General features: G+C 29.8%; 21 protein-coding genes and 1 non-coding gene across 38 annotated transcripts; 11 read left to right on the top strand and 11 right to left on the bottom strand.

Moving 5' to 3' along the window:
• The first annotated feature begins 698 nt into the window (after window positions 1-698).
• Window positions 699-4,825, top strand: LOC130668097 (F-box-like/WD repeat-containing protein TBL1XR1). 2 transcript variants are annotated; one of them, XM_057470171.1, is made up of 6 exons: window positions 699-1,249; window positions 1,324-1,611; window positions 1,991-2,340; window positions 2,412-2,756; window positions 2,831-3,199; window positions 3,279-4,825. In XM_057470171.1, exons 1-6 carry the CDS (start codon window positions 1,180-1,182, stop codon window positions 3,408-3,410), a joined length of 1,554 nt encoding a protein of 517 aa, XP_057326154.1. In that variant the 5' UTR covers window positions 699-1,179; the 3' UTR covers window positions 3,411-4,825. The 2 variants fall into 2 exon arrangements, with proteins under 2 accessions (XP_057326154.1, XP_057326153.1); XM_057470170.1 differs by having other exon boundaries at window positions 1,988-2,340.
• LOC130668098 (diuretic hormone 44) lies at window positions 4,658-11,259 on the bottom strand. 3 transcript variants are annotated; one of them, XM_057470174.1, is made up of 5 exons: window positions 11,082-11,259; window positions 10,743-10,937; window positions 5,793-6,015; window positions 4,876-5,280; window positions 4,658-4,797 (listed from the first exon to the last, which is right to left on the bottom strand). In XM_057470174.1, exons 3-5 carry the CDS (start codon window positions 5,967-5,969, stop codon window positions 4,765-4,767), a joined length of 615 nt encoding a protein of 204 aa, XP_057326157.1. In that variant the 5' UTR covers window positions 5,970-6,015; window positions 10,743-10,937; window positions 11,082-11,259; the 3' UTR covers window positions 4,658-4,764. The 3 variants fall into 3 exon arrangements, with proteins under 3 accessions (XP_057326157.1, XP_057326156.1, XP_057326155.1); XM_057470173.1 differs by having other exon boundaries at window positions 10,743-10,904; XM_057470172.1 differs by having other exon boundaries at window positions 10,743-11,259.
• A 3,038-nt stretch (window positions 11,260-14,297) lies between these two features.
• Window positions 14,298-15,576, top strand: LOC130667610 (tRNA-uridine aminocarboxypropyltransferase 1). The gene is made up of 3 exons (XM_057469288.1): window positions 14,298-14,774; window positions 14,846-14,986; window positions 15,058-15,576. The coding sequence occupies exons 1-3, from the start codon at window positions 14,532-14,534 to the stop codon at window positions 15,550-15,552; spliced, it is 879 nt and encodes a 292-aa protein (XP_057325271.1). The 5' UTR covers window positions 14,298-14,531; the 3' UTR covers window positions 15,553-15,576.
• An 895-nt stretch (window positions 15,577-16,471) lies between these two features.
• On the bottom strand, window positions 16,472-19,337 carry LOC130667608 (phosphatidate cytidylyltransferase, photoreceptor-specific). The gene is made up of 9 exons (XM_057469286.1): window positions 18,967-19,337; window positions 18,619-18,743; window positions 18,445-18,541; window positions 18,193-18,369; window positions 17,717-17,919; window positions 17,475-17,631; window positions 17,256-17,408; window positions 17,042-17,173; window positions 16,472-16,977 (listed from the first exon to the last, which is right to left on the bottom strand). Exons 1-9 carry the CDS (start codon window positions 19,036-19,038, stop codon window positions 16,747-16,749), a joined length of 1,347 nt encoding a protein of 448 aa, XP_057325269.1. The 5' UTR covers window positions 19,039-19,337; the 3' UTR covers window positions 16,472-16,746.
• Window positions 19,338-19,589: 252 nt separating this feature from the next.
• Window positions 19,590-23,332, bottom strand: LOC130667609 (E3 ubiquitin-protein ligase MARCHF8). Its single transcript, XM_057469287.1, has 6 exons — window positions 22,666-23,332; window positions 21,958-22,326; window positions 21,269-21,360; window positions 21,019-21,199; window positions 20,674-20,939; window positions 19,590-20,599 (listed from the first exon to the last, which is right to left on the bottom strand). Exons 2-6 carry the CDS (start codon window positions 22,087-22,089, stop codon window positions 20,335-20,337), a joined length of 936 nt encoding a protein of 311 aa, XP_057325270.1. The 5' UTR covers window positions 22,090-22,326; window positions 22,666-23,332; the 3' UTR covers window positions 19,590-20,334.
• Window positions 23,333-23,662: 330 nt separating this feature from the next.
• On the bottom strand, window positions 23,663-24,900 carry LOC130668398 (E3 ubiquitin-protein ligase RNF4-like). The gene is made up of 2 exons (XM_057470676.1): window positions 24,366-24,900; window positions 23,663-24,290 (listed from the first exon to the last, which is right to left on the bottom strand). The coding sequence occupies exons 1-2, from the start codon at window positions 24,599-24,601 to the stop codon at window positions 23,876-23,878; spliced, it is 651 nt and encodes a 216-aa protein (XP_057326659.1). The 5' UTR covers window positions 24,602-24,900; the 3' UTR covers window positions 23,663-23,875.
• Window positions 24,901-25,060: 160 nt separating this feature from the next.
• Window positions 25,061-31,673, top strand: LOC130668391 (probable serine/threonine-protein kinase DDB_G0282963). 4 transcript variants are annotated; one of them, XM_057470667.1, is made up of 5 exons: window positions 25,061-25,275; window positions 25,359-25,440; window positions 25,686-26,637; window positions 26,715-31,008; window positions 31,075-31,673. In XM_057470667.1, exons 2-5 carry the CDS (start codon window positions 25,383-25,385, stop codon window positions 31,333-31,335), a joined length of 5,565 nt encoding a protein of 1,854 aa, XP_057326650.1. In that variant the 5' UTR covers window positions 25,061-25,275; window positions 25,359-25,382; the 3' UTR covers window positions 31,336-31,673. The 4 variants fall into 4 exon arrangements, with proteins under 4 accessions (XP_057326650.1, XP_057326649.1, XP_057326648.1 ...); XM_057470666.1 differs by having other exon boundaries at window positions 25,062-25,248; XM_057470665.1 differs by having other exon boundaries at window positions 25,062-25,248; window positions 25,332-25,440.
• Window positions 31,674-32,985: 1,312 nt separating this feature from the next.
• Window positions 32,986-34,801, top strand: LOC130668400 (SUMO-conjugating enzyme UBC9-B). Its single transcript, XM_057470679.1, has 6 exons — window positions 32,986-33,228; window positions 33,392-33,469; window positions 33,587-33,670; window positions 33,749-34,011; window positions 34,096-34,158; window positions 34,233-34,801. Exons 2-6 carry the CDS (start codon window positions 33,404-33,406, stop codon window positions 34,243-34,245), a joined length of 489 nt encoding a protein of 162 aa, XP_057326662.1. The 5' UTR covers window positions 32,986-33,228; window positions 33,392-33,403; the 3' UTR covers window positions 34,246-34,801.
• Window positions 34,802-36,366: 1,565 nt separating this feature from the next.
• On the top strand, window positions 36,367-39,418 carry LOC130668394 (solute carrier family 25 member 36-A). Its single transcript, XM_057470671.1, has 6 exons — window positions 36,367-36,562; window positions 36,867-37,238; window positions 37,311-37,768; window positions 37,902-38,032; window positions 38,095-38,350; window positions 38,419-39,418. Exons 1-6 carry the CDS (start codon window positions 36,522-36,524, stop codon window positions 38,799-38,801), a joined length of 1,641 nt encoding a protein of 546 aa, XP_057326654.1. The 5' UTR covers window positions 36,367-36,521; the 3' UTR covers window positions 38,802-39,418.
• Window positions 39,419-39,761: 343 nt separating this feature from the next.
• Window positions 39,762-45,769, top strand: LOC130668393 (probable cyclin-dependent serine/threonine-protein kinase DDB_G0292550). 3 transcript variants are annotated; one of them, XM_057470670.1, is made up of 11 exons: window positions 39,762-39,893; window positions 40,953-41,082; window positions 41,301-41,467; window positions 41,590-41,629; window positions 41,828-41,994; window positions 42,136-42,378; window positions 42,478-42,717; window positions 42,795-42,999; window positions 43,079-43,501; window positions 43,562-43,899; window positions 43,958-45,769. In XM_057470670.1, exons 3-11 carry the CDS (start codon window positions 41,351-41,353, stop codon window positions 45,767-45,769), a joined length of 3,585 nt encoding a protein of 1,194 aa, XP_057326653.1. In that variant the 5' UTR covers window positions 39,762-39,893; window positions 40,953-41,082; window positions 41,301-41,350. The 3 variants fall into 3 exon arrangements, with proteins under 3 accessions (XP_057326653.1, XP_057326651.1, XP_057326652.1); XM_057470668.1 differs by having other exon boundaries at window positions 41,825-41,994; XM_057470669.1 differs by lacking the exon at window positions 39,762-39,893 and adding an exon at window positions 40,452-40,470 and having other exon boundaries at window positions 41,825-41,994.
• LOC130668399 (vitamin K epoxide reductase complex subunit 1) lies at window positions 45,757-47,682 on the bottom strand. Its single transcript, XM_057470677.1, has 3 exons — window positions 47,025-47,682; window positions 46,575-46,672; window positions 45,757-46,492 (listed from the first exon to the last, which is right to left on the bottom strand). The coding sequence occupies exons 1-3, from the start codon at window positions 47,246-47,248 to the stop codon at window positions 46,230-46,232; spliced, it is 585 nt and encodes a 194-aa protein (XP_057326660.1). The 5' UTR covers window positions 47,249-47,682; the 3' UTR covers window positions 45,757-46,229.
• A 51-nt stretch (window positions 47,683-47,733) lies between these two features.
• LOC130668396 (40S ribosomal protein S4) lies at window positions 47,734-49,329 on the top strand. 2 transcript variants are annotated; one of them, XM_057470674.1, is made up of 4 exons: window positions 47,734-47,873; window positions 48,172-48,430; window positions 48,660-49,059; window positions 49,151-49,329. In XM_057470674.1, the coding sequence occupies exons 1-4, from the start codon at window positions 47,871-47,873 to the stop codon at window positions 49,275-49,277; spliced, it is 789 nt and encodes a 262-aa protein (XP_057326657.1). In that variant the 5' UTR covers window positions 47,734-47,870; the 3' UTR covers window positions 49,278-49,329. The 2 variants fall into 2 exon arrangements, with proteins under 2 accessions (XP_057326657.1, XP_057326658.1); XM_057470675.1 differs by lacking the exon at window positions 47,734-47,873 and adding an exon at window positions 47,998-48,016.
• LOC130669202 (small nucleolar RNA SNORA16B/SNORA16A family) lies at window positions 48,462-48,598 on the top strand. Its single transcript, XR_008990135.1, has one exon. It is a non-coding gene; the product is annotated as a small nucleolar RNA SNORA16B/SNORA16A family (small nucleolar RNA).
• A 129-nt stretch (window positions 49,330-49,458) lies between the features above and the next one.
• LOC130668395 (probable tubulin polyglutamylase TTLL2) lies at window positions 49,459-52,622 on the bottom strand. Of its 2 annotated transcripts, none has more exons than XM_057470672.1 (9): window positions 52,227-52,622; window positions 51,618-51,780; window positions 51,323-51,552; window positions 51,120-51,252; window positions 50,724-51,000; window positions 50,456-50,658; window positions 50,089-50,367; window positions 49,717-50,024; window positions 49,459-49,646 (listed from the first exon to the last, which is right to left on the bottom strand). In XM_057470672.1, exons 2-9 carry the CDS (start codon window positions 51,693-51,695, stop codon window positions 49,526-49,528), a joined length of 1,629 nt encoding a protein of 542 aa, XP_057326655.1. In that variant the 5' UTR covers window positions 51,696-51,780; window positions 52,227-52,622; the 3' UTR covers window positions 49,459-49,525. The 2 variants fall into 2 exon arrangements, with proteins under 2 accessions (XP_057326655.1, XP_057326656.1); XM_057470673.1 differs by having other exon boundaries at window positions 51,618-51,731.
• A 156-nt stretch (window positions 52,623-52,778) lies between these two features.
• On the bottom strand, window positions 52,779-67,748 carry LOC130668713 (PDZ and LIM domain protein Zasp-like). 5 transcript variants are annotated; one of them, XM_057471119.1, is made up of 15 exons: window positions 67,728-67,748; window positions 63,569-63,720; window positions 63,303-63,474; window positions 63,099-63,238; window positions 62,935-63,035; window positions 62,692-62,854; window positions 62,420-62,605; window positions 62,239-62,350; window positions 61,745-62,029; window positions 61,008-61,067; window positions 60,590-60,719; window positions 55,102-58,990; window positions 54,713-55,020; window positions 54,465-54,580; window positions 52,779-54,366 (listed from the first exon to the last, which is right to left on the bottom strand). In XM_057471119.1, exons 1-15 carry the CDS (start codon window positions 67,731-67,733, stop codon window positions 54,289-54,291), a joined length of 5,898 nt encoding a protein of 1,965 aa, XP_057327102.1. In that variant the 5' UTR covers window positions 67,734-67,748; the 3' UTR covers window positions 52,779-54,288. The 5 variants fall into 5 exon arrangements, with proteins under 5 accessions (XP_057327102.1, XP_057327103.1, XP_057327104.1 ...); XM_057471120.1 differs by lacking the exon at window positions 67,728-67,748 and adding an exon at window positions 66,441-67,312; XM_057471121.1 differs by lacking the exon at window positions 61,008-61,067.
• A 362-nt stretch (window positions 67,749-68,110) lies between these two features.
• On the bottom strand, window positions 68,111-71,840 carry LOC130668714 (synaptopodin 2-like protein). 2 transcript variants are annotated; one of them, XM_057471124.1, is made up of 10 exons: window positions 71,683-71,839; window positions 71,464-71,615; window positions 71,060-71,126; window positions 70,702-70,979; window positions 69,756-70,591; window positions 69,253-69,552; window positions 69,099-69,157; window positions 68,738-68,901; window positions 68,494-68,656; window positions 68,111-68,412 (listed from the first exon to the last, which is right to left on the bottom strand). In XM_057471124.1, the coding sequence occupies exons 1-10, from the start codon at window positions 71,782-71,784 to the stop codon at window positions 68,398-68,400; spliced, it is 2,136 nt and encodes a 711-aa protein (XP_057327107.1). In that variant the 5' UTR covers window positions 71,785-71,839; the 3' UTR covers window positions 68,111-68,397. The 2 variants fall into 2 exon arrangements, 1 of the variants encoding a protein (XP_057327107.1); XR_008990069.1 differs by lacking the exons at window positions 68,111-68,412; window positions 69,099-69,157 and having other exon boundaries at window positions 68,516-68,656; window positions 71,683-71,840.
• A 100-nt stretch (window positions 71,841-71,940) lies between these two features.
• Window positions 71,941-74,172, bottom strand: LOC130668717 (radial spoke head protein 9 homolog). The gene is made up of 4 exons (XM_057471128.1): window positions 74,020-74,172; window positions 73,674-73,915; window positions 73,142-73,599; window positions 71,941-73,079 (listed from the first exon to the last, which is right to left on the bottom strand). The coding sequence occupies exons 2-4, from the start codon at window positions 73,898-73,900 to the stop codon at window positions 72,919-72,921; spliced, it is 846 nt and encodes a 281-aa protein (XP_057327111.1). The 5' UTR covers window positions 73,901-73,915; window positions 74,020-74,172; the 3' UTR covers window positions 71,941-72,918.
• On the top strand, window positions 74,147-76,455 carry LOC130668719 (ankyrin repeat domain-containing protein 49-like). Of its 2 annotated transcripts, none has more exons than XM_057471131.1 (3): window positions 74,147-74,552; window positions 74,631-74,791; window positions 74,870-76,455. In XM_057471131.1, the coding sequence occupies exons 1-3, from the start codon at window positions 74,408-74,410 to the stop codon at window positions 74,951-74,953; spliced, it is 390 nt and encodes a 129-aa protein (XP_057327114.1). In that variant the 5' UTR covers window positions 74,147-74,407; the 3' UTR covers window positions 74,954-76,455. The 2 variants fall into 2 exon arrangements, with proteins under 2 accessions (XP_057327114.1, XP_057327113.1); XM_057471130.1 differs by having other exon boundaries at window positions 74,854-76,454.
• A 389-nt stretch (window positions 76,456-76,844) lies between these two features.
• LOC130668718 (ankyrin repeat domain-containing protein 49-like) lies at window positions 76,845-78,736 on the top strand. The gene is made up of 3 exons (XM_057471129.1): window positions 76,845-77,074; window positions 77,147-77,307; window positions 77,370-78,736. The coding sequence occupies exons 1-3, from the start codon at window positions 76,930-76,932 to the stop codon at window positions 77,703-77,705; spliced, it is 642 nt and encodes a 213-aa protein (XP_057327112.1). The 5' UTR covers window positions 76,845-76,929; the 3' UTR covers window positions 77,706-78,736.
• On the bottom strand, window positions 78,120-91,933 carry LOC130668712 (lysosomal-trafficking regulator). Its single transcript, XM_057471118.1, has 11 exons — window positions 90,903-91,933; window positions 90,751-90,839; window positions 87,145-89,984; window positions 86,964-87,029; window positions 86,036-86,193; window positions 85,671-85,957; window positions 85,409-85,578; window positions 84,343-85,324; window positions 78,778-84,264; window positions 78,400-78,711; window positions 78,120-78,321 (listed from the first exon to the last, which is right to left on the bottom strand). The coding sequence occupies exons 1-11, from the start codon at window positions 90,978-90,980 to the stop codon at window positions 78,120-78,122; spliced, it is 10,671 nt and encodes a 3,556-aa protein (XP_057327101.1). The 5' UTR covers window positions 90,981-91,933.
• Window positions 91,934-92,465: 532 nt separating this feature from the next.
• On the top strand, window positions 92,466-94,281 carry LOC130668716 (palmitoyltransferase ZDHHC23-B). Its single transcript, XM_057471127.1, has 3 exons — window positions 92,466-93,363; window positions 93,439-93,615; window positions 93,697-94,281. Exons 1-3 carry the CDS (start codon window positions 92,789-92,791, stop codon window positions 93,893-93,895), a joined length of 951 nt encoding a protein of 316 aa, XP_057327110.1. The 5' UTR covers window positions 92,466-92,788; the 3' UTR covers window positions 93,896-94,281.
• Window positions 94,282-94,344: 63 nt separating this feature from the next.
• On the bottom strand, window positions 94,345-96,356 carry LOC130668715 (coiled-coil domain-containing protein 191-like). The gene is made up of 2 exons (XM_057471126.1): window positions 96,096-96,356; window positions 94,345-96,027 (listed from the first exon to the last, which is right to left on the bottom strand). The coding sequence occupies exons 1-2, from the start codon at window positions 96,137-96,139 to the stop codon at window positions 94,362-94,364; spliced, it is 1,710 nt and encodes a 569-aa protein (XP_057327109.1). The 5' UTR covers window positions 96,140-96,356; the 3' UTR covers window positions 94,345-94,361.
• Between the last annotated feature and the right edge of the window lie 13,473 nt (window positions 96,357-109,829).

Below are 109,829 nucleotides of genomic sequence, written 5' to 3'. Positions count from 1 at the left end.
ACACCTATACTAATGAACTATGTTCAAAATATTTAACATTATAATTCTATTCAAAAGAGATTTTAAAAACTCCTCATTTAAAAATTCTATTTATGCATAAGGATTTATTTTTCTGTAATGTTCGAAGTACCATTAAACATCTTTACTAAACTTTATGATAGTCATATATATTCATAGAAGCTGTAATTATCGCTACAGGCATCTTGGTGCCTTATCGTTAATGATTCAAGTAACTGAAGGGTAAAAGTACCTAAACAATACCAAGGGTTTAAATGATAGGCGCCGAGTCTGTGCTTGCCATTTACCTAAGTCGATTGTCCTCTATTCACACTTCGGGAAATTCATTATATATTTTTCTTTAAAGTTTTATCTATCTGTGATCATGTCTTTGTCTATATGTCTCATTTTTAGTAATAGGTGCATTTAAATATACGTAAAGAAATTTAAAGTAGACAAAACTGCTTACAGATTATAGTAACCCTGCATATTAAATTTAAACTTTTTGTAATATTTAAATTTTCCAATGTATGTTATATGTTAAATCCATAACGCACTCTATTCATTTTAGACTGAATCAGAATTCTCACTTCCTTTTTTACCAATATCATTTTACAGAGTGCTCGATTACCATTCGTTCCCAATAATTTTAATTCCCCGTATCGCAGCGCCAACTTTTCACTAGTTCCCCATATCTAGTTTTTTGGGAAAACTACGAGGAAAAGTTTACGATTTTGGGTGATGATTTTTAACGATTCATTGGAGTTTTCTCGGACTTAGCTGAAAAAAAACGACTACGTATGCACGATTGTAAATGAAAAATAAAGCAAAAAGACAAACAATATTTTGTGTTGTTGAGGATGTACAGTTAAGTTAAAGTTTAAAAGTCCTGTTAATCAGGATCATACCACATTCGAACTATCTCTGACTATCACCATCACCAGCATCACTTCAACCAGTTTTAAAAATGTTGTTTTAAACAGTTAGTGTGTTTATAAGAGCAGTGAACGGCTAATTCAACCTATTTTAAGGCTATAATTTGCATATATACATTATAAAGTTGAGTACATCCGCATCTTCAATATATATACACGTTTTAGTTGTATTGTATATTGTATATACCAGTTGCAAATTTACTTTTTATAAATAAACTCTGAGGAGTATGTTATTATAATTTTATAAATGTTAAGAAAAATGAGCTTCTCGAGTGATGAAGTCAACTTTTTGGTATACCGATATCTACAAGAATCAGGTGAGTTATTTTATTAACAAACATAACCTTTCTTTGCTTTGATATTAATTATTCTGTCATTTAATAATAAATAGGTTTCCAACATTCGGCATATACGTTTGGAATTGAATCTCATATATCACAGAGTAATATAAATGGTGCGCTTGTTCCACCAGCAGCACTTTTGTCAATATTACAAAAAGGATTACAGTACACAGAGGCTGAAATATCTATAGGAGAAGACGGTACTGAACAGAGAATAGTAGAATCTTTGTCTCTTATTGATGCAGTTATGCCTGATGTCGTTGTTTCAAGGCAAAATCAACAGAATCAACAAAAACAACAAATCAAAGCTGATCCACAGGATACTAATGGAGAAGAAGGTTTTTATTTTATTATTTTTATTTAAAAATATATCTAAATCCTGACACACCCTGGTTCATGTGACGATGATAATTTTAATTTGAACCTCCTTTACTAGATCAGGAATATTAATTAATTGCTTTAGGTTTTTTGAATTGTTTGAATTTTAGGATTTCCCACTAAAATTATTATTATTTTTAAAATAACATTTTTTATTTTTTTTTCATTAATTAATCATATTTTATAGTTTTAATTTATTATAATAATTCTAGTGAAGTGAAATTCTAAATCTAGATAAAATAATTCATGCTCCAAAAGCTCACATATCTTTTAAAATATATAAATGTTATTTAAAAATAAAATTTTTTTATATTAATAATAATATTTTAAATTTAGCAGTTGTTACATCAAATGATAATGTTGGGTCTAATGAACGAAGCGGAGAAAGAGCCGAAATGGAGTTGGAAGAGCAACAGACAGGAGGAACTGGAGCGGGTAGTAATACGAGTGCAGTAGAAATACCAGCGAGTAAAGCAACTAAATTGCGTGGTCATGAGTCTGAAGTTTTTATCTGTGCGTGGAATCCCACAACAGATTTACTGGCTTCTGGCTCTGGTGACAGTACTGCTAGAATTTGGGATATGTCTGATAACTCATCGGCTCCTAATCAACTTGTGTTACGGCATTGTATTCAAAGAGGTGGTGCTGAAGTACCAAGTAACAAAGATGTCACATCTTTAGACTGGAATGTACGTTAAAAATACTATATTTTAATTATTGTTTATTATAATATTTATCTTTACTATATAATTTTATACAGTGTGACGGAACGCTATTGGCAACTGGTAGTTATGATGGCTATGCAAGAATCTGGACCACTGATGGTAGATTATCATCGACACTTGGTCAGCACAAAGGTCCAATATTCGCATTAAAATGGAATAAACGTGGAAATTATATATTAAGTGCGGGAGTTGATAAAACAACAATTATTTGGGACGCTGCAAGTGGACAATGTACTCAACAATTTAGTTTTCATTGTGCACCAGCTTTGGATGTTGACTGGCAAACAAATACTTCATTCGCCAGTTGTTCTACTGACCAGTGCATTCACGTTTGTAAATTGAATGTCGATAAACCTATTAAAAGTTTTCAAGGACATACAGTAAGTACTATTTATAAATAAATACATTTATTATAAATAATAATAATAATAGTTATTATTAATATTATTTTTAGAATGAAGTAAATGCTATTAAATGGGATCCTCAAGGTAATTTATTGGCAAGTTGTTCGGACGACATGAGTCTGAAAATTTGGTCAATGAAACAAGATACATGGGTTCACGATCTAAAAGCCCATCATAAAGAAATATATACAATAAAGTGGTCACCAACGGGACCAGGAACTCATAATCCAAATATGAATCTCACATTAGCCAGTGCTTCGTTTGATTCAACTGTAAGACTGTGGGATGTTGAAAGAGGATCATGTATTCACACTCTTACCAAACATACTGAACCAGTTTACAGTGTAGCATTTAGTCCTGATGGTAAATTCCTTGCCAGCGGCAGCTTTGATAAATGTGTTCATATTTGGTCGACGCAGGTAATTACATATTTATTTATTTATTTTTTTTTTTTAAATAAGTTAAATAAATGCTGTGTATAAAAATGATATTTTTCAGAGTGGACAATTGGTGCATAGTTACAAAGGTACAGGTGGAATATTTGAAGTCTGCTGGAATAGTCGTGGAGATAAAGTCGGAGCATCAGCTTCCGATGGAAGTGTTTTTGTCCTTGATTTACGTAAACAATAATTTCATATACGTAATAATAATAATAATAATAATAATAATAATAATAATAATGTTGATTTTAAACATTTTCATTGACTTTTATCATTAATGGACGAAATTAATTAACTTTGCATTAAAGTCTTATAAAAATTTGTATTTAATACCGGAGTATTTTTACAATAAGATACTGAAACTGCCTGTTATTTAAGCTCATTGATTGATTTAATTTTATTATACAACCCATGCTATCAAGAAACTTCATTGTATTTTTTTTATTATTAAAATCATAATTTTTCTTTATTTGCTCAGACTCTTAAGTATCAATATAATGATAAGTTGTAAATCTAAATTTACTTATGGCTTTTTTAGTAAAAGTATTACACCATAAAATGTAAAGAAGAACAAAAATTAAATACTTTAAACGTTGAACTTTTTTTAATAAATCAAAAAATATAATTATCAGGACATTAATAATTTGTATTAAGCTTTAATTAATACATATAGATATGAAGGTTTAAAATAAAATTTTTCTAAAGACTAAGCTTTAAAAGTTTCATTATTTTTACCCTTTCAAATAAATATATTTCAACATCAGTAACTTATAATAATAATAAATAAATAAATATTTGGTTTAAGGAAAATTATTGCAAGACTCATAAATATGATTTATGTTATTAAAATACAACATAAATATTTATTAAAGATACACTTTGATTTTAAATAAATAAAAGTAATAAATAATTATTCAGCTAGAATCTACATAATTGTACAAGGGAATACATGGATAGGCCTAACTACTAACATCAATTAACGTACATTTTTGAAAGCTTTTATAATCTTTTAAATTTTTAAATTTTAATTTTAAACAAAGTTATTAAAATTCTTTTTTATTTATTATTATTTTTAAGAAAAAAAATCACACAATAATACTGTTTCGTTTTGATAAATTATTTTAAAATACTGAGATGAAAAATAATAATAAATTGATTTGTAGTATCTCTATCTTAGTTTTCATTCATATCAATATTAATTTACAGTTTTTATAAATTATCTATTATTATATTATCCTGTGGTCGTAAATTATGGAGAACGACAAAAAAATTTTTTTATATATTATATTACTCCGACAACTCTATTTTTTTATTATACTTGTCTCTTCATATAATGTATTTTTATATATATTTATTTATTTATAAGTATTTAGCGTTTCTTTTAAAAGATGACAATAAGATATCACTAAGAAAAAACAATAATAACAAATCTGTAAACATTTATCCTTTAACTAAATAAATACTTTTTTAAAATTTAATATGGACAATTATAATTACAAGCGGAGGGATAAAATTGTACTCGGCGACCAATTGTTTCACTCGCGTTACAATAAACGAATTTTATTAATCTTCTTTATCTGTAACAAATAAATGGAACATTTTTTTAAGATTAATAGTCAGTACAAATTATTTCATTTAAATAATTTTTTTTTTACCTTCCGTAATTGATCATTTACGTTGTACTGATTTGTAACATCATTTGCATTATTATTGTTGTTGTTGTACCAATCGAGAGCAGATTCCAGGGGATTTTTAGCTGTGTAATAGTTTTGCTCCGGCTGGTCAGCAAATTGATGATCGAAAATCCGGGCAATATTTTTTGTTTCCAACATTTGGGGTAAATAATCCATTTTGAGATATTGATTAGAACGTTTACCAATATTATCCAAGTAACGACGATTAGCGTCTATTTGCTGTTGATCCTGCAAAGCTTTTCGACGCGCCAGTTCCAATAGAACACGTTGTCTCAATACATCCAACGAATTTGTTACCGAGAGAGACTGTATTCTTTTAGCCCGATCGATACCGGATACTGAATCATTCAATTTCAAAATTTCATCCTGTAACAAATTATTATTTTATTTAAATAAATTTAAAAAAAAAGACTACTACATGTATCTATTGATGACACAGCTCGAACAAAGATGAAACAAATTAAATAAGTAAGATACACTTTATTTTAAGTGCCTCTAATTATACTTTGTACATTTTTATGTTAATTATTTTAATTCATTTTACTTAGAGTATCCAATCCACCAGTTACTAACACATACATGTATACTGCTTATCATAGTAATTTATACATCCCACGTACCCGCAGACTAAAAGTTTTTTTTAAACTTGATATCAAGTATTAATATTTTAGAACAATGCTTGTACGGTATTGTGAGCATTTTCGTATCGTAAAAATAAAAATAAAAATAAAAAAAAAAAATTATTTAAGCACTACACATGCTGGGTGTGACTTCCTGCTGGTTTTGGTTTCTGACGTCACTAAATTTATATATAGATCCTTCAGGAAGATTCAAATGTTGTATTATTCCAAATGGTATTATGTAAGAATTGTATATACCTGTGGCCAGTAAAACTCGTTGACTGGCAATCCTCTTTCATCAATCAAATAAGGTATATATACTCCATCATCTCCATCAGTAGCAACATCTCTTCTTTGATGTGTTACATATGATAAGGGTGTAGATTTTGACAGAGTTATCAGTGTTGTTACTGCGAATACACTTATAACAAACATTTCGTTGGGATAAATTAATTCTTCTCCTTTTTATTATGAGACTGTCCTAAAACACCATATAAATATCTATCATTCTTCAAATATATATTAATGTAAATAAAAGACTATTGACACTCATATATTAATAGAATATTTAACAGAGTAATAATTAATACACGGAGAGAATTAAAATTAAATCGCAAGCACGAATATGAAATAGACACATAGGATTATTATTAAATATTAAACCATATATAGGATCGATCGAGACGTTAATACATTTAAATTATTCTACACCGCAGTGATATTCGTGACCCTCAGAATATATATATATATATATATGAGGTTTATTAACATTGGCATGCACGATGGCTTAATTTGTCGTGGTAATTCGCGAGGGAACAATACAATGTATGTAGATATCTAGCCACGCTTTCCAATTACCACAAATCTCATCTACACCCTATACCCTACACCATCACCTTATTCGCACGCTATTCCTTTTGTCTGGTTCTTTTATTTACTTTACTTCCACTCTCACCCATCATCCTTCCCTCTTTTTATTCCATTATTCTCCCTTTAAAATTGCCTTCTCTTTCAATTATTTACAATTTATTCAGATGCTTTATCGTAATGAAAAGATGTGCATCATGTTTTTAAATATAACTCACTTTGACATACAAAGAGCCCTTGTGTATTTAATTGTTGATTCAACTTTAATATCAGTTGCCAATTAAGACCGAAATCATTACCAAAGGCTTTTTTTCTCAATTAATGTACAAATACCGACATGGACTTTAATCAATGACGAGAAAAATAAAAAAAAATGAAATGGAATTAAATTAACAAACTTCCAATGGCATTGGATAATAGTTCATATTACACTCTGCTGTACCTATTCTCTTCTATTTGCCTTTTAATTGTAAAGTTGACAAAAATAAAAAACCGTTCATATGATCCTTTCATTTTGTCGACATACTGGTAAATATAAAACTTTGTACATTTGATATTAAAAAAATATATTTTTGAATTGACGGTTTTATATTGTATATAAAAAATAAATAAATTATTAATGATGAATTGATTGTTAGATTTTTGAGTACAATGGATCGGAAATTTTATTTTAACGATCAACGAGAGTTGTCGCATCGTTCACTTCCACAAGATTTACGGATTTGCAGGAGTTTCGCCTGCCTCTTGTCAAGATATTTTCTCTCGCCTTCGCCTTACTCGTACCAGTGCAATTACCCTTATCTACGTGACCCAAACAAACCACAAAACCGCCTGCAACATTATATTCTTCAAACTATTTTTTATTTTTTATTGTCAGTATATAAATATTATTTTATTAAATAATATATTTAATAGTGATAAACACGTAGAATTATTGAATCTGCTATCTCAGCAGGTAGTAATACGGCCGATTCAACAATTTTATTCTATACGCCGTCATCTACCCACGCAATTCCCGATAAAAAGAAAAAAAAAAATAACGCTCACGTGGTATATTTTAACCAAAATTATTTTGACAGTAATAATTAAAAAAAATAAAATAATTGCCTATAATAATGTGTTATATGAATAACGCATTTACTTTAAAAATACAAACTCGGAAAAGTTTTTCGTATGTCAAAGTTACGTATGTGGAAGAAAAAAGAAGACGAATTATTCGTCTGGACATTTAATTCATTTTTACGGGTCGGTAGACGCCCAAGTGAGATGCGTGTAATGCCTTAGTGACGGTATATAAAAAATATAAAAAAAAACATAAAACATAGAGAAAAAAAAGTAAATTTGCATTCACACTTGGTTGTACACATAGTACATTACTTGCTGTTAAATTAAAATGTCAAACAAACTTTTTTTCTGCCTCCATCAATTTGTCTTCCATACCGATGCACGATCAACTCATTTACATATACTATTTATACATAAATGTAGTCTTTATATAAAGAAATATACAATTAAATTTACTGTAAAAAATTTTATTTTTAGATCAGATGGTCTTTGAATTTTGATAATGTTTATTTGTCTACATATAGACTATAGATTATATGTCATGTAATTTATTGTTATTGTATCAAGCAAGCCGCTAAAACATATATTTATAAAATGTCATTTTCAGACGTCATAAAATTATTATTACATATATATATATAAAGTGACTGTCGAAAGTAGTTTAATATAATTACAGTGTAAAACGTTATTTTATGGTCTGCGTACTGTAAATTTATCACGTTATTATATATGTTGAGACAAATTAATAATGGTATAATGTAGGTTAATTTTTTAATCCTAAATAGTATTTTTATTTTATGTGTAGCATATAGAAGGTCTTTAATTTCTGTCACTCAGTTTGATTAAAGATTAATTGTTAAATTAAATAATTTTAAGTTAATTTAAGCCGTAATAAACTCGGAGCACCACCAACGCTGATAATATTTTATTACTTAATAAAATGTCTAGCTCTTTAATTCATTTTTAAATATTTTATATAAAATATTATTTAATTCTCTCTGATGTCTCGCAATATAGTACTCAATAAAACTAAATTAAATTAGATAATTATATTTAATGTATAGATTGGTAGAGTGGTCTTATGGCATTTCCATCTTGGTATTTCTATACATGACTTTTAAACTTGGAGAGTTTTTTAAAATTACAATAATAAAAAATTTAAAGTTTGCACAAAACGATTGCACTTGGTTTTCTATTTCTATATCATCAATATCTACTACTCGACGCATTCCAATTTCTTGATAAAAAAAAAATATAAATATATCAAGTACTTTTGATATCGACATAACGTCGTGATGCTGTTCAAGCTCTATGAATCTATATCGTATTTACTCTTGTGTGTAATATACAACCAATACTCTCGAGAGACAATATATATACTCTTAACTCAACAAGGTAATACGTAAAAAAATTATTGAATTTTAAATTTACAAGATTCATATTAATTTCTGTACTATTTTTATAATAAAAAGAAAAAAAATGATATAACTAAAAATAGCTCTTTGATGATGAAAAAAAAAAGTACAAGTACAAGTACCGTATTATTAAATTATGTCTAAGTGTATACATTGCATGTATATGTATATAGTAGAGTTAGATGTCAGAACTGACAATCGGTTCGTTTGCTGCTTAATGTACAGTACTCATCACCTTGCGTCTGTGTTGTAATAAGTTTAATGTTATCAAGAATATGTTCATTATAATTATTCTTAAAAATTTTTTTAAATATATTCAATTTACCGTAAAATATAACGACATATCCACCTACGACTTTACTAAATCTTTTCGACTAATTTTTACAATTAAAATTTAAAAAAAAAACGTAATAAAATTTAATTATTATTAATTTAAATGTACAATCGACTTGTCTTGTCAATTGAATAAAACATATTGTGTGCTGTGATTTTAATCAGTTTAAATGAGTTTGTACGCTCAGAGAAAATTATATAAAACATAATATTAAATAAACAGAGAAAATGCCAGCAAGCTTCTCTTGTGTATTTGTCTGACCACAGTCTGATTGTTCTACTATTTCTACTTGTCGCGTTATCTTTACATATATGTGTATCCCATACTTTTACTTAACTTGTATTAATTACGTATTTTATTTATAATTTCAGTGATTATTTAAAAAATATAAATTATAAAAATAATAAATAGCCCTTTCAATTATTAAAATAATTTTTATAGACTCTAATAGCTGAAAATAAAATTACAGTAAACCGGATAAAGCTCTTACCCGATATATTTTTACTAATCCCGATGTCACTGAGAATTAATATAAATAATGCATCGATTAATAATAGAAGAAATGATCAAAGGCTAAAAAAATTATTTCATTTAAATTCATGAAAACAAAATAATAAATTTGAGTATATATATAGATATATTTTATTAATAAGATGTGAGAAAAAATACCAACAACTGTATAAAAGATTATTGATAAATATTTCATGATTGTAGAAATTTTTATATTGATGCAATACTGCAATCTTTATTTCTCCGGTATAAAATAAAATGATTTTTTATTACCCGTGGGATACAATGAATGTTGAAATGGGATAAGTCACATATATCTGACGTACTTTTATATATATTTTCCATATGTTTCGCAATTTTTTTTTTAATATACCACAAAAAAGTAAGAAAAAAATAGGTCAACTAATTTTGTAATATCAAGTTATATATATAGTTGCGTGAGCAAACAGTAATGTCGTTAATTAGTTATGTTGTTGTTGTTGTTGTTGCTATAACATTATAAGGATATGATGGTGATGATGCTCGGGGTTGAAATTATTATCGCGTGTGTAGTAACTGTATTATATGACTATATATGTCTGTAACCCATAATCCTACGTCAAAATCGAGTTTTCCTAAAATCTGTTCCATCGCCAATGGCTATTTCTGCTTTTATTTACAAAAAATCTATAAATATATCCTGTAATCTATTTGTCATCTCGTATTTAAAGTAAAAGTATTTTATCAAAAATCAAAAAAACAACTTTTTGTAAATAAAATCTTGACAAAAGTTGTTAACTTGTACTATTTCTTTTTTTTTTCTAATTTACTTGAATACTTAAGTAATTGTTTAATCTGTATTAAACAGAAAATTAAAACTATTTTATATTTTATTTTCACTTGAATGTTATAAACTTTTTTAAAACTGTTAATAGAGTTTTAAAAACTTTTAATTGAAGAAAGTTAAACAATACAATGTAATATCCCTTGAATAAATAAAATAAAATAAATATAATGATAAAAAATAAAAAAACTCACTTAGTGATTAGCTTTAAAATAGTAGCACACCGAGAAAAAGCCAGCTGTTGACCCAGAGGGGATAAATAATCACTGAAGAAAATGGGAACTTCCTTGGCACGTTTTAAATTTGTCTCGTTGCGGTCCCAGTAGATTAACCAAACAGCTATCTTCCAGATTATACTAAAATCCAATTTTCACGATAATATCTTACCGCTTCGATATACAAATATATTTCCGTTTAATTTTTAAAATTTAATACTGATATTTTAAACTGAGTTAAATTTTACATACGCGTTTTTTAAAAAAATAAATAAAAAAAAATGATATAAATATATAATTATGAGATAAAATCCTCACTTGTCAGTTAAAAATAGTTATGATAGTTGTCGGTGGAGCTCTTAAGGAAAGGGGGCTTCCTTACTGAAGAATGGACCACCAGCGTGTGACGTCGTAAAGCCAGTGCCAGTGAGCTTTTATAGTGACTCTCCGGGACGCCGCTCGCTCTCTACTCCTCTGAACGGTGCTCTCTTGTCTGAACGCACCGTAAGAGCACCGATTTATCCTGCTATAGGCTACTGCTACTCATATCGGGTGCCTGCCTTTTCCTGGCTAGCCAGATACACCCTGCGCATCAACATTATTTCACGCGATCCTTGTCCACTACCTTTATATTCATTATTATTTACTTTATTATTACAACTCGTCATATGCCAATTCTTCACCTGTTGCGTCCTCTCTTCCTTTTTATTCTTCTTTATTTACTTTTATCCTTTGCTTTTTGTCTACCTCTAGTTCCTATACTACATCCTCTGACTTTATATTTTATTTTTAAAACTCAACACTACAATAAAAAAAAAAATTAATGCTTATTACATATTAGCGTTAAAAGTTTGTTGTAATATATTTGGAGCTATCGATCGTAAGAGCTTTTGTCTGAAACGCGACAAGAATTACAAATTTAATAATTAAGACCTGTGATACGGGTAAAAATAAAAAACTGGAGAATAAATTAAAAGATTTAACTTAATAATTATCATTTAATTATATATTCATCTTTTTCTACTTCTTCTTCTTTTTAAGTCCATGAGTTATTATTAATATTCTCTTCATTAATGTTTGATACTGATATTACAAAAATTATTATTATTATTATCTCATATTTATTTCTATTATCACCTGACCGAGTAGTGTACTTTCAAAGCTTGCAAAAAAATAAAAAAAAATAAAAAAATTTGAAGCTTACCGATAAGAGCGTATTTACTGCATACATAATACCTCGGTATAATATACATATCGTATATAAATATAATTTACAGCATATGTGAGATAACGTATATTAATGTATATCGATCGATAAAAAAATAAAAAGGAAAAGGGAAAATTGATGACTACTTGGTATCATCAGTTGAGATGACTATTGACGTGACATGAAAATGAGTCGACAAGACTATTTCATTCACCAGAATAAGAGATGAGAAAAAATAAGCAATAGTGTATATTATAATGTGAATATGGGGGTGTCAATTTGTGTCTGCGTATTTCCGAGGACTTTAATTTGCATGTAAATTGTAACATCCAAACACTCGTCACTATAAATATTTCCTGTTTCTAATATTATAAATAAATCTATGTGCGTGTTCATACGAGAAAAAGGTTCTTATTGATGCAATGTGTCACTTTAACGAAAAGCAATAGCAGTCAGGGAATCATCTTGTTTATTTTCACATCCCAACGTGCCGAGAAAAATCATCCCCGCGAAAAAATACGCTATTTATTTTTACCATAAAAATTATTATTGTCAAGTCTAAAAATATATTTTTAAATTGCAATCAAATTTTTTTTTACTTTTTTAAATTATAATTAATAAAAATATGCATCAATGAATTTACTCGTCATATATCATGACAATTATATCCTACTATTTGTTGTTTGAATATTTATGAGTCAACAAATTTGTATCCGTACTATATTAAATTGACATAATTAGTAATTGTAATTATATTATTATGTCCACTCATGAATAAATATACCAAATATATCTATTTATATCTGGCTGGTGATGATACAGCAACTTTTTCGTTGTAACAGCTAATAATTAAATTAATATATAACTACATATAATAGATATTAAGTAATTAATTATGAGAGAGAAGAAATTAGCGTATATTTGATAGCTCAACTGACGAGACTGAAAAGCCAAAGTGCAGGAGAAATCGAATTAGTTTAACACTGCTACTCGAGAAAGAGCGATCGTGCTTGACCGCACTTAGTACTTATATAGTGCACGCGTCAACCTAATAAACCAACAGAACCGACATTATTATTAGTCTTGTTCAATTCCTATACTAGTAGTATACTCTATGTACTTGTACCGTCTTGTTGGTCAGATGTTCCGAGTAACACGGAAGCACAAATAACTTATTCCCAAGTCGAATACACATAGCATAGTCTGCGAATAAATTATAAAACGATAATAGACTCAATTTTACATTAAATATCTATATACAGATATACTATTCTTCTGAGCTTTAATTTATAATTAAGCTTTTAAAATTTAAATGAAGAGTTTATTTTTAGTTCTTTAAATAAAAATTATAAATCAGACACAAAAAAAGCCTAATTTTAATTTAAATTATTATTCAAAGTTTATAATCCTTGTATAAGAAATTCAAATCCTTTTTGAATAATAAGATTTATATTTAATATTTAGCATAATTTTTTTTTTTTTTTTATATAAAAATATTAAGCTATTTTTAACTTTATTAATTTTAATTACTACTGCATACAAATAATATGCAACGTAATTTATATATATATATTTAGCATGGAGGGTCACAAGTTGCGAGAAAGCTTTTCCACTTGCAATCAAGAGTGTGCATATTAATTACTCTGATTTTTTTTAATATGTCAATAACAGAGAAAAAATCTTTAGAACATACATCCCTCTTTTATTTAACTCATTTCCTTGTTCCTCTGTACTTTATGTAATCAATATATGTATTGATCGTGAACCGTACATCGCACACCTTGAGCTTGAAAGCCTCGAGTGTGCTCTGCTGTCAAAAACCCGACACATCCCGATGGACTTGCGTTTAATTTATTCTTTTATTCACATAATATAATTAATTCATTAAATTTGGTCATTTATAAAAATTCTCATTTATAAGATTAGTATATTTTTATATTGATTTATTTAAATGTACATACAGGAAAATGGGCTTTAAAGTTTGTTTGCAGTCATGTCCATTGGTCGTGTTTTGGACGAAACTAATAAATTCAAATTTATTTTTATGAATTTCCATTGATAATTTAGAAATGGAGATGTCCATTAAATAGTTAAATTTAGTTTCTTTTTTTTTTAATTTTCGACTTTAACTTGAAATTAAATATAAACCCGTATTTAACTTCTGCCAGTAATAAATTTATAAAGTAAAGAAGGTGCCTGCTAAACGTACGTACACAAGTTTAAGTTTATATAAGTTTAGAGTTTCCCGCCTTGATGACATCACAAGAGCGCTAGTGAGTACACACATTTGTATTATTATTATTATTATTTGCATATGTGTGTACCCTATGAGCGGTATGATGAATGAAAAGCTAGTGTATTGAAAATAGACTGGAAAATAAAATGTATATGTATATATTCAAGTAAAAAAAGTAGGAGTGGAATGAGAACGAAATGGAAATTGTAAGGTTATAATAAACATAACAACAAATTAAATATTTAAATATAAATAATAAATTAACATGAGTGTATGAGTGTATTGAGTAATTATCATTGTTTATGAAAATTTAAAATAATAAACAATGACAGAATCAGTAACAATAACTGTAAATAAAACAGCAGAATCAAATAATTATGATATTTTGGAAAAAAGACAACGTATTGTTGATAAAGCTCCATTTGACCATTTAAAAATTGATGATCCTAGTGTATTGAATAGTATTCAAGGTAGAGAAATATGTGGAAAATGTTATAAATCACGTAAATTTTTTTGCTACACTTGCTACAATCCTGTTATCGACTGTAAATATTTTCCACGTGTCAAGGTATTTTTTTTGTTTTTTTTTTTAGTAAACACAGATATAAATATTATATTTTTTCTTTAAAATATTTACAGTTACCAATTAAAATAGACATTATCAAACATCCAAAAGAAATAGAAGGAAAAAGTACGGCCATTCATGCTGCTGTTTTAGCCCCAGAAGACGTAACTATTTACATTTATCCAGATTTTCCAAGTTTTGAACCTAATGATAAAGTAAGATTATTTTTTGAAGCATACTCAATTTTATAAAATATAAATATATAAATTTGATATGTATATTTCAGGTAGTACTTATATTTCCTGGTAAAAATGCTGTCAGTATTGATACCTTGTTATCTAATAGATTATATGATAAAAATAATGAGGTTGATAAAACGTCGTCAATGGATATGAATAATAGTTACTATCCAATAACTCGAGCAATATTTATCGATAGTACATGGCAACAAACTAAATCTATTTACAAGGATTCACGATTACGAGCACTTCCTTGTTTAATTTTTAATTCAAGAATTTCACAGTTTTGGAGGCACCAGAGAAAAAGTCCTCGGTGGTATTTGGCGACAATTGAGGCAATACATACATTTTTAGTTGAGTTACATGAAAAAACATACGGTACTATAGAAAATTATAACAATTGTAATGAAGAAAACATAGGTAGTGATAAATACTGTGGACAATATGATAATTTATTGTACATTTTTAAGTATATGTACGATAAAATACACACTATTTATGACCATGACCAATTAAGAGCTTATAAGAGACCGCTTATATAAATAAATTTTAAACAAACCCATAAAGTTATTATGTTTATTATACTTTTGTAAGATTACTACCATTTTTTTTTTTTCGGTTTTATTACTACATAAATATATTTATAGATATTAACACATTTTATTAAATAATTTAAAATACTTGTAACATTAATTACACGATAAAACGTATTTTTTTTCTTTTTTTTCTTTTTTTAATTTACTAACAACTATGTTTTTGGAGATTACTCCATATATTTTGTAATGAACATCAATATTCAGACAGATCATTTATTATTTACGTACTCTGAATACAATAAGATTATTAAGTTCATTTAAACATTTATAATATTTTTTTTTGTCATTAATTATTCTTTTTGTTAATATAAATCTGTTAAAATATATATAATAACCAATATTTAAATAATTTAATAATATACTTTTGTGTTGAATTTAATTAATTTACTACAGTCATGATTTTAAATGTTTAATTAAGTATAGTTTACGAAAGATTAACGCTCAATAAAACTAAGTTATCTTAAATGTATATATTTTTTATCATTCTGCCACGCACAGTAAATAAAATTAATTTATCAATTTAAAATAATAAATTAATTATTTAAAAACATCTTATTATACAATATTTACTCAATTAATTATTTTCTACATAAAATGCATAATTCCGTTGCTACCGTTGCCATTATTTACTATAAATAATTATTTTTTTAAATTATGATAATAAAAATGGATCAAGGCTTGAGATCGGCCGGTTAATTAAGTTTATTTATTTAGTTTACGTAATAACTGATTTTCTTATGGCAAAATACAGTAAACTATGGAATAAATCTTTGGCCTAGTCAATCAGCACTATCTAAATTTAGTGCCTTCGTAATAACTGATATATATTTAAAAAATGTCATCAATCTAATTTGCTCTTTATAAAATAAAATAAAAAAAAAAAAAAACTCTAAAAATTGATTTTATAAATATTTTTCTATCGCACCATCAATCATCATCTGTCATTTTAATGACATATTTGTACCTGATTGGATAATATTTATAAAAAAATAATGTTGGTACTTGTACATTTTGAAAAATATTAAAATTGATTAAACTTATGTAGTAATAAATTATTGGAATGATTGCACATAAATGCTTCTCAAAGTTAAAAAATTTATAGTACTAAAATTAATGATTATAATGATAATTATTATTATTTTAACCTTCAGAAGCATTAAGAAGTCCTCTGTGTTCCAGAGAATCTCGTAATGCCGTAAACAATTGTAACTGTTGTTCTGGTTTTAAATTATAAACAAGCTGCAATAATTTTTGTGGCGATGCAGTATGAATAAATGAAGAAATATAGACATTGACAAAAGTTGCCATCAGGTACTGACAGTCAAAACGATCCATTATACCGCCATGACCAGGAATCACATCACCAAAGTCCTGTAAAATAAATATACATTTGTTTTTTCTTTATATTTTGTTATCATAATAATAATATCATTACCTTAATTTTGAATGCACGTTTAAATCCACTGGCAAAGAAACCTCCAAAGGGTCCTATGACTGAACTAAATACTGACATCGAGAGAGAGTGTAGCATAAAAGGATACAGAGTTACACTAGACTTGAGATTAAGCTGTAATTTTAATTACAAAAAATTGCTCATTAAAAAATCTCTAATTAATTAAATTAATACTCAAAAAATGGCAATAAAATACCATTTTAGTTATAGCTTGTAAGCTCTGTGGAAGTACATATTCTTGGGGCCTAAACAGACTCGAAGGTTCGCAGTCCATAGTCATTCGCCCCAAAGATTCACTATACTCAATGGGGCATACGAAATAACGATATTGGCACATAACGTATGACATCTGAAATTATTATTATCATTTTAATTAACTATTTATATTTATTTATTATATATTTATATTAATTACCATTAATCCGAATATAACTGTTGAAATACCACCCCCTATAAATCCTTCCCATGTTTTTTTCGGTGACAATTTAATTAATGGAGTGCGACCAAAAAAGAATCCAAAAACATATGCCATAACATCATTTATTACAATCATACTTACTGGAACGATAAACCTAATCATTTAAAAAAAATAAATAGATAATATTAACAATAATAATAAAAAGTAGTTAGTGGTAGCATAGATAATCAATCACTCACCATATCAAGCCTTCAAATATATTTTGAATAATTAGATAGCTTTGTGTGACAACGATAAGAAGAGCCACGTGTGTCCAAGCAAATAATGAAAATTGTTTCATGTAATATTTCTTTACTAGTGATAAAACGAACCAAACAAATCCAACAATATATAAACAGAATGATATAAAACGATGGTAAGTTACAAGAACTCTTAAATAATCCTAAAAATAATAATAATAATAATGAATATTATTGATAGTAATTATTGAGCTATCAACTATACGAAGCCATACAAATATCCTTACATTTAATATTGTGCAATACAAAAGTTTATATGTATATTGATTTTGTGTCGAGAGTTAAATACACATTAAATATATATTTATATATTAAGTACATGTTAATCACACAAATTCAATTGTCTACTTAGCTGTCTATACCTTATGTATTATTTTTATAAAAACTTTTTATATTAATTGAATAAATAAACGTACCGTTCGATTTATCACCACTGCAAAGTAATCCATTAAATTTTCACCATAAAAAAAGTAATTTGACGTTATCAAAAAATACCAAGACAATGATCTAAACCAAGGTAAACCATGAATTCTGTATACAGCGTAACCAATATTTATTATTTCAGCAAAACATTTAACTTGAACAACTAAAGTCTAAAAAAATTTTTTAAAATATTATTTACTTAATTTTTAATTCATTTTCAAATGATACATTTAGAAAATACTCACTGTGACCATCAGAGCTAATGGCCCACCATAAATAATTAAACAAAAACCAGCAATCATTAACCATGTGAAAATACCCCTGATTACCCAATTTTTCCAGCTATAATAAAATATCATCATTATTAGTATATTTTGTACAAAAAATATAAAACTTGGAGTAAAAAAAAAAAAAATTACCGGTCGGGTAAGCCAGAAACAACAGATTCAAGGATACCCGGGGTATGATCAGTACCCTGTGGTAGGGTTTTAGCCAATTCATCAACTTCCAGTTTTGCGTCATCTTCAGACTCAATGTCTTCTCGCTAGATATTATTAGAAAAGAAGAAAAAAATAAATAAGTAGATATTTATTAGTCGACAGTAGGTCATCATTGTAATCCTTACTGTACTTTTTTTTATTGAGTTAACAAAAAAAAAAAAAAAATATCAATAAATAATAATAATGATAATGAGGAAAAAAAATAAAGGTGAAGTAGAAATAGTAAGTAATTTTTTTTAGTAAACAACTAAACGTCAATATTCTTGCCTGATCTTCACTGGGATCTCGTACAACGCCCGCTGATGATTCTCCAATCGTTCTCTGTCTTAATTCAGACATTTTACCACCGATAATATTAATTAACTTAATTGTTAATACAGTAAATAATGTTTAATATAATTATAACTAGCACTGTGATCACTTAAACGTATGAGTTAAATGAATATTTACATTTTTAAATAATTAACCCAACAGGGCGGACGTGATGGACGTTTATGAAAATCACAACTGAAAACTGAACTCGCGCAAAAGCGCAAAACTTACTGTACATTCACACAAACAACTTCCACCGTTCCACCACAATACTACACAACTGAGTGTGAGTAAATGTATACCGTATCCATATATAAATTAACGTCATCCAACACACAACACACAGCTGTTCTGTTTGATATTTCGTCGTATTTTCGGCTTTTCCCGACACCACTCGGTATATTTCGAAAAATCAATTTTATTATTATACTCCCTCTCTTAATTACACTTGCTGATAAATTGAATTTTGTTTATCATATTTATGGACATTTGTAAAAAAATATTAAATTTATATAAATTTATTTATTTTTTTCCAATACTTAAACTTTATTATTATATTATTTTTAGTATCACGTGGTACTGAGTTAATTAACGTTAACGACTCTAATGATTAACTGATAATATTATATTATGTGTTAGGAAATAAAATGATACTTTCTTTATTTATTTAATGTCGCAATAAATTCCCTGCAGCAAAGATTTCATGTTTATATCTCTATTCATTACCACGTGATATATTATAATAATTAATATAAATATATATTGTAAATACAAGGGGTCATTTAAATATGGTAAATTTTATTGAATAACATCACAGATATAATAATTATGTACACAATCGTTTAGTGGAGAGAAAATACAGCTCATTTATAGAACTTATATCTAAGTCTCTCTCCCTTGTTAATTATTATTAATAATAATAATAATAATATATAAAGAAATATAATTACTCAAGTACTAAGTATCGAGTAAAAGTATACTCCAAAGATTGGAGAATGCTAGACACTTAAACTTTAGAGTTGTTGTATCCTTGGAAGCAAATAAATTTATTTTATGCACCAACAGACTGTCTTTTTATGCTGTTGTTATTATTATTTGCTTACCTCCTGATGAAATTAACGTAAAAATATGTTTTGTTTTATTTTATTATTATTATTAATATTATTATTATTATTTATTTTATTTTATTTTTTGTTGAATCATAGTCCAGACATTATTTTTATACATAATATATATGCATGCACCATTGTTGTGTATTTTTATGTATGTATAGTTTTATGATGATTACACGTGACGATTACAATAAGCAAATATTTATCTGGACTACATATTATCCTCAGACGATGATAATTTGTCAAATACGTATAGCTTGAGTTGAGCATCGTGTCTCTGGGCAGCCGTAGCAACAACCTCTGGTTTAACGGTTTCGGAAGCGCAAGAGGGATCTAAAGTTCTTGGTAAAAGACTACGATTCAACTCAGGCAATGAGGCAGTGGGATCTTTTAGAGGTAACGTCACTTCTCTGAGTGAATCTGTTGGTGAAGGAGGAAGCACCACTTTTTCCGGAGCATTCTGAATAAATATTACTCTAAAATAGTAGTAAAAAATTTTTATAAAAATATATATGGATAAATATTACTATATAAATGAATAGTGTTGTACCTGTTGAATGCTCGCCATCTTCTGCATAATTCAATGTAAGCTTTACACTGGATATACATAAATACAAGACCACCAGTAGAGCCTATAACAACGACTATTAATTTTGTCCAAAATGGCCAGTCGACAAATCCTTTACGCGCTTCTTCAACGCTTCGTTCTACCAAAACATATAAAGACCAAGCTACACATAGTGCAGCTACTGCGTGAAATGCAACAGCACACCACAATTTTCGTATTTCTGGTGCTGACATTTCAAGTTTTTCCCACTTAAATTTAATAATTTACATTTTTATTTTTTAAACTATTTTATTATTGTCATCATTATTATTAAATAAGTAAATTTACCTCTGAAAATGGTTTTGTTTTGGCATGCATAATGAATGTAAATTTGCATAATTCACATGCACGTGTGTCAGATGCTTTGATCCACTGTTGAAGACACGCCTGATGTACATAACGTAAACTGCCACTGCAATAACACGGTGCTAAAAGAGGAGCTCCAATATCACCTTCACAATGGCATATCCTTAAACAACAAATTTTTTTTTTATTATTTAATTAACTATATATAATTATAATTAAAATATTAACTTACCGACAAATGTCATGGTTACTTGAGGATAATGTGCTAACAGAGGAATGACAATGATTTGGTATTACAGTGACAACTGTCGCGTACGTTGGTTCCTAAACAAAAATATAATAATTTATTATTATGAGAACAATGAAATTAATCATCAGCTATTGTCTCATGCGAATACTTATTTTTTTTAATTTTTTCTTTCCTTTATTCTTAATAAATTAATCATGACCATGACAAATGTAGTGTGTAATAAAAATGAAAAACATTGAAAATCATTTAAGCAGTAATATATTTAAAATTTTCACAGAATTATAAATATAGTATTTTATTAATAACAAGATATCTGTTGACCTTTATACGTGAACAGAGTAATTATTATTTAAATATCTTGATATTATTTAAATGTTTATTAATTTAATATTTATAATATAATTATTAGTTATGCATAAAAGTTATTTTAGTATTATTTAAATATATAAATATTAGTTGTAAATCCAAGTTATTTTAGTATGAGTTGGCTTGAGCCAATGTAGATCACTTAAGATTTTATTTTGGGAGTGATATTAAACGATTTAACCGTGTGTTGTATATGCATCATCAGTATGCATATATCATAATAATATTGACTTGGCAATAATATATAATAATTGATATTAATTGTAAAATTATGATAAATGGTATTAAGATGAAAAAAAACTTACTCTTGGTGACCATTCACCACCTCCCGATGGACTGGTATTATTTGAAGGACCAAGGGATTGGGGTGATTGCCAATCAGGGGGATTAACATTGATCTGGTGAACAGGCATTACTTTTGAGTCATTTAAATTCATCAAAACAATCACTGTTGATTCATTTTTTTTTTAAACAAATATTAATTTCTTTAATATTATCTTGTTACTCCTCTCTATCGATGTCATATTGTAAAATAACACTTATACACACGTAATTTTTTTTGTTTTTTTCTTAAATATTAAGAGATCTATCAAATAATGACAAATAAAATGCCGCTGATTATAAGCAAGACTCCAACAAGGCTGAGTAACACACCTCAATAATTACTGGATTCCCTGAAATAATATAATAAACAAACAAATTCAAATGTGCAAAGGTCCAACATAACGACTAACAAAAAATTATTTTAAAAAACTTAAAATTACAGAAAAAAAAAATAAAACATAACAAACTAATAAATTTTTTGTTGTTTATATTGTATATACATAAAAAAATGTTGACACTGTACACTAAAATTTTTTTTATAATTATTTTTTTGTTCGTATTTAAAAAAACATATAAATATACGCAATGATATTGAAATAACCTTAAATGTATGTAATAACAAATAAAATATATGTATTTATATAATTATATGGATACTGGTGAAATATAAATAACATTAATAGACTTACAGTAAATCAAATGACAATTTAGATATTCAGTCGTTTCGGCGTGAATGCAGCAGCAGCAGCAATCATCACTTATCATCACGATTAATGTGTATTTTGTAATATTTAAATTTAAATAAAATAAATAAAAATAACAGAGGATGTTTTATTACTTAATAGTCACCTTAATTTAAATTTATTGTTAATAACTTATAAAAATAAAAGCATTGTATAGGTATGCTTAACAATGGACCAGCCCTTGGAAACAATTTTGACACTTGATCCCGTGTGTCACTGACACGGGCCACGGGCAGTTCAGGGCAGTTGTTTCTTTGTGTATTGTTGCTGTGTGAGGTCGTGGTAGTGGTGGTAATGCTACTGCTGCTGCTGCTGCTGCTGCTAGTGCTGCTGATATTTCTCTCAATATGTAAAACTCTTGTCTCAACTCGTCGTCTAGTAACCAACAACCAGTCTGCACATCATCTATTAAATATTCTCACTTTTTTCAAAATAATCACAACAGAGTAAAAATAATAACATGGAAAAATTTAATAAATTAATAAGTGATTCGTTAATAATAATTATATAGATATATATATCCTAACAGTAGATATGACAGACAGTCACTAGTAATAAAAAAAAGTTTTTTTACTCTTTACTGCTGCACCATCTGTTTAATGGTTTTCAGCTTTCACTGTTTACTGACTTTCACGCAGTTCCATGATGCACAACAGCCATCTGCACTTATAAATAACAATCAAGACGACAATCAAAAAGACAAATCATTATTTTGAATACGAAACAACAACAACAACAACAGAATTTAGATTTAACCAAATGTCACTCTAATTATTTTATTGTTCTATAAAATGAATCACTACATTTACTTAAACTTTTAAATAAATTTAACAAGTTTGTAAAATTGATAATTAAATATTTATTAATTTGTACAATTTTATTATTATTATTATTATTATTATTATTATTATTATTATTATTATTATTATTATTATTATTATTATTAGAAACTAAACAATAATTATAATTTTATGTAGTCTTTGAAATGAATTTATTTACGATAATAATAATTATTATTGTCGACTTATTTGAAAGTATAAATTGCGCTCTGGACAATTATAAATATAAAATTATTAAATGTAATAAAGAATACTGATTTAATATAAATTTTAAATTAAGTAATAATGATAGATAAATAAAAGAAAAACATGTAACATTAAAGGTGAAGACGTATACAAGATTTGAGAGTAGCCGGAGCCATACATACTGGACATTTTTTTCTTGCACTTAGAGAACTTTGAATGCAATTTTCACAAAATATGTGACCACATTTTGTTGACATTGGTTTCAATGAAGAATTCATCAATTCCTCAAAGCATATTGGGCAAGATAACACAGTAACTGATTCATTGTGTAAATCATTTCTTTGGATTTTACTTTTTTCCTCTGTTTGATCTTTCATATCATGATCTTTTAAACCAATTACTTCTGATGGAGAAGTAGTACCAGCAGCAGCAGTAGCAGCAGAAACACTAGCACCAGCTGATGACGTAGACATATTAGTGTCATTATTAATGACAGTACAACGAAGCCCGGTTAATTTTCTTTGTCTTGCTGGTCGAGATGGACGACTACAAGTAAAAATATAATTTTACATATTAATTTGAAATTAATATAAATATTTAATTGTAAATTGAGATACAAACCTTACTGGCGAATCATTGTCATCAATAACAATGGTATCGTTTAAATTTGCAGTAACATTACCAGCAGAATCCGACTTATTAGTTGATGATTGCTTACGTTGTCTTGTTGATACTGGTGTATCTACTGTTAGATCTATATAATGCTCTGGAGATGGTGATCGTGAATCTCCATTGCCAAGTTGAGATCGTTTTCGACGACGACCAGCCGTCAGTATTGTTGTTGTTGGCTGAGACATTATTTGTCTACTGACTTTTGTTTGTTGTTATTATTATTAATCAGCTGTGTAACCGTATGATAAACAAAAGTTTATTTCAAATTTAATTTATCAATAAAATAATTTTAAATAATTTTTAGTCGCGATGTTAATCAACTTTAATAATCAATTAAATATCAAAGATTTTAAATAAATTTTTGTGAAAATGAAAATTAATTAATAAAATAATTTGTGTTAACTGTTTTTTTGCAAGATTTTGATACTCTCGATAGCTCTGGATGTCTAGATGTGTTTTAAGTTTTAACCTGAGACTATTTTATGAAACTGAGAAAGGAAAAAGCTAAATCAATTGTTTGATTATAAAACAGCAAGAAAAATAATTATCAACAGTTGGTATGATATTTGTGGTGCTGGAATCCTTTTCTCTGTTATTACAAACACATACACTGTATATTTTCCTTCTCTTTAAACTCTATTCTCCTGTTTGGTGTTTAGTGCTCTGAGTTGATGGTTGATGCTGCTTCCACTGTGACTGCTGATGGGATAAAAAATAATTCCAAGGACGGAAGGAAATTTTGACGAATAAAGTGTGTGCAAGAATATAATAATATTTACTTGTATTAGTGTGATATGTGCGATAATATATGTAACTAGTTTAAATGTGATTGGTTAGTAGTATATGTGTCAATGTAAATGTAATTGTATAAAACATTGTCTTTTATTAACAAAATTATTATTATTGTCGCAGCAGTCAGTAAAATAATCTCATGTTTCGTAGAACAATAGATAACAACAACAGGTCATGGCATATGTCAATGTTGCAGAATGGAAAACTGTACAAGTTTGCGAATGGTTGAAAGGTAAATAAATAAATAAATAAATAAAATAATAATATATATACACACAGTGTGTAAGGTATGAATTGATGGTGATTTGTCTTCAGGGCGTGACAAATACAAACGACTCATCTCAACCGATATATATCTATATATATATTTTTTAATTTTAATTTTATTTTTACACTTATTTTGTTGTCGAGGACATGATTATTATATTAAAAGAATAAGAAAAAAAACATGTAGATATATTTTGTTTTAAATTTCAGGTCTGGACAATTCGGTGCTTCCTTATGTTCACAGTTTTACAAATAATAAAGTTAATGGACAACAATTGTTAAATTTGAGACCGGAAGATTTGGAACAGTTGGGAGTAATTAAATTAGGGCATCAGGAAATAATAATTGAGGCTGTTGAGTACCTGAGAAATTTTCATTATGAATTGGATCGTGAAAATTTACAATTATTGGCATTACGTCTCTCCTGTCAAGCTCACAGTTTACACAATGAGTTATTTCGGCAAACAGATTCAAAACCACTTAAAACACAAACATTATCTGATGTTGTGGGTGTTATGAAAACAGTTAAACCATTGGTCAGATGGTTAGATCGTTCGCCATTTAGTGGACAGTTGGAGTATAATGATAAAAAAAGTAAATTGTTAAAATTATCTATTGAAATAGCAACATGTGCTCAAAGAGATAGATTTGCTGAAAAACCAATTGAAGAAATAAGAAATTCATGTGGTGAATTGGCTAAACTTGCTGATTACATTATACAAGATATGACTGATCCTATGATCTTACAACCAGCAAGTTTAGATTTGGCAACATTAAAAAAAAGACCCGGTGATGAATTGGGATTTTATATTTTACCATCATTTCATGGTTCTCATCAGATTGCTGAAATAAAATTTAGTTCTCCAGCTCATCAATGTGGTAAAATGGAAGACGGAGATGAAATTGTTCAAGTTAATTATCAAACAGTTGTTGGCTGGGAAAGAAAAAATGTTGTTGAATTATTTAATGAAAGTCCTGCTGAAGTTTTATTGACATTAAAACGCCGTCCAAGACACACTAAAGTTTATGGCCAAATTTATATAAAACCTTATCGATTACCAAGTAATAAAAAAACATGTTATACTACAAGATGGCAACATAATCTTCCATCACCACGGCCAGAATTACTCACTATACCAGATTTTTCAATGCCATTACCAAGGTATTTTTTTATTATTTATTATTTATTAAATAAATAATTTATCAATTTATTAATCATCATTATAATAATTGTTTTAGAAATGATGCTACACCAAAAGATCCAAGTCCAGAGCCCAAAAATATAATTAATACAGCCAGTATGTTAGATACAATGGCAACAGACAGTAGTGAATCGGACAGTGAGGTCGAACCAGCGTTATCAACTCGTCTATACGCGTCTAAACCACGAAGTTTAGTACAGCGTCGGGCGACAATAACAGGAGCAAGTCCAACAACAAAGCATGCTGTTGATATTGAATTATTCTGGAGAGAATTAAAACAAGAACATAATACGACATTTCAACTCCGTGATAAAGCTGCATCCTGCGCCCACGGACTTGATAGTGTACCAACTTCGAGTTTGCGCCCACAAACATGCTTAGGCATTGAACCTACTAAACGCAAAAAAAAATATGATGAAACAAATGATGATAATAAAAAAATACAATTGCCCAAAAAATTATGCTCAAATGAAAGTGATCCATTAGCTACAACAACAACAAATAATAGTGATATTAATGTGCCTTGGAAACCATCCAAAGAGATTAGTACTAATAATACTAGTAGTACTAGTACCAGTAGTAGTAATAGTAATAACTATAATAATATTATTCAAGATTTTAAAATATTAACAATCAATAACAATGACTCGGAAAGCCATAATGATAAAAATTACAGTACTTTGGTTGATACGACGACAAATGCAACAATTACAACAACAACCACTACCACAACAACTTCCTGTAGTGATATTTCTGTTGATGATTCAACTACTTTTAGTTGTTCTACTTTGAATAAGACTGATCCGATAAATTTGTCTGAACAACTTTTATCGGATCCCGATTGGGAAAAGGAAAATTTACAAAATATTACAAATAATAAAATGGATAGTATTGATAATGATAATGAAACAATAAATGATGAAAATTTAAATAATGAATCACGGGCAAAAATAACTACTCCAACTACTAGTTTAAATGACAATACAATTGATCGTGAAAATAATAATAATAATAATAAATTTGTGCCTATAGAAAATAATAATTATAATAATAATAATGATAGTGATTATGAATTATCAGCTAGTAATAATTTGAATGGTAAAGTGATGGAATCAATTATTAAATTATCAGATAATTGTAGTATAAGCCGTGAAAGTAGTCAAGATAAATCAGAATCAGCTAGCAGTTATTTGGAAGAAGGTATTTACAGTAGCAATAGCAGCCACAGCAGTAATTATGATAGCAAAATTTTAAAATCAAATTTTGAAGATGAGTCTATTTGTTCTATTAAATCTGACAAAGTTATTGCTGAAGCAGAAACTGAATCATTAAAAAATAATGATACGGACCAATTAGCAAGTATACAAGTGCCTTTGAAATCTTCATCATCTAATACTACTTTAAATCATAAAGTACCAGAAGAATTGGATAGTAATATTATTAACAAAGTACGACAAACTCCACCTGAACCACCGCCCAGAAAATATTTCAATAAAATTTCACCATCAAATTCAAATTTTATTTCTTATAATAATTCTCAAGTAAATATAATGAAACCTAAAGTTCCTGACAGACCGGATATTAAACGTGATTTTAATTCTGAAACAAATTTTTTACCTCATACTTATAATAAGCAGCGAAGAGACTGCACTACCTATGAAGGTTACCGTAATTTTGTTGAGAAATCAACTGACTTTATAGATACTGAATTAAGTACAGCGTCTGAATCTAGTACTAATAATTCACAAGTTTATGATAAAAATTATAAACAAGATAAATTTAATTTTGAAAAATATCAATTATTTTCGGATAAATTTTCAAACTCAAGTTTATCAGATATAAATAATATACATAGAGTTGAATCAGTTACAACAGCTGTTGATTTACCAGATGGTGCAACATGTTCACATCATAGTCAATTTTTGGATAATTCTAAAACTCGTACTCTCGAGAAAGATAAAAATAATGAAAAAGGTGTCGTTAATAGAGCTATGATGGTAGCAAGAAGTATTGGTTTACACAGTGGGTCTAAAATTTGTTCTTCAAGTCCGAAAAGTAGCCGAAAACGTAATATACTACTTGCTAAAAGAAGAAATGTATCAGTAAAAGATATTGGTATTGGAGATTTAGAAGGATGGCTTACTCATAGAAGTAGAGGTGCTGGTGGTGCATGGGCGAGATCTTGGTTCATTCTTAAAGGCTCATCACTTTATAGATTCAAAAATCAAGATAGTCTTAAATCTGATTGTCTTATAGTATTAAATGGTTTTACAGCATCACAAGCATCTGAAGTTAAATCAAGAAAATATTCATTTAAAGTTTATCACACTGGAACAGTTTTTTATTTTGCCGCTGATACTGATGATTATTTATCATTGTGGCTTGACTCAATAAATAGAGCAACTCTAGGTGCTGATACCCACAATCGTACCAGTGGATTGTTCAGTGAAACAGATGAAAGTGATACGGAAAGTAAAATTAAAACAAAGGATACATCATTACCTCTAGACCATAGCAAAATACATTTTGGGTCATTAAAAAAAATTGGACGAAAAGATTCAAATAGTAGTAATAAAAATAATAATAATCAAGAAACAAGTGGTGCAAGTTTAGATAGAAAATATTTAAGATTTTTAGGTGCTAGAACTCAAAATTTACCAGTACCAACAGCTCAATTTAGAAGTTATAGAAGAGTATTGCCGTCATCAACACCAAATAAAAAACAACAACAATCTGCACAGAGTTGTTTAGACTCTCGAGTTACTGTCGCTGGTAGTAGTACATTCTACGGTTTATCTTGTTCACAGAGTCCTGTTAATGTACCAAATACTCCCAGCAGTAGTAATAACAGCAGTTACTGTCAAGATATGGGTGATTATCGTCAAACATCTGAAAGATCATATTTAACTGTAACTCGAAATAGACCAGATGATATTAGAGGTTTTGTCACTCTCGAAGAATTTATGCTCTCACATCAAAACGAAAATAATCATCATTTATCCAATAACAATAATAACAGATCAACATCTCCACGATCTATTTCTTCTACTCATGATTATCTTAATCATCATAGTAATGGACATAGTTATGGTTTCAGTAGTAATGGATTTGCTACCAACGGAATGATTTACGGACATCCAAGAAATGGACACGAGTCACCAGTTAATGCCAGTAGACATTGCTACAATTATACAACACATACCTCTGATGAAAAATCAATACCTGAGCATCAAGTAGACATTAATAACGGAGCACGATTTTCACATGATGTAAATAATTTAACTTCAAGTGATGAGTATTCTTTACGACCCTCACCATTACCACGAAAATTAAATGAATTTATACCAAATTCTAGTACCAACGCCAGCTGTAAAATTGAAAAAAAAGTACAACAAGAAAATGTTGTTTACTATCCAAATAAATCAAATGATTCTTCTTCATCTTATGGTCGTAAAAATAATAATAATAAATCATCTGAATCGGGTTATTCACGAGATTTAAACACCACTGCAATGGCAAAAACAGCTCGCTCTCATAATGACAATGGTTCAAGTACACCAGAAAATTTAATTAAAAAAAAATTTAGTTCACTAAATAGAAATAATGATTCGTCATCAAATGTTTCTCAGCCAGTATCAAGAGTATTTGTAAGAGATAATAATAATAGTTGTTATTCAGGATCAAGTGGAGACTTAAGTTACTGTACTCCGTCATCAGAAACATTTGAACGAGTTAGAAAAGAAACATCAGTCAGTAGAAAAGCAAGTTTTAATTTAAATGATAAACGGCATGATAATTATTCTCCTTCTTCTTTTTGTTCTGATAAATATTGGATAGTAGATTCATTAAAACGTTCCGATAGTAACAAAAAAACAACAACAACAAGCGCTAGTGAAATATCTCGTTTGAAAAATGTTGCACAATATCAACCACCGCCTATTCCTACATCTCCGTTTGAACAAGATGGTATGAAAGCTGCATTTGAAATGCATCTTGATAAAGAGCATGTTCAAAAAGCAACCAGTACCAGTAGACTAAAAAGTTTTTTTGGCAGTAAGAATTTACAAAAACCTACAACACTTGATGTATCTAAAGAACCACAAAAAACTCTATTGGGATCACCAAGACTTCACAGGGCATTATTTCGTGAAAAAAATACAAATCATCGACAAATGATTGGTAAATTACACGGTTCTAATTCTGGTCACGGTGATTGCGCTCAAGGATTCAGTTATAACGGACAATCTTACAATCATCAAAATATTAATTCAGCTAGTTCAATTAATGATTGGAGACCTGATACACCAACAAGTTGCTATAATACAGAAGAGGTAACGTATTATTATTATTATTACTATATATTATTATTAAATTATTATAATTATTATTATTTTTAGTGTTCTTCAAATCATCCATTGTGTCAAAAACTTTCGTCAAACAGCAGCAGTAATGATGTTAACTCAACAATGATTTTACCACCAGTATTGCCTTACATCCCACCGCCAACTTCACCGCCTCCACCTGATGATTATCCTGGACTTGAATATCCGCCAGTATTTGAACCCGGCACTTATACTTTATCGGATGCCTCTTTACTCCGAACTCGAAGCAATAAAAGTCGTCGGGGTAGTAATCAACATCCAAAAGAGTCATTTTAATTATATAATAGCAATAATAATGCTAAAAGCTATTCAATGAAAGTATTATTTAAGCAATAATATTAATTCTATAAAAAAAGTTGTTAAATAACTTAGTATATTTAATTTTTTTTTAATTGTAATTTATATTGATGTGTGACATCATCACATGAACTATTTATAACCGTTATCAATATGTTATAAATTCAATTTTTATTTTTTTTCAAAATTGATCAAGTTATAATTGTTAAAACTTAATGATAATTTTTATATATAGAAGGAATGTTATCATTAAAATTTGTCTTTTAATATAATAAGTACAATACAATTTAAAATACGACAATTATTTTTTAAAAAAGTGCCTATATACACTAATAAATAAATTTTCATACATATCTTTAAATAATTACATTTAGGTATTGAGATTTTGTAAATGAATTTTAATAATAGTATATGCAATAAATAATAATCTTTGTATTGTATAAATTGTAAATACAATAATCAATGTATAATAAAGCAATAATAATAATGCTGATGATAATAATAATAATGAAATAATAAGTTTTTATTTTGGGCAAATCTATTACACAGATTCCGATGTCACAGATGTATTAATGATTCAGATCTCAAATATCCGGATTAAGATTCCATTAAAAAGATAACCAATCATCCAGATCCTGATGACACGAATTGACTTTCTTACTCGTCGACCGTAGATCTTGAATCAAAAAGAAAATGTTGAATTCAAAATTTTCTATAGAATTTCTTAGACAGTGACAAGTGTCTGGGATTTTTATATATTTTCTTTTGCACGCTGCAAATTCCTCGCTTTTTATTGATTGATTATGAAAGCTCAAAAGTATTTTAGTAAATCTATTACCTGTAATTTATCGTATATACATTTATTCATCATCTCTTTATATAAACATAAATACATTTATGATTAGTTAAAATATTTTTGGGTCTATAAGAGAGATCCGAACGAGAATGTAGTCAACGCAACAAATGCAAAAAAATTTAAAAGCAAAATTGGTAAATAACAAAATATATACATTTTCAATAGCTTTTATATTACGAGTGTGAATGTAGCAGACATCAGACAAATTTAAAATTATAAATAAATTGAGTAAATAATTTAAAAAATAATATTTACAAAAAATGCACTTATGAATTTTTAAATTTTTTAAATGCGCATTTTTTTTTAATTTTCAAAATTAATTATTTACTCTATTTATTAATAATTTTAAATTTGTCTGATGTCTGCTACATTCACGCTCATTATATATTACACTAAATGAAGTACAAATCGAAATAAGGGCTTACGTACCTATTAAAAAAAAATGGACGAATTTAGCCCATTCTTATTTGATGTGTAGCCAAATTTGGACCATTATTAGACTTATGGGGGCTCACGTACCTACATTTTCGTTTGGATCTCTCCCTTATGGACCTATTCTAAAATTTAAAAATTTATTTCCTGTCTTACTAAGTATCTGTTACCAACGGTCTGTCTCACCTCTCATATGTTTCTAGATCAGAACCTGCATGTGCCAACTTAAAAAATCGTTTAACAAATTACCTAGTGGGAGTACGCGCCAGACCCTAGGGACCCAAGGAACCAACCAACCACTGAACAGGACGGCATGGACTAGTGCGTAATTGCGTATACTTCTTACCCTCACTACTTCCTTTCATTTGCGTATTGCTGGTATCGCTTATTGCTGCCCTGTTACATTCACTATTTATTTCATAAAAATTATTCAAAAAAGTTAATTGTTCATTATCGACATTAATTATCATCTCTTTGGTGATTTTATTTGATTGTGTCAAAAAAATTATTACAACCATCCAAGGTTACATTAAACGGCAACTGCCGCTGCGTTCTTTTATATAGAGTGTTTGTTTGTGTGCAGGGTAAGATCATTGAGACATTGAGGTTGGAATTTACATTTTTATATTAAAAATGAAAATTCAAAGTCAATAATTTATCACTTATTTCTAATGTATTTAAATTTTAGCAATTTACACATTAATGATAACTTTTTCCTTTTATGTTTTTTATTTGATCGATTTGTAGACCAACGTCACGATGTCAGGTATAGCGAGTGCCCGACTTGCGGAAGAGCGAAAAGCTTGGAGGAAAGACCATCCATTCGTAAGTTCATCATTTATCAATTCCAAAATATTTCCTTTGTTTGTTTGTCTGTTTGACTTGAGCGGCAGACAGAAAACGGGCACGTGGTATCAATTTTTTTTTTTTTTGCAATTGCAGGGCTTTGTAGCACGACCAACTAAAAATGCAGATGGTACACTTAATTTGATGAGCTGGGAATGTGCTATTCCTGGTAAAAAATCGGTATGAACACATAAATATGTCTATGTTGGTAATCTAATAACGTCATGTTTTTTTTTTAATTTATTAAATTAAATTTAGACTCCCTGGGAAGGCGGTCTATACAAATTGAGAATGATATTCAAAGATGACTATCCATCAAGCCCGCCAAAATGCAAATTCGAGCCTCCACTCTTCCATCCAAATGTTTATCCTTCAGGAACAGTCTGTCTTTCATTACTGGACGAAGAAAAAGATTGGCGACCGGCAATCACTATCAAGCAAATTCTCTTAGGTATTCAAGATTTGCTGAACGAGCCAAATGTCAAAGATCCAGCTCAAGCAGAAGCTTATACTATTTATTGGTAACTTATATTATTATTAAAAAATTATTCAAATTTTTGTCATCAGTAATTCAAATCAACACGATCTTTATTTTATTTTTCTAGTCAAAACCGTTTGGAATACGAAAAACGGGTCAGAGCACAAGCCAGAGCAATGGCACCACAAGAGTCAGTTTTTATTTTTATACTGCTAATAATAATACCAACAATCATATTTATTAATTATGAATTATTTTTTACAGAGCACAACTTTAAAAAAAAATAATTTATTTTTACCATCTCTCTGCTGCAATCATTATTAAGAAAAAAATGAATGCGTACACAGGATAAAAATAAAAAGTACAGACCTACAGACATTTTAATAATTATTTATAATAACATACAAATGATCTGTAAACAAAAACGTTTAAATTTATTGTGTTTAGTCCATTAAAAATTTAAAACTAAACTATTGGATAAATATTCACTGCACTTACACGTAATGTAAGTTACTTTTTTTTTTTTTTTCTTTTCTTTGTTTTATCATTCCATGTAAAAGAATAATTTTCATACTTTTCTAAATATTTATATGTATAAAAAGTAATTTTTTTATTTATCCTTATAATTTATAAATTTACTACATCAGTGGCGTAATGTATCCACGCTGTGAGTTTGTTGTTTGTAACTTCAATGCAATGTATTCAAATAATACATTGCGGTAATTAAAAAAAAAAAGATCTGCAACTTGAATGTGCGTACAAACAACAACAGAAAATTAAAATCTTATATGATAATCTTATCTTATAATATAAATTATATATCTTTATAAAAACCTTATCGTCTTTACTTGCTTACACAGATTTTTAAATTTTCTCCAACAGTTTTCCAGATTTTCTTAAAAAAAAAACAATATATATTTGATTACTTCTTTGATTGTGTTTTTAATAATAATTACGTATGTATAAGTATAATAAATAGTTTATATCGGATTTATTATATAAACAATAGTTTTTGACAAGTAGTTTGTATTTTAAAAAATGTAAGTGAGTATAAATATATTAATCTACAAATAATAGAACGTCAATCTTTAATTCACATCATTAATATATATTTTAATTTTATCGATGGTATTTTTTATCATTATAATTTAATTTAATAATTATTTATATAATTTTATAATAAACGACTATTAGGTTTTTTATAAAATAATACATTTTAGTTTTGAGTTGGGTATTACTATTGAATGAATATATACGTTGGTACTGGTATATTTATATACATTAGTAAATCAGCTGATTGGTGAGTAGAATTGATAAGACTGTAGCCGGTGCTTGTGTGAACTGGTTCTGTTATAAATAAACTAAAGAAAGTGCATATTAATAAAAATAAAAAAAGATAAACAAGTTTTACGCGTTCTTATAATTATACATGAAAAAATGAATCATTAATGCAGAGTTTAAATAAAAATTAGTGTTAATTATTTAATAAACAGGGGCAACGGTCACACCGACAGTGAATAAAAACTTCTCACGTAATTTGCGCATTACATTGAATCATTATCTTCACATTATTCTATGTCATTTTATATCAAAATCTATTAATAGCTCAGTTTATTTATTGCGGTATTAAATATTTATCAGATTAATTTTTAAAGTCAATAATTTTTATTATCTTAATATATTATTTATTATTTGTATAATTGTGCGGTTACAAATTAAAAATTAATAAGTTCAATTGCGCTTGGAGTGAGAGTTGTCGTTGCTGCGTTACCTAAAAAAATAAATAAATACATTTTTTAACAACGTTAGTTTACATACACATGTATATATACATATATATGTATAAGATTGCTAAATATACGCAATAAGTAAAGCTCACATGTACAACGTATCGACGACACCAACATGAACGAAACATCACGCACATAGATGATGATGATAATAATAATGTTTTGTATTCACATGTAATTTATATTTTTCGCGCGCGCACCAGAATTCTAGTGCATCTTGTTGTTGCTCGTCGTCGTTGCCACAGCCGCTTTTTTATTTATATGTATGTATATACTTATATATTGATGCCAAAAATATATCCATCCCAAGCATAGGTATATAATTCGCAAGTGTATTTATTTGCATACATATATATAATATAATATAATATAATAAAATATAATAATACGAGTGTGAATACGCAGTAAAGTTTGCGGTGTGTTGTTGCACTCAATATTTATTAACAAGCACGCACATTTTTTAAATTTAAATAAATAAATAAATGTAAGTGAGTGTTATTAAAGTACAGCGCAAAATGTTTTTATTTTTCAAATGTTACATAAATACATTTATCCGATCACATTTTATATAAATCATAACAACAACAATAATAATAGTAATACATCAAGACAAATAATTACGGCGTACAATTGTTGTAAACATATTATCTAATAACAATAGATATAGATATATATTTACATACGTATAAAAAAAATACATATATATATATATTGATATATATGTATATATCTTAAATGTGCGCTCGCGAACACATTTAACACAATGTCGCAAAGAGACACCGTAATTCATCTAATTGCTGGCGGGTAGGTTTTTTAATTATAATATTTATTTTATTGATAAGACAATTTTTTTTATTGTAAATTACTATTTGTTACAATTATTATAAATTTAAAACAACGTGTGTATACAGATAAATAATTTGAATAGTATAGTTTGTGTGTTTTGATTATTTATTTGTATGAATATCTTGTATTATCAGGCGTTGAGTTTGCGCATTAGTGTATCCTATTTATTCATAAGCATGAGTATAATTCCTGCTGTAATTTAGTGATAAAAATATATAAATATATTGCGGGAAAATACAAATAATAAAGTATATTTTTATAGAACTGCTGGTACTGTGGGTGCGATTGTAACATGTCCTCTGGAAGTTGTTAAAACACGTTTGCAGTCATCAACTTCAGGTTTTTATTTATTGCCACCACCTCCACCGCCTTCGGCACCTTCATCTAAACTCTCTTCCTTGTCTTCTTCTGTAACAACGTCTAAGATTTCAGAAAACTCATCAAGATTCACACCATATCATCATCATTACCAACAATACTATCATTACCACCATCTTCATCACCATCATCAAAAACCTCAGCATCAACAACACCACCATCCTCGTCATCATCGTACATGGAGCACAATCGTTAGATCATCAACCCAACACAAAATAAGGAGATTGAGTTCAACTAACAGTAGCAGATATTCTAGGTAATGTATAATTTCATTTAAAGGAAAAAATAAATAAATATTTATTCATTGATCTAGTTTTTTTATCTGCAGGTATGCTATCGCAGCTCTTTCACCACAATACTCTAGTGAAATACGTAGGAATGGTATTTCTGTTCCTACCACTGCTGGTGTTACCACAACACCAGCAGCATCAACACCTCACTTGGCCATTCGTTCCCCAGCGACCATAACCAATGGACAATATCATTACCATTCAAAACTGTTTCCATCAAAACCCTATCAGCATCACCGCCATCATCTTCACAATAGTCATCCTCCTTCACCGCTCTCACAAGGTTCACCAGGTCTCATACACTGTTTACGATATATTGTTAAATACGAGGGAGTCGGCGCACTCTTTAAAGGACTTGGACCAAATCTAGTGGGTGTTGCACCATCGCGTGCTATATATTTTTGTACATACTCTCAAAGTAAGAGTTTTTTTAACTCAAATTTACCTACCGCTCCTGACAGTGCAATGGTTCATGTTTTTTCGGCAGCTTGTGCTGGTTAGTATTTTATTATCTCTTTACATGCATATATTGCCATTGTCGTCGTCATCGTCGTCGTCGTCTGGTGAATGTATACTGCTACGGATTATTTAATAAAATAATTTATAAATTTTTTATTATCTCTTAAAAGGTTTCATGGCGTGCACCGCAACAAATCCTATATGGTTTGTCAAAACCCGACTTCAACTGGACCACAGTCGTGACGCCCCACACAATCGCTCCTCAGCTATTGAGTGTATCAAAAAAATATATAGACAATCGGTAATTATATAAATAAAATAAATCTGTTAAATACATATTTTTTATAAAAATTTTGTCCATAGGGATATCTCGGTTTTTATAAAGGTATTGTTGCTTCATATGTTGGAATAAGTGAAACTGTTATTCACTTTGTCATTTATGAAGCTGTCAAGAGCTGGCTGATAAAATCCCGCGCAAGAGATTCGATTAAATCTAACAGCAACTTTAAAGATAATAATTCATCTTCAACGTCAACAAAAACTTCCCGTGATTTTATAGAGTTCATGGCAGCTGGCGCTCTGTCAAAAACAGTCGCATCATGTATTGCTTATCCCCACGGTAAAATTATAAACTTTATCTATCAATACTTTTAAAATATTTTATACGTTTGATTATTTGTTATGCAGAAGTCATAAGAACACGGCTACGAGAAGAAGGAACAAAATACAAACGTTTTTGGCAAACTCTTAATACAGTATACACTGAAGAAAGTATTCGAGGGCTATATCGTGGTCTGACTACTCAATTAGTTCGCCAGATACCCAACACAGCTATTATGATGGCCACATACGAGTGCGTGGTTTATGTACTGAAACGTAAATTTCAGCCGTCTTCTGATAAATTCACAGGCGTTAGCAACACCAGCAACACCAGTAATAATAAAAATACTGAAAATTTATCGACTAATACAACGACATCTCCAACAAACACTACGTCTCCGTCCTCGTCATCGACACAGCTACGGTATTCTTCCAAGAATAAACAAAAGGGTGAATTCATTTCACATTAAATTATTATATTATTTTTACCTTTAAATTGTTATATTGTACAGAATAGATATAAAAAAAAATGAAAAAGAGATTAAAAAAAAAAAGAGTATAATTAAATAATATTTAAGTATAACAATTACCATCAAGTATCCCTATTTTTAATTTTTACAATATACTAAATATTTTATCTATAAAACAGTATACACATAAATATAAATATATTTTTTTTTTAATGGTGATAATTTATCATTAATAATTGTATATATTAAATTAAAGTGTGACTACAATTTGAAGCGGGTTAAAAAATCCAATAACGTTATTATAGAAATATATATTTAAAGTAATTATGGCAGGATAGAAGTTTGAATAAGTTATGAATGAATCAGAAATGTCTAAATGGTGATTAATTGCGGCTGTGTGTTAAAAATATATTTTTTAACAATTAAAATTTATGGATAGATACGTAAGTGCTGTTTATGATGAGTGAAAAAAAATTTCAGTGATGCTCTGTAAGCCATAAGATTGCTTATAAAGTATTAATGTTGATATATGCTAACATATATATATTTTTTTTTTAAATTAATGCTATCTGTAGAAATATAAATAAACAAATAAAGTGATGATGAATTTTAAAATATTATTTTAGTAAATGAAATTAAAAATTAAAAATCCTTAATTTTTTAATAGATATCGCAAACAATTCATACACTAGTATAATAATATTTTGATATTATACAATCATTTGTATGATGACACGTGGATTAGCTTGATCTTATTGTGTCTGTGTGACATAATGCGCATACATGTAAATTTTTTTTACACAAAAAAACAATTCTCGGTTTCTATATTAATGTAAATAGCTTCATATATATTAATATTTATGTATATATGTATGTATGTGTACAGAATGGTGTAACATTTGATTGGCGCTTTTACCTTATTCGATCATGCGCGTATATATACCATACGCGCGCAAATTACAACTACATACAAGATAGAAACACTTGTGAGATTTAACCACCACATCTTGGAATACTCCAGCCACCAGCAAGCGCGCAGTCGCGCCCAAAGAGCCGTTTTGGATGGTGTGATTCGTTGAAGATTATTTGTTGGTACTATTCAAAATTTTTTATTCACCCCTGTGGTAACAAGGGTTTTTATATTTTTTATTATTTTTTGTTTTTGTGATTACACGGTGTTCAAGTGCGAGATCGTTTAGCAAAACCGCGCATGCTAAATATCTAATCGTCATTATCTCTTTTATAAAAAAAAATTCTACTATTTTTTCCTCATGCTCTAATAGAAACTAACGTTCATTTGAATTTAAAAATAAATAAACTGATAATCGAAAGTATGGCATATATTTAAAAAAAACTCCGAAATTTGGTACTTTAATAAATCGCAACTTGTTGCCTTATATAGTAAAATTTATTCCACTTATGACCTTTACCATAAATATATCTGTTCTTTAAAACATTAATCTGACGTGTTCACATATATATGTATATATTTAATCGTAAATGGTAAAAAATCGTAGTAGTTATATAAATAAAAAAGTATTTACCCACAATCTTGTTGAAACTATATAAAAAGAGTGGGGATAAAAAATTTGAAATTAGTATTATCATCATCATAATCATCACAGTCATAATTGTGAGTGTAACATACGTAAATTTATCATCGCCACAGGTATTTGATCTTAATTATTTTATTACATACCCGCGCTGTTTTTTAACACACAAAATGGCGACGTCCTTGAAAAGGTCACGTGATGTTATTTAAATACAGTAGCTATTCTTGTGGAATATGGTCATATAATTTGTACGTGCGCATCATTAAGTCTGCTGGATGACGTATTGTGCGTGCGCGTACTCATTTCTTTTCCATGCATTCAATTCACTGTAATATTGTAACGCGCGCCCGAGCGCACACCTATGACACCTTAAAAGTAAATCAAAGTGGGCGGCGCTCTTATACATATATTTTATATATATATATAAATAATTTTATGCCTCATACATTCATATCTTTACACACACAACCAACAGACAGACAGACAGACAGCAGAGCATGGACATATACAAAAATAAAACAGTCATCATTTGACAATAAATAAATATATAGATATATATTTATATGTATGGATATATGTATATATGTGTTTTGTATAGGTGTGTCGAGGTGGACCGCTGTAGAGCAAACTGGAGAACTGGACGTCGAGTATTATATCTAGTCTCTCGCTCGTCACCGCCTAAGGAAATTGGAAAGTTATTCACGCGCGGACGTATATATTTAATACAGGTACATATGCATGTCTGTACCGTCTGTACATGCACAACAATTTTATAATAAAATATCAAATTTTTAATTTTACTCTTAAAATGGACATCTATTTATCAATTAACACACATAATTAAACATATATCCGGCATAGATCGTATCCATATAATTATTAGACGTATAATAACATATTTTAAATATTTTCACTCGTAATTACTTCCTATACTTTTATTGTGTAGAAGCATATCATCGGAGTTGATAAAAGATAATAATTAATCCTTGAGGAAGTATGGAAGTTATTTCAACGAGTAAATATGATGCAACATCATCGTCAAAGACTTTGGCACCAGCAAAGCCGACGTCTACGACGGCACCCAATATTGTCACACATTACACTGACATGTTTGTAAGATAATATTTTTTTTTTCGTTTTTCATTAAATATTTATTCTGTTTTTATTATTTACATAAATAAATTCATTGATTATGTGTGGACTGTTTTTTTTTTTTTTTTTTTTTTTTATTGCAGATTCAAAATCCAGAAAATTCTACAGCCAAAGTAATAGAAGGTAAAATAATTGTGTACTCACCGTATATCTTTAACTTAAAATATACATTGAATCACTGCTAAGTAGTTTTTTTTTTATCTTTTATTTGTTTTATTTTTTTATATTCGTTTATATCTTTATTTCGATATACATTTATGCGCTAATACTAATACACCTACTATAAATGTATTTATATACATGTGTGTGTGTTTATAGAAGAATGGGAAACACGAAAGAAAAAAGAAATAACGACAACTCGCCAAATAGAGACAAGAATAAAACGTCAAGTGGTTTTGGAGGACGGCGAGGTCATCAAGGATTCTGGGCCGTTTGTTACCACCAACACAACTGAGGACATTGAACAGCAAGAGCAAACAACTCAGGAGGTATATAAGTATAAGTATAATAATTTCTGACTCCTATATATATTTATTTAAAATAATTTTATTGCCGCGCGCGAGTATGAGTATAAATGTGTGTAAGTATTTGTGCGTAGGGATGTTTTTATATTTATTTATTATTCTTAGAAAAGGACTATAGCAAATGATGATAATTCATTATCACGTCGACGTGAGCGGTCTAAATCACCGTCAATATCAACAAATTTAAACGGAAATATCACACTTACGAGTGATAAAATTATTAGTGATGGTGGTGGGGGAAGTATTATTCAAAAAGAACTCAACGAAACGATTGTTAAAAGTCGAGAAGAAGTTGAAGAATTGGTTGAAACAGAAAAACGACAACATCTTGGTGATATATCTGATGAAGTATGATATTATTATTATTTATATTTTTAAATTTTATTTAGCTGGTAGATGCTAACTCGTATTTCTGCATATTTATAATTATTATAAAAAAATTTTCAGGCCTACCAATTAGCAATAATACGAAATAATAATAATAGTCGTAAAAATTTACGAATGACTTTGGCTGAAACAGTTAATCAGTTATCAGTAAACTCTTCAGAGCATATCGAACCACGGATTATTCAACACACGACTAAATCGAATAAAATTGTCGATACAGAAAAAAAAATAAAACGAACGGGGATAAAACCGGACGGCGCGATTGTTACGGAAACAAAGACAAGCGTTACGCACGAAGAAGTTATTATTTATATATAAATAATTTATTTTTATTTATTTAAAATCAATAGAATTTCCATTAAATATTTTATTTTCAGATTAACGATGTTCCGGACTATTCATATTCAGACAGGAATGACGATAATGATGACACGCCGCGAGAAACAAAAAAAGAGAGCTCGCAAAAATTCTTTAAACAACGCGATGAAGATGTTGTTGATTATTTATTAAACGGAGAAAAAATAGCTCGAGAGCGGCGTTTTATTTCTGAAATCACAGAGGGAGACAGGATTGGTGATCCTTGTAAGTTATTTTTCACATAATTTTGAGACTGCGGTATAAATTAAATATAAGAAGCCGAATAATTCTTACTATGTTTCAGATGATGACAATATCAGAACGACATTAAATCGAAAAAATGTTTTGACAAAAAAACCCTTGAGTTTTGATGAAGAAGATGAAGTTAAAAAATTCGAAACATCCAAGTGGTTGGAAAATCATTTTGGAAGTGATCATGGAATGTCATCTCATAGTAGCAAAGACGAAATAGTTCCCAGTAATCATAACGATAACAATCGTCAAGTTCAAGTTCAAACAATAAATAATAAAAGTTTTATAAATGTCACTATGAAATCATCAAAATCTCAAGATTCTAAAAATAATAATAAAAGTAAGGACACATATATTAATACTTACATCGATAAAAGTTATAGTGAACTTGATCAACCTGTGCGGTCATCAAATAAACAACAAAATGAAAGAATAAGTAACTGGTCCGAAAGAAAGCAGCAACACAATATTTCAGGTAAATATTTAATAATATTTATTAATTTTACCAAAACTTACCTTTGTATATTTTTATTAGATAAACAAAATGTAAATGGTAATTCTCCATCATCATTATTATCATTGTCATCGTCTTCTACTACAACATCATCGTACTGTAGAATTGAAACTCCACAAATAAACGGCGGAGAGAAGGAACAATTAGAGCAACAGGAAAATTTACCACCGCAACAAACATTATCGAAAAAAATATTTGAAGATTCTTCATATGTTAGAACTTCGTCTTCTAATGTCGCGCCCCATTATTACAGTGACAATACTGATAAACATAAACAACTGCAACGAAATACCTCAAATTCTTCTTCATCGTTGCAGCAGCGTTGTCATTGTCAAAATAGTAACAAAAATCATCAACAGGTACGTATACAATAATTTATTATTGTTGTTGTTATTATTAATATTGTGATTTATTTAGATTTCAGTAACAAACAGATGCAAATGTGTAACAGATGATTCAAATTTATCTTCGCCATCACCACAGTTACCACCGCACTCATCATCAGCTCATGTTATTAAGAGAACAAGAGACAATCGTAATAAAAAAATTTATCACTATCCACCCCAGCAGCAGCAACAGCAAAAACAATATCACTATCACGGACAATTTGATAATTTACAGCCGTCAGAATTATCCAACAATAGTCCACAGCAAAAATTTTGTTGCCATCGTCGCCGAAATCGTGATCGACGTTGTCGCTCGTCATCGCCGCCGTCACTTATTAAATTTTCATCTGCACCAACAATAATAAAACGTGAAAAAAAATCATCAAATAGTGATAATTTTAAGAATTCGACGCCTAATATATCAACAACGCGAAGCACTAAGTCTAAAATTGGTGAATCATTCAGACGATTTGTAAATAAATTACGATCAGCGTCTACTGAAAGAAGGAATAAAAAATCGAGTGTTAATGGTGGTGACAGTGGTGGCAACAGTGGTATCAGTAATTTTTCAAATACAACATCAGTTTCTCAAGTGACACAAACAGATGATAATAAAAATCAAATGACAACATACCTTCAATACAATTCAATAGATAAAAATATTCCCGATACCCAATATCATTACAATCAAACCGGTGATGATGTACATGACGCCATTATCAATAACGGTGACAATAAATTATCCCAAGAAAAACAAACTAAAAATGGTTCTACCGTAATAAGTAGTCCTGGTTCAGGAATAACTAAAACTATCAAAGTCACAAGATTAAACGGTCATATTGCAAATTATGATCAGTACGGACGAAATAATTCCATAACTCCAGTCCACAGATACTACATCAAAGAATCATTCAGAGGACGACAAAATACAGATCGTGACACCGGTTACAAAAATAAGTCTGCTACGAGATCACGAAAACTTCATGCTGTTAATGATGACAATAATAACAATAAAAATAATAATATCAATAACGACGATGAAATTAATAATTTTAAAAATAATAACAATAATAATAATGTTAAATATAATCAAACATTATCAAGACCTAATAACGAACCATCAACATTTCTTGGTCGATTTAGCAAGTCTGCAAGTCGACTGATGACGTCAACGCCGACTACGAATGAATATGATCAAAAAGACCGGCAAGTTACGAGCACGCAAACGTTACCTCGAAAATTACAGCGTTATTTATTAGTTCGAAATAATAATAATAATAATATTAACAATAATAATAATAATAACAATAACAGTTTGACGAAGAAAAAGCCACTGAAACCACCGGGAAATCAATTTTCATCGAGTCATAATCATTTGAATTTCATAAAATCCTCGTCATCGTCATCGCCCTCGCCAACACAATCATTCGCTCCACTCTCGTCAATGTCACCGTCCTCAAATAAGTCAATGCATTATGGCAGTATGATAAATATATCTATAAAACATAATGCACCTCCACAAACAATAAGAGAGAACAATACAGCTATGAAGATGACTGTTGGCAATAATACTGGAACGTTGCCAGTTAAACCTGACCGTTCTTATAAATCATCATTGTCACGAAGTAAAAGTTTTAATGTTCTTGAAGACAATACTACCGATGGTTACAGTAATAAAAATTTTATTGCTAGAAATTATTCACCGAGTAAAACATATAAATCAAATACACAATTGCATCGTTTAGATGAAACACCATCACCATTAAAGAGTCCCAGTATCCTTGCTAGCATAAACCGTTACAGTGGCGCCGGTGACAATAAAAATTCTAATTTTAATTTATAAAATTATTCATTACTTCTGCTATACGTACTTATACATGTATTTAATTTTATATCTACTTACGTACTAACATTTAAACTTGTATAATCACTTTTTTTTTTGCTTATAATTGAACAAAAAAAAAAAAGTTAAATAAAAACGTTGGCTACATTTATACATAATTTGTATGTAACATATATAAAGTGTAACATATACTTATAAAAAACATAATTAAAAATAATATATAATCATTTGTTTGTTATAATAATTATAAATTTAAAAATATTGACTAATTATAATTTTAATAAAGTTTTAATACGCTTGAAAGTAGTAATTTTGTAAAACATAAATTTAAGCATATTTTTAAATATTAATAACATTTAGATGTATAATTACATGGCATTTATCAATATTGAATATAAATATATTTTTTTTTTAAATTAAAACTGAACATTAATAAAAAGAAAAAAATAGAGTAATACATTCAATGCCTCTTTTTTTTATGAGTAGTTTTGTGTCCAGATGAGGACGTTTGCCGTCCAGCGGTAGCGGAAATCTGTCGGCGAATGTGCGATAGTTTGTTGTAACTGAGAACAACAAGGATAAAATTTACAATGTACGTGCTGATACATACGACGCATATGTCGTTAAGTACCCAGAGAACCCAAGCCAAATAAATGGAGCTTAAATTTGACAGAGCTGTCAAAATAAGTACTATTACAGCTAGGCCATAATTATTGAAAATATCTAAAAAGAAACGTAAACTATAAGAATACTATCGAGCTACTAATTAATTATTATTATTATTAAAAAAAAAAAAATCACATACTTAAAGCAAAAACTATTCCATAGAATACCAGTCCATAGACACTATTAGGTAAATAAAATATGGATGTTTTGGGAATAAGCCCGAATCCTTTGCCATATCTTTGAAAAAATAAAAATTACACAAAATACGAGTGTGAATGTAGCAGACATCAGACAAATTTAAAATTATAAATAAATAGAGTAAATAATTAAAAAATTATATTTACAAAAAATGCACTCATTAATTTTTAAATTTTTTAAATGCGCATTTTTAAAAAATTTAATTTGATTAATTATTTACTCTATTTATTTATAATTTTAAATTTTTCTGATGTCTGCTACATTCACACTCATCACAAAATGCGTATAAATTTAATATTTATATACTATGTCTAAGTTTATTTAAGTTACTAAATATTAAATATATATTTTTTTAATAAACTAAGTATATAAAAATTGATGGTATCCTTACTCAGACATAAATGCTCGGGTGCAACTGACGTGTTCACTGATATCACACATTGCCATATAATTGTGATCTTTTTCCTTGGTCGTTTCAACAATATAAGCATAATATGATAAAGACATACCGACAATGCAAGATGTTATTATTCCAGCATTTATTTTGTCCAGCTTTTTGCTAATTGTGCTGGCGGATGAGAATTGCCTAGAGGCAACATTACCAGACGTCGTCATTGTTTTTATTTGGAATCTTTGTTTTTTCTACTGAGTTTTATTTGTTAAACTTAAACTTGATGATGCCACATGCTATTTAATTGCCATAGGGAATTGATGATACTTTGGCAAACGTAAACAAAGTTATAATTTTTATAATGAGTAGACGCAAATATGTAAGCTTTTGCTGGACATCTCGTCATAGATGCGCAAGCGTATTGATAACATGATAATAACTTATTTATTATTTAAATCACCCTTTGCATGTAATGTGGAACTCTCTCGATCCAGTCTTTTGCTTCTTCATATCAATACCATCACCATCATTCAAAACAACTCGAGTTGCGCAGTACTAATTTTAGATTTCCTGACTTACCATCAGATTCATTTAACATTAAGATGCAGTTACTTGATATATTTTATTATAAAATCTGCGTAATAAAATTTTAATAATTTTTTAAGAATTTAAAATTGTTGTGGTTTTAAAATTTGAATGTCGGCAAAAATAAACATCAAGAGTTTTTTTTTTTGAACATAAAAGTACTTGCGGACATGGTGGCAGCAGCGGTATCATTCCAGTTGGTACAATTTGTCGCCCACGTCTGTACACTCTGTACATGCTCTTTTCATATAGGCCCTCAACATGGTACGTTCATATATTTTTTAATCCATTTACATCTAATTATAAATAAACAAATTCATATATATTTATTTTGCAAAATTATCAGTATAATTTTCTATCCTTTTTAAAATTATTATTTACAACAAAAAATTAGTATTTAAAATATGGTAAATTTTAAAAGAGGTTATGTCTTTCTTTACTTTTATTTGTCAATTAATTTTTAATTTTTAATTTTTAATTTTTAATTTAATTATCCCTTGAAAACTGGAGCAAATTTTTTTTTTTTTTTTATTGATTGATATTTAAATTTAAATATTTATAGGCTCGAGGACCTAAGCACCACTTGAAGCGTTTACACGCGCCCAAGTCATGGATGTTGGATAAATTGGGTGGTGTTTTCGCCCCCAGACCATCAACTGGTCCGCATAAACTCCGGGAATGTATTCCCTTGGTTATTTTTCTACGCAACAGGCTAAAGTATGCCTTGACCAACTCAGAAGTTACGAAGATTACCATGCAACGTCTGATTAAAATTGACGGCAAAGTTAGAATTGACCGGAACTATCCTCTTGGATTCATGGGTAATTATTTATTTATCACCTTAATTATTTTATATGGCCATTTCGAAGCTACGATTATAAATTAATTTATTATTGTAGTCAAAAATGGGCCAATATCAAAGCCGCTTTTAAGGTCACTGGCTAAATTTATATTATATTTCTTCAGTATTACCCAAAGTGGATACATTTATTTTTAGAATCACTACAATTCTTTTTTCAATCAATTAATTTATTTATTTATTTATTTTAGATGTCGTAACTATTGAGAAGACTGGTGAATACTTCAGATTAATCTACGACGTGAAAGGACGTTTTGCTACCCACAGAATCACCGCCGAGGAAGCAAAATACAAGCTATGCAAAGTACGTAGAGTCCAAACAGGACCTAAAGGTATCCCATTCTTGGTAACACACGATGGCCGCACGATCCGGTATCCCGATCCAGTAATAAAAGTAAACGACACAATTCAATTGGATATTGCGTCTTCAAAAATAATCGACTCAATTCGATTTGAACCCGGTAATTTGTGTATGATTACTGGTGGAAGAAATTTGGGGCGTGTTGGTACTATCGTAAGTCGTGAACGTCATCCTGGTTCATTCGACATTTGTCACATAAAAGATGCACAAGGGCATACTTTTGCTACTCGGTATGTAATTTAAAATATACTTGTACTTAAAATAATTATATGTTCAATGAAACATGCTATTTATTGTGTTATTGATTTATTGTTATTGCAGATTGAACAATGTTTTTATTATCGGAAAGGGAACAAAGGCCTACGTGAGCTTGCCCCGAGGCAAAGGTATCAAGCTTTCAATTGCTGAAGAACGTGACAAAAGATTAGCAGCCAAAGGTGGCAACTAATTGTAATGGTATGGGTGGATTTTTCTAATAAACAAATTACCATCTCCTGGAATTTATTGTCTTTTCTTTTTTATTTATTTTTATTTATCATTGTAATTTTATGGTACAATTTCTACTAAAAAATCGAGTATTATATAGTTTATCGGCATAAATAATGTGCATCCATAATTGAGTATAAGTAAACAACGAATATATTTAGATAATACAAAAAAAGAGGATAGTAAATGGCAGTATGATAAATCTTGTAATTATTTATTGGGAAGCCAAATTTCCGAGCTCAACTCCAATTCTTGACGTAAAAGCTGATTGCATCTTTCGTCTCCATACTTACCAAAGTCTCGATGAACATCTTTAGCAACTTTAATAAATCTGCCGTCAATAAAACGTATAGAATTAATTAAATTTCATAACAAATATTAAATTTAAAAATAATAATTACCTTTGAATAGATAAAACATTATTTTTAATTTCTCGTTCGGTAGTCTTGGTTTCTTTTGTACTGACTGGATGTTGAAATTCAACATTCTCCAGTAATTTACAGTTTGTAAAAGGATATGTACGAATCCATCCGCCTTCTCGGATCTTGGGATTGCTCCAATCTCGTCCATTGTCCCAGACCAGTGTACCAGAATTATTGTTATTTAATTTTTGAGCTGAATTTAATCGTTGACGAATATTTTTTTCAAGGCACAAAAAATTGTAGCGCGAGTTACCATAATTTTCATCCGCGCTCGCTGAATTTCGGAACTTTAAATAAATAATTAACACTTGGAGATAATTTTAAAAATATGTTAATATTTTAAATACTTACCACATCTCGGTTATTTGAACAAATGTTTACAAAGGTAACGGCATTGTTTGAATTTAATTTACATGATTGCTTTGCTGAACATCGTGGCTTATAATACTTGGAAGCACAATAATCATTATCGATACTCTTATTATTAGGCGTTGTTGACCAAATTTTGAAAAGTGAAAGACCGGTGTTACATACCGGCAGTCCCAACAAATCAAATAGATCATGGAGAAGCGGTTTTTTAACTTCAAAGTCCACTTCGCAATCATTTCCAAGTGCTGGACTTATATTTACCTGTTAATAATACATTATTATTTTTATTCACATTAAATATTTTAATTATAATTTATAAAATATAATTAATTGTCAAGAAAACAAAAACCTCTAAAAGCCAGGGCTTGAGATCCGCGTCAATCAAAACGTCAAAACCAAAAAATTCAAAACAGTTGGAAGTCTCGGGAATGCCAGCAGTTTGACTAATAATTGTAAGTGTTATAAGACAGGCGATTCGCTGCCAAAGGAACCAGTCGTGCAAGCCCGATTGATTCATGTATCTCCTTAACTGCCGGAAACTCCATTTCGAGCCTTCATTCATATAAACAATAGATTTTTTAAAATTAACAAAGAAGCAGATGAATTTTAAATTTTACCTGCACCGACTCTCTCTTTCTTTTGTGAGTATCCCGGTCCCAGTTTATTGAGGGCGAAATTGGTAAGATGTCGAAAGGGGTCGCTGAGATTATCAAGCGAAAATTTTTCAGTTGCAAAACGAGCTAGACCTTCATTGTAAATATAAATCACAAGAGGTTTGAACGATGGGACACAAACGTACAATCTCAAGTCAAATTTGTAGCCGCCAATAAGAAGAGGTCTCTCTATATATCTTTGAACAACCGCAGTACTGTCATACGTCAAATCACTCAGCCTCTGTTATATTCAACAAAAAAAAGGAAGCAATAGTCACATCACTTAATTTACTGCGGTTTCATACATTTGATGTGGTGATGTATAGATATATTTATTATGTATTATTAATAAAACAATACCCGAAATAGGAAAATACCACGTCCTTGACTCTGTCCAACAGGCTTGCATATCCACACCCGTTCGTCCTTCTCAGAGCGACTGCAGTCTGCCGCAAGTTTCGTGTACTCTGATGGAAGATTGTATCCTACCGGACTGACGTATTTAATGTGATAGTTGCCAACGGTATTAAACAATATCCAACTTTTAAACTTTTTATACAAACCTGATGTCATAAATATTACCATATATCTGTCTCATGCATTTTAAATGCCGTACAAGATTGTCTTTTTTACATATCGAGCTGCCCTTGGGTATTCGGTTTATGAATTGTCCCGGCAATAAATTTTTGTAGTACGTTGTACTGAACCCCCCTGATTTCCACCACAGATTCCACCGGTCTTTCAGGGTGCTGTTGTCCCCGGTATACTCCCTCCATCCGCGTTCTACACATACCTGTTTAAATTTTAAATTCACAATAAAATATAAAAATATATTTATTATTGTTGACAAAAATTTACCTGTACAAGTAGATTAGGTCCACTGCCATTGTCGTTGATTCTAAAAACAAAAGGTCCATCGAGGTACTTATCGTTCATTTCACGCCGTGGAGTCCAATTGTGACTCCCATTTATCTAAATATTTTTTAAATTCTAAGCCATACAGCACAAAATATACAAATATCTGTAAAATGTAATGATTATTGAAATGAAAATGTCAATGACGAAAGTGATGAGCCGTAAGTAGTCGCCTTTAAAAAAGGTAAATATTTTTTTTTAAACCGCGGAAACAACAACAACAAGTACACGCGAGATTAGCAGTTGAAAATCCATTTCTCTATATCTTTGCTAACAAGATAGCGTTTTAAACATGCAATAGTAACTTAAATATTAATTCTACAACTTGCATACATATATTTACTAAAATTTATATATTTATTCATCACTCGATAACTTTATATACAATTTATTCAAATATTATTTATTCAAATAACAGTTGAACTCTGTGAGGTGTTTAGTCACTGAGGATGATCGACATACGATTCACCGATCGAAATTCAATATAAAATTAAATGTCATTGCCCGATGACTGAGTCCTACCGCAAACCAAATTCTATCACGACTATTTACCTCAAAAAAAAAAAAAAATTATGAGATGTTTGTCGGTATTTTTTAATAAAATCTCGCGTGCCCAAGCGATCAAGCCAGAACGCGCAAGGTTACTAAACGACTGATCGATGGATCGTCTCTATCTTGAATTGTAGATTTTGGGAGCACGACCGCGGACGAACGAGGACTTGTTTCCTCTAACGCAATGCAAAGTAGACTGCTGACTGGTGGGTCGCTTGCTGGCTGGGGGTTGACGTTCCAGTGACGTTCCTCCTGCTGCTGCTCTGCTCTGGTGGTTCTTGTAAACTTTTAGACCTTCGTGCTGGCAATCTTGTACACGCATTACTGATGTCAACCCCAATGCTCACAAGACAGACCTTCTTTTATTTATTTACCCGGATTCACGCGATCAATGTCGCGTTCCTCATTTTCCAATTATTATCATGGACTAAATGTCATTTTTTAATGTAGTTGTGCTTATAATTGATGTACCAGAAGTCATTCAAGGAAGAGAAGGAGAAGTCGGAGGAGGAGGAGAGCAAAGACCTTATTTGAGTATAAATAATATTTCAATTTTTATTTTATTTGTATAATTATATTTATTTATTTAAAGCAACACAATACAGAGTTTTGTTTCTCCTATTCCGGCGTGTTAATTAAAAATAATCAATGCTTTTATTTGTTGATATATCAGCGGTATTCTTTGGTTATAAATTAATACATTTAATTGACTCGTTTTTGTAATAATAATAATAATAATAATAATAAATATATTTATATATATTATGATCAACTATTTCGTTTTAACATAAATTACTATTTATAATTACCAGAGATAGTTTAATAGCTTTGGGTTAAATTATCATGAATTAAAGTTGTAAAAAACCGTTTAACCATAATTAGCTTCCCCTCCTTGACCTGTCTCAATAATTATTTAAGTTACTTTTTATGTACCGAATCACGCAACACCACACACACAAATTTCGTTTATGTTGTGCTGGTATGTGCACTAAATTAAATCCCCTCTGACATTTTGTCTTGTACAATTTGCTCTGTTTATAAATATAATTAGCTATAATTATTATATTGTCGTTGTAAAATATGTATTTATAAATAATTAACAATTAACAATTGTAAATTGTCGTAATATCTAATTACAGCGGTGACCTTTGCGTGTACATCATCGCTTCATAAAGCTAAAGCTTTAGTTGTGATTATTGTTAACTTATTGGGGTACACAACACGCCCACTTAAATCAACCTCAATATAATTTTAAATTTCTTCGAGTAATACAAATTTATCCACATTACTGAAGATTAGCGAGGCTAAAACTTGCTACCAGAAGATATTTTTTCATTGCTTGTTTGTTTTATAAAAGAATTCGTTTAAATTATAAATTCTTTGGTTCTAAGTTTAAATTATTGCTGGTTGCGTTGTGCAGAGATGATATTAGACAAGAAAAAACTCTAATATGTATGAGAAATCCTTTTTAGTTCGTGGCCGACAGTGATTTTGTAACTTTTTGATTTGATGGTCCTTGGGAAGCTACGGCTCTAGGATAAAGTAAAATTTATTATCTATCTATCTATTTATCTATATAATTTTATCCCGTACTTAAGTATATGATAAATCATTAATAATTATTATTAATATATATATATTTTAATGTATTTCCAAGAGAACACGCCACAAATCATAAGCTTATACATTTACTTTGTATTGTATTTATTATTATTTGAATCTTATCTCGAAAAATTCAATTGATCTAGTTATTATTTGGTTACTTATTAAAGTATTCATTATTATAGATGAATACAGCAATATTATTATTTTTATCAGTAAATTGAATTCTAATTCAAGAGACAGACGATCTATTTTTATACTTATTTTCTGTACATTTAGCAATTTATTAAACTCATAACACGTAAGCTTTTGAATATAAATATTCTATTTAAATAAAATAAATATGCTGGAGTTGATGATATATTATTTACCTAAAATATCATTATTATTATTATTGTTATTTTTTTTTATATTAGTAAAATAATTGAAGGCGTAATTTCGTTAAATTATTCGTGTGAGCTTAGCGTGCGTGATTTTTGCAGAAGGGTCGACCGGCTTTGGCGTAGAAGCTCTGGCCCTCGAGATTCTTTTTACACATCTGGAATAATAAAAAACAAAAAAAAGAGAAATAAACGAAAGTAAAATAAATAACCTGAGGTAAAGGCAGTAATGAAATTTTAAAAATAAAATATTTACCGTGCAGTTGAAGCACTGGCTGTGGTAATTATTGTTGAGAGCTTCTACCCAGCGATCGCCTGCTTCAACAGGAAATCCACAGGCAAAGCATTTCGTTGTAAAAAGTTCATTCCAATCTGTAAGCAAATCGTAGAGCGAGAGAGAGTAAGAGAAGGAAATAAAATAAATAAGTATTATTATTGATGTATTGATAAAACATATTGGTAATATTCGTCAAAAGAAATATATTGTCTACATCGATTTCTTACCGGCCTCGCAGTATGGCAATCCTTCTTCGAGGAAGAATGGGCTGTTTCCAAAGATTTTCCCGCAGTAAGCACAGCTGAAGCAGTCGGGATGATAGGCTTTTCCAATCGCGTTAAGACAATCGCCTTTTATTTTTCCATTACACTTGTTGCACGAGGGAGCAATGAAACGTTCGAAACAGTATTCACAGTAAAGCTGCCCTTTCTCCTCTACGAATCCTATTTCATGAAGCGGTCGACGACACTGTGGGTTGACGCAAACAAAGTGCTCGGGGCACCAGATTTGTCCGAGAGCTGTGATGAATGGGCCTCTGTCAACAAAAAACACACAATGAACATCCCTTCCTCATAGCTATCGCCGGAAATTGATAGAGTTAATAAAGTTTATATACCTGACATTTGAATTGCAGTGACCACAGAGTGGTTGTCGACCGCCAGCGCCAGCTTGATTGAGAATTCCTCGTCCACGTTTCGGGGCTGAGCTCCCGGCAAATTTGCAGCTTCCTCCACTTGAGGGTCCTCCTACACCGCTACCTAAATCCGGGTAGGACGAGAAATTCGGTGGATCTACTGAGTTCTGGGTTTTTCTAGTTGGTTCGTAGGACGAGGGATTAGGCATACGATTTTGCTGTGCAGGAGCTGGGGAACGATAGGGATCCGGTTCACAGTGCACACCGTCAGTACAAGAACGATTTACGTTTGACTCACAGTGCACACCGTCAGTACAAGGTTGTGAGGATTGAGGTTGCGGTTTAAATAGCTGGACAAGTTGCTTATCACGACGTACAGTCAAACGCGTAAGCTGATTACTCAAATTAGTGCGTGGCTGACCATTTATAGGCTTAAAGCTGTTGTTGTTTGATGGGTATGATGTATTGGGAGGATTATAATCTTGTTGCGGTGCTGGTTGTTGTTGTTGTTGCTGTTGATTCTTTAGTGGGCATGAATCACAACCAGATTCTTCTTGATCAGGAAGCGGGATATGGGGAAAAGGAACTGGTTTAGCAGGACATTTAAGTATAGGTTTTGGACATTGAGATAATTTCCATGGAGCCACGCAGACTGTACCGTCAGCACATGTGCCAACTTTAACTCCCGATCCCGGACAATTTCCGACATCGATTTGACAGCCTCCTGCTCGTGGATTGTCATCGCCATAACAACTTCCAGAGGATCGTCCGTGTGCTACCGGAGAAACGCAAAGACCTCTGTCTGGTGTTGGAGTTATTCGTACTCCTGTTTGAGGGCACTGAGCTTCTGAGCCTTCACAAGGAACAATAACGATACCAGCACGGCTTCCTGCATCAGAAATAGCTCTGCATGGTAATATAGTTACTCCAGTATTGGGACATTTTGTTTCTTTTTGCTGATGGCAAATAGGCCGTGACTCACAGACTTGAGAACTAGATGTCGTCGTCTCATACGGAGTGGGAAGTACACGGACTCCTGTTCTTTGAATTCTTTCGGATACGCTTGATTGGGGTGCAACAACTGGACAAGGAAGTGTCGGTGGGTTGCGAGAAACTTTCGAAATACCGCAAGTTGATTCATCAACCAATGACTCTTCCGATTTACTCAACATCATTTCACTTTGTCGGCAGGCTTCAAGCTGTTTCTCTTCGATTCTTTTGTATTTTTCAGCGTAAGATGTGCGACTGCACTGTTTCTCAGAATGATCTTCCGAAGCATAACTTCTCATTCCATAGCTTTCGGTGCACTGACTTTGAGGTGTTGAATTTTGCTGAGCACGATAAGTTACTTGTTTGCTTTGTTGTTCTGGATAAGATGAGTATGATCCTGATTGAGATTGATATGAATGTGACTCGGAAGACGGCTGATCATAATCCGGTACTTTTGAAACGTAAGGCTTGCGTCCTAAATTATGCTGAAGAGGATTTGGTAGATAACCTGGCCCCTGAGCTGGCGATTTTGGACGACAAGGAGTCGGTGATCTGCTTGGTACATAGGGATGAGCTTCAACTGGATCATAATCCTCTGTAATAAGATGTTTCTGATATGACGGAATAGTGTCAGGTCTTTTTAGTGAAGCTGGTAAAGATTGATCTCGTGGAGTTTCTGAACGAGATAGAGTTCTTGCTGGTGATGGAGATGCATCACGGAATTTATAATTAGCAGGTGGAGTTGGCAAAGGCCGTGGTCCTTGAACTTTACTCAAATTACGTTCTCGTGATCGTGATTGACGAGTAGTTGAGTCGGTGTACAAAATTTCTGCCGGATGGCAGTATCCCTGAGGTGTTGATTGATTAATTGGCGTTTCTCCTCTGTCGACGCAAATAACATTTTCGTAGCCTCTGTCTGAATGATCTTCACCGAGTGGTGTGTACGGACGTTCAGGCGCAATGGTCAAGGCATCAGTAAATGGTGATCCTGGTCTAGGAACGTACGGCTGAGGTTGAGGCGGAGGAGGAAATGATCGAGAAGTTTCTTCATAACGTACTTCACTAGAGTACATTGTCTTAGTTGAACAAGCATTGTTGTCTTCGTGATAATGAGAAGCAGGTTGCAAGTTGGATGGTTGAAGAGGGGTATAAGGTCGAGATGGAGCAGTAGTCAATGCATTAACCATTTCTGATTTCCATTCTTTGGGAGTTGAATTTGGAACTGGAGTTGCTTGCATAGGACATGCTCCGCTTTCAGTTTGCTTGACAAATTGAACATGTTTACGTTGACAAGAAGAAGAAGAGGTCTCGTGAGGTGGTGATTGGGGTCTAAATCGTTTTTCCAATCGACGTTCCTGAAGACTTGTCTGTTGTTGCTGTTGTTGTTGTTGCTGCTGCTGACGTCTTTCAGGTGCCTGTTGTTCTCTTAGAGATTTGTGAACTTCTACTTGTTGGCGAAGACTTTCACGACGTTCTTCTTCAAACTGATTAGTATTTTGAACCTTTATCTCTGATTTAAGCTCACGATAATGTTCTTCTGCAGACATAATTCGACTTTCGTTTTGATAATTCCTCGATTGATTTTGTGAAAAACTTACATGTTTTCCAGATCTTTCTTCCTCCTCCTGACGAATACGCATTTCTGTTTCTCGTCTTTGTTCTTGTTTACGACGTTCCTTTTCTTCCTTCTCAGCTTGCAATAATTTCAAACGATTGGCTTCCCGACGTTCTTCTTCTTCTTGAGCTCGCCTAATCTTTTCTTCCTCGCGTCTACACTCTTCCTCATAAGTTTCACGTTGTCTAAGTTCTTCTTGTCTGGCTTCCTCAATCATTCGTTTGGTTTCAATGAACGATGAAATTTTTTCAGCAGAATCAACATTTTTTTTACGACCAGAGTAGTTTTCAACTTCATTATCGTTTGCTGGTGAACTGGTTGGTGAAACAACTTCAACAGTTTTTTCATAAATCGTTGTCTTTTTAATATGAATATTACCTTCATCTTTCTCCATAGTCTCAGTGTACATATTATGTTGATTTTCTACTCCTTTGGGGCATACTGCCACATCGGGTGGAACAACTTTTGACAAATCTACAACCTCTGAATCTGTTTGCTGATCAAGAATATCACACGGCTGTTCAATTTGTTGTTCTTCATCATAATCTGAAACCTGCATACAAGGTGGTGGGTTGCATACTTCGCATTTAACTTCTCGATAAACATGTTCTTGTTCATGTTCTGGACCTCCTGGTCCAGATATTCGTTCGCAAACTATTTCGCAAGTACAAACTTTCCGGCAGATTGTAGATTCTGGTGGTGGTGGTACTGGAGCTTGAACGTGACCGTAACTACCCGTTTCGGAAGAACCAGTCCAGGGCCGTGGGACCGGCTGACTGATTCTCGTTGGTGTTAGCGATCTTCTCACTCCTTCAGCAGATCCCGGTCGAGTCAAACTCGAGCTTCGAGATTGCTGTCGGACTTCCGAACATTCCGTCGTTGTTGTCTTACGATAAAAGGGTGCACTGCAAACTGGTTTGTTCTCCATTGGTTCTTCTCCCCAGTAACCGTAATTTGATTCTTCTCTTCTGCAGTCGTCTCTCCTTCGATTAACGCTTTCACTTCTTCGACAAGAGCTTTCTTTAAGTTCAGATTGTTTATCCTGAACGTTGTGTCTTGGTCGTCTATCCAAAATTGGATTCGGATCAATCCAAATAGGGCTCGCTGTCGGATAAGTTATATCCTCAATACTTTTAATAGGAGGCCACTGTAAACTCTTGTTTCGTACCGATGACGGAGGTCGGGAGTATTCGTCAGCAGTGCTAGGTGCTGGTGTTCCTCGTATATCCTTTTCCTCCAAATAATTATATTCCGCGTGATAAGATTCTTTTTTCAGTTTAATTTACAGGAATTCCCAGGGTATATTAATAAAGGTATGGGATGACGGTGTAAAGTTTGAAATTTTATACAACACACAAATAAACACACATTAATTTATTAGCAGCGATAGATTGAGGCGTGAGTATGTCAGGCAAGCAAAAAAAAAAAAGAAAAAGAAAAAATAAATAAGCAATTAATTATTAAAAGCGAAGCAGATATAGCATAAAAAATTTAAGTTATAATAAACTAAAAAAATAATACACTGTAAAAAATTTTCGGATTAAATGTGAAGTGGATAATTTTTTATTTATGTAATAAATAAAAATCAACATTTACTCCCGATTTTTCACAGTGTAAGTATAACGTAGCTTAGTTTTTTTAAGGCATAAGTACTATTATAAATATTTTTTGTAAACTTCCACACTGCTGGGCACACTCTTATTGTAAAAAAATGACTATATAATATGAAAGTAATCGGTAATATTTGTTTGTAAATAATCAATAATGTTTTTATTTTATTTTATTTTTTTTAAAGATAACAATTATATATATATTTAAACAATAAGAAAAAAAAACTATAATAAAAAATAAAATATACAGATCACAATTACACAACCGTGTCATTGTGCCCCGTTTTATAACATATTATTATTATATATATATATATAAATATCTATATGTATGCAATATATATTAAGACAACGCGGACGACTTGATCGTTGAGAGCTACCTTCCGTCATGTTATATATAATTATATATATATATAGATTGCGAAATAATTAAGCGAGACTTAGGGAGAAGGGTCGAGGTTTTGGATTGAAAGATGAATGAGCTGCTGAAAAAAAAGAATAAGAAAAAGAAAGTGTGTGCATTTTGTGGTTTGAAAGAGTAAAGGTGCGACGGATATTATGATTGATGATTTTTATAAGATGAGCCTATCACTGATATTTTATTTTATTTATATTAATACAAGGACACATATTATTATTATTGTGGACCGCAGCTCACAACGTTTCCGTAGTCAACGTTGTTTATAATATTATTTTTTATGTATTTATAAATATAAAAATATCAAATATACTCCAAGTTTACAAAAATGTGTATGAAAAAGGGTGTAATCTAGTTATTAAATCTTATTATTCAACTCAGGTAAAAAAATTTCCGTAAAGTGGCCGACGACTAGGCTTAAAAATTACCGAAAACTTGAAAATTTTCTGTTCTATAATTTTATTTGAAAAAAAAAAATACTACGGCTAAAAATAGGCCGACTAAACTATTGGCCTGTTTATTAAGAAAAATAAAATTTCGGCATGTTTTCAGCCAAAAATTTTTACCTGGGTAATATTAAGATGTATATGAGAGCTAAGTAGAGATGAATTTACATAAAATATTCACCAAGTCGTACGTTTTATAAAATAAAATAGTTTTATATACTTTAAACACACCAAAGCAAATATAAGCTAAAAGATGTATATTTTAAAATGCCCTATGTAAATTTAATCATACTCGTGTAAATATATTTTATTAATAAATATAATCAATTAAGTGATATTTACTTTTTTTTAATTATAAATAATTATTTATAGTTGTAAGGTACAAACTTACCAGTGACTGTTTGACTTTGAGGCCGAGAGAAATTGTTGGTGATTGGATTTGAGGTCGGAGTCGAATTAAAATTGGATGATGGCCCGAAATTACTGGACCCACCGAAAGGTTTCGGACCACTTATGTTTCCCTATGACATAATTTACAATAAAAATTATAATTAATTGTATTGAACATTATTAATTTAACTAATTTATATTCCACATTTAATATACACTCGAAATTTATTTTAAAAAAAAAATTATTTTTTTTCAAGTATAATATTTTTATACATTATTTAGGCTCAGTATTATTTAAAAAAAAAAAATGAAAGCAAGAAAAAACACTAATGCCCACCGGAAAGATTTATAAAAAGTAAAAAAATCGAGACGTAACAGTAGTAGTGGAGTCGTAGAGTCGTTTGGTGATTGAGAGTTACCTGAACAAGACTAGAACTGGGCGATTTATCAGCACGGGGCGAACTGCCAAGGTGACTGGGCTGCAATGCAACACGACACAACAATCACGTGTTTAGTCATCAACACAATAATAATAATCATCATCATCATTATCATCATATCACATAACACACACACACACAAGCATATGATTGGCTGATGATTACAACAGATAGAACGTTAATTAGTCAAGCGGTGAAAATAAATTACATAGTCGTCATACTGTCGTTTTAATTTGTTGTTTGTCGCTGGGCCACGTTATAATGATGGTGATGCGACCAGAGGATGAGAGAGTGAGGAAGCGTTGGCAGTAGTATCAGTTCTAGTTTGTGGCATTGTCATTTTTTTTTTTCGCCGAGAGGAAGCTGAATTAACTTCTGTTATGTTTATACTTATTGCCAGAAGATAATATATAGGCCAAGGATTTTGCCGGAATGCAAGCTTGCTCAACGCTTAATTGTTTTTTGTGCATTTCCATCATCACCTTTCATTACTCATCAATACTGAGCTTTATATATATTAATTTTTTTTTTTTTCATCCGCAAATAACAAGACGTATCACTAATTTATAATTAAAAAGTAACAGGGAGAATGGGTCAAAAAAATCAATCGTTATCTAATAATAGCATTATTATTTTAAAATAATAAAATTAATAAGAGGGTAAGTTGTTGTTGGTATTTAATATTAATGGATAATTAATTTTGTTCAAAGGCACACTGTATTATTGATGTCGTCGCTGTAGTAATCCTTATTTCCAACCTCGCTCCCAGTCCTAATTGTTATGGTACTTGTGTAAGTTTTGTAGTTGTTGCTGTTGTTGTTGTTGTTGTGCTGGTGGTTCATCACTTCATCGTTCTTCATAATCATCCGATTGTTAACGTCCGATGATAACGATTCGTAGGTACCAGTACCAGTACGATCAACCGGTTGCGATGATACTCCATAATAATCACCGGTGTACGATGAGGACGAGGATGGTGGCCGGTAGAATGTTCTGCGTGTCTGTAAATCCGATTAGTGGCAAAAGCAAAAAAAAACACACAATTTTTTTGTTAATTCTGTTTCGCAAGTTAATTAAATCAATAATAAATTACTATTTATTTTTAATCTCTACACAATATTAATTGCAATTGTTATTTTAAAAATTCATTTACTATCGGTATATAATAAGCGTTATTGGTAATTAATAGTAATTTAATGAGTGAACTTACAGAGAAAGGTGTTGAGCTGTTACCGTTGCTGAATGGTGTTGGTGACATTGCTGAATGGGTTTGGAAATTTCCAAGTGCTGCTGAAATGGTACTAGCTGGTGCTTTAGCTCCTCTGTAATTAAATATTAAATAATATTATTCAAAGTATAATAATTTATTGTTTAAAATAATATAAACTTACGGTGAAACAGTTACTGGAATATATCCAGCAGGAGCTTGTTGTCTTGCTACGAGTTTTGCGTGAATATCACAATACAATTTACTGTTTATGTTATAGTAGCCAACATTCTTTAGGGATGTACCACATGTTGAACACTTGAAACATTCAACGTGAAGATTTTTTTCCTTGATTCTTACAAAGACTCCGCTGTATTTTAAATTTTAAATATTATCATTGATCATTGCACTTTATATTTATTTGCATTAAGCTTTTAAATATACGATTTAACTTACACAATAAGTCTTTCACATTCGGCGCAAATGTTTTGCCCAGGTGGTAAACTGCCTTGCGGTGGTGGAGTTGGCTGGGGTTTAGTCTCAGGCGCGGACACTGATCTGAGTCCAGTTAGGGCTGGTGACGATGGTGTTACAACTCCGCTGTGTATCGCTGAGTCAGCTGTGTTTACATTCATTTTATTCAGTGTACTTTCATTTTAGATTATAAACATAAATGTTTTATTTAAATATTAGACTCACTGGGCTCTGGAGTTTTTGGCTCTTTGTCAGCTTCTCGTACCATTTTAAATACCTCACTGTTTTCTGGCGTGTAATTCTTCTCATTTTTCTTGAAATTAACTCTAAAAAAATTCAACAGATAATTAATTAAAAAATATTTAAAAAAATAATAATAGTAAACTTACCCCAAAACACCTCCAGCAAGTACTTCGGCTTGGGCTGAAAGAGTTTCAGCGATTGTCTGCTCGCTGTAAATTCCCACAGGGCTGTTGTATTGTTTATTAACAATTGATTTTATAGCTCCAGAGTCGCTTGTTCCATTTGGCTGCAATAATAAAAATAAATAAAATAAAAATAAATCCTAATATAAGCAATTTTAAAAAACTTACATAAGGTTTAGGACTAAAGTTATGGCCACTTCCAATTAGATGTCCGTCAGTTTTTTTAGCAGCAAGTGAAGTTTTAGTTACAGGTGAAACATTGCCAGCAGATAGATGAGGCTGAGGTGACGGTATTGACTGGGAAACAGGTGAAACACTTGGCCGCCAAGTACTACCTCCTCTGTAAGTAAAAATATTTATTAATTACAAATCTATTTATGTCTAATAGTTTATAGAATAAATATAAAAAAAACTATAAATTAATTTAAACGGACCTCTGCACAGTCATCTCAAAGTTGTTACCGGATCTGACGATTACGTCTTGAGCGTCTTTGTGACGTAAATTAAACATATCCGTGTTGTTGACTCTGATTACTGCATCGCCAGCTTTCAAACCAGCTGCCTCTGCCGGTGATCCTCCATTCACCTAGTCCATGCAATCAGACAAAATAAATGTTTAAAGACCCATTGAATATGTGGTAACAGAGTACCAGAGTCGAAAAAATAATTATGTAGATGAAAAGTATGAGACAGCACCTGTTTTCATAGTTTGTATGCTTTTACAACAAATAGTCTAGTGTTGATGAGTTTTAAACCGTCTATTTTTGTATCACTTAATAACATCGGCTTCCGTTCTACATATTTAACATCAGACACTCTCTACATCGTCAATTCTCCCAATTTTATTTAATAGAGACGCTCCATTATTTTATTAATTAATTATTTTTAAAAAAATATCAGCCATCGGATTTACTCGTAAATTAATAAAAATTTATTTATCCTATGGGGATTATTTATATTTATATTTATATGTGCGCCATATATATATTCATAAAGCATAGTAGACTGTATATATAAGTATATTCATTCACAAAGCTCATGCATGCAGATATTTTCTACTCACGCGGCGCTAATCTCAGATGAGGCCAAGACCAAAATTCAAATCGTTTTATAAAAGTTTATTTTATTTATAAAAATTCATTATTTACGTCATAGTTATTTATACAGTCGACAAACGTCATTAGATATATTTATATTTATTAAATGAAATTAAAAGTGGGTCAATATCGAAAAAATAAAGTTTTAGTTTTATATTTTCGATAGAGCTATTTAATTTAGATTGAAACTCAATATGTTTAGCATGGCGGGAAAAATAAAAATAAAAAAGTACTAAAGAATTTACAAGGGTGTTATATAAATAAAATTAGTGACGTTATGGGACCGTTGTAATATCAAGTCAGGGTTAAGACAAGATGGAGTATATAAGTATATAAGAAATGATGGTTAAAAATAATCAGGGACCAGTCTAAATATACTAAATTTCCCCTTCTAGATTGTCCCCTTTCCCTGACCCCTTTCAAACCGCATTAACCGCGTGCTCTGTGCATATACACAATCTCGCTGTCTGATAATGTGGATAATGCCTAAGCGACTTGAGACTGGACACAAGAAACAGTCACATAGTAGATGACATGTAAATACATATCTATATTATCAATGATTAATAGTCGGATGATGAGTTATGCGCTGAATGATTCATTGGAGAACAGAAGCTCTCTACTCATGATTTATTTAACGTATGCTAAATAAATACATATATACAGATATATAGATAGCATATTTATTTAATGGATCTGACTATAGGGTTAAATAGATTTTTATTTGATAGGAATAAAATAAATGACCGATGACTCGAGAGGAAATAAATATTTTCTTCCTTCTCTGACGGATTGAACTGAAGATTCAGCAGACGAGTAAAAGTATCTTTAAAGAAAGCCACATACGAACATCACCACCGCGCTTAAGGAGACGAAAAATAAAAGCGATATTTTTATATCCACACAACTGTACAGAAGAGTGTAGTGATGTAGTGTAAGCTTTGCGGGCGCGGAACCGGGCCTTGGTCTCTATTAATATCCACTGAGCTCTGGCTCTGTTGCTCTCGCGCCCTTTTGGATATGCTATAATGAGGTCTTATCGAACAAAAACTCTTTCAAATATTACTATCAGCTTAAAATACCATTTAATATTTATAATGCACTTGACTAAAGATATTTTAAAAGAGTTTAAATACATAAATTACCGTGTGAAACTCTTGAGATTCGCTGGACATGTCTAAACCAGCAGTAGCTTGCCAATAAATTTCATTTTTTTTCATTTTTTTTTCTTTGCTCTAGTACTAAAGCTAATTAAGATATACATTAAAAAATAATAACGTGTAAAAATATGTTGATAAGAGTATGAAAGACCTTGCTATGAGTAATTGCCGCTCATATCTTGTGATAATAAACACACTCATTTTTTTACCATTTTACATATTTTTTTAAAATTCATAATAACAATGAAATGCATGTTCTTTAGTTTAACAAACTGCTGGTTCAAAGTATCAAAAAAAAAAGTAAATAAATAAATATATATGATTGATGAATTTTGTTTCCGTAATTGTTGTAGTTTGTAGTGAGCTATTGCGTTACCAAGTCTACATTAGATGGTTAAGCTGAATGTATGATCGTGTGAGTTTCGCAAAGGCACCTTCTCAAAATAGAACATCCAAATAATTTGCATCAGATTACCGCAACAACAACGTCTGTGTAACTTTTAAACTTAACGACGTTTTTTTTTATTTTTTAAAAGACGTAACTTTAAATGCTCCACCGTTTAGTCTGATGACGACCAAATATTATCTCGAGCTCGACATTTTAAATCGCTCAAATGGAGTGTCAAAATTTTTTAATATAAATATTATTTTTTCTTTTTTTTGTGGATTCTCAAAATTGAATTAAAAATTTCTGATCGTAAGTCATGCAGATAACTGCGATGTTTGTATTGAAAGTGTGTTGGGATCTCGAATTACCATAAAATCCACGCTGATGGTTTGAGAGCAGATGCCAAATTTCAATTCGACGAGGACTTAAACTGCACGTATAATTGGCAATGCTTTCTGACCCAATCGTATAAAATTTACCATTTATTTGAGCTTTTATGTAACATTTAATTCTGACAATTTATTTGTTTTTTTAATTCTTATTATTATTATAAAAAATTATCTTATCAATTATTAATAAATCATAATTAATTAATTGATAACTAAATTATTTGAGCAATTAATTAAATGAAATAACATGATAAGCGGTGTGATAAACAAACCTTCTGTACGATAAGAGGGGTTCCAAAGTCTTTTCCACCTTGAAGTCGAAATCCCCATGGAGATCCGTCAAATCTCGACAGTTTGACGCTTATCAGTTGCGCCATCACTCACCAAATAAATAATTTCGGTTTATCAAGATAACAAGGAAACGAATTTAAAAATTTATCTAAACAGATGTTGATAAAAACACTCAAATTTTTTATTACAACCAATAATTATTATTTTTCATTAAAATAATAAAAAACTAGACTAGAAAAATTATTTTTCTTATTTTTAAAATCACCTACAAGAGTAATAAAAATAAAACTCAAAAATTCACGATAATTTTTACAAATTTCACTATTTTCTGTCTTAAACACTTGATACGTCGTATCTTTTTCACGTAATAAGCTGCGTTTTATTTATTTATTTTTTTTTTTTTCAAATATTTATATATAATTATTTTTGAAAATCTATAATTACATAAATATAGATATAGATATATATATATATAAATGTGAGTAGGTGTGTACAATATAAATTTTATGAATTTGTAATTTGATGCACGAACGTCCCGGAATAAACGCAAAAACCAAAGTAAAGTTTAACTGGCCGGTGAGTTAAGCAAAAGGCTTTGCGCGCAATTTGAGACGTGACGATTGGAAGAGAAAAGCGCGTGCGTCTGTTTCGACTGACGCTGGTGATGGTGATGGTGCTGGTGGTGTTAGGAGGTGGTTGGCTGCCCACAGCACCACACGATGGTGTCTATACGTTCACGTAGGACTGCTGAGGACCGCGTAGGAGATCCAAAGATCAGACGGGGAACGTCAGGACGACACACCGCACCCGCTTCAATGGTCTATTTCACACTACTACTGTACTCTCTTAATATTATTATTAGTATTCACTAAACTATTCATACTCCCCACATGCATTCCACCAGACATTTCACTCCATCCCTCAGCCCTCTGCTTACTCGATACTTGTTTGGTTTTTTACTTTCTCTCTCTCCCGGTAGTTATTTCTTCTTCTGCACTCTGGTTTCTTCTTATATTATTTTTTTTTCATTTATCTTATACGTTTCCTGTTCTCTTATCAGTTGTTTATGAATCATAAATAACTGAAAGCTTAAATTATAAATACATTTGTCCATCGAGACAATTATATATAATTTATAAATAAAAAAATAAAAAATAAAGATGGACAGCAAGGATGGAGTTTATTGGTAGTAAATATAATTGTGAATAAACTGGGAGGATGAAATATGCCCGGCCTATCCCTTATGTCTATCAAAATAGTGTGTATACCTGCATAGCGATCTCGAATGTGAATAACAAACTAGTTTGTGAATCATGCCGCGCGAATTCTTGGAGTAAATTGTTCAGGATCGACGTCACACACTTGCCCGTTTGCTGTCCCGCCGTGGTTACAGACAATATCATTCGCTGCATAAGACTCTGTGACTCAACAACAAACTTGTGGGTATGCGGTTTCAGCTGATAATATCCATACTCACAATGTACTTGCTCAATATTATAAATTTGTTTATATAAATAGTCACGTAACCTGGGTTTTTACTTTTCTTTAGAGGCATGTAGAAAATTATTTTTAAATTTCATTTCACAATTATATGTCAGAGCTGATTCATACAGGTATGGGTATTATTATCTACTATTAAATTATTAAATAGCTAGATAAGACATACAAGTGTTTTTTTAATTTTATTGATTGACAGAATAGTAGTTTTGAGAACAAAACTTTACATATTCCGGTAATTTAATAAATTTACACTTTACTCACTCACTTCACATATCAATAATATTATTATAATTATATTTATATTTATATTAATAACTTTGTTTTAAATAATATAAGAAAAATCAATGAATGCATAAATTTTAAATGATTTATTTGAATATGAATCAATGTTGGGGTTTCTTGATGTCACCAAATCTATACTTCTGTAGGCGTTGATGATTAAGCCGGCGTATTCTAATAATAAAATATAATAAAGTCATTATAAGAACAAAAAAATATTTAAATAAAAAATTTAAATATAAATATTTAACGTACCACTCTTTCAATTATATCCTCAGCTGCGACAACTTTTGGTGGCCGGGCTGGAATTCCTGTTTTTGGTTCTCGTTCCATCTTATGTAGCATTCTGTAAACGCTTGAATTCATCAGATGATCGTAATTTGGCAGCCATGCTTTCTCGTACTTTTTAAAATTCACACTAAATTAATTATTAAAAAATTTTTAGAACAATAGAATTTAAAAAAAAAGTTTTTAATGATTTTTATTGTGACCATCTTACCCCATAGCACGACCGCGAATAACTTCTGCCTGACCTGACAAAACTTCAGCAATCATTTCGTCATTGAAGAAATCATTTGGACATCTCCATCGTCGCCCGTAAGTCAGCTCTAATTGTTTAGCCTGGGGCCAGAGGTCGCCAGAACGTTTTCTTCCTCCTCGTTGCTGTGAAAAATCAAAATTTTTTTAAATTATTTAACAATTCTATTACATTATTAAAGACATACAGAAGAATTTGTTTTTATTATTTTTCGGTGGACATATTTCATGCTGTAAAATATTTAAAAAGTTTCATTTCGGAAGAGGGATCACTTTAATTACAAAGAAGACATAATTAATATACGCAATCTCGTTCCTAATACCTTCAGTTCTTGTATTACTTGATCTCTAGGTGATAAATTTGGATCTGCTTCATAACTTCCTAAAATTTATTTCAACATTTTTTTTGTTTATTATAAAAAAATTAAAAAAAGTTTTATTTTACGTAATAAACTTAAAAAAATTTTTTTTACCCACCATAGGATGGAGCAGGACTTGGAGTAGATCGGAACACCCGAGTCTCATAAGAAGCGATGCACTTTTTAACTCTCGCGTCCTCGCTCTTGAGCGTCACCTCCAACTCCTTGGTCTCTGGAGGCTCGATTTCTTCCTCGATACTTATGGAAGGCGCCTTGTTGCTCATTGTTGATACTGTTTCGTCGATTGAAGTATCGTTTTTATCAGCCTCTGAATGAGTACTTTCTTCCTCGTGGGTACTTTCAGGAGTTTCAGCTCTCTCCTCTTCACGTTTCTCAACTTGAGCTTTGCACTCCTGATCTACGTAATATTTAATTATTTATTATTTATCATAAGCAAAAAATACTCATAATAAATATCGGGATTAAATCCGTGCGGGAATGAAATAAATGAAACTCTAAAAAGTAAATGCAAAAATAATAATAATAATAAATAAATAAATAACTCGCACACAAACTGAACCCACACATACGATTCACACAATCACCACTATCATCATCTACCTGACGAGCTACGACGAGAACCCGTCTGACTGCCATTCTTAACTCCACTGAGTTCCATTATTTTGTATAATTGCTCAGACACAACTTTTAAATGATTTTCTATTTCAGCGGGTAATTGTTTCAATGCTAGCAATTGATTTTGAACATTCTCAAGCTGCTTCTCGAGGCTAATTTCCGTTGAGACGAGTTCCTTAACTTTTTCTCGATCAAAAACGATAACAGGTTCGACAATCGGTTCAGGTGGTTGCACTCTAATATCCGGCGTTTCACTTTGCGCTGAAGATAATCTCTCAGCGTGATCTTCAGTATTATCAATGGACTCAACTTTCTCATTGACAGTTTCAGCGCAACATTCTTCCTCAAGATTTTCACATGATTTTGGCTCCTGACACTCGTCCCTTCGATTCCCATCCTCGGCGTTAGACTCATCAGCAGCTTTTGACTCGTTATGAGAAGTTTGTTCTTGTTCATAATGTTCATAAGATATTGTTTTTTGTATTGATGATGGATCTAGAGTTGGAGACTTAGACGGCGCCGACGTAAGAGCTTCCGCTGACGCCTTATCCAACAGACCTTTCTCTACCAGTCGTTCAGTGACGCTTTTTTTAGGCTGTTTCTTAATCACAACTCTGTAGCACTCACTTTGATCGACTACCACCTCTTCAAATTGATTTTTTTTAGTCGGAATAGGCCGCTCTGGTTTTTGCAAAAAAGTCGACTTGTGTTTCAACTCTTTAACACGTGGTGGCTCTTCAAGTGCAATCGTCTGGAGTTCTTCGAGAACTTTAGACTCTTTTAGCAGGGGCGCACGAGGACGTAATTTCTTGAAGTTAACTCTGATAAATATCAGAGGTACATCATGTATATCCAACACTAACTACTTTTATATTATGTATACATTGTATTTATAATTTAAAAAATATATTATATATAAAATAAAACTTACCCAAGAACTCCTTGATCACCCGCTTCCAATAATTCTTCTTCTTCAAGAATAAGCGTTGCTATTTCTTCATCAGTTAAATTTTTATTTGGTACCACTTCGCTGTTGGCGTCCACAGGTTTAGCTATCGTTTGTTCCAATTCTTCAAATTCTTTGTCAGCCTCGTCTTCATCGGTCACTTGATCCCCCTTTTCTTCAATTTCCTCTTGTCCTATTTTTTTATTTATTTTCTCCCACGGATCTTCAAGCGGAATCACTTCAAGGGGTTTTAAGTCTTCAAGCTTTTATTGTTTTTAAATATAATTTATCAAAATTAATAGAATTTAATGATATAAATTAATATATAATTTAATAAACTCACGGGTATTCGATACGGTACGATAGTATCCGACTGAAGAGCTTCAACAGCTTCAGTTGCTTCTTGCTTTCTGTCGTATGTAACAATTAAAAAAAAAATAGTAAATAAATAGAGATAATAAACTCATTCACTGACAATGGTCCAAGCAAAATGCCTAAGATAACTTGTCTACGGGCCCTTTATAAAAACTAATTATTGGCACATGTTGTATTGGCTCACGATGCGAGATATACGGTCGAGGTCACGCAACAATTCAAGGTACGCAAATGCCAACAAGCAATAAATACAATAAGGACTCTTGTATCAGCATGCTCTTACATCTTATTAATTAATTATAGTTAGAGGATACTATTTAACTATTTCATTGTAATGTTATTAATAATAATATTTATAATTAGTTTATTTACCTGCTGACACCTAGAGTAAAATTATTACCAGCAAGCATAAGTGCCTCATGGGCCTGACCGTGGGTTAAACTGGCAACTGGACGGTCATTAATTCTTACGACTACATCACCAAGTTTAAGTCCCATACATTCTGCTAAACTTCCTTCGACTACCTGAAAAAAAACATATATATGAATTCATAAATTATCTATTATAATTTAAAATATTGCTGTGACTCACTTTGATGACTGTCAGTGGCTGAGGAAAGTCACTTCCACCAGCCAGCCGGAAACCCCAAGGAGTATTATCGAATTTTGAAAATTTGATGTCGAGAATCGACATGTTGATCACGCTTTCTAAAAATAAAAAATTATAATAATTAATTTTATCTAAATTAAATTTTATTTAAATAATTACGTAATGTATTTTTATTTAAAATTCAACATCTTGATTACCTCGGAATTGTATTTAAATTAAATTTATCAGAGACTTACTTATTGTTGCGACACAATAATTTAAAAAAAAATTAATTAAATTATAAATAAATATAAATAGTTATAAATAAATAATTTATCAGCGGACACCTGCAGCCATCTTATTAAATTAGATTATATAACAAGATCGTCGACCTTAGATTTAATTAATCAGACAAAGTAATTGACGTTCTATAAGCTTTAACGTTAATTGGATGGATTAATAAATTATAAATAATAGTAATAATAATAACACGTGGACTATGCGCGCGTGCTATATATTTCGGATCACTATTTTGGTAACGTTACAAAAAGTAAATTTCGTTTTATTGTAAATTGTCGAGTTGATAGTTTTAAATAAATAACAGCTCAGATAGACAAGATGCTGGGAGAATTTAATTGTATAATTTAATATACATGGACGTATACTTGCCAACTTAATTTTGACAATCGACATCGAAAGTACAAAAGATAAAAAAAAAATAATTGATCATTGATGTGTCGGAGGATCTGTTGATGAGAGTTAAGCACTAAACGAAACAGGATATTAAACTGATGAATTACAACAACGGGATTTAAACTTTAGTGGCGCTTCACACTGGCCAATTGGTACTATGAAAAAACGGTGTCACACGATAAGCCAGCTCTGATGCCAAAGACAATAAACCCTTGCAGCTTTCACTGGCTCTGGGGCTCCTGGGGATCGAGAGAAGAAAGAATAAACCAACAAGAGGAAAAAACTATTGAGACGATGCTCCGCCTTTTTTCCGCTTGGCTTGATCTATTTACTGATCGATGCTATTTTGATCATGCCTCGATCTCGTTATTTAACATCATCATGTGACTGTTCAACACACCAGTATACATTATATATACCAACAGCTGCTGGGAACACAAGATCTGGAGCTTTCTATCAAAACAATTATTATAAATCATCTCATACATTGTGCTAACTATTTATTTCATTTTAATAAAACAATAATGTGTATATTTTTTATTTTCTCTAGATCATGAATGATAGATTTTTATTTTTTATTCCGTCATCGATGTAAATTGAACCGTACTCGGATGAATTTAGTTTATGATAAAATGTCATTCCGGGCCAATATAAATTTCTTATGATTATTAAATTGTCTTTAAAGTACGGCTGCAAACTCCAACACTCTAGGAATAAATTTGAAAAATTTATTAGATAATTTTTTTTTTCAAATAATAAATAAAATCACCTTTTGGCAAATCCATGTCAATTGGGTCAAGAAAGTCTAGAGCAAAATTGTAGTCTTGTCTCTTTGTTAAACTGACATTTGATTTTTCTTGAGGGATTCTCTTATGAAGATACGATTCAAGTTTAGTACATTCAGTAAAATTTAGGCCAGTGAAGGTCAGATTTTTAGCCACATCACCACTCGGAAGTTTTATCCAGCTACCACGTGGAATAATTATTGAATCATTGGTTATTAAATCTACTGCTGCGCTCAGCCGATCCTCTTCTTTAATTTCGCACGGTATAATATCGCCTTCGATCGATTTCGGCATCTCTTCATCATTATACAGCAAAAACTCCGGAACTTCAGTGAGTTTCTTCACGGATGGCTCGCCTTGGAAATAATTTCTCATAAAAGTTGATATGACTTTTTGATTTTTTGTTGGTTGAGGAAGCAGTAACCAATCAAAACAATCAAAACTAAACAAAAGATTAAGTAATATTGAACGTCTGGCTGTTTTTTGTCTTGGTAATTACTGTTGAAAGAAGATTACCTGTAATAATATACATTATTTCTCAAATAATCTTTCCCATGGCCATATGCGACATGATAGTCTTTCAGTATCCCATTTATTCTGCCCCAATAATAAATTTTATCAAAATTGTTTTCTTTTCCAAGAAGTAATAGCGAGTTTTTTAGAAGCTCAGATCTTTCAGTTCCAACGCACACTCCAGCATACCCCACAGTGTCTATACTTTCTGATAACTTATTAAACTCCATTTATAAATCAGGCTACTGAAAATAAGATAGTATCATATGACATCATTCAAGTCATATATTTATTTACTAAAAAAAAAAAAAATGTGTCATAAAAAGAACAAAAAACTACAGCAACAAACATTTATAATGTTGGTCTATAATATCAAAATATTGCAACTTTGATAGTGTGCCAAAAATATAGAAATTAAAATAACGAGTGGAATAAAATATTATTCTCAAGGATTTGACCGTGAACTACATACAGAAGTATCAAGTCAATAATTATGCACACCGGCTTGATAATTTTCAATTTTATAAATAAATTTTTGAATTTAAAAATGTGTTGAGTTTCTACGATAAAAAATTTAATATTAAAATTTTTTGACTCGAAAAATAAACCGCCAGGCGCTGCCACCTGGTGGGTTTATTTCAAACTTGCTGGCTATTTTATTCAACTGAAAATTTCGGTGGTTCAACAAAAATATTTACATGTGATCGTTGCTGTCAGTGATAATTAAATAATAAAAAATGTCTTCAGACGAAGAAAATGATGAAATTCAAGATCCCGAGAAGATTAGAGATAAAATTTTAAAAATGCATCAAGGTGAAAGAATGCAAGCAAGCGCCTGGGATGATGACAACACTGGAGTTGAATCCCGGCGTAATCCTGAAGGTCAGACAATCAATACTTTTTACCCTTTGTCCCTAATTATTATTATTATTAAAATTTGTTTTTTTTTTATTCAAATAGATCCTGACTCCCTAGCAATTCTGAAGGCTGCAGCAAACGGCAACATTGGACGAGTAGTTAAACTTGTAGAAGAAAATCCAACGTTGGTCCATGTCACTGATAAGGATGGCTACACTCCGCTTCACAGAGCCTGCTACAGAAACTACACGTCAATTGTTAAGGTAATTATTTATTTTAATGAACCATCAATTAATATGTACAGTACTTAAAAAAAAATAATTAGTATTTGCTGTTGAAAGGAGCTAAGATTAACGCTAGAACTATTGACGGATGGGAGCCTATGCACTCAGCATGCCACCACGTCGAGAGTATTAAAATTCTGATTGCTTTCGGAGCCGATGTAAATGCTAAGAACAACGATGATCAGAATGCACTGCACTTGGCCTGTGGCGCTCCCCACCCACCCAGTTTAGAAAATTTTACATACTAGCTCTAAGAGTTCGAAAACATTAGTACAAATACATTTTCGAGCTCTTCGAGCTTATTAGCATAATAATTTATTTTAATAAAAATATTTTTATTTTTTGGAATAATTGAAAATATTTGATAATATTTTTGATTTATCATTTTAATCGTAAAAACATATTTATTATAATAATGACAAAACTATAATAATAGTAATAATTTTTAAGAAATTATTCAATGTATATAAATGTATAATTCTATGCGGATGACCTAGTTATTTATTTAAAATGTAGATTAGGAGATATTTCACATTATAATATTAATATTCTCAATACTGAAATTAAAGAAATACAGCTATGATGTTTAAAAAATGGATTAAAATTAAATGCGGATAGGACAAAAGTTGTTATCCTTGGTACCACACAAAAGTTAAATAATGATCGCTGTAAATTTGCTCCAAAAATATTGGTAGATGGTAACGAGATAGAGTTTTCTGAATCAGTTAAATACTTAGGCGTCATCCATGGAGAATAGAGACTCTCTATTCTCCATGGCGTTATCTTAGACAATACACTATCTTGGTCAAAGCAAGTTGTAGAAGTTTGTAAACGGAGTATGAGGACACTTGTCCAACTTAAAATGAATGGCGATGTATTTAATTTAAAAACAAAAAAAAACTTGTCACTACGCTTATATTCCCCATATTTGATTATTGCGCTACTATATATACAGATATAACGAGTGAACAGCAACTAAAGCTTCAAAGGAAACTTAATGCTTGTGTCCGCTATATTTTTAAAATATCAAAATATGAGCATGTTACAGCATATTATAATAATCTACGATCGCTAACTTTGAAATTAAAGCGGGAGTTTTTTCTTTGTTGTCTAGTTTATAAAATATTGTATTTTAATAAAAAAAGACTGCTTTCAAACAATTTTTGTGTGCCAGAGCCTCGTTTTCGAAGAGGCGATATCCGTCGTGATTATTTAGTATTACCAAACTGTCACAGCATGAAACATGACAAATCGTTCTTAATGAGCGCAATTAGAATATGGAATGAGTTACCTAGTGCTTGTACGCAACAGGCCACATTTAACGAATTTAGGAAAACGTGTTATGATTATTTCTTGAATAAGATGATTACAAATGAATGAATGAATGAATTAATTGATTAATAAATTAATGATGAATGAACTGAAATGAAATAAAATGAAATGATATACTAACCAAATTATTGTTATACATATATTATTAAAATATTGTATTTTTATGTCGTTTGTTTAACAGATATATACTATCATGTAAAACTATGTATTTTGGATGGCCGCAAGAAGTCATGACTCTATGGCCAATTAAATAAATGAACAATAATATATAATAATAAATATATATTTTTTTGATCGGTTATAATTTTTGTTGTTTAATTAACTGGCAAACATCTGATGTCTTTCAGAATTTTTACTTATTTATTTGGTGATATTTCGTGAGGCCATTACTTATATCTTCAAACCATAAATTTACTTTTGATGTAGAGAAAAATGATTATTTATAAATTTTGTATTTTTTAATTTTTTGACATCATTATTAAAAATTTTGTTCTCAAGGATTTGACCGTGAACTACATACAGAACTATCAAGTCAATAATTATGTACACCGGCTTGATAATTTTCAATTTTATGAATAAATTTTTGAATTGAAAAATGTGTTGAGTTTCTACGATGAAAAATTTAATATTAAAATTTTTTGACTCGAAAAATAAACCGCCGGGAGCTGCCACCTGTCGGGTCTATTTCAAACTTGCTGGCTATTTTATTCAACTGGAAATTTCGGTGGTTCAACAAAAATATTTACATGTGATCGTTGCTGTCAGTGATAATTAAATAATAAAAAATGTCTTCAGACGAAGAAAATGATGAAATTCAAGATCTCGAGAAGATTAGAGATAAAATTTTAACAATGCATCAAAGTGAAAGAATGCAAGTAAGCGCCTGGGATGATGACAACACTGGAGTTGAATCCCAGCGAAATCCTGAAGGTCAGACAATACTTTTTACACTTTGTCCCTAATTATTATTATTATTAAAATTTGTTTTTTTTATTCAAACAGATCCTGACTCCAGAGCAATTCTGAAGGCTGCAGAAAAAGGCAACAGTGAACGAGTAGCAAAACTTTTAGAAAAAAATCCAACGTTGGTCCATGCCACTGATAAGGATGGCTACACTCCACTTCACAGAGCCTGCTACGGAAACCACACGTCCATTATTGAGGTAATTATTTATTTTAATGAACCATCAATTAATCTGCACAGTATTTAAAAAAAGAAAAATAGTATTTGCTGTTGAAAGGAGCTAAGATTGACGCTAAAACTATTGACGGATGGGAGCCTTTGCACTCAGCATGCCACTGGAACAACGTCGAGAGTATTGCAATTCTGGTTGCTAACGGAGCCAATATAAATGCTGTGAGCAATGGTGGCCAGACTCCACTGCACCTGGTCTGTGCCAGTTCCCACAATTCTCCAGCTCTTCAGCTTTTGCTTCTCCATCCAGACACCAAACCCGAGTTAGTTAATTCCAGTGGTGATACGCCGCAAATGATAGCAACTAGAACAGGAAAATACTATCCGATGTTTGAAATAATTGAACCATGTTTACGTGAAATTTAATATAAATTTTAATAATTATATTTTTTATACATTATAAGGCCTTGTTTATAAAGAATACATACTCATTTTTAAGTTACTTGTTCATCGTTACTTTGGTTTAACGTATTGTCGTAATAATGCAATATGAAAAATATTATAAATGATAAGTTTCATAAAAGTAGAGTATAAAAATACATATTTCAAATATATAAATATAAACATAATACTACAATACATCATAACATATGTATATAATATATAATTCATTAATATTATGGCAATTTCGAGTGAATGATAATTATTTTCAGTATATCACATTTTCCATTAAATCTAAATATTTTAGCACTCAAAAAATTTACAATTGAGTAATTTAATAATTAATTAGAGCCTCTGATTGCTGGACAATAATCGTGGCTGGTTATCAGCTCTGGTAATTTAAAGCGAAGTTAAATTTACAAATTTCGGCGTGCCGCTGTTTAGTCGTCTTAGGCCTTCCCATATTAAAACTGTTGAATTTTCAGTCGCTGCATAAAGATGATGTTGATCGTATGCCCATGCTATTGCTATGATAGCCCCGCAATCTGTTCCGCCGTTTACTATTTCGCGAATTAGCCTCAAGTCCCAGCTGCTCCACAATCTGATAAATAAATGAATAATTAATTTTTATTAATATGTATACATAAAATACTCTGATATTTTATAACAAAATTATTACCGAATCACTCCATTATCAAGTCCAGTGGCTATTACGTTTACAGAAACACCTTCTGGTGCATTGCTGTAACACAATGCAGTGATCCTCCTTCTAGACAAAACTGAACCGACAGATTTAGCATTTATTGTAAATACTTTTAGCTGAGACTGATGGTCAAAATTATTTTCATTGGCTGAAGATGTTGGTGACGTGAATTGTCTTTTCGGCGCCACTAGTTGACAAACAACAGCGATATCTCCAAGAGTATCACTTATAGAAATATTATTTATCGTATATATGTCATGGCATACTATAGATCTCACATATGACAAACTGTAAATAAATTTAAATTAAAACTTGATAACTTGATTTCATATTTAAGTAAATTTTAATACGTACCTATTTAAATCCCAAATGACAATTACACCTTTTACGTCACCCGATACGGCGATACTGAATGCGCCAGACAAGACTATTACAGTTATTGCGCATCTATGAGCCAGAAGAACAGAAGCTGGAGCTGTTGGTGATTCGAATTTTATTTTTCCACTTGCTTCGATGCTGTATGAGTAAACCATAATTTTTCCAGACATATAACCGATCCAAAGCTGCCCGCAGTCTGCCGCCGAACCTAACACAGTTATTGGATCAAATCCTGAGGATTTCATTAGAGGCTTTGGAGGCTGCTCTTTTTTGGATTTCAATCTAATGATTCCGTCGTTGTTATCCCAAGAGGCAAGTGCTGCCCCAAGTACTGTTGTACTGTTGACCATGTTACCTCCTTTCTCATTATTATATCCTATAAGAAGAGCCGTACAAGCTGGTAATCCAAATACGTCTCCTGTTGTAAGTGGAATAAGTGAGACCATCGGTACTCTGTGTTTGTGTTTCCAACATAAAACAGGTTCATTTCCAGGTGCTCCGACATAATAACCCCATTTTATACCCGTGACACCTTCAATAACCGGTGGGATAGTATTGTAGGCAGGCGAATTTGAGGAATTCATCAAAACATTACAAGGCAATGGATGAGCGGCTGTGAATAGTTGTGCTGGAGTCTGTCCGTATGTTTTGACCATTGTCTCCCATGCTTTTCTTTCAACTGGGTCAGATATTTTGTCGACATTGAACCCGTAGTATGTTGCCGGATGGAAAACATTTATTGCTTCTACAGCGGGTCTACCAGTTTGACGGAATCCAAACACTAGATCAATCCAGTATGACATATTTTCACGAACTATATCTGATTCCAGCGCAGCTCGATGCACCAGAACGAATAATCTCGCATCATTATTACACCAACTGGGTAATTCAACATCTCCAACTCTGCAGCCATTTTGCCGTACACCGAAATTAAAATTTTCTGAATTGAGTAAAAATTCCGGTAGATAGAAAAATTCTGGAATCAATTCTTTTACGTCAGTTGTTGAATCACAGCTTGTTAATCTCCAGGTGGTGGCCAGTGCGTGGAATGTCCGATCCGGTATGTCAAAATTATTGTCTTGGTAACTCAAAAACATGCTAGTAAATGGCGGAAGTCGTACTAAGAAATGAAGAACGGTACCAGAGTTGCTGTAATGCGAGCCATAGTGAAAAGGTTCCTGGTTCAACGCTATTAAATTGAGACCCTCTGCCAGAGCTTGCTTCAAGTAATTATAATTGTTAACATAGTGCTGCTCATTTTTTTTATCCTGGACAGCCATTGGGCGTTTGAAATTTCGATAAATATTTGGATTAGTAAGATCTATTTTACTGCTCGTGTAATCGGCAAGTACAAAAGGAAATACCGGGTACTGCATCAAGTCATTGTAAGACCTTCCGGCTAGTTTATTTAAACACGTAATATATTCCCAATTGGTGAGATAGCCATTTCGCCATGCAGCAAGTGCTTCATTTAAATCATCACCAGGAACTCGTTGTGGTAAATTACAATTTAATAATTGACTTACAAACTCATCTCTCTCTTTAGAAGAATTAAAAGCCAGCAATAAAGTTCTTCCAGTGGTTAAAAAAAATTCAATTGCTCTTTCTTGAAGTTGATACCGTCTTCTGTGTAATTCCCGTATGTCTTTCAATTTCCACGCAGTGCCTCCAGCCATCGCGAGATCGAGACCACTGCAACCGCCTCCTAACAAAGCAGTGTCCTGAGAGTAAACTGACATTTCTGGATTATCGGGTACAAAGTACAAGCATGTTTCACCAATCAAAGCTTCACCGGGTATTTCTATTTGCGGAGTTACAACTTTAACTTGAGACATTTTCCCAATACGCTCACTGGTATGCAGTCTTTCAATAAGAGCAGTCGCATTTAAATCTTGACGTCTCATATTTGTAAAAAGATATGACAAAGGTTGTTCTAATTCTTCTTCAGTCGATTGGTCATTTCCGCTAGCAACTTTTCTGGGATCAGTTTGCTGTTCAGTTAAAAAAAATTTCTTATTAATTTTCAAGTGACATCTTTGCATCCGTATTCGTACTCGCGCCGGTCCTTCTGTAGGGTCAAGTTCCCAATTTGTTGGATATGATTCTGGAAAATACCAAGGCGCTCGTTCATGAGTAAGACGTTTAGTTAAATCTCTCCATCGTGCCATCGACTGAGCTTCTAATCCACGAGTGTGCTTGAATTTTTCCATCAGTGCCTTGCGCTCGTGATTCTGTTCCTCGATAACCGAACGTGTAATAATCATTGCGCTTTCAGTCAATTGTTTAGCCAACAAATCAAATTTATTTCCTATTCGATGTAACGCCGATAAATTATTATCAAGCCAAATTTCACGATCTTTAGAAAATTCAAGGCGCAATGAAGCCAATTGGTCTTCAATTCGTAATTTATCTGATGAAGTTGATGTTCCTTCAATACTTAATAATGCAGGATGCCAAACAGCCAAAGTTTCTTTGAATTCCGTACATAATCTAGCGTCTGAACTCGGCATATCAGTTCGTTTTTCAAATAAATCCCACAAAAATAATTCAAGTTTTTTTTCAACACTACTATTGATCTCGAGAATAGATGAAAGTATCTCACGACCTCTCGACTCTTCCATCAATGATCTTATAGCAAATACACGAGTACTATTACTCTGATGTGGACTCAACAACCAGATGATCATTTTAGCAGCATTTTTACGTAAAATTGATCTCACTGACCATGATCCACTCCAGTTATTTTTTCTATCAAATGAACTATTTGACATACCATACAACAGTATAATATATATTCTTTTAGTCAATTCGAGCTCATTGTTTGACGGCGCGCAGTCAGATGCAGTCAAAAATTCAATCGCTTTGAAAAGAATACTTCGAAATCGTTCATTAACTTCTCCGCGTCTTGGTTCCCGGTTTGTTGTACCGTAAAGATTTATGCCACTTGCACTTCCGCCTCCACCGTAGCTAGATGTCCGGGACTCATGATCGCTCTGTTCGCTCGAGGTTGTCAGGACATTATTGTGAGCCAAGTACGAGGAAGAAGCCAAGTACGAAGTAGCGCTCCGTAATTTAAATCCCGATTGTAATGACGATACTTTTGGCATCAAGACATCTAGCTCACCGTCAAATAAAACTACTTGAGCATTACGAATTACAGAGACACACGCGGCATTTGCACCACACTGAGATCTTTCATTAAACTCAACGTAATTTAATATCAAATGTAAGTCTGATATCGCTGGCATATGATGACTTCCTGGTTGCTCAAGTAATTTAGTAGCAATACTAACTAATAGAATGTGAATATCATTTATCAGAAGCGGCGGTGAAGATGCTCCTGATGAGGCTGAATTATGGGCGCCTCCAACAAGCGATTGGGCTAAAGATTCAGCCAAACCCTGATCAGACAAAAGTGTACGCAATGAAGATGGATTTTTATTAATCATATCAATAATCAAATTGATAATTGGTCTTGTGATATTTGATCCAGTTATTGGTATTCTAGTCAACATTGCCAGTAAAGGTGGAATCGCTGCTAATGTCGTAGGTCCTCTGAGCGCCAGACACTCCAGCGAAGATGACAGTGACTCGTTATTATTACTCGGATAAAGTGTAATTTGATTTGCCAAGTGGAAGAAATATTTTTGCTTTATAAATTTATTTATTTCTTCATCATCAGCTCGCTGCAAATAAGTCTGAATAACTTTTATTACTGCGGTTCGAACTCGGGTGTCGGGATTGTTTAGTAAAATTAAAAGTAATTCGGCGCGAATCACGTGTTTTACAACAGATTCGATGTGGCAGTCTGGTAAAACTCTGAGAGCGTCACGTAGAAGTAAGAGAAGCCCTTCGGTAACGAGTCCTTGACAAACACGTTTCTCGTCTGTTCTTCCTGATGAACAATTTTCATTTCCTAGGTGATTATTTGAACCATCACTCGCCGCAATACCTGAATCTTCACCAGCACTTGTTTCCCTAGCATTATTACAATTATTATTATTATTATTACTGCGTTTTTCACGGCGTTTGATAGCTCTGTCTCTCTGAAGTTGGACATTTATCAACGCTTTGTTTAATTTTGTCACTTCTAATGCTGGAGTATTTGATTCATCTGATGAACTTGCAGTAGTCGTGCTTGCCGTTTTTGGCAAACGATTCAGGACTGGTGACTTTAATTTACTGTCATTGTGAGCCTCTTCAACTATCAGCGGCGGTAACAAAAAATACATATTGTGACGCGAATGAGTAACATAAGTATCTGACGCTTGGTGTACAAGAATAAGGTAGTCCATGATCGCAACCAAGTGGGAGAATTCCGGAGGAGCTCCCATGAGCGCTCTAATTAATTCAACAATCGAATTACCGGTAGTGGTATCCCAGAGAGCGTCAAAATCTTCGTACATGAAATGCTGTTTGCATACAAATAGAATCATTTCAACAATTTCAACTCGGTTTAATTGAGTCGCATTGAACTCTCTCTGAGCATGTTGATCTCTCAGCAACACCAATAGAGCATGTAAAAACATATTGAATGTGTCATGCTTGACCCAAGTTTTCCATACTCCCAGGGACTCTTTTATCAATTCTGGATCGACAATAACGGCCTCAGAACTTTGTAAAATTGTTAAATTATTTCCATTGGCAATATCTTTTACAATTATTGAGCTACTGCATGCAGAATCTAAAATTGCTTTAAGTAAATATTTACCAGCGTAACATCTAGGTGATTCTAGCACACGCATAATCAGCGACTGACCGCCCTCTGAATTATATTGACTCAGAAGCTCTGAATCACTTCGTGCCAAATTAACGACTATCGAGAGCGCAAGTGCTTGCTCTTCTTCAGAAGAATCGAGTTCGACAATTCGCGCAAATAAATACAAAAAAATAGGTATACCACCGATTAAACTTGCCGATGATATAAATCCTCGATACTGCTGACGCTCGAGATGATGCGTCGGAGTAATTACGGTTATTGATAGTGGAGGTTGTTGCGAAACTCGATGCTCAGGAGCAGAAACTACACGAAACCCAGGTGGAGGTTGTCCTGGTAAAAGATTTCTCACTACTGCACTAGGATTTGTGATTGCTTGTGGATATAAATTAACAGTATTTGGACATTTTGCTTCGTAAGATAATAAAATATTATCTTGTAATTCACTCAATTGTGATGAGTGAGTTGTGTCATTCATCACGGCATTCCAATCTATCTCCGAATCTACAGAAACTATTTTAGTTTCGACGACCCGCCGAAGATAAGTTCCTCCGTATGATTTTCTTCGGTTGAGATCAAATTTGCCGCTTTTAAATTTAACTTGACGGACTCCATTTATTGCACCAGATGCAATCAATGACGCGAAATCTGGTTTTACAGAATTTAATATGCAGTCAGCGATATTTGTATAGTTGGGACCAAGGCTTGTCAAGTACAAAGCTCGTTCTTTTGTAAAAACCGGACATCTGTAATGATACAAATTTTTTTTTTTATTACGATTTATGAATAAATAATGTTTCGACTTATAAATAATTAATAATTACCTAAATAACATGAGATTTCCCAAGTACCAAGCGCCTCCGCTATTCCCGTTGCCACTAGTGACAACAGCAGATTGACCGAGCATGACACATGTAGTTGTAGCAGGTTTCCGTACCAATAAACCATCAAATGGTAGCTCAACATTTGCTTCACGCCAGCCGTCAACCCAAATGGTCACTTGTACTACTGCACTTTTTCGATTCAGCACAGTGTCCTTAAAATTGAGTGCCAAGTGATGCCAACGTCCTGATGGCAGTATTCCACTGATTGAAGTTTCAGAAATAACATTATTACATTTATCGTCGGGTCGGCTCAAGCGAACAATCAATTTATCTGACCGTAAATCCAACCAAGTTTCCAGTATCAGTGATTCGAAGCCGATAGACATCAAATGAACGATTGTAGTTAGTGGCGGTGGTGGAGATATGGATTCAGCAGATATTTCACGGCTCCAAAAGTTATTATCCGACAAAATAGTGGGTCCCCATTCAGACAGACTGTCACTTTCAGAATTAAACAAATTAACGGGTGAAGTTTTAGCTGTTGTTAATCTTGAGCCCAGTACAACTCCTCGTTCTACTCTTATCCACATCGAAGCCGAGCATCCGTGTAACCACACTGACCACGACAATTCCGAACCAATAGGTAAACATGTGGCATGAACTGACCACGGACTATATACACCCGCAGATAAATGTTTCTCACGATAATTATGTACAGTATTTGATACTTTTTCAATATTTTTACATTCTTCTTTTACTCGAGTATTTTGTTTCTGTTCGTTGAAGGTTGAAATCAGTGGAAATGAGAGAATAAAATTTGGCTGAGGTTGTAAATTAATTACAAGTCGATGAAGGGGTTGCAGTAAAGATAGCATTGGCGGAGAGTTTACTTTAAACAGTGAAAAATAGAGCAGTAATTCATTTGGTGATATTGATTGGGTTGCTAATAATGTAAAAACTTGAAGTATTGCTTGCTGTAAATCTGAAAAATCGTTCAAAACGAAATTTATTGTAAATTGTCTCAATAAAATGACGTAAATTTTTCGTATATCACTAAAAATTTTACCTTCATATTGAGAATTTTTGCTAATTAGTATTTCCCTAAATCCGTTTAATAACTTAGCAATGACCCCAGATCCTGCAAGTGCAGCACAATTGGATACACTTTCTCGACAAGTAACCGCAACCTTCCTCAGTCCTTGACTCACAATAATACATCTCTCAGTATCCAATCCCCTACAAATGTATTGTATTAATAATTTATATTCATTTTCACACTTATCAATAACAATATGATAAAAAAAAAAAAATAATTAAATCGGACTTACTGTTGACCAAACTGGATCAGTAGGTCAACAGCTAATGAGCACAATGCTGGATGAGCAGTAGTATTGGCGGTGATGTGTCCACCCCGGGACTCGACAGTAGAATCCAAAGAATTTAGTCCTTTTGGCAAATTATTTTGCTGACTATTATCTTCATCTCTACTACTTTTACTAGGAACTTCATTGTCTGCTTCATATCCATCGTCAGCAGTGACGTATTCACCTGCACTGCTTTCGTCACCGCCGTAATCCGGCGCCGACGATGAGCAATCGGATATCATTGCCGGTAACTTTTCGAAATAAAATAAAAATAATTACATACAGATCAACATATTTATTATATATAAAATAAATAAAAATAAACTTACTCTGAGCTGACCAGATTGTAGGGGAACTTGTTCCCGGCACGGTTTCAGCATAGCGATTTTTAAAAATATTTCCACCAGCACAGCAATCCCACGTCCAAATTTAATTCCAGCATTTATCAGTGTCTTTTTGAGCACACTTATTATGTCACTATTATTATCTAAACCACAAATCATTTTTTATAAATATTATTAATACTTAATTGTAATAGATAAATGCATAATAACAATAAAATAAAACATTGAATGATATAACATAGCAAGAATAATTATAAATGATAGTAAATATATCTAAGTAATGGTGATAAGAATGTAAAAGAAAAGCTAGACGTTAAAAAAATTCATACTCTATGCAGTATGTTAAATGTGATACTGAAAAGGTGTTTTATTGTTTTCACACAACCCATCGACAATAATGATTGGCAGCAGCTACTCTCGGTCGTATTAAATACGCGTTAATCCACAGCTGTGGTTGTTAGATTTATTAGTGTATTGTTACAACAACACACAATACACACCTATTTAAATCCGTAAATCGTAAACCCGTACTCCACTCCTCACCAACGACATTCTTCACCGCGCTTTTAATCGTACCATTAATTCATATTTTCATAATGTCCCTACTAACACCTTATGGAAAAACAGACTCTTGGTAATTCCGGTCTCCAATAAATTATTCATAAAAAATGGACTTAGGAACTGAATTTCCAAGCTAGTGAACGATTTTTCTAACTCAGTAAACATTTTTCGCGGTTCTCGAAAAAATTTAAAAAAGGCAATTCAAGTGGAAATGGAAGATTTTCGCATTGTGATGCTGCTACTGTATTATTTATGTGTATGGAAATTGTGGAAAGCATTAATAAATAAATATAAATCTTTTTTACTCAACAAAATTCCATAATAGCTCAACGCGGATATAAAAAATACTTACATAACGCGGATGTCAAGTGACAGGTGATTAATGCCTCGATCAGTTTGTGGGCCCATTTGTTTTGGTCTGAAAAAGATAAGTAAGTAATGTCGTTAGTTACTTTAAATCGGTTACATTTAAAAAAAAAAAAAAACTATCAACAATTACAACTGCTGTTGAAATTTTTTTGCTACTTACTCACCTAGAATTCGATCTTCGACAATACTAACTACGAGGATTTTTGTAAGATTTAATGACGACTCTACAATGGCTAAATGGGATGAAAATTCTTGACGAAATTTAGGACAATAAAGCGCTACTCCGGCGGCTGATCGCCATACTGCACTAGCTTTAAATAAATTAATCGTCAATGATTCATCATTTTTATCTAAACTATTTAATTCTTCAGTATCATCAGTCTTATTTTCTCTATTAATTTCATAATCGTCATTTAAAATTATATCACTATTTGATTTTTCAAATATTTTTTTTGAACATCGTTGCTGTTTGAATGTTTCAATATTCTCAATATCACAAAGAACACTATTTGTTTCGTGCTCAATTATTTCAAATAAAAGCTTAAGGGGTGAACATTCGGTTGATCTTGCCGAGTTTTGGGGATTGATGTCAAGTTTAATAGTCTTCCAAATCTCCATTATCACCGATATCTGGAGTAAATTGCAAACGGAGCGTGTAAATGTTCCAATCGACAGGAGCTCAAGTGCCTCATCTAGTCCGCTGAGCTGCATAAATTTTTCATACAAACTATTGTCAACAATCAGACTGGAAATAATGGACAAACACGATTGGATAATAAATTCAACAGTTATCGTTGATTTATTGTTAACAATTAAATTACGATAATCAATTTTAGCTTTCAAAAATGTTGGGTAAAATATTTTTGACAGCATCTCATGTTTAACTTTTAAATCTAAATGCGGAGTTACTTTGACTAAATGCGTCATTGTCATACAACATAAATGATAATTTTCTGGTGATAATAGAGATCCATAGAGTTCGATAAAATCCCATGAGTAATCAGATGATTTACTGGTACAGATATTGCAATCAGCCCGTTGATGATTATCTTCACTGGCTACTGTTGACAAGTTATTACTTTCTTTAAATAGACAACGTTCGAGTAATGCTATGCAAGATGAATAAACATGTTTATTATGCGGTTGTTTTTTAACATAATTAATAATATTAATGAGCAATATTTTTAAAGGAAAACAGCAGCATGTACCGGAATTCTTCATTATTTTTAATAGCCTCACTTGGAATTCACAGTCAAATCGTGATGATTCTTTCAACAATCTAATAAGAATAATAAAAAGAGATGATATAGAACAGTTACATGTCTGGTGAGATATACTGGCTACCATTGTAGGCTGATAATAGGCGATACCAAGCACATCATTATGATGATGACGGTGATAGGATTTAATTGAATCAATGGCCGTAAGATGTTTATGCTTAAGCTTTATGTTACTGCTCGGGTGATTACTGATCTTGGACTGCGATCCCGTGTAACTGAGCTCCTGTTTTATGTGCTTGAGACCGTTTATCAGTACGCCTATCATGTCGATGACTTTTAACGCTCGGGTCATTGACCTCGATGAATCAATACTTGGCAAATCTAATATTGTCACAATCGTTTTCTCAATCAATTTACCATCTTGACTTTCAATAAACAGTTGAAATAATTCCAAAAAATCATTAAGTTTATCTAAATTTTTTTTTCGATTATTAACAAAGTAATAAAGAAATGAAAGTGTACCGTATATCATTGCAAAAATACATTCCTGTAATAATGAACCCTCTTCTAGACTTGCCGAGGCAGTTAATTTACTACTGCAATTGTCTTCTAGCAGTCTCAGTGTCATTGGTAGTAGACCATTATTTATTACAGCAGTCATTAGTTGATCATCTACCGTAAGAACTCGTTCCAAAGCAGTCAACATTAATCTTGAAGTGGCTGCCTTCAATCTAACGCATTCAATTCCCGTTAAATTATCAGCATCAGCACCAAATTGAAGTGACCACAAGGTATCTAAAGCAAACTTTACAATCTTGATAGCAACGGTTTGATCAACAGATGTATTGTCATAATCTTTTTTCATACTTTGTAATAATTGTATAATTAATAAACTTATTTCAAAATTGCTGATCTTGATGTTTAAAACAGCCTTCACCCGATCATCGTCACAATATTTTTCAATTTTTTTATTTTTATAATTAGATTGATTTAATTTTTTTTTAATTCCTACCACCGTGTCTTTTTTATCATCATTATCATCATCGTCATCGTCGTCTTCTTCGTCAATTTTTCCATCGCTTCTTACCACATGCGTAAAGTAATCAAAATCCATCGGATTGAGACGTATCTTAAACATCAGAGACCTTGTTTGATCAATATCATCATCCGCGTGTACATAATCAGACTCATAGGAACTTGAGTCACTGTAATTTGTTTCAGTTTTAACATTATCCGATTTATTTACTTTAGCGGCACGTAATTCCCGTCTTTTTACATTAACCATTGGGCTGTGTTTTTTTAATTTTTTACGTGACGTCTCTGGGTCGTTATTTACATTGTGACTATTATTGTGATTATGATAATGATTAAACCGTCTTTGATAATTTTTTTTTTTCATTTGCGATATAATATCCAATTTATCGATAGTCTCATCATTAAAATTTAATTTAACGTATGGATTACAAGTGACGTTTATTTCCAGATTATTCTCTTCCTCCGCGACGTCACCATTATTTTTATCATGATGTGAAGCAACAACCGGGTACAGAGCAATGAGAAGGGCGACCAGTTGTCGACCACAAGAAAGATCTCGAATACCACCAAGTAAATCGATAACTGTCAAACATCGCCATCCACGTCCTTGGATCAAGTATTTGCGTAGCTCGACCAGTTCATCTCCACCCTCATTTTTAGTTGTCGTACACAATTCATTTATATCAGAAAGTAATTCACAGGCTATCAGCGTACAAATACCACCATCATCACCGTTACCACCAAATGAACTAAATAAACAATACACAATTATAAATACATTAAATAAATAACAATAATAATAATAATAATAATAATAATAATAATAATAATAATAATAACGGCTGTTGCTTTAGCATATATTTATTGGATAAAAATAATAATTATAATAAAAACGAAATAATATTTACGTCAACAATATTAATAGCTTATTTAACTTTGAGTCCTATATCAGTACTACGGAAAATTACACCGAGCGATGTCTGTATTGTTATCACACCCTATTCGCGCGCGCAAATACAACATAAACATACTCATTATCTTCTAATGTGTTTTTCATGAGCTTCACAACAACATATATGTTAATATATATACATATACCTACATTTATATTGCAGTTAAACAATACTTGTCTCTGTAGCTCCTCACTTAAATTGATGATCCATTTTAAATATATATATGTATATTATCATTACGGGGATTATTATTTTATTGATAAATATATATTTTATGAATAATTAACTGTGCAATTAAAAAATACTACGCGGATAAAATGCTCATGATTTTAAATATATATGATAGAAGTACTATATGCGAGACATGACAGTAGTCAGCAGACAACTTAAAATTTTTGTATTTTTTAAATACACAATTTGAATACTAATAAAAAGAAAATATATAAGGGCTTGTCAGCATTACTGCATATTTTGAAATTATTTTATTTTTTTAGATAAATACTAAAATTTTCCGATGTCTGTTATTTCAAATATCATTTTCGGAGCGAATTAAAATACTTACCACCAAGAAGAAATGATATTATTAATGTCTATCCCATCATTAACTTGAGCCAGCAATTCAGCAAGAAATCTATCCAGCCACGATGATTTCTAAAGTATAAATAATTTTGTTAATTTAAATAAAATAATAATAATTATTATTTACAATTGTACCTGATAACTCATCGGCTCCGCATGAATGAAATTATCCCAGAGTAATTGCAGCTTGTCATTGCACCCTGGTGAAGTCATTGCCACAATCGAAACGGTTCTATGTCTTCTTAGACATTTAATAACTTTGTAATAATGGTATTTTAATTAATCGACTGATCATTATTAATAAGAAATAAATTTAAATATCAGCACACCATCAACTATTTCGTCAACAATAAATTTGTTTTTAAAAGTAGTAAGTAATACCGCGAGTGGTATTTGATACTTGAGTATTATTGAAGTTGTTCGGCGGAGATATTTGTCAGTAAGAACAGCAGCAGCAGCAGCAGCAGCAACGTGTACTCATGGAATGATCGCGTTTTGCGTTCTGGGATTGTGTGAAAGATAAAACCGCGAGTTGTAGTAATGAGACACCCCGTTGATCGCGCACGCATGTATGGACTCTTTTATTCTTCCTTGTCTCTCTTCCCAGCACTTGCTCTGTACTTTATTCTCTTTATTATTTCAAAGTTATATAATAATTATAATAATAACAGCCTCGTATCGTATTTTTTTCTTTTGACGTAAACCTCATACGGCGTTTGCAGACTCGCAAATTAGTCAGTGAATTAATCAATACATGTTAGGTATATTATTAATTTAAATGTAAAGAAGCCTCTTAAATGTTGGGAAGACTATAATATATTTATATATACATATATATAGGTTATATCAACAATAATTATAAATTTCAGGGATAATAAATATGACAAGATCAATCACAGTCGCAATTAGTATTTTGTATATGAAATCAATGTTGATTGATTAATAAATATATATATTATTTACAATATCAATGAATATTTTTAATTGATAAATATATAATGTGCTAACGTGGTTATGATTTTAATAGATTGTATCAATTGACATTTCACATTATCTTGATTTATAAAAATCACCACTTATTTATTTATTACTTTTTACAACATATATTATAACTGACACATATATCAATAAATATTTTTCACTCGATGACAAAAAAAAAATAAAAATAATGAATAATCAGTTCGGCATGTAGAAAATAATGTTTTTATATATTTTCTGCGAATAAACATAAAAATATATATCAAGTAGGCAAAGTAGATAACTATATTATTTGGTATATATTTAAGTCATAAATTAATATTTATATTGTGGAAAAATTATTTATAATATCTAAATTATTTATTATAATGTTTAAATAATTTAAAAACACTCTTAAATAAATCGCGGTAATTTTTTAAATTTTCATCTTACCGCGCAAATTTAAATAGCCACGATACATAAGCGGCAAATTTCCAATACACTGCAGTATATTATTTAAAATTTAAACTTATTTAGCATTCTTTTGCAAGTTTTATTCAGGATTTTAATCTTCAGAAAAATAATCTCGAAGAATTCGACTCATCTTGATATTTGGCGCGACTCAAAATTTGAAATTTTTTTTCGGCTCCTCTTCCCTCGATAATATAGAACGCTACTTTTATATTTTATATATCAATATATATATATAAATAGGAGTATACAGTGTGAGTACAACCAATCGAATATTTAACAATCGATTTTATTAGTGTGCAATTTTCTACTGTAGGCAATGGATATAAATTAAAAATATAAGTATGTTAGTTAGTAAATATTAAGTACTTAATAATTAATAAAAGCTGCTGGGTGATTATAATGTTCAATAAATATAATTATTTATTATTTGCTTAAATTTTAATCAGTCAGTCATAAAATAGATAAGTTTGTTGTGACGGAAGTGGGAGGTTATCGTCAACAATACGGATTACCGTGGCAACAATTAAATCAAGTTTAAATTTAAAAAATTATATGTACATGTTAATAAAATTGTGTGTAAAAAGTATTAGATGAGTAAAAATTTAATAAAAATGAATGTTTTGAATAAAATGCGTAATTCATGTGGTTGGCGTAGCGGTGCCAAGCAAATGTCAATAGACGCAATGATACCGCTTTTTGCTGTTCCGGCAATAACAATTATTGCTGCTCAGACTGTTTATTTAACAGTAATAACATTCATCACAACACCCGTTATTGTTTATCATCTTGACCACAATTTTTTAAGATTTTTACCTAGATCGAAATTTTTCATAATGTGGACAATCACCAGTGTCATAATAATGTTATCGGTATTTGAAATGTGTGTGGTGCCTCTGTTGGAGATTTTGCCAGAGGAAAATTTGATTTTTGTTGCCGGAGTTGTCGGAGGAATAGCTTGTGGACATAAGACAAGAATAAACGCCGACTGTTTAGCGCAAGACGGTACTGTGGCAGCAGTCGCTCAGGAATTGGAGCTAGAAGAAGGTACCATTGGTACTGAGGATGATGACTTTTGTGTGACATGCCGTAAAAAGGCACCACCACGTGCTTATCACTGTCGAATCTGCCAGACTTGTGTGCTGGGCAGAGAATATCACTGTAAATGGTACGATAAAATTTTTTATAGTCACGATCATGATAAGATAATAATTATTTAATTAATTAATTTCGTTTTTTTTAGGCTGGACTGTTGTATAGGTGCCAATAACTTGAAATGGTACCTTGGGTGTTTGATTAGCTCGACAGTGGCCTTCATTTACGGATCTAATCTCACAATGACGAGTGTTTGTCATCCTTTTATTCTTATCGGAACTATTCTATTGCCTGACGACTGTAGTGATGTTTATCATCAGCTAGAGTAAGCCAGCAATAACACCAATGACAAATATTAATTATTTTTTTTATCTGTGGTTTTTAATTTTTTAAATAATTCTTTCAGCCTCGCGCTTTGTTTTGTATCCGCTGTCTACAGTCTCATTGTCGGAATAATTGTATTCGGTTACTTGGTATATCATTTATGGCTGTTATATCTCGGTACGACAGCAAATGAACGAAGACGTCTTACCTCAAGTGATAGTCACCAAACAAATTACAGACTATTCACCAGTATTGCACAACTAGTCTGTTGTAGGTGTTAATTTAATTATCATTTTATTTTATTGTGATCAAAAGAATTTAAAATTCATTTTTTATTTTACATATCTTATGTAGTCATTTTAATAATAATATTTAAAATAAAATTTCTGTAAAAATTAAGGTAAAAAAAAGAAAAAAAAAAATCCAGTCGCTGATTACGCTTATATTTACTTAAAACAAAAATTGAAATGATATTTTTGTATGAATGAAAAAATGCACAAGTGAGATATTAATTTATGTAATATATATTTAAATGTGTATATAGTGCCAAATTATTTATTGATACTTTACCCGAGAGTTTCATTAGAAAATAATATTTATTAATGAGTGAATCAATTTAAACTGTACGTCGCACGTTAAATATACATAAAGCATAAATAAAAATAACGAGTTTAAAAAATCTATATATTTTATTGAAGTTAATTTAATTAATGATACATGTGTATGAATATTTATTATTACTTATTACTAATCAATAATTACTCCTCTGTGTTGAGGAGCAAAGTCAGGAATCACCGACTGTACTAATTGCCTCAATTTATCTTTTTGTTTGTCACTTTCTTCAACTTTGTCCAATACTCGTAAATATTTTTTCCACATTTTAAAATAATTATATTTTATTTTTTCATTGTGAAAATTTATAGCCACTTGTTGATTATTGTTATCGAGTATTTTCATTGACAATGTACAAGCTAACCATTTATCGTAATAGTTTTTTTTCAATCGATTGTTGTAATGCTCAACAGCGATCTTATATTTATTTTTATAGTCTCTCGTAAATTTCAACCAGTTTTCAAAAATCCTCCAGATAAGATTTCTATTATAAATATCAACATAAACTTCTGTTTTTATTTCAATCTCTCTTTCAGTTTCCGTTTTCCATTTTAAAAATACTTTTCGGAGAATAGATTTATCATAATGTATTTTAGCTTTAATTATATCATCCCGTACTGATTGGACGAAATAAATCAAAGGCCGCATAATAAATCGTCGGAGTAAATACTTTCGATAAAAATCATCAGCTCGCTGCATATCGTGTTTAAGTTTTTCAATATTTAAAGCTCGTTCTCGTTCTTCTTCTCTGCGCCGACGAATCTGTCGGGCTTTTTCTTGTGTCTCTAGCTCAAGTTTTCTACGTGCCGCCTCTCTTTCGTTCATTTTCATTATTTCCTCCAATTGTTTTTGCTCTTGTAATTTTTTCTTACGTTCATACTCACGTCTGGCAACTCGTTCTCGCCGCGCTTGAGCTCTCGCTTCCATTCTAGCCAAAAAAATTGGAGGATTAGGTTTCGGTACACCATCACTCAGTACTTGTTCGACTTCATGGCAATCAATGCCTTCTCGTAACATTAATTGACGTAAAATTTTTTTCGATTTCTTTTTGCAGTGTGAAAAAGTTCCTTTCGCTGTATTAAGCGTCTCGAGCTCACTTAGTTTCGATTCAACTTTAATCTGCTGTAATTTCATGTCTTGAATAAGACGATTTTGCTCAGCCAACTTGGACCTCTGTTCAGAAATAATTTTTTTCTGCATCTTCAGACGATTTGCAAATGATTCAGACACATTAGCGCTGTTTAATTCAGCTCGTGAGTTATCTAAATCCTTTGTATCAACAGATATATTTTTTTTATTCATAACTCTTGATACATTTTTCTGTTTATCTTTTATAGCATTAACGAATAATTCTATTTTTTTAATATCCTCAATTTCATATTCTTTTTTTTTATTTTTATTCAAAAATTTAAGCTCATCAACTAGCATTTTCCACTTGTTGAAGTATCGTCTCAATTGTTTTCGCGCATAATTTTCTTGGAGCTTAATTTTCAATAATCGCAAACGTTTTGACTCTTTAGCAAAATTTAAAAGACAAGTAAATACTCTCTTCATCATTTCATAATTACGTTCTTTTGAATTGGCCGACAATGGCTTGTCTTTTATTGTCACTGTAATATTACCAGAAGGCTCTTTAACTTTTGGCTTAATAATTTCAATTTTTTGTACATGAAATTCTTCTGCATACTCATTATTCTGCATATGCCTACTCGTTCTTATTTGAAAATTTACTTTTTGACTCATCGTTTCAAACACCGGCAATAAATCAGTTTCTTCATCCGTTCGTCCAAATATCCACTTACTAAAAATATTATTCAAATTATTTATAAAAATTTTAATTATTCATTTTAATAATAATTAAATACTCACATTTTTTGCTTTCGTTCACGGCATAAAATACTACCGGCATCCATTTTATAAGAATAAATTATTTTTTACCTGAATTTTTTCAAATTTAAATTTACCCTCACTTTAAAAATTCATCAAAAATATTTATTTAACAATATGTTAAATACTTTACTAATTAATAATTATTCACAATAATTGAAGTACTATGAAAATAAATACTTATTAAATTTATTATTGTAACCTTGGTTACGTGATGACTAATTTTATAATTACAGTGTAAGCGTAATGTCAACAATTCAACACAAATATTATATAGTATTTTATTATTATGAATTAAAAAATCTAGAAAATATATTTATAAATAATAAATACATAGAAATATTATTTTAAGTAATTAAATAAATGATTATAATCTGTTAAAGTTTTTTAAAACAAATTTGGATAAATTTCCCGCTACTGACAGCTGTCACCAGTGCTGCCAGAACGTGGGATATTTCTACCCCTTCGAGAGCGCCTCGCGCGCGGTGCACACAGGCAACTTTGTCTATCGGTGTGTCGGGAAACCGAATAAAGCCGAGAGAAACCGAGCGCTGTAGACAAGCGCTCGGTTTCTCTTTACAAAAAAAGCATAATTCTGGATATTCAGAGAAAAAATATGTATGGTATTTCTCTGGGATAGAAATCCCATAGAAATATCGAATTTTATATAGAATTTGTATGGTATTACTATGGGTATAAATTTTATATAGAATTTGTATGGTATTACTATGGGTATAAATTTTATATAGAATTTGTATGGTATTACTATGGGTATAAATTTTATATAGAATTTGTATGGTATTACTATGGGTATAAATTTTATATAGAATTTGTATGGTATTACTATGGGTATAAATTTTATATAGAATTTGTATGGTATTACTATGGGTATAAATTTTATATAGAATTTGTATGGTATTACTATGGGTATAAATTTTATATAGAATTTGTATGGTATTACTATGGGTATAAATTTTATATAGAATTTGTATGGTATTACTATGGGTATAAATTTTATATAGAATTTGTATGGTATTACTATGGGTATAAATTTTATATAGAATTTGTATGGTATTACTATGGGTATAAATTTTATATAGAATTTGTATGGTATTACTATGGGTATAAATTTTATATAGAATTTGTATGGTATTACTATGGGTATAAATTTTATATAGAATTTGTATGGTATTACTATGGGTATAAATTTTATATAGAATTTGTATGGTATTACTATGGGTATAAATTTTATATAGAATTTGTATGGTATTACTATGGGTATAAATTTTATATAGAATTTGTATGGTATTACTATGGGTATAAATTTTATATAGAATTTGTATGGTATTACTATGGGTATAAATTTTATATAGAATTTGTATGGTATTACTATGGGTATAAATTTTATATAGAATTTGTATGGTATTACTATGGGTATAAATTTTATATAGAATTTGTATGGTATTACTATGGGTATAAATTTTATATAGAATTTGTATGGTATTACTATGGGTATAAATTTTATATAGAATTTGTATGGTATTACTATGGGTATAAATTTTATATAGAATTTGTATGGTATTACTATGGGTATAAATTTTATATAGAATTTGTATGGTATTACTATGGGTATAAATTTTATATAGAATTTGTATGGTATTACTATGGGTATAAATTTTATATAGAATTTGTATGGTATTACTATGGGTATAAATTTTATATAGAATTTGTATGGTATTACTATGGGTATAAATTTTATATAGAATTTGTATGGTATTACTATGGGTATAAATTTTATATAGAATTTGTATGGTATTACTATGGGTATAAATTTTATATAGAATTTGTATGGTATTACTATGGGTATAAATTTTATATAGAATTTGTATGGTATTACTATGGGTATAAATTTTATATAGAATTTGTATGGTATTACTATGGGTATAAATTTTATATAGAATTTGTATGGTATTACTATGGGTATAAATTTTATATAGAATTTGTATGGTATTACTATGGGTATAAATTTTATATAGAATTTGTATGGTATTACTATGGGTATAAATTTTATATAGAATTTGTATGGTATTACTATGGGTATAAATTTTATATAGAATTTGTATGGTATTACTATGGGTATAAATTTTATATAGAATTTGTATGGTATTACTATGGGTATAAATTTTATATAGAATTTGTATGGTATTACTATGGGTATAAATTTTATATAGAATTTGTATGGTATTACTATGGGTATAAATTTTATATAGAATTTGTATGGTATTACTATGGGTATAAATTTTATATAGAATTTGTATGGTATTACTATGGGTATAAATTTTATATAGAATTTGTATGGTATTACTATGGGTATAAATTTTATATAGAATTTGTATGGTATTACTATGGGTATAAATTTTATATAGAATTTGTATGGTATTACTATGGGTATAAATTTTATATAGAATTTGTATGGTATTACTATGGGTATAAATTTTATATAGAATTTGTATGGTATTACTATGGGTATAAATTTTATATAGAATTTGTATGGTATTACTATGGGTATAAATTTTATATAGAATTTGTATGGTATTACTATGGGTATAAATTTTATATAGAATTTGTATGGTATTACTATGGGTATAAATTTTATATAGAATTTGTATGGTATTACTATGGGTATAAATTTTATATAGAATTTGTATGGTATTACTATGGGTATAAATTTTATATAGAATTTGTATGGTATTACTATGGGTATAAATTTTATATAGAATTTGTATGGTATTACTATGGGTATAAATTTTATATAGAATTTGTATGGTATTACTATGGGTATAAATTTTATATAGAATTTGTATGGTATTACTATGGGTATAAATTTTATATAGAATTTGTATGGTATTACTATGGGTATAAATTTTATATAGAATTTGTATGGTATTACTATGGGTATAAATTTTATATAGAATTTGTATGGTATTACTATGGGTATAAATTTTATATAGAATTTGTATGGTATTACTATGGGTATAAATTTTATATAGAATTTGTATGGTATTACTATGGGTATAAATTTTATATAGAATTTGTATGGTATTACTATGGGTATAAATTTTATATAGAATTTGTATGGTATTACTATGGGTATAAATTTTATATAGAATTTGTATGGTATTACTATGGGTATAAATTTTATATAGAATTTGTATGGTATTACTATGGGTATAAATTTTATATAGAATTTGTATGGTATTACTATGGGTATAAATTTTATATAGAATTTGTATGGTATTACTATGGGTATAAATTTTATATAGAATTTGTATGGTATTACTATGGGTATAAATTTTATATAGAATTTGTATGGTATTACTATGGGTATAAATTTTATATAGAATTTGTATGGTATTACTATGGGTATAAATTTTATATAGAATTTGTATGGTATTACTATGGGTATAAATTTTATATAGAATTTGTATGGTATTACTATGGGTATAAATTTTATATAGAATTTGTATGGTATTACTATGGGTATAAATTTTATATAGAATTTGTATGGTATTACTATGGGTATAAATTTTATATAGAATTTGTATGGTATTACTATGGGTATAAATTTTATATAGAATTTGTATGGTATTACTATGGGTATAAATTTTATATAGAATTTGTATGGTATTACTATGGGTATAAATTTTATATAGAATTTGTATGGTATTACTATGGGTATAAATTTTATATAGAATTTGTATGGTATTACTATGGGTATAAATTTTATATAGAATTTGTATGGTATTACTATGGGTATAAATTTTATATAGAATTTGTATGGTATTACTATGGGTATAAATTTTATATAGAATTTGTATGGTATTACTATGGGTATAAATTTTATATAGAATTTGTATGGTATTACTATGGGTATAAATTTTATATAGAATTTGTATGGTATTACTATGGGTATAAATTTTATATAGAATTTGTATGGTATTACTATGGGTATAAATTTTATATAGAATTTGTATGGTATTACTATGGGTATAAATTTTATATAGAATTTGTATGGTATTACTATGGGTATAAATTTTATATAGAATTTGTATGGTATTACTATGGGTATAAATTTTATATAGAATTTGTATGGTATTACTATGGGTATAAATTTTATATAGAATTTGTATGGTATTACTATGGGTATAAATTTTATATAGAATTTGTATGGTATTACTATGGGTATAAATTTTATATAGAATTTGTATGGTATTACTATGGGTATAAATTTTATATAGAATTTGTATGGTATTACTATGGGTATAAATTTTATATAGAATTTGTATGGTATTACTATGGGTATAAATTTTATATAGAATTTGTATGGTATTACTATGGGTATAAATTTTATATAGAATTTGTATGGTATTACTATGGGTATAAATTTTATATAGAATTTGTATGGTATTACTATGGGTATAAATTTTATATAGAATTTGTATGGTATTACTATGGGTATAAATTTTATATAGAATTTGTATGGTATTACTATGGGTATAAATTTTATATAGAATTTGTATGGTATTACTATGGGTATAAATTTTATATAGAATTTGTATGGTATTACTATGGGTATAAATTTTATATAGAATTTGTATGGTATTACTATGGGTATAAATTTTATATAGAATTTGTATGGTATTACTATGGGTATAAATTTTATATAGAATTTGTATGGTATTACTATGGGTATAAATTTTATATAGAATTTGTATGGTATTACTATGGGTATAAATTTTATATAGAATTTGTATGGTATTACTATGGGTATAAATTTTATATAGAATTTGTATGGTATTACTATGGGTATAAATTTTATATAGAATTTGTATGGTATTACTATGGGTATAAATTTTATATAGAATTTGTATGGTATTACTATGGGTATAAATTTTATATAGAATTTGTATGGTATTACTATGGGTATAAATTTTATATAGAATTTGTATGGTATTACTATGGGTATAAATTTTATATAGAATTTGTATGGTATTACTATGGGTATAAATTTTATATAGAATTTGTATGGTATTACTATGGGTATAAATTTTATATAGAATTTGTATGGTATTACTATGGGTATAAATTTTATATAGAATTTGTATGGTATTACTATGGGTATAAATTTTATATAGAATTTGTATGGTATTACTATGGGTATAAATTTTATATAGAATTTGTATGGTATTACTATGGGTATAAATTTTATATAGAATTTGTATGGTATTACTATGGGTATAAATTTTATATAGAATTTGTATGGTATTACTATGGGTATAAATTTTATATAGAATTTGTATGGTATTACTATGGGTATAAATTTTATATAGAATTTGTATGGTATTACTATGGGTATAAATTTTATATAGAATTTGTATGGTATTACTATGGGTATAAATTTTATATAGAATTTGTATGGTATTACTATGGGTATAAATTTTATATAGAATTTGTATGGTATTACTATGGGTATAAATTTTATATAGAATTTGTATGGTATTACTATGGGTATAAATTTTATATAGAATTTGTATGGTATTACTATGGGTATAAATTTTATATAGAATTTGTATGGTATTACTATGGGTATAAATTTTATATAGAATTTGTATGGTATTACTATGGGTATAAATTTTATATAGAATTTGTATGGTATTACTATGGGTATAAATTTTATATAGAATTTGTATGGTATTACTATGGGTATAAATTTTATATAGAATTTGTATGGTATTACTATGGGTATAAATTTTATATAGAATTTGTATGGTATTACTATGGGTATAAATTTTATATAGAATTTGTATGGTATTACTATGGGTATAAATTTTATATAGAATTTGTATGGTATTACTATGGGTATAAATTTTATATAGAATTTGTATGGTATTACTATGGGTATAAATTTTATATAGAATTTGTATGGTATTACTATGGGTATAAATTTTATATAGAATTTGTATGGTATTACTATGGGTATAAATTTTATATAGAATTTGTATGGTATTACTATGGGTATAAATTTTATATAGAATTTGTATGGTATTACTATGGGTATAAATTTTATATAGAATTTGTATGGTATTACTATGGGTATAAATTTTATATAGAATTTGTATGGTATTACTATGGGTATAAATTTTATATAGAATTTGTATGGTATTACTATGGGTATAAATTTTATATAGAATTTGTATGGTATTACTATGGGTATAAATTTTATATAGAATTTGTATGGTATTACTATGGGTATAAATTTTATATAGAATTTGTATGGTATTACTATGGGTATAAATTTTATATAGAATTTGTATGGTATTACTATGGGTATAAATTTTATATAGAATTTGTATGGTATTACTATGGGTATAAATTTTATATAGAATTTGTATGGTATTACTATGGGTATAAATTTTATATAGAATTTGTATGGTATTACTATGGGTATAAATTTTATATAGAATTTGTATGGTATTACTATGGGTATAAATTTTATATAGAATTTGTATGGTATTACTATGGGTATAAATTTTATATAGAATTTGTATGGTATTACTATGGGTATAAATTTTATATAGAATTTGTATGGTATTACTATGGGTATAAATTTTATATAGAATTTGTATGGTATTACTATGGGTATAAATTTTATATAGAATTTGTATGGTATTACTATGGGTATAAATTTTATATAGAATTTGTATGGTATTACTATGGGTATAAATTTTATATAGAATTTGTATGGTATTACTATGGGTATAAATTTTATATAGAATTTGTATGGTATTACTATGGGTATAAATTTTATATAGAATTTGTATGGTATTACTATGGGTATAAATTTTATATAGAATTTGTATGGTATTACTATGGGTATAAATTTTATATAGAATTTGTATGGTATTACTATGGGTATAAATTTTATATAGAATTTGTATGGTATTACTATGGGTATAAATTTTATATAGAATTTGTATGGTATTACTATGGGTATAAATTTTATATAGAATTTGTATGGTATTACTATGGGTATAAATTTTATATAGAATTTGTATGGTATTACTATGGGTATAAATTTTATATAGAATTTGTATGGTATTACTATGGGTATAAATTTTATATAGAATTTGTATGGTATTACTATGGGTATAAATTTTATATAGAATTTGTATGGTATTACTATGGGTATAAATTTTATATAGAATTTGTATGGTATTACTATGGGTATAAATTTTATATAGAATTTGTATGGTATTACTATGGGTATAAATTTTATATAGAATTTGTATGGTATTACTATGGGTATAAATTTTATATAGAATTTGTATGGTATTACTATGGGTATAAATTTTATATAGAATTTGTATGGTATTACTATGGGTATAAATTTTATATAGAATTTGTATGGTATTACTATGGGTATAAATTTTATATAGAATTTGTATGGTATTACTATGGGTATAAATTTTATATAGAATTTGTATGGTATTACTATGGGTATAAATTTTATATAGAATTTGTATGGTATTACTATGGGTATAAATTTTATATAGAATTTGTATGGTATTACTATGGGTATAAATTTTATATAGAATTTGTATGGTATTACTATGGGTATAAATTTTATATAGAATTTGTATGGTATTACTATGGGTATAAATTTTATATAGAATTTGTATGGTATTACTATGGGTATAAATTTTATATAGAATTTGTATGGTATTACTATGGGTATAAATTTTATATAGAATTTGTATGGTATTACTATGGGTATAAATTTTATATAGAATTTGTATGGTATTACTATGGGTATAAATTTTATATAGAATTTGTATGGTATTACTATGGGTATAAATTTTATATAGAATTTGTATGGTATTACTATGGTATAAATTTTATATAGAATTTGTATGGTATTACTATGGGTATAAATTTTATATAGAATTTGTATGGTATTACTATGGGTATAAATTTTATATAGAATTTGTATGGTATTACTATGGGTATAAATTTTATATAGAATTTGTATGGTATTACTATGGGTATAAATTTTATATAGAATTTGTATGGTATTACTATGGGTATAAATTTTATATAGAATTTGTATGGTATTACTATGGGTATAAATTTTATATAGAATTTGTATGGTATTACTATGGGTATAAATTTTATATAGAATTTGTATGGTATTACTATGGGTATAATTTTATATAGAATTTGTATGGTATTACTATGGGTATAAATTTTATATAGAATTTGTATGGTATTACTATGGGTATAAATTTTATATAGAATTTGTATGGTATTACTATGGGTATAAATTTTATATAGAATTTGTATGGTATTACTATGGGTATAAATTTTATATAGAATTTGTATGGTATTACTATGGGTATAAATTTTATATAGAATTTGTATGGTATTACTATGGGTATAAATTTTATATAGAATTTGTATGGTATTACTATGGTATAAATTTTATATAGAATTTGTATGGTATTACTATGGGTATAAATTTTATATAGAATTTGTATGGTATTACTATGGGTATAAATTTTATATAGAATTTGTATGGTATTACTATGGGTATAAATTTTATATAGAATTTGTATGGTATTACTATGGGTATAAATTTTATATAGAATTTGTATGGTATTACTATGGGTATAAATTTTATATAGAATTTGTATGGTATTACTATGGGTATAAATTTTATATAGAATTTGTATGGTATTACTATGGGTATAAATTTTTATATAGAATTTGTATGGTATTACTATGGGTATAAATTTTATATAGAATTTGTATGGTATTACTATGGGTATAAATTTTATATAGAATTTGTATGGTATTACTATGGGTATAAATTTTATATAGAATTTGTATGGTATTACTATGGGTATAAATTTTATATAGAATTTGTATGGTATTACTATGGGTATAAATTTTATATAGAATTTGTATGGTATTACTATGGGTATAAATTTTATATAGATTTGTATGGTATTACTATGGGTATAAATTTTATATAGAATTTGTATGGTATTACTATGGGTATAAATTTTATATAGAATTTGTATGGTATTACTATGGGTATAAATTTTATATAGAATTTGTATGGTATTACTATGGGTATAAATTTTATATAGAATTTGTATGGTATTACTATGGGTATAAATTTTATATAGAATTTGTATGGTATTACTATGGGTATAAATTTTATATAGAATTTGTATGGTATTACTATGGTATAAATTTTATATAGAATTTGTATGGTATTACTATGGGTATAAATTTTATATAGAATTTGTATGGTATTACTATGGGTATAAATTTTATATAGAATTTGTATGGTATTACTATGGGTATAAATTTTATATAGAATTTGTATGGTATTACTATGGGTATAAATTTTATATAGAATTTGTATGGTATTACTATGGGTATAAATTTTATATAGAATTTGTATGGTATTACTATGGGTATAAATTTTATATAGAATTTGTATGGTATTACTATGGGTATAAATTTTATATAGAATTTGTATGGTATTACTATGGGTATAAATTTTATATAGAATTTGTATGGTATTACTATGGGTATAAATTTTATATAGAATTTGTATGGTATTACTATGGGTATAAATTTTATATAGAATTTGTATGGTATTACTATGGGTATAAATTTTATATAGAATTTGTATGGTATTACTATGGGTATAAATTTTATATAGAATTTGTATGGTATTACTATGGGTATAAATTTTATATAGAATTTGTATGGTATTACTATGGGTATAAATTTTATATAGAATTTGTATGGTATTACTATGGGTATAAATTTTATATAGAATTTGTATGGTATTACTATGGGTATAAATTTTATATAGAATTTGTATGGTATTACTATGGGTATAAATTTTATATAGAATTTGTATGGTATTACTATGGGTATAAATTTTATATAGAATTTGTATGGTATTACTATGGGTATAAATTTTATATAGAATTTGTATGGTATTACTATGGGTATAAATTTTATATAGAATTTGTATGGTATTACTATGGGTATAAATTTTATATAGAATTTGTATGGTATTACTATGGGTATAAATTTTATATAGAATTTGTATGGTATTACTATGGGTATAAATTTTATATAGAATTTGTATGGTATTACTATGGGTATAAATTTTATATAGAATTTGTATGGTATTACTATGGGTATAAATTTTATATAGAATTTGTATGGTATTACTATGGGTATAAATTTTATATAGAATTTGTATGGTATTACTATGGGTATAAATTTTATATAGAATTTGTATGGTATTACTATGGGTATAAATTTTATATAGAATTTGTATGGTATTACTATGGGTATAAATTTTATATAGAATTTGTATGGTATTACTATGGGTATAAATTTTATATAGAATTTGTATGGTATTACTATGGGTATAAATTTTATATAGAATTTGTATGGTATTACTATGGGTATAAATTTTATATAGAATTTGTATGGTATTACTATGGTATAAATTTTATATAGAATTTGTATGGTATTACTATGGGTATAAATTTTATATAGAATTTGTATGGTATTACTATGGGTATAAATTTTATATAGAATTTGTATGGTATTACTATGGGTATAAATTTTATATAGAATTTGTATGGTATTACTATGGGTATAAATTTTATATAGAATTTGTATGGTATTACTATGGGTATAAATTTTATATAGAATTTGTATGGTATTACTATGGGTATAAATTTTATATAGAATTTGTATGGTATTACTATGGGTATAAATTTTATATAGAATTTGTATGGTATTACTATGGGTATAAATTTTATATAGAATTTGTATGGTATTACTATGGGTATAAATTTTATATAGAATTTGTATGGTATTACTATGGGTATAAATTTTATATAGAATTTGTATGGTATTACTATGGGTATAAATTTTATATAGAATTTGTATGGTATTACTATGGGTATAAATTTTATATAGAATTTGTATGGTATTACTATGGGTATAAATTTTATATAGAATTTGTATGGTATTACTATGGGTATAAATTTTATATAGAATTTGTATGGTATTACTATGGGTATAAATTTTATATAGAATTTGTATGGTATTACTATGGGTATAAATTTTATATAGAATTTGTATGGTATTACTATGGGTATAAATTTTATATAGAATTTGTATGGTATTACTATGGGTATAAATTTTATATAGAATTTGTATGGTATTACTATGGGTATAAATTTTATATAGAATTTGTATGGTATTACTATGGGTATAAATTTTATATAGAATTTGTATGGTATTACTATGGGTATAAATTTTATATAGAATTTGTATGGTATTACTATGGGTATAAATTTTATATAGAATTTGTATGGTATTACTATGGGTATAAATTTTATATAGAATTTGTATGGTATTACTATGGGTATAAATTTTATATAGAATTTGTATGGTATTACTATGGGTATAAATTTTATATAGAATTTGTATGGTATTACTATGGGTATAAATTTTATATAGAATTTGTATGGTATTACTATGGGTATAAATTTTATATAGAATTTGTATGGTATTACTATGGGTATAAATTTTATATAGAATTTGTATGGTATTACTATGGGTATAAATTTTATATAGAATTTGTATGGTATTACTATGGGTATAAATTTTATATAGAATTTGTATGGTATTACTATGGGTATAAATTTTATATAGAATTTGTATGGTATTACTATGGGTATAAATTTTATATAGAATTTGTATGGTATTACTATGGGTATAAATTTTATATAGAATTTGTATGGTATTACTATGGGTATAAATTTTATATAGAATTTGTATGGTATTACTATGGGTATAAATTTTATATAGAATTTGTATGGTATTACTATGGGGTATAATTTTATATAGAATTTGTATGGTATTACTATGGGTATAAATTTTATATAGAATTTGTATGGTATTACTATGGGTATAAATTTTATATAGAATTTGTATGGTATTACTATGGGTATAAATTTTATATAGAATTTGTATGGTATTACTATGGGTATAAATTTTATATAGAATTTGTATGGTATTACTATGGGTATAAATTTTATATAGAATTTGTATGGTATTACTATGGGTATAAATTTTATATAGAATTTGTATGGTATTACTATGGGTATAAATTTTATATAGAATTTGTATGGTATTACTATGGGTATAAATTTTATATAGAATTTGTATGGTATTACTATGGGTATAAATTTTATATAGAATTTGTATGGTATTACTATGGGTATAAATTTTATATAGAATTTGTATGGTATTACTATGGGTATAAATTTTATATAGAATTTGTATGGTATTACTATGGGTATAAATTTTATATAGAATTTGTATGGTATTACTATGGGTATAAATTTTATATAGAATTTGTATGGTATTACTATGGGTATAAATTTTATATAGAATTTGTATGGTATTACTATGGGTATAAATTTTATATAGAATTTGTATGGTATTACTATGGGTATAAATTTTATATAGAATTTGTATGGTATTACTATGGGTATAAATTTTATATAGAATTTGTATGGTATTACTATGGGTATAAATTTTATATAGAATTTGTATGGTATTACTATGGGTATAAATTTTATATAGAATTTGTATGGTATTACTATGGGTATAAATTTTATATAGAATTTGTATGGTATTACTATGGGTATAAATTTTATATAGAATTTGTATGGTATTACTATGGGTATAAATTTTATATAGAATTTGTATGGTATTACTATGGGTATAAATTTTATATAGAATTTGTATGGTATTACTATGGGTATAAATTTTATATAGAATTTGTATGGTATTACTATGGGTATAAATTTTATATAGAATTTGTATGGTATTACTATGGGTATAAATTTTATATAGAATTTGTATGGTATTACTATGGGTATAAATTTTATATAGAATTTGTATGGTATTACTATGGGTATAAATTTTATATAGAATTTGTATGGTATTACTATGGGTATAAATTTTATATAGAATTTGTATGGTATTACTATGGGTATAAATTTTATATAGAATTTGTATGGTATTACTATGGGTATAAATTTTATATAGAATTTGTATGGTATTACTATGGGTATAAATTTTATATAGAATTTGTATGGTATTACTATGGGTATAAATTTTATATAGAATTTGTATGGTATTACTATGGGTATAAATTTTATATAGAATTTGTATGGTATTACTATGGGTATAAATTTTATATAGAATTTGTATGGTATTACTATGGGTATAAATTTTATATAGAATTTGTATGGTATTACTATGGGTATAAATTTTATATAGAATTTGTATGGTATTACTATGGGTATAAATTTTATATAGAATTTGTATGGTATTACTATGGTATAAATTTTATATAGAATTTGTATGGTATTACTATGGGTATAAATTTTATATAGAATTTGTATGGTATTACTATGGGTATAAATTTTATATAGAATTTGTATGGTATTACTATGGGTATAAATTTTATATAGAATTTGTATGGTATTACTATGGGTATAAATTTTATATAGAATTTGTATGGTATTACTATGGGTA

Source organism: Microplitis mediator, chromosome 5 (assembly GCF_029852145.1).
Source record: "Microplitis mediator isolate UGA2020A chromosome 5, iyMicMedi2.1, whole genome shotgun sequence".
In the NCBI taxonomy this organism is placed as follows: domain Eukaryota; kingdom Metazoa; phylum Arthropoda; class Insecta; order Hymenoptera; family Braconidae; genus Microplitis; species Microplitis mediator.
This window is presented reverse-complemented; position numbering and strand designations above follow the sequence as displayed.

Coding starts and splice junctions, on each gene's coding strand:
- LOC130668097 (XM_057470170.1), top strand. CDS start 1,180: ATGTTAAGAAAAATGAGCTTCTCGAGTGATGAAGTCAACTTTTTGGTA. Junction 1,250..1,323: donor CCGATATCTACAAGAATCAG/GTGAGTTATTTT, acceptor AATAATAAATAG/GTTTCCAACATTCGGCATAT. Junction 2,757..2,830: donor AAAGTTTTCAAGGACATACA/GTAAGTACTATT, acceptor TATTATTTTTAG/AATGAAGTAAATGCTATTAA.
- LOC130668098 (XM_057470172.1), bottom strand. CDS start 5,969: ATGTTTGTTATAAGTGTATTCGCAGTAACAACACTGATAACTCTGTCA. Junction 5,281..5,792: donor ACGAGTTTTACTGGCCACAG/GTATATACAATT, acceptor AATTTGTTACAG/GATGAAATTTTGAAATTGAA. Junction 4,798..4,875: donor TAAATGATCAATTACGGAAG/GTAAAAAAAAAA, acceptor TATTTGTTACAG/ATAAAGAAGATTAATAAAAT.
- LOC130667610 (XM_057469288.1), top strand. CDS start 14,532: ATGACAGAATCAGTAACAATAACTGTAAATAAAACAGCAGAATCAAAT. Junction 14,775..14,845: donor AATATTTTCCACGTGTCAAG/GTATTTTTTTTG, acceptor AAATATTTACAG/TTACCAATTAAAATAGACAT. Junction 14,987..15,057: donor GTTTTGAACCTAATGATAAA/GTAAGATTATTT, acceptor TGTATATTTCAG/GTAGTACTTATATTTCCTGG.
- LOC130667608 (XM_057469286.1), bottom strand. CDS start 19,038: ATGTCTGAATTAAGACAGAGAACGATTGGAGAATCATCAGCGGGCGTT. Junction 17,632..17,716: donor ATATTTGAAGGCTTGATATG/GTGAGTGATTGA, acceptor TTAAATGATTAG/GTTTATCGTTCCAGTAAGTA. Junction 16,978..17,041: donor AACGTGCATTCAAAATTAAG/GTAATGATATTA, acceptor TTTATTTTACAG/GACTTTGGTGATGTGATTCC.
- LOC130667609 (XM_057469287.1), bottom strand. CDS start 22,089: ATGAATTTAAATGACTCAAAAGTAATGCCTGTTCACCAGATCAATGTT. Junction 21,361..21,957: donor GTGGTGAATGGTCACCAAGA/GTAAGTTTTTTT, acceptor ATTTTTGTTTAG/GAACCAACGTACGCGACAGT. Junction 20,600..20,673: donor AGATGGCGAGCATTCAACAG/GTACAACACTAT, acceptor CTACTATTTTAG/AGTAATATTTATTCAGAATG.
- LOC130668398 (XM_057470676.1), bottom strand. CDS start 24,601: ATGTCTCAGCCAACAACAACAATACTGACGGCTGGTCGTCGTCGAAAA. Junction 24,291..24,365: donor GACAATGATTCGCCAGTAAG/GTTTGTATCTCA, acceptor TTTTACTTGTAG/TCGTCCATCTCGACCAGCAA.
- LOC130668391 (XM_057470667.1), top strand. CDS start 25,383: ATGGCATATGTCAATGTTGCAGAATGGAAAACTGTACAAGTTTGCGAA. Junction 26,638..26,714: donor TTTTCAATGCCATTACCAAG/GTATTTTTTTAT, acceptor TAATTGTTTTAG/AAATGATGCTACACCAAAAG. Junction 31,009..31,074: donor GTTGCTATAATACAGAAGAG/GTAACGTATTAT, acceptor TATTATTTTTAG/TGTTCTTCAAATCATCCATT.
- LOC130668400 (XM_057470679.1), top strand. CDS start 33,404: ATGTCAGGTATAGCGAGTGCCCGACTTGCGGAAGAGCGAAAAGCTTGG. Junction 33,671..33,748: donor CTATTCCTGGTAAAAAATCG/GTATGAACACAT, acceptor AATTAAATTTAG/ACTCCCTGGGAAGGCGGTCT. Junction 34,012..34,095: donor GAAGCTTATACTATTTATTG/GTAACTTATATT, acceptor TTATTTTTCTAG/TCAAAACCGTTTGGAATACG.
- LOC130668394 (XM_057470671.1), top strand. CDS start 36,522: ATGTCGCAAAGAGACACCGTAATTCATCTAATTGCTGGCGG. Junction 36,563..36,866: donor ATTCATCTAATTGCTGGCGG/GTAGGTTTTTTA, acceptor ATATTTTTATAG/AACTGCTGGTACTGTGGGTG. Junction 38,033..38,094: donor AAAAAATATATAGACAATCG/GTAATTATATAA, acceptor TTTTGTCCATAG/GGATATCTCGGTTTTTATAA.
- LOC130668393 (XM_057470668.1), top strand. CDS start 41,351: ATGGAAGTTATTTCAACGAGTAAATATGATGCAACATCATCGTCAAAG. Junction 41,468..41,589: donor CACATTACACTGACATGTTT/GTAAGATAATAT, acceptor TTTTTATTGCAG/ATTCAAAATCCAGAAAATTC. Junction 41,630..41,824: donor TACAGCCAAAGTAATAGAAG/GTAAAATAATTG, acceptor GTGTGTTTATAG/AAGAATGGGAAACACGAAAG.
- LOC130668399 (XM_057470677.1), bottom strand. CDS start 47,248: ATGACGACGTCTGGTAATGTTGCCTCTAGGCAATTCTCATCCGCCAGC. Junction 46,673..47,024: donor ACCCGAGCATTTATGTCTGA/GTAAGGATACCA, acceptor ATTTTTTCAAAG/ATATGGCAAAGGATTCGGGC. Junction 46,493..46,574: donor TGGAATAGTTTTTGCTTTAA/GTATGTGATTTT, acceptor GTTTCTTTTTAG/ATATTTTCAATAATTATGGC.
- LOC130668396 (XM_057470674.1), top strand. Junction 48,431..48,659: donor CTATCCTCTTGGATTCATGG/GTAATTATTTAT, acceptor TATTTATTTTAG/ATGTCGTAACTATTGAGAAG. Junction 49,060..49,150: donor GGGCATACTTTTGCTACTCG/GTATGTAATTTA, acceptor TTGTTATTGCAG/ATTGAACAATGTTTTTATTA.
- LOC130668395 (XM_057470672.1), bottom strand. CDS start 51,695: ATGAACGATAAGTACCTCGATGGACCTTTTGTTTTTAGAATCAACGAC. Junction 50,025..50,088: donor GTTCAAATAACCGAGATGTG/GTAAGTATTTAA, acceptor ATTTATTTAAAG/TTCCGAAATTCAGCGAGCGC. Junction 49,647..49,716: donor AATGTTTTATCTATTCAAAG/GTAATTATTATT, acceptor TATTGACGGCAG/ATTTATTAAAGTTGCTAAAG.
- LOC130668713 (XM_057471120.1), bottom strand. CDS start 66,545: ATGGCGCAACTGATAAGCGTCAAACTGTCGAGATTTGACGGATCTCCA. Junction 63,721..66,440: donor CCCCTCTTATCGTACAGAAG/GTTTGTTTATCA, acceptor TGCATGGACTAG/GTGAATGGAGGATCACCGGC. Junction 62,606..62,691: donor GAATGTGAAAGACTTATTGT/GTAAGTTAAATC, acceptor TTTAAAATACAG/CGGAGTCTTTGTAAGAATCA.
- LOC130668714 (XM_057471124.1), bottom strand. CDS start 71,784: ATGTCGATTCTCGACATCAAATTTTCAAAATTCGATAATACTCCTTGG. Junction 70,592..70,701: donor GGTGATCAAGGAGTTCTTGG/GTAAGTTTTATT, acceptor GATATTTATCAG/AGTTAACTTCAAGAAATTAC. Junction 69,158..69,252: donor AAGTCCTGCTCCATCCTATG/GTGGGTAAAAAA, acceptor AATAAATTTTAG/GAAGTTATGAAGCAGATCCA.
- LOC130668717 (XM_057471128.1), bottom strand. CDS start 73,900: ATGGAGTTTAATAAGTTATCAGAAAGTATAGACACTGTGGGGTATGCT. Junction 73,600..73,673: donor AATAATGTATATTATTACAG/GTAATCTTCTTT, acceptor TCTTTTGTTTAG/TTTTGATTGTTTTGATTGGT. Junction 73,080..73,141: donor TGACATGGATTTGCCAAAAG/GTGATTTTATTT, acceptor ATTTATTCCTAG/AGTGTTGGAGTTTGCAGCCG.
- LOC130668719 (XM_057471130.1), top strand. CDS start 74,408: ATGTCTTCAGACGAAGAAAATGATGAAATTCAAGATCCCGAGAAGATT. Junction 74,553..74,630: donor ATCCCGGCGTAATCCTGAAG/GTCAGACAATCA, acceptor TTATTCAAATAG/ATCCTGACTCCCTAGCAATT. Junction 74,792..74,853: donor ACTACACGTCAATTGTTAAG/GTAATTATTTAT, acceptor AAAAATAATTAG/TATTTGCTGTTGAAAGGAGC.
- LOC130668718 (XM_057471129.1), top strand. CDS start 76,930: ATGTCTTCAGACGAAGAAAATGATGAAATTCAAGATCTCGAGAAGATT. Junction 77,075..77,146: donor ATCCCAGCGAAATCCTGAAG/GTCAGACAATAC, acceptor TTATTCAAACAG/ATCCTGACTCCAGAGCAATT. Junction 77,308..77,369: donor ACCACACGTCCATTATTGAG/GTAATTATTTAT, acceptor AAAGAAAAATAG/TATTTGCTGTTGAAAGGAGC.
- LOC130668712 (XM_057471118.1), bottom strand. CDS start 90,980: ATGACTTCACCAGGGTGCAATGACAAGCTGCAATTACTCTGGGATAAT. Junction 85,579..85,670: donor CTGATCCAGTTTGGTCAACA/GTAAGTCCGATT, acceptor ATACATTTGTAG/GGGATTGGATACTGAGAGAT. Junction 84,265..84,342: donor GGAAATCTCATGTTATTTAG/GTAATTATTAAT, acceptor GTATCATTACAG/ATGTCCGGTTTTTACAAAAG.
- LOC130668716 (XM_057471127.1), top strand. CDS start 92,789: ATGAGTAAAAATTTAATAAAAATGAATGTTTTGAATAAAATGCGTAAT. Junction 93,364..93,438: donor AGAGAATATCACTGTAAATG/GTACGATAAAAT, acceptor CGTTTTTTTTAG/GCTGGACTGTTGTATAGGTG. Junction 93,616..93,696: donor GATGTTTATCATCAGCTAGA/GTAAGCCAGCAA, acceptor TAATTCTTTCAG/CCTCGCGCTTTGTTTTGTAT.
- LOC130668715 (XM_057471126.1), bottom strand. CDS start 96,139: ATGGATGCCGGTAGTATTTTATGCCGTGAACGAAAGCAAAAAAT. Junction 96,028..96,095: donor CGTGAACGAAAGCAAAAAAT/GTGAGTATTTAA, acceptor TAATATTTTTAG/TAAGTGGATATTTGGACGAA.